The sequence below is a fragment of the Haliotis rufescens genome, unplaced genomic scaffold (genome assembly GCF_023055435.1).
Source record: "Haliotis rufescens isolate VD_foot unplaced genomic scaffold, xgHalRufe1.0.p SCAF_7, whole genome shotgun sequence".
Classification (NCBI taxonomy): Eukaryota; Metazoa; Mollusca; class Gastropoda; order Lepetellida; family Haliotidae; genus Haliotis; species Haliotis rufescens.
In genome coordinates this window covers 47,581,545-47,713,763 of record NW_025964361.1, presented here as the reverse complement: position 1 = coordinate 47,713,763, position 132,219 = coordinate 47,581,545, and the positions used below count along the sequence as shown (strand labels likewise).

At 41.2% G+C, this 132,219-nt stretch overlaps 6 protein-coding genes across 11 annotated transcripts; 3 read left to right on the top strand and 3 right to left on the bottom strand.

Annotated features, from left to right (window-relative positions):
- Positions 1-6,140: 6,140 nt before the first annotated feature.
- Positions 6,141-11,351, bottom strand: LOC124143709 (protein PIF-like). Its single transcript, XM_046512768.2, has 5 exons — positions 11,314-11,351; positions 9,672-9,747; positions 8,228-8,791; positions 7,244-7,432; positions 6,141-6,456 (listed from the first exon to the last, which is right to left on the bottom strand). Exons 2-5 carry the CDS (start codon positions 9,736-9,738, stop codon positions 6,275-6,277), a joined length of 1,002 nt encoding a protein of 333 aa, XP_046368724.1. The 5' UTR covers positions 9,739-9,747; positions 11,314-11,351; the 3' UTR covers positions 6,141-6,274.
- Positions 11,352-15,565: 4,214 nt separating this feature from the next.
- Positions 15,566-42,633, top strand: LOC124143687. The gene is made up of 16 exons (XM_046512733.2): positions 15,566-15,597; positions 19,160-19,219; positions 20,209-20,352; positions 21,227-21,550; positions 23,328-23,372; positions 23,854-23,994; positions 24,381-24,704; positions 24,789-25,760; positions 26,101-26,250; positions 29,759-30,061; positions 32,279-32,338; positions 35,167-35,310; positions 36,678-37,016; positions 40,988-41,071; positions 41,194-41,296; positions 42,162-42,633. The coding sequence occupies exons 2-16, from the start codon at positions 19,168-19,170 to the stop codon at positions 42,325-42,327; spliced, it is 3,351 nt and encodes a 1,116-aa protein (XP_046368689.2). The 5' UTR covers positions 15,566-15,597; positions 19,160-19,167; the 3' UTR covers positions 42,328-42,633.
- Positions 42,634-48,824: 6,191 nt separating this feature from the next.
- Positions 48,825-56,850, bottom strand: LOC124143691 (PDZ domain-containing protein 11-like). The gene is made up of 7 exons (XM_046512744.2): positions 56,605-56,850; positions 55,646-55,732; positions 55,150-55,206; positions 53,627-53,677; positions 52,993-53,040; positions 51,333-51,393; positions 48,825-49,684 (listed from the first exon to the last, which is right to left on the bottom strand). The coding sequence occupies exons 1-7, from the start codon at positions 56,695-56,697 to the stop codon at positions 49,596-49,598; spliced, it is 486 nt and encodes a 161-aa protein (XP_046368700.2). The 5' UTR covers positions 56,698-56,850; the 3' UTR covers positions 48,825-49,595.
- Positions 56,851-58,432: 1,582 nt separating this feature from the next.
- Positions 58,433-64,707, top strand: LOC124143690 (40S ribosomal protein S3a). Its single transcript, XM_046512743.2, has 7 exons — positions 58,433-58,548; positions 59,538-59,641; positions 61,072-61,259; positions 61,684-61,809; positions 62,210-62,292; positions 63,254-63,363; positions 64,539-64,707. The coding sequence occupies exons 1-7, from the start codon at positions 58,487-58,489 to the stop codon at positions 64,664-64,666; spliced, it is 801 nt and encodes a 266-aa protein (XP_046368699.1). The 5' UTR covers positions 58,433-58,486; the 3' UTR covers positions 64,667-64,707.
- A 10,197-nt stretch (positions 64,708-74,904) lies between these two features.
- On the bottom strand, positions 74,905-130,563 carry LOC124143688 (FHF complex subunit HOOK interacting protein 1B-like). 6 transcript variants are annotated; one of them, XM_046512736.2, is made up of 14 exons: positions 130,467-130,563; positions 99,611-100,425; positions 99,050-99,208; positions 96,313-96,399; positions 95,204-95,251; positions 88,707-88,874; positions 87,779-87,858; positions 87,430-87,609; positions 83,057-83,194; positions 81,098-82,068; positions 80,439-80,617; positions 79,125-79,329; positions 77,647-77,946; positions 74,905-76,410 (listed from the first exon to the last, which is right to left on the bottom strand). In XM_046512736.2, exons 2-13 carry the CDS (start codon positions 100,355-100,357, stop codon positions 77,651-77,653), a joined length of 3,258 nt encoding a protein of 1,085 aa, XP_046368692.2. In that variant the 5' UTR covers positions 100,358-100,425; positions 130,467-130,563; the 3' UTR covers positions 74,905-76,410; positions 77,647-77,650. The 6 variants fall into 6 exon arrangements, with proteins under 6 accessions (XP_046368692.2, XP_046368690.2, XP_046368693.2 ...); XM_046512734.2 differs by having other exon boundaries at positions 77,667-77,946; XM_046512737.2 differs by lacking the exon at positions 95,204-95,251 and adding an exon at positions 91,371-91,394 and having other exon boundaries at positions 77,667-77,946.
- LOC124143721 (proline-rich receptor-like protein kinase PERK2) lies at positions 100,808-101,913 on the top strand. The gene is made up of 2 exons (XM_048388181.1): positions 100,808-100,819; positions 101,521-101,913. Exons 1-2 carry the CDS (start codon positions 100,808-100,810, stop codon positions 101,911-101,913), a joined length of 405 nt encoding a protein of 134 aa, XP_048244138.1.
- Positions 130,564-132,219: the final 1,656 nt, after the last annotated feature.

Here is a 132,219-nt window from a genome sequence, read left to right as displayed (position 1 = left end):
AAAGATGAATGATAAAATGTAACCAAAAAGAAACACCGTTAGCTTATCCTGAGAAACATATGATTATAGTGGGCAGGCAGGTTTTTTTCAGGGCTGGCAAGTATTTCAGCTAGCCAGTCCTGTGGTCTGGCTGAAATTTTTGGGAGTTTCATACCCCGATAAAGCCATGCACACACAGAAATCAGTAGTTAACCAGAAAGCATTTTCCTTATGAAAATTACATGGAACTTGCATGGAACAAACAATCTGAAATCAGTTCAAATATTTGTTATTTGATATTTGGTACAGTTTGTATTCAGACTGTATTCACATTTTTCAAAGACAATTATTATTTTTTTAATTATTGATGCAGCCCTTCCCGACGTAAAGCTTTACAATACACCTACGGTTGTACCCCGTTCTAGTCGACGTTCAGCTGCATCCTCAGCCTACATATAATATATCCCTGGAAATTGACATTAACATAAATCAATTATACGATCCATTAGGACGTAGATCACAGAGCCCAGTCAACTCTAGAAAACATAAACTGGGAGACGAATTCGCCTCATGTCTGTGGAAGATTTGCTTCTTGTCTCCCTGACTCTCCTGTTCATGAAGGATGTCTCAGTGTCCGGCAGCGACCTTGACCACACTCCCTATGGAGCAATGATGTGCCACCGTCTCTGTCGAAGAACGGGAATGTGCCTCGCCTACCGTATGGACACTTCAAAGATGTCGTGCACCCTCTCCTTTAAACCAGCACGTCTCAGAAAACTCAAGGGATACACTGAAATGACCGTAAATACTCTTGCTTTTCATAGTTTTCCTAACACATTTGACTTATTCTCTGTGTAGAGTTGCGCCTATCGTCCGGTCTATGATCTGATCTGTTGGCCATGCGCTATCGTTGTAATTATGATCCTTGGTATGTGGACTTTGCAAGTGGTCAACGTTTGCGATCTGAGTAAACCTGGCTTTCCTCACGAGTGACGTTGACGTGACGGGACAGTAGTGACATACAGTTGGGGCGTGATAAAACGTTTCCAAACGCCCAACGTTTCATAAGGTCCTATTGTCTAGCTACAAGCACGGGCATGGTGCTCACAGGCAAGGTAAAATGTATTTGCACTTATATAGCGACGGGCATGCACGTGTGTGTGTGAGTGTGTGTGTGTGGCGGCTTGAACTAGTCCGGACTGATGCCGATATATAGTGCAAGCACAATAAGATACCATGCCGCAGTTTAACATGAATACCCCACTCAGACACAGTATACTAACTCTGAGCTGACCAGTCCTTGTTTTAGACCCTTAATGTCGAGCGCCAGAAAGGGTAACAACAAGTACCTTCTTTTAACGTCTTTTGGTATCACGTGAGGGGATCGAACCCCAGACCTTCCACTCTCCTGGCGGACGCTCTACCACTAGACCACGGATGCGGTCCTGACAGGCAGGGAATTGTGAATCAGGGTGAACCTGGCATTTGATTCTACGATCAAGGATTCTGACAATACTCATCCATGCCCTCTACAACGATCTTGCTGTTTGCTGTGCCAATACTAGGTAAAGTGGGGTCATCTTCCCGAGGCAAGTGAGTTAACTGACTACAAAAGTCCAGTTTCCACTCTTGCCGAACTAGGCTGGTATTATGGAGTTACAATTTGGCTGGACTAACGAGTCTATGCATAGTTCAATTAAAATCGCGCAACGAAATCGAAATCCGGTTCGTAAACTGCCATGCAGATTTCGGTCGATTGCAGGATTTGCAAAGTATGTGTACCTCTAACTCGTTGTGAACAGATATTTTCTAAATCTTTTCATGTTTTTAATGAAGGTGCTCACGTGATTTAATGCACTTCGCGATGTAAGATTCGTTTTATCACAATACAGATCTTGGTTATCGATCAGATCGTCTTAGCTCGGCGCCGCCATTTTCTCAGCGATTCTAACTCCCGAGGACTCCCGACTGGGGTTGTATTTTGGGGGTTGATCAAAGACTAACAGAGGTACGATTCTGAAAAAAACCCGTTAATGCTATATTCCACACACACACACACACACACACACACACACACACACACACGAGATAATGTTTCTAGGTTTGTCAGCACCATACCAACGTGCTCATGGGTTTCCCCAGAGTGAGACCTGCATCATTTCGGACTTTCCACCAACATCAATCTGACACGCCGTGATATAACTTGAATACAACCCCGATCGGGTTTTGCTCAGCTCACTCACTCACCCACTCACTCTTCTTTTATCAGGAGAGTTTAAGCCTCATCAACAAGTGCAAAAGCTTATGGATAGATTTTACTTCTTTGACAGAGCAAGATAAATATATTAGGATTCTATCAACTGATGACCTCACCTTTTACTGTGCCAGAACCTGCCATGCCATTTTATATACCCGGAGAAATATTTTATATCATTGAGTCTTAAACATTGTATTGTATATTAATGTATGTATATTTTAATATTTAGTTTTTGCTTTTTTTACTATGTGCCTCTTTACAATGTACCGTCTCTCATAAATCGCTGTGCGATTGGTTGTATACAACTTTAATGTAACTATATTTTTAATTTGTTTTAACAAAAATGTGGTATACAAGTGAGACGTTAATAAAATCTTCTTCTTCTTCTTCTTCTTCATCAGGAGCGGAACAAATGCATAAGTGGAGAGATACAGATCCGCAGCCGGAGTGGACGCACGCTTATCTGTGTCAACAACGAGGCGATCCCTGAGGAGGAAGACATAGAACAATACTTGTAAGGACGAAATGTTTCTCAGGCGTCGGCGCGTCATTCCAAATCCTGCGCATATGTTGTTTTTATTACGATTTAAAAAAATATCTTTTGTTCAAATTACCCCTTTATTATCGAGTAACTCTGCCATTCATTCGCCAGCGCTACATTCCTAATATGGTTAAGCGAGTTTTCGTCGTGCTCTACACATTGCGTGTTTTGTCTTGGTGCGTATATTAAAAGCAATGTCAAAGTCAGTGCGTGGAGCTATTCACGTGAAAGAAGTTCCAAGCAATGTGCATTTAGGTACCTGGTGGTTAGCAACACCAGTCAAAATTCAGTTGGTCGTAAAGATATTCAGAAAACACTCCATTATGACAATTTCTGCAAACCTGCAATTTTGGTTGGCACAAATCAGTTATAGAAACTGTTGGTCTTCACTTTGAAAGGCTATGACTGACATACTGTCAAACTTTATCCACACAGACAACATGTTAATGATAGGGCGTGTCGCCTACCAGACATCTTCATGCAGGTCAATATCTACAACACCCCAAGAAACCACAAGCATTTGGTTGAGACTCTCAAGAATTGAGATTTTCACTCATATACAGGTCGGGTTAGAATTGGTCTTCAGCAACCCATGCTTGTCGTAAGAGGCGACTAACGAGTTGGTTGAAGGGTGTCATTGTATCCCAATGGCGTAGATCGATGCTTATGATCACTGGATTGTGTGGTCCAGACTCGATTATTTACAGACAGCTGGATACATTTTCATATAGCTGGAATATTGCTGACTGCAGCGTTAAACAACTAACAAACAAAATTATAAACTGACGTCCAAAAGAAACTTTACCAGAGTTTGAAATCACTCTTGCTCAAAAACTACAAACATACATGCATGAAGTAAAGTGTATTGAGAAGATCAATATATCAACATAATCAACACTGAAAATGACAATCATACCGCGACCGAGAATGACGTCAGAGCCCCCCAAAGTTCGGTGTGGTACAAACTCGAGCTTTCAGAATCATGGACAATAGGCAGAGTACATAAACAATCGCTCACGTTCAATAACAAGTCATTAGTAGCGTGTGTGACCACCAAATGCCTCAATACACGCAAAAACTCTTTGACGCACAGAAAAAGTCAGTCGTCTGATGAGGTCACGTGGGATTTGACTCCATTCTTCTTTGAGGGCCAAGATCAGTTCTTGCCGGTTGGCTGGAGAGTGTGGCCGTTGTCGAACACGACGATCCATCAACGTTGACGTTGTTGGCTGCGAGGACGTTAGTGACAATTTTGGCTGTACTGGCTCTAGCGTTGTCATGCTGATAAATGACACAACGTGGCTGCTGTTGGAGAAAGGGTAGGACAACTGGACGAAGAATGTTATCCATGTAACGCTGAGCTGTCAAGTTTCCGTCAACGATGACCAGCGGTGTCCTCTCCTGCCCACAGATCCCTCCCCACACCATGACACTCCCTCCACCATATGGTACGACCTCTTGCACGCAACACGCCGCCGTTCGTTCACCCCTCCGGCGGTAAACACGTTTTCTTCCATCAGCCCTAAACATACAGAATCGACTTTCGTCAGTGAAGACAACCCTCTGCCAGTCACGTCGTTGCCAACGTCGTACAGTCCGGGCCCATCTCAATCGCAGACGACGATGTTGCGCTGTCAATAGCTGCCCTCTGTATGGTCTAAAAGCCCTGATTCCATGAGCCATGAGTCTCTTGGCCACTGTCTGTCGACTAACCCTGTGACCTAAGACATTTGTCGCCGATGACGTCACTGTCAGGAAGCGATTTCAGAGGTTCAAGGTACGCAAGTACCGGTCATCATGGGGCGTGGTCACCCTGGGTCTGCCTGTTCTTGGCCTGTCAGCGGTCCGCCCTGTCTGTCTGTAACGTTGCACCAAGTTGGTAACGGCAACACGGGAGCAACCGAACGTTCGTGCAATATGGGCGTGGGTGGCTCCCATCTGTACCATACCCAAGGCTCGTTTACGTTGTTCGACTGAGAGTCGTGGCATTTCTTTTGTGTTTTTTATATCACTGTGGATGTCTGACTTGCCGTTGCAATCGTTTTATACCCTTACCCGCACGTGCATTTGCTGTTGTCCGTGGTGCACGTGTTTTTCACTTTATCGCGTGTTATCTCGCAAACATGTAACAGACGATTAACATTTTCTGCATACACTATTGTTGTATTTAGGTTATATGTTTTATATAGACTTCATCGAAAAGAAATTTATACTTTCAGTTGGTAAAGTTTCTTTTGGACGTGAGCTGAGTATTGAGGTATCCTGCCTTGCATCAATATTAGCTGAAATATCCTGTCAAGCAGTTTTTGAAATAAATATAATGAAATATAATGTTACATGTTGAATATACATAACAGGCACTATGACGACACAAATGCTGTTGTGAGGCGCCTACGACTATGCTTTCATTACACCAGAAGAGCCGTTGATCGGAGCAAGATATGTTGTGCTGATATGCTTTAATAGCTATACCAGTGACATTATGAAAACAGTGACAATGTGAAAACATGTTTATAATTTTGTGAAATATAGAGTGATCCTCCCTCGTTACCATTTTTCTTGATAAAAAAACAAAAAAATAGTCCTACCTCCCTCCTCATTTTTTAAAAAAAATATGCCTGTCGGCTAGCCTCTGGAACAATATGGGGCGATGGGGTAGCCTAGTGGTTAAAGCGTTCGCTCGTCGCGCTGAAGACACGGGTTCGATTCCCCACATGGGTACATTGTGTGAAGTTCATTTCTGGTGTCCCCCGACGTGATATTGCTGGAACATTGCCTAAAGCGGATTAAAAACCATACTCACTCACTCACAGAACTGTACTACTGTGCACGGAAATGCTACTCGCGTGTATTAACACAGCGAGTTCTGAATAGCAACGTGAGTTCTGATTGGCCTACAAAATATGTCTTTTTTTTTGTTGTTGTTTAACGCCGCAATATTCCAGCTATATGACGGCGGTCTGTAAATAATCCAGTCTAGGAAACACAATCCAGTGGTTGACATCATGAGCATAGATCCACGCAATTAGGATACGATGACATGCATCAACCAAGTCAGCGAGCTTGACCACCCGATCCCGTTAGTCGCCTTTTACGACAAGCATAGTCGCCTTTTACGACAAGCATGGGTTGCTTAAGACTTATTCTACCCCGGATCTTCACGGATTTATTTAAAGAGTAATGTCTCGGGAGACACATGATATTGTTTAAGCCAAGATCTTTGTATTTAAGTACTGATGTGTCCCCCACCCGCAGACATGTATCATTCGGCCGGTCACTGAAGGTTTAATGTATGGAGCGAATTGCAGAAAAATATTCAAGAATGGTTCGAATCGCACACTCTGAAACAATATAACACATACGGTTGTATATAGTCTTTATTCACCACACAGTGTCTTGCGAACATGAAGTCTTCCGTTGCTCAGCAACATCACGTCAACTTTAACACCGGTCATTTCAACAAAAAACCTACCATGATCATCTATATAGTACCATATTTACATGGGACATGGATTCTGGCATTCGCCCATCCCTGCCGCCACGCATCCCGACCCCTCCACATATTTCTTCCCCGACCCACAACAGCGTGGCTGGGACACGCCCCCTTGACATTCCCAGTAGGAGTTGCAGTAGAGGTGATAGGAAGCTTGACGACCATCTGCCTGGCTTCTACACGGATCTGAACAGAAATAGTGGATATGAATGCATGAACGTTATAACGAGTCAGTAAAAATGTTCTTCAAGTTAGCTCTTCATAGCCATTTGACTTCATTAATATATGTACAGTAAACTATGTTCATAACGAACACGCTTATAACGAACTGACCGATATAATGAACTTTTTTAGTCCCGACCATTTGTTGTATAAATGCTGTATATATGCTTATAACGAACTACGGTTATTACGAACTAAAATTAGTGGCCCCTTCGAGTTCGTTATATAGTTTACTGTAATTGTTTTTCAAGATTAACGACACGGAATATGATAAAAAAATAACATTGATAAAGATTGTTAAAAAGCACGAAATAAACTAAGGATAAGATATATGGATGAACAACTTCTTTATTCAATAAGAAGCGACGTTTTGGTGTAGACCCTTACAGCGTTATCAAGCAAGTGATGTACTTTGTGTGACTGACAAGTATATATACAGGTATGAGGGTCGCTATATGGCTGAATAATGCCGATGCGACGTTAAATTTTAACTCACTCACTCACAGGTATGAGGAAGCGGTTATACATTTGAGAAGATTAGGATGTAGTTACACTGGGGTGGGGAAATAAACTTTATATAGAAGTGGCCTTCTCATAGGTGCATTTATATATGGAGGGATAATATATATCTTTCAGATTCGGCTAGTTGATTCTTGAGACCCCTTTTGTGAACACATTTTAGTGGTATTTGACCAAACTGATTTGACAATTCTGAAAAAGTGGATTATCTGCCCTTGTTTGAGATACTGACCACAGGTGGCGGAGGCTGGGAAGTCGCAGATCTTCAACCGGTCATTCCACATGGTGGTGTAGGAACAATCCTTGGGCACGCAAACAAGGTCGGTTCGATTGAAAGGAGCAACTTGTAAAAACTTGGCGCAGTTTCCCGGATACCGATATAAGCCAGGTTCACTTGCAGACATTGGTGCTTTGCATGGGTCTACTCAAACAAAACATATTCATAAATATACATATCAGAGATGAAAAAGGCACAAATAGATTTCCAAATCTAACCCAACCCAAGCGCTTGACATCCCAAAATCAACTCACGCCATAGTCAGCAATATCAATACTGTGTAGCAGAAGTCTCCATAATGGTTCGTATGTTGATTGCCGAATCAGTAAGGACAAAGGTCAGAATTAACCCTACCTTCAAAAGTCACTCAGTACTGTAGTCAGTTTGACCTACCGAATGAGTGAGTGAGTTGGGCTAAAGCCGCTTTTAACATTAATCCACTGATATCACGGCCTGTCAGTTTCATGTGGGAGGAAAGTCCGAAATAATGCAGGTTTCAGACGTTTACCACTTTGGTGAAACCCACGAGCACGGGTACGAAGCTGACAAACCTAGAAACTTATCAGGATGAACCGGGATTCGAACCCACAATCAAAGGTTTCTCGCGTGCCCAAGGGACGCAACTCTGCACAGCGAATTTCGGCGCCTTAGACGACTGGGCCTACGTGCCCCTCTTTAGCTGTGGTCATTCCTTATAAATATAAAGAACTTAACACTATCCTCCTATAAAATATTCCCAAGTGCCCCATGTTGGTCGTAAGGGGTGACTAAGCTGGCGATCAAGGAGCGGGGATCAAGCTTGGTTTATTGGTCGAACGTGTCCCATCGTAACCCGTGACCAATTGTTTGTGTGGCCCGATTATTTACAGACCGTCGTGGTATAGCTAGCATATCTGCGACGTAAAACTACAAACAAACAAAGAAACATTATACCCTTACCTAGGCAAACGATATCCGTGACGTTTGGTATCAGGGTTGATAGCTCCGTGTCGTTCATGACCTTGAAAGTACGTTCACTTTGATTTGAGTACAGCATCAACTCCTGCAAGGTTATGGCGTCACCAAAAGCAACAGAGGTTATCTCGATCCCAGCATCTTGACATCGCTGAGCGTAATCCCCGGCAAGATTGGGGTTGATGGTCGACCCGTCTGTAACAAGGACGGCCAGATGCCTCGCTCCCATGCGTCCAGAGGATCTGAACATGGTCTTAACTAACTTCATCCCCTCGACGCTGTCGGACCCCCTATATTCTGGCTGGAAAGAGGTGAGGGCGTTGGTGAGGATGGTGGTGTTGGATGTGAAGTCGGCGATGACGCGTGTCGTTTTGCTGAAGGCGATAACAGCGATGCGGATGTTGAAGAGGTTAGTGTTGTCGATGAAGTGTTGGACGAAGGAGGTGACGCCCTGGGCGTACGTCACGGTATCTTTGTCGGCGGGGTTGTTACGTTTGGTGCTGTCGGAGTCGTCTATGAGGAAGATGATGTCGGAGAAGCCACCGCATGCTGCAGCAGTTATCAATATTAGAGCATTGTCAAGGGGATGGACACAAATAATTGGTACCGATGTACCTATGTCGGAATCGAACAGGAAACGTTCGTAGTGTATAGTATTACCATTATCCTAGGTGTCACACGTAGTATTAGTGAGTGAGTGAGTTGGGTTTAACGCCGCTTTTAACATTATTCCAGTCATATCACGGCGTGTCAGCTTAATGTGGGAGAAAAGCCCGAAGTGATGCAGGTCTTAGACGTTTACCACTTCGGTGAAACCCACGAGCACCGTTATGGTGCTGACAAACCTAGAAACATAATCGGGGCGAACCGGGATTCGAACCCACAATCATAGGTTTCTGGCGTGCTCAAGGGACGCAACTCTGCAAAGCGAATCGCGGCGCCTTAGACGACTGGGCCACCCGTGCCCCCCACACGTAGTATTAGGAATAGAGGAATGAGTGTAAGTGATTGAGAGTGAACGTTGTTTAACACCGCTTTGAACAGTATTACAGTTATATCACGGCGCACAATCTTGATTGGGGAGGAAAGCCGGAAGTGATGCAGGTCTTAGACGTTACCACTTTGGTGAAACCCACGAGCACAGCTATGGTGCTGAGAAACCTAGAAACATAATCAGGGCGAACCGGGATGCGAACGCACGATCACAGGTTTCTGACCCACCTAAGGGAGGCAACTATGCACAACGAATAGGGGCGTCTCGACAACTTGTGCCCTCTGGCATATCTGAGATCACGTGGAGTTCGAAGCATGCACACCCACGGGCTAATAGTAGTACCTTTTCACAAATATCAGTCTGAAGTCTTATTTTGGTTTCTAATCCAGACGTTATTTTTTTTCTCGCTGTTTCAATAAAAAAATATATACTTACTTTGAGAAAATGTAACTTTTGCTGACATCACAGCGAGAAAGCAGAACACCATCCACAAACGCAGCATGTTTGAAATCTGTCAATCAACAATGGTTATCATAACGTCTGACACTCAGTTATACACCGCTCGTTCATCACAAATACAATACCTGCAGGTTGGATTTGGCTCAGTTTCACCTGAACTGAAAAACTCCAAATGCCGTGTGTTGGTTTGTTTCAGCAAAGGAAATGTTACATTGTTATGTATTTGGTTTTTTATTAATGCGTAAGAGTAACCAGTATCTCTTCGGCTTTTGGCGCATTCTCAGATTTTAAACACCCGTGTCTTCTTATCAAGGGCAGATTACAACCCCGAATGTTTATACATATTTACGCAATGATTAAATTATATGGTTTTCATCAACATGAGACACCTGTTCACAAAAGTACATAGCTGACAAAAGACATCGAGTTTTTTAAAGTTGTCACATTTCTCAAGAACCTTCACCTACGAATCCCTGTAGGGATGCAATGGTGACACAAAGTGTTCGCGATGCGGTCCTGCATTAGCAAGGACACCGTACACAGTATGACTGAAGGTCAAGGTCACGGTACCTGTCCGTGTCAAGAAAATGGTTCTCCCTAATGAGTTAACCTTCTAGCGACCTCTTAGGCAGCTTGGATTGAGAACGTAAATCGAGTGCACACTGATCCATTGCTGGGGTAATAATGGAGTTCGCCTTTTGAGCAAAATTTTCTTACAAATAACAATTTAGTAGTAGTAGCAGCAGCAGCAGTAGCAGCAGCAGCAGTAGTAGTAGTAGTAGTAGTAGTAGTAGGAGACTTCGTACATCGCAAGCTAATGCACTTTGATCTATGTCTGTGTCGAAATATGCGAGCATTGTAAGGAGGACAAAGGATCTACTATCTACATCATCAAAAGGTTATTTAGATTTTAATAATACATACATGTTAACTGCGCTTCCAGGGACAAACTCTAATATTATATCTGAAAGTAGAGCGAGTAACTAAACCGCCAGACAAAAGAAAAAAACCGCTGATGTTTGATGGTGGCTTAAAGTGAAACACGAAATGGATCGATGGTTATGTATTTGATACAATAACTGTATCGTAGTAATGTGTTGGAACTTAAGTTCTCAGTGTTTCGGTGAATGTTGTGATCAAATCCAATTTTCAAGTGTATGCCTTCATTTACCTTCTCCGTTTAGCTGACTGATGAGTGAGTGAGTGAGTACGGTTTTACGCCGCTTTTAGCAATATTCCAGCAAATAACACGGATTGGGACACCAGAAATGGTCTTCACAACTTGTACCCATGTCGGGAATCGAACCCGGGTCTTCGGCGTGACGAGCGAACGTTTTAACCACTAGGCTACCCGACCGCCCGACTCAGCAATGATGAAGACTGTTGTATGTCCTTTTTTTAAATAAATGAACATGGTACTTATAAAGTATGTAAGCCAAAACGTTTTCTTTACCAAGATTATTGCAATATATTGCTACATGTGTCAACACGGGGGCGGAACTGCCAACTATGCAGCCCCAGAACATACACTCATTCCCTTTTCATGGAGCTATTTAACAATATATCAAAGATGTTACAATAGTTAAAATAGTAGTAAAAAACTTTGAATATGCCTTACCAATGAGGATAAGTATCGTGGCCGCCCCCCTCTCTGGGTGAAGATGCAGGTTTGACGACCGACAATTGACCTGCACAGGTCATTCTGTTGATTGACTCCAGGCTATTTCCTTATCAGGATAAACGCACTGATATGCTGCATCAGAGATGCTGCTGATGTGCTGATAATTGTGTGTATTGGTTTAATCTCCGCCTCCATTAACGACGTGACGTTGTATAATCCTCTAACACCTTATCTGTGCCTGGAGGGGTAACATTGGTCTGGTATATGACTTCATCGCCATGTCCCGTACTGCTGTAAATAGCGTTATGTTATTTTGTTTTGACTGTTTCATCTTATACTTTTACAGTTTTTGTTTAAAATAGGAATATGTAAACACACAATGCCTTGTCGGGGTCGGAGGACACTATTTTTATTTGGCAATATATGTATTTGTTCGCAAACATAATTCCAGGTTCCCTCAAAGAGTTCAGAATTGGTGCGACCATGACTTTCTGTATTGAACAAATGTAATTATGATGTAAAGTGAATTTGAGGTGTCGTTGAACTGCGATTGTTGCACAAGCACTGTTTGAATAGAAGCTGATCAACCACACAATCACTGTTTGGATACATGTTGAACAACCACACAAGCACTGTTTGAATAAATGTTGAACAAAGTCACAATCACTGTTTGAATAAATGTTGAACAACCACACAAGCACTGTTTGAATTAATGTTGAACAAAGTCACAATCACTATTTGAATAAATGTTGAACAACCACACAAGCACTGTTTGAATTAATGCTGAAGAACAACCAAGCACTGTTTGAATAAAATGTCGAACAGCGTCAGGTCCAGTTTGATTTATAAATGCCAAAAACTTTACAAACATATTTTTTTAATATAATATTAAACCATCACATAAACACGGTTTGAATAAATGTCAAACAGCCTCACAAACACTGTTTCAAAACAATATCGAACATCCACACAGACACAATTTGAATAAATGACGAAAACCTCCCAAACACAAGCACTTTTTTAATAAAATGTCAAACAGCCTCACACGCAGTTGGGTTTTGTATGGAGAGTAGATATTTTTTTCAACTGGATCTGCCAAATCAAAACCAAGTGTATCTTTCATATTTAAAACTATGAGTCTAGGTATATTGTTTATAATATATATATATATATATAAACAATATACCTTTTGTGGCAGACAATTTCTTTCTTCAAACAATCTGAAGCATAATTTATATTTTTCTAACGCACCATCTTACACAATTTGTTATTCTTACAATAAAATCCCAGCCCATGCACACACACACACACACACACACACCCTCCCCCCCCCCCCCCCCCCCCCTCCCCCCCTCCCTTCCCCCCTCCTCGCTTCCACTCACCTACAATAATGTATTTCCCCCGCCCCTACGGGTCTGCGGCTTGACCCAGTAGCCCTGTCAATCACTTCATGGTGTCGTGTATCAGGAAGATCACGACGCACATCACAACCAATGTTTTATTTCATCACATGTGAAGAAAAACACATTCCAGGAACCTGTCCATGAATATAAAAACTTACAAGAATACGGTTCCCCGTGTTGCTGTGGTACTACGACACTTAAATTCGTGACGTGGTCAATGAAGATAAGCCTTTGTCAGTGCCCCGCCCTCCACAGTAAACACATACATACAATAGCGGTTTACAGTACCCAGAGGCACGCTGGAGTTTCTTCAAACAACACAATGTTCCCGTATGACACGATATTTGTTTCTTCATTGTGATGTCGACTTTCTCCATCTTCTTTAACCGGGATATGACGCCACGACGTGAAGGCCGATTTCATCAAAGTCGGGACACATTTACTATCAGGTACCTGCAACAATTGATGTGTTGAAAAGGCGTGAGAGACGTATCCGTTAAGATACTTATCACGAACAAAGGGACTTTTTATAACAGTTTGATCATGGTTGTTTTTTCTAAACACGGGTGTTTGAAGTTGGATATATTTTTTTTCAGATATCCCCAAGAGTTAAATTACACTAATAGAAACACAACTTATTCCATTTCGTTTGTTTGTTGTTTAACGCCGCACTCGGCAATATTCCTGCTATTCGACGGCGGGCTGTAAATAATCGAGTTTGCACCAGACAATCCAGTGACTGACATCATGAGCATCGATCCACGCAATTGGGATACGGTGACATATTGTATTTTTAAGAGATGAATATCATTTGGAATATTAATTTTTGTGTTATCAGTACCAGATCCGATTTGCATCTATGTTCGGTGAGTGGGTGAGTTGGGCTTAACTCCGCTTTGAACAGTATTCCAGTTATATCGCGGCGTCCCAGCTTAATGTGGGAGGAAAGCACGAAGTGATGCAGGTCTCAGACGTTTACCACTTTGGTGAAACCCACGAGCACGGGTATGGTGCTGACAAAGCTACAAATACAGTAATCGTTATGATCATGGTTTCTTTACTGCATTATCACACGAAGTGTCTGTATCTATTAATTTTTCACTTTAAGTAAGTACTGTTAGTAAATTGATACCATCGTACACGTCAGTTTATGAAAGTTCAACACTTTAATGAGTTGTACAATGTAAACAACGTAACATAGATTCATAGTGTTAAAGTATTGTACAACTTAATTACCCCAACAATGTAACCGTGTCAATGTGTTGTACGAATTAATTACATGATTAATTTAACATATGTTCACAGTGTGAACGTGCTGTACCACCCAATCACGTAAAAATGTAACATATATTCACAGTGTCAATGTGTTGTACAACCTAATTACCTCAACAATGTAACATATATTCACAGTGTCAATTTGTTGTACAAGTTAATTTCGTGAATGATTTAACATATATTCACAGTGTTAATGTGTTGCACAAGTTACTTACGTGAACAATATGACATATATTCACTGCGTTAATGTGTTGAACAACTAAATTTCGTGAATGATTTAACATATATTCACAGTGTTAATGTGTTGAACAACTAAATTTCGTGAATAATTTAACATATATTCACTGCGTTAATGTGTTGAACAACTAAATTTCGTGAATGATTTAACATATATTCATGCTTTCCTATGTGAAAGCAATCAGTATATAATGATTATTAACATCGTATACGTGTACCCACCTGATCTCTCACTGCTGTTATGTTATATTATTCTTGTACAAAGCCAATGGCCTTAAGTACAGAAATAAAGAATTGAAAAAATAACTTTTCTCGAAATTTGTTACATTTCGTTCTTATTGTTACATTATTGTTACATATTGTTAGATACTGTTCATATTGTCACATATTGTTCATATTGTTACATCATTGTAACATACTGTTACATATTGTTCATTTTGTCTTGAAAAAAGATGATGTGTGAAAACAAAATACAATAAACGTATGTCTTGAAGCAGTGACCGAGTGTACATTCCGTCATCCGTCTACCAACAAAAGTGAACAAGAATTTACAAGTGTTACTATACCTTTATCATCCTGTACTATTAAAAGAAACCCGTGCTTCCCGTAAATGGCGACTATGCTTGTCGTAAGAGGCAACTATGCTTGTCGTGACTAACTGGATCGGGTGGTCAAGTTCGCTGACTTGGTGGATGCATGTCATCGTATCCCAATTGCGTGGATCGATGCTCATGATCTCAATGACTGGATTGTCTGGTCCAGACTCTATTATTTACAGCCCGCCGTCATACAGCTAGAATATTGCTGAGTGCGGCGTTAAACAACAAATAAACAATACGAAAAGTTATTTCTGAAATTCATAAACAGATTCGTCAGGAATTCTTGGGTAAAAATGTTATTCAATTGATAAAGAATCCGACATAGCAAAGTTATTGCTAATGCATGAGTTTATAGCCGTCGTCATGGGACAGACAAGGTGGTCAAGGTGATAGGAGCCCATCATTGACAACCATGGAAATAAATTCTACCGTACGTCCAGTTTTATAGTACTCTAAAAATAAATCCCTGAAACCCAGCTGTATGTCTGTGTCCATCTGGTGTTGACAAAGCATGATGACGATGTATTGTGCTAAAAAATGCGATAGAAAAGACCTTTGTCAATGAAAATAGGGCGTGAGGCAAATATTATCTCTTTGATTGTGGTTGCAGTGCTAACCTATGTCCCCTGCACATTGTACAAACATCCTACCCGAAGATGGGCGCGGCACGGACACAATATAGTACTTTCCTCACGCCCTTCGTTCACTTTATACCCGCATCAGCCGGCCGACACCCATCGCTACCCGCACTATAGACACTGAGGGAGGTAAGGTAAGGTATATCCTACTGCTCTAGCCAAACACAATCATAACATTTTATTCTAGTTTTATATGTTAGAATATCAAATATTGTTATCAATTTGATCATTGCTAATCACCTATCAGCGCTTTTTAACTGTTGGCTTCCCTTGTTAAGTTTCCACCTTTGTTATCTTAGTACTTTTGTTATTCTTACATGTACATATATATGTTCTCTGTGTCATAGCATTTATTCACCTGATGAAGGAGTAAGTATATACTCCGAAACGTTGTGTTCCTCATAATAAAGAAGTTGACATCCATAAATTAGTTTCCTTATTGTCATCTAATTGGAATTTTCTACATGTAAAAGAGTATTTCTGCTATGATATTTTCATCAAAGTTCATAAAACTGACAAAACTATTTCCCTAAGTATAAATATAAGCGACAAAACCCTTTCTATATTCATAAGAAATTTCTGCCGAAAGCAGAGTCGATTGTATGATTCCGACTATATCATGAGCATGTATTAATGAATCACTATCAAATAGTGATACCAGGTGTTCGCGAAAAGGTAACACCACTGCCCAAAAGCCGTTCCGAGGACGTTATAGCTAGATTGTCAAGCTTGTCCACGGGTGGATAGTCCATTACTTCTCCGTGACAATCTCCTATCATCGCCTCATTTTCAAGTTCCCCTTAATTGATTCAAATGATCTGTATAGAAGGAACAAATTATAAAACAAAAATCTGTAAACAGTAAAATAATTGCGTCACAAAATGTGTTACTTACGTCGGTGGTCTCAAACAAGAACCTACAATGAACAATGCTAAGGAATATTTCCGACATGGGTAAATATCATCTCCATCTACATAAGAAAATAAAGGCGTGACCCCACTTGTCAACTGCTAAAAGGATCTCCGTGGCAGACCAAGTTTTGCCAGTATAACGTACACTAATGTATGGTGTTTTGCATATAAGTTTGTTTATCCTGGGGGGTAAATTTATGCAGACATGCGCCTCTTGACTTCGCCAGTAATGCGGAGGGCCAACGAAGGGATATGATTGTCGGCAAACATATTATACACGCTTACCGACGCGAACCGATCTACAGAAGGGAATGGGGTGCGCCCATGAACTATTTAATCAGGGTTGGACAAAATCAGTTTGACCGCACGAAATGCAATCCTTCTTGTAAATGGTGTAATCTCGAGGCCGAGCTTCAAGTAGAAAGACATACAGACAGACACCCAGTAGTAAGACATACAGACAGACACCCAGTAGTAAGACATACAGACAGACACCCAGTAGTAAGACATACAGACAGACTACCAGTAGTAAGACATACAGACAAACACCCAGTAGTAAGACATACAGACAGACACCCAGTAGTAAGACATACAGACAGACTACCAGTAGTAAGACATACAGACAGACACCCAGTAGTAAGACATACAGACACCCAGTAGTAAGACATACAGACAGACACCCAGTAGTAAGACATACAGACAGACACCCAGTAGTGAGACATACAGACAGACACCCAGTAGTAAGACATACAGACAGACACCAAGTAGTAAGACATACAGACAGACACCAAGTAGAAAGACATAGACAGACACCCAGTAGTAAGACATACAGACAGACTACCAGTAGTAAGACATAGAGACAGACACCCAATAGTAGGACATACAGACAGACACCCAGTAGTAAGACATACAGACACCCAGTAGTAAGACATACAGACAGAAACCCAGTAGTAAGACAAGCAGACAGACACCCAATAGTAAGACATACAGACAGACACCAAGTAGAAACACGCAGACGACGGACAGTGAAATTGGGGAATGGCTAAGACATATTGCTGCAACGGATCAGTCTGAATGAGGATTATATCCTTCGACATTTTACACTTATCTAACCAACCAAACTAGGAGCAAATGTGTATCTCACAGACTACTGAACAATGTTTACAATCGGGATAACATGACATGGTATCCACGTTAAACCAAACTCTGCAATGTCGACATGAACACACGTTGTTCACATCACCTGTAGAAGACACGACTTGTTTTTCTGTTCACAGAACTTTCGAAACTAGATGTATTTCTAAACTATGTTCCTATTTCTAAAGAGACTGATGGCTTTGCAATTGAAAATAGCATGTAACCCGTCAGTAATTGCAGGTGGTGTCATTTCGTGCCTCGCGGTTTGCCGCTATCCCCGCGATCCGTCTCAGTAGGCTGATCATGTCTAGCTGTTCTCAACTTTGGAAGTGGACAGTAAATACACTTTAGTAAATAGAGTTATCAACCACCTTTGGATCAGGAGGCAGTTCAGCCTTACACGCAGACTCGGAACTTAGGGTAATAGTTTATTAAACAAGGGGCAAGGTAATCTGAGTTAACACGTGATTTGGTAGTTCATCATTTGTATCAAGTTGACAAATCTCCCTTTCGCACGTCAAGAAGTTTGTGCCAGTTTGTGCATGCTGCAGATCAATCCCGAATGCTGAGTATTATTTGCAGATGGTCAGTAAAATTCCGTAGATCCTGGAATAATACAGTTTTCAACTACTTTCTCAGTTTACATTTACCAATTTATGATCTAAATAATATTTCTACTGAAGAGTTTAACTTGTCTAAAGTATGTCTGTTATCCTTAGACCATTCTGATTGGTTACATGGGCCCTGGAACGATACGGGCCAGGTAAATGGTAATAAGTTACGTACATACAGATTGTTTAAAGATTCTTTATCAGTAGAACCCTATGTCAGTTTATTGATGAACAGATGTCAGCGCAGTATATTAAGTAAGTTTCGCTGCGGCTCACTGCCATTTGAAATTTAATTGGGAAGATTCATCCGCCCCAAAACACCGCTTATTGAAGGTATGTGTAAGTTCTTTAATTGCAATGCTGTTGAGGATGAAATACACTTTTTTGCTGAATGTTCTCTCTATACAGATTTACGCTATGATTTATGGAATTTAGCTTCTCAATCAACTCCAAACTTTATACAGATGTCCGCTGCCGATCAGACTTGTTCTTTATGCGGAACAATAGGGTGGTTAGACCCCTAGCCGCGCTTCTTCATCACATGTATCAGCGAAGACAACTGTGTCTTTCGTCTCTACCAACTTAGTTCAATGTTTTTTATTTCTTAGTATCAGAATGTTCTCCTTTCAACTTTTGACCTTGCACTGGTGATAACCCATTTTTATGTATATGTATGTACTGTGATATTTCTCATTTTTACTCATATGTATGTGACGTCCTGCGTGTCTCGTAGGCCATAAAGGCCGGACACTGTACACACTATTTGTGTATTTTTATTGTCATTGTTGTACAGTGTGCGACACGTAAATAAAATAATTTTCTTCTTCTTCTTCTTCATAAACCGACGAAGTTCCTAAACAAAAGCCTCGTATCTCGCTTCTGTTACATTGGCTAACGACAGTCGCGGCTAAGACTGCTGTTTGTATAACTAGTAACGCTACCAATACGAATACTGCAACTTAGGCTTACGCTGCGGCAACTTCTCATACCTCTACTTCCACGTAGCCAAGGCTTCTGTTGTGCATGTTGCAGGTTTCACGATGGGCACCAGCCTCCTGATCATCATCACCGCATCTTTGGCGCTGTGTCAAGGTAGGCAGCTGTGGTACTCAATTCAAAGGCCGTTATAAGTTGTCCAGCGACCCCGAGGGGTATACATGTATGGTGAGCTGTACCCAGTACGTGTGCCGTCACCGACATTTATTCATACAGACCGTTTCACCGAGTAAATGCTTTGATTCAGTCATTTTGACAGCTAGCAGACGACGCAGTCTGAATTACTTCCCTTTACACAATGCATTCGAATAAACATCGGTTCATTTCAGCTCAACCATTGTAATGCGAGATAAGGAAGTTACCTAAGGTGTGTTCCGACTGACTTCTCAGCAGGCTACATGAGCAGGCTACATGACAAATAATATTTTAGTATTTTAATGTATAATGACCCATGTACAAGTGAGTTACATAGACATACAGTTATATTAACACATTTTGTTGTATAAATATCGAGACAACTAGCGGAATATAAAAACATGACAAATGCAAAGGGGAATTGATGTTGTAAGTTGTAGTTTTTGTTTGACAGCAGACATACATAGTTATCAGTAGGTATACATAAAAATGATTTATTTATTTACAAAGTGGGCAAATAAACATAAAATGAAATTCGTCTTCATCACCAAGGCTACAAACGGGTCAAATTCTTTGGGACTTTTCAATATTTAAATATAAAATGTTAATGCAAGAGAATAACCGATCTATAGTATCGACCGAAATAGATTCCTTTGGGCGTAAAGGACAAAATTGTGAAACTTATATGAATGTACCTCTGAAAACCAGTGATGACACTAGGTGTCCGCGAAAAGGGTAAGCAATGGACGCATACCCCTTTCTCTGCTTTCAGTTATACGATCAATAAGCAAATTGACCTATCATATTATGTTGGAATTAGAGTAGATCTAGCTGCCGTAGAAAGATACATCATCGGGCAGAATGTGGGGCCATGGTTTCATTCAGTTGCACAATCGCATCACATTCATTAATCCGTTGTTGGCATCAACCCTTCACCATTGTCTTTACAGGGCTGAGTATCCTGGACAGCTGTCTGGACGAGCCGGGTGGTTGTCCCGCTAACGCTTTGTGTAAAAAGTTCGGTTGTCGTAATGAAGTATGCATCTGTAACGTCGGCTACAAGCCCAGCCCGGGGGGTGCGGAGTGTCTGAGAGGTAACCCTGTTTTAATCTGTTAATGTGGAACTGGAACTACGATTTCGCTTGTTGTATAGAAGTTACGGTTTGTTTTGTTGTTAAGTTAAAGGCATCTCTTATAACATACACTTTATCGGCTTATCGGGCCCTGAGGTAGCCCTGTGGTTAGTGTTCGCTTGACCCGCCACATTCTGTTGTTTGAAATCTTGCTACAATCGGTGAAAAATCACCAGTCACTAACTTATCCATCAACTTACGAGATCCCAAAATTCCCAAATCCCAGATTTACCCCAGTAGGATTCTTGGTCTGTCTGTATCCCACCTCTCAATCTCCCCTCCTTGTGTCCAGGTAATACAAACCTCAGTGTTCATGGATACAGATGAATGCCATCGGCCAATTCACTTCATGACTTGGGTATTGTTCCTTGATCCGACTCTAATTAAACGTTTCATTAAACTCCATTAATCAAAATCACAGATATAGCTTTTACTCAAGTATTTCGCCAACGAAAACATTCCTCGGCAGCTTGACGTTGACCTATGCTGGTCACAATGCTCTCGGAACTCATACCCTCCCTTCCCAATATAGGTGCTTGATCTCCATTTATCCTCTGACGACCCCTGAAGATCCGGGTAGAGAATAAGCCTTCAGCAAACCCATGTTTCCCGTAAAAGGTGACTATGCTTGTCGTAAGAGGCGACTGATGGGATCGGGTGGTCGTGCTCGCTGACTTGGTTGATGCATGTCATCATATCCCAATTCCGTAGATCGATGCTCATGATGTCAATCTCTGGATTGTCTGGTCCAGATTCGATTATTTTCAGACCGCCGTCATATAGCTGGAATATTACTGAGTGCGGCGTTAAACATATTATCCTCTGACCCTTTCAGTGCGAAACCTCGGCGACACGTGCGGCGACGCCGGCAGCGTGTGTGCTGCCGGTTCCTGCATCGGCAACACGTGTACCTGTGACCTTGGAAAGTACCCCTCCGACAACGGGAAACGCTGCAAGCCGGAACCCCTGGCCGGGAGGGTGTACTCTCTACTGGGTGAAGACTGCAACGGCGGTGACACCGTCTGCCTCGACGCTTTGTTCCAGGAATGTGGCTCCGAACTAAAATGTGTGTGTCGGGCAGGGAACAAGGTGACCTCTGACGACATTTTCGCTGCGCTGCCCTCCGCCGGGGAATGTGTTCCTGATAACCTACAAATAGGTGAGCTGTTCAGGAATAATCCTCACACATTATCTACCTAACTTTACTGAATGTTCTTTTCCCCTGAGGGGGCATTGTGGACAATCGTCTAAGACGCCGCAACTCGGCCCTTGGGCACGGCAGAAATCTATGATGTTTGAACCCCGCTTCGTCCCGATGATGTTTCTACCCGTGTTCGTGGGTTTCACCAAAGTGGTAAATGTCTGAGACCTGCATCACTTCGGTCTTTTCTCCCACAATAAGCCGACACGGTATGGGCAGTGGTTCGATCCCAGCTGCGTCATATCAAAAGATGCTAAAAGATGGTACTTGTTGTTACCTTGTCTGGCGCTAGGCATTAATGGGGACTTTTCGGTTAAGAGTCAGACAAATGTGTGGCATTAGCCCGGATTACCAAAACAGCCACACCTACTCTCGGATCCCTAACACACATTGCCATCAGAAAATACAAGGATACATTCCATAATGGGGACCCATTATCAGAAACGCCAATGCTTTGGGTGTATACATATTTCTATACTAGTATTAAACAAAAACAATAAAAGTAAAGATGAAACAGGCAAAGCAAAATAACATAACGCTAATTACAACAGAACACGCAAGCACACGAACGCACGCACGCACGCACGCACGCACGCACACACACACACACATGCATGCACGTCTCTAGAAAAGGTATTGAAGTACAAGTAATTTGAACGCGACATTAACCCCATTTGACTTCACTTTAATTGAAAGGTTCGCCTTGGCCTCGTAATTTACATTTGTATCGTATATTGGACTCCCAGGTGAACATACACAGCGGCATGTTAATGTCGATACCTTTGTAGCACTCGTACAGATTTGGAAGCACTTGAATGTGGAAGAAAGATACAATTTACTCACCATACATCCAGTGTAAGACTCTAGTTCCTGGAGACTAGGGCCCCAGGAAGCTGGTCCCTGTAGTTGTCAGACTGGGAGAGGTAAGGTGAAATGGAGTTTAAAGTCGCGTCCAAGATTATTGCACTTATATAGCGACGTTCATGCACGTGTGTGTGTGCGTGTGTGTGTCTGCTTGTACTAGTCCGGACTGATGCCGATTTATAGTGCTAGCCCAGTGAGATACCATGCCGCAGTTTAGCATGAATACCCCACTCAGATACAGTATACTGACTCCGAGCCGACCAGTCCTTGTTTTAGCCCTTTAATGCCGTGCGACAGGGTAACAACAAGTACCATCTTTTAACGTCATTTGGTATGAGGCGGCCGGGGATCGAACCCCGGACCTTCCACTCTCCGGGCGGACGCTCTACCACAAGACCACGGAGGCGGTCTCAGACTGGGAGACCGGAAACGAGGTTGACACTTCCCAGCAGGCCCATGACATTGTCTCAATGTTTAAATTTGATTTGAGGTTGCTACTTTAAAAACTATTGCATCAATATTGTTTCAAGATTTGCCTTTCGATATTTGAAGATTGGTTGAAATGTCACGTTGTTTTCAACATTGTTTCAACATTGGCCTTAGATATTTGAAAATATGCTAAACATCCGACGTTTATTTCAACATTGATATATGATGTTTACATTTCAACATCATCACAACTTCAAATCCAAAAGAAAATCACTGTCATTGGACGTTGAAGCACGATATTGATTCAACATTGATTTAACATTGTTATGCCTGCTGAGTGGTCCCCGTCCTGTGCGATTGGGGGGAAACTGGGTTGATTGGTTGAAAGAATACAATTGTAACAATGTCTGGGAAACTGACCTGCAACGTTTGACTTCTTCAGGACAAAGCATAGACGACGCCGCGTGTGCGGAAACACCAGAAAGAGGTACACTACAATAAAATTAAACACGAATCTAGATTCGTGCATTGTATTGGAAAATGTTGTTCTCTAAACTTAACATTATTTTGAATAATTACTTCCGGTAATCTGTAACTGTATTGTAATAATATATTAATTATTATTAATAATATAAGTGCAACCGCTTGGTTGTAAACATTCATTTATTCAAAACGTAATATTGACAAGTGGTAAATGTAAATGGCTCTTGTCTCTATTTCAACATGATATATACTTCTTTGTTTCGAGTAAAACAAATATCAATACATAGCCCAGCTACGTATTGTGAACCCGTGAAGATCCAGGTTTGAGTATATCTTCAGCAACCCATGCTTGTCATAAGAGGCGACTTATGGATCGGGTGGTCCAGGCTCGATTATTTACATACCGCCGTCGTATAGCTGGAATGTTGGAGTGCGGCGTTAAACAACAAACGTATTGTGAAAACAAAGACTTGTAATATTTTCAGAGAAGGTTCCCGTGGGCGGAATATGTGTGCTCGACACCGAGTGCACGGGCAACGCAACATGTGAGGCGATTGGGTGTGTGAAGAAATGCACGTGTCCCCAGGGCACATCAGCAGCATTGGACAAGACAGCGTGTAAAGATGGTACGTAGACTTACATGCATACCAACAGGTACACACGTATCAGGGGCAGATCTGGGACTGAACGATTCCTCGTCCAACTAAGGGACGTAACTCTGCTCGTGTAACTCTACCCCAGTGTAGAAAGATGAGAAACCCATCGGCGCATTAACATAATTCACACAGATATAGAGCGCTTATATAGTATTTTGGTTTACATCCTTATTTGTTGTAATAAAATTGTGGTGGTAGTAGTAGTAGTAGTAGTAGTAGTAGTAGTAGAGTAGTAGTACGTTACACAACCTCATTGACATTATATCGGCGACATGCGTGGTTGACTAGCATTAAGGGCACACGCACTGAATGATTCTTCGGTAAATACGATTCCAAACGCATTCCTTATTTTTCAGTACGTTCTTTGGGAGACGACTGCGACCCCGAAGCAACTGTGTGCGCCACCCTGTACAGCCTCTGCTACAACGGCAAGTGTGCGTGCGAGGGCGGGTACGAGGACACGGGGAAGGGTCTGTGTAGGCCAGAGTCCTTGGCCCCCGAAGTCTACCTGGTCGCTACCATCAACGAGACATGCGGGGGCATCACGGACTGCGATGGAGGTCTGGTCTGTGGCACGGAGGGAAAGTGTGGCTGCAAGACCAAGTTCAGGGAGGTCAGCACGGACGAGCGTCTGCAGTATGGTCTCAAGACTTACTGCATCCACAGTGCCATCCTAGCCAGTAAGTTCGTGTTGCAGTTGCGTTCTATAAATATATCTTTACATAAACCTCATCGGCACCTTTACTTGGTTGACCTCGTTTCAGGTTTCACTGACGAACAGTTCGATGATATATGTGTACCGAAGCCTCCGGCACCATCAAGTTCTGCAGCTCCATCAAGTTCTGCAGCTCCATCAGGTTCAGTGGCTCCATCAAGTTCAGTGGCTCCATCAAGTTCTGTGGCTCCGTCAAGTTCTGCCGCTCCATCAAGTTCTGCAGCTCCATCAAGTTCTGCGGCTCCATCAAGTTCTGCAGCTCCATCAAGTTCTGTGGCCCCATCAAGTTCTGCAGCTCCATCAAGTTCTGCGGCCCCATCAAGTTCTGCGGCTCCCTCAAGTTCTGCGGCTCCTTCAAGTTCTGCAGCTCCATCAAGTTCTGCGGCTCTATCAAGTTCTGCGGCCCCATCAAGTTCTGCAGTACCACCAAGTTCTGCAGCTCCATCAAGTTCTGCGGACCCATCTAGTTCTGCAGCTCCATCAAGTTCTCTGGCTCCATCAAGTTCTGCAGCTCCATCAAGTTCTGCGGCCCCATCAAGTTCTGCAGCACCACCAAGTTCTGCAGCTCCATCAAGTTCTGCAGCCCCATCTAGTTCTGCAGCTCCATCAAGTTCTTCAGCTCCATCAAGTTCTGCGGCCCCATCAAGTTCTGCGGCCCCATCAAGTTCTGCACCTCCATCAAGTTCTGCACCTCCATCAAGTTCTGCAGCTCCATCAAGTTCTGCGGCCCCATCAAGTTCTGCAGCTCCCTCAAGTTCTGCGGCCCCATCAAGTTCTGCGGCCCCATCAAGTTCTGCGGCTCCATCAAGTTCTCTGGTTCCATCAAGCTCTGTGGCTCCTTTGAACGATGCTTCTTCCTCTATCGCCCCTTCGCAAACGGAAGCTAGTTCTTCCCCTGCCATGTCTCAGACCGAGGCTCTGACCTCTACTCCCGTGGCCACCATCAGCGCCAGCTCGTCAGCTGACATACAGCCCTCCTCCACAGCACAGCAGGCCATGAGCAGTTCCGTCACAACACAAGGTACTTGCCGCACGTGCATTTTTTTGTCAACTCGTCCCAAACTATCTAGTGCCAAGTAACTCGAACCAACAATAAATATCGAAAAATTTTTACCTCACCAAGCCGTAGCATCACTTTCATTATTCGGATGAGTCAGCCAGCTGCAAATCCGCCACCTTCAGATTGCCAGATGATCATCGTTTTTCGCATGTGAACATTACACGATTTTTAAAGCTTTAATGGGACACTATTAAGCTCCAGACCTTGCCCGTTGCGGTATACTGCTGTATACGGCACACATATATTCTAGCTTAATATTATCTTCTGACTGCCATAAAAGTAGCCTTATGGATTCTTCCAGCGCCGGTTCTCCCCAAGGTGTACGACGTTTGTGAGAATGACACCACGTGCCCAGTGGACGCCTTGTGTAAGCTTGTCAACTGCACCGAGTATCGCTGCCAGTGCAAGAAGGACTTCTCGCCCAACTCCGCGAGAACCGCCTGCTTCACAAGTACGTGTGTTTGACCATGTGGCCTCCTGGCCATTTGTGGAGTATTATCCCCCGCGGCCAAGGGAGGGGGGTGGGGTTCCTTTTGTCCGTCAAGTTTCGTTCCCGGAGCAGAACTTAACCAAACGACACATAGCTAGATCTAGTGGTGAACTCGTGCCTTTTTATAGTTTTGAGACTTTTGAAAAAAATATTTTTCGAGTTTTTATAGCAACGACTTTAAACTTTGATGGCGGTAGTTTCTGGTGGGCTAATGCCTTGCACATGTCATATTGGCGGGGGATATGAGTATTTCTTGCTTGTTTCACTGGCACAACGTAACCTAGTCTATCCGGGTGGTCCAGTGGGCTAAGGTGATGCAAACATCAGGATCGTGGTTTCGGGTCTCAGATTAGCCCAATAAGCCCGTTGGTCTGTCAGTGTTATGACCTGTGGGTTTCGTCTTTAAACGTGTTGGACCTTAATTACTCTGGGCGTTTCTTCCACATTCAGCTGACACTCTGTGATATAAATGAAGTATTGTAAAAGCGGTGTTAAAACACTCTCGCATACTAAGCTATGTTCATATCAATTTATGCTTCATATGCTAAGAATGGACAGTCCTTGTCATTATTTCTATATACTGAACTCACTCATTCACTCACACTTTCAGCATTTCGCTTTTGAATTTTACAACGGTGGTCGTGGAAAGAAGCTTTTGGCTTTAAACCACAGCAAGAGATAATGCTTTGCGCCTGTTGAATGGAAATGATCATAAATGCGCTATACGTCTCCGCACTAACACATTTCTAGCAATTCAGCTGAAAAAGGTGAATCATTTGTTTTGATATTAATACCAAATTAAGGGAGTGCGCCATTATCAAAGATTGTTCTGACATCCCTTTCTCACTTTTTTATTACTGAAATATGACAGTAGACGCGTAAGGGAGAATGGGGATGCTTTTTAACCAATGCTTCTTCATCGTGGTGAGACGTCTTCTACCCTATGCGGGTTGAAGTGAACTTGTCCCCTAAAGGCATCATTTCAGGTTTGGTTGAAGATGATTGTTGATGTTTGAAAGAAATGGTATGCTGTTCAAAGAAAATGAAAGCTCTGAGCCAATCACGAGACAAGATTAAAATGGTGCCACTCATCGTCAAGGGAGGTAACCAGTGTCCACACTTGCCGAACTAGGCTGAAATTTCGAGCTCGATCGTAGCGCCGCCAGAGGCTTTTACGGTTTATGTCCCTTCTATGTCCTTTCTGTTGACCGATCAGATTCCATCTCTTATATCACTTGCATTTGATTCAAACACACTCAAGACGATCAGATCGATAAATCGATCGACATTGTCAAAAAACATGTTTTACCTCGCGAAGTGCATTAAATCACCTTGTGCACCTTGATTAAAAACCTGAAAAAAAATCAAAATATCTGTCGACGCCCATTTGGCGGTCCACATGCTTTGCCAATCCTGCAGTCGACCCAAATCTGCACTTTGCAATTCATATTGTTTACGAACCGGATGTCTAGTTTGTTCCGCGATTTTGATGGGACTATGCATAGACTCGTTAGTCCAGCCAAAATGTATTCCAGCCTAGTTCGGCAAGGCTGGAAACTGGACTTTTATGGTCAGGTAACCACCTTGGTGCGGAAAGATGCGTGCCACTGTGATACAATTAGAAAATTATTGGAGTACAATGCAACGTACATGCAATGGTCCGGTATGCTGTATGTCCTCTCCTCCCTGCCGGCCCTCACCTCATCAACGCACCCTTACCCCTCCCCTCCCCTCACCGTTACACCCACATCTAGCGATCACCTGTACCTGCACTTTATCACCGAAATACAACGGCCCGTGAAGATCAGGGTTAGAATAGGTCTTCAGATGCGACTATGTTTGTAGTAGGAGGCGACTAACGAGATCGGGTGGTCAGGCTCGCTGACTTGGTTAATGCTTGTCATCCTATCCCAAATGCGTGGATCGATGTTCATGATATCAATCACTGGATTGTCTGCTCCACATTCGATTATTTACAGATCGATGTCATATAGCTGAAATATTGCTGGGTGCGGCGATTAACAACAAACAAACAAACCTAAACCCAACCTTTACACTTCCCTTTACCTTACTCACATCCGCAGTGCACCTTCAGTGCGCCCATTCTCTACATCTGACCGCATCCCTTACACTTAACCTCACATTCAGTCTCTCATACTCACTATTCCCATAGCTACTCTCACCGGGGGCACGGGTGGCCCTGTCGTCTCAAGCGCCACAATTCGCCGTGCAGAGTTGCGTCCCCTAGGCGTGCCAGAAAGCTACGATTCAACCTGATTATATTTCTAGGTTTGTCAGCACTATACATGTTGGTTTCACCATAGTGGTAAACGTCTAGGATCTGCATAAGCTCGGATTTCCTCCCACATTAAGCTGACACGCCGTGACTTAACTGAAATAATGTTCAAAGCTGCTCCTTCCCCAAACTCACTTTTGTACTCGACTCCTCGACTTCTCCCCCCCCCCCCCCCCCTCTCTCTCTCTCTCTCTCTCTCTCTCTCTCTCTCTCTCTCTCTCTCACACACACACACACACACATATCAACCGACATCATCACCCAACATCGTTTTGTTTTTACTTCACGTCCATAACCTCAGTCTCACCCAAGATGCATGACGAATGTCTCATTGGTCAAGGTCCACATGCACGAAGCGACCTTAGCGCTACGACTGTCGTAAGTGTATATTAGAGTATTGGAGCGCTGAGATCGCTTTGTGCAAGTGGACCCAGAACATCGAGTAAACATCAATTTTGACGTAAATGTGGAGAATACGGGAAATGCGTCACCACTGGATGTCACCAAATCCACGGGCCTTTGACAGTACTTTTTAAAAGGCTGTACAGTTGTAAAAGTCAAGTTTCCATCCTTGCCGAACTAGGCTGGAATTATGGAGTTTTATTTTGGCTTGACAAACGAGTCTATTCATAGTCCAAACAGAATCGCGTAACGAAATCAACATCCGGTTCGTAAACTGCCGTGCATATTTCGGTCGATTGCATAATATGCAAAGCATATGTACCGTCAAACGGGCGATGACAGATATTTTCCAAATTTGTTCATGTTTTTAATCAATGTGCTCACGTGATTTGATGCACTGTGGGAAGAAAGACCCGTTGTATTACAATATAGATCTTGATTTTAGATCAGATCGTCTTCACTTGGCGCCGCCATTTTATTTAAAGAAAATGCAAGTGTTATGAGAGGTGGAATCTGATTGGTCAATAGGAGGGATGTAACTCGTAATCCCCACTGGTGGCGCTACGATCAAGCCTTGAAATTTCAGCCTAGTTCGACAAGGGTGGAAACTGGACTTTTATAGTCAGTGAACTCCCTTGCCTCGGGAAGATGTACAGTTGTGTTCGCAGTTCCTTTGTACACTAACGGCAAAGGCAACTTGTTGGGGATAAGTATCGCAAAGGCAGATTGTGTAGGTAATTGACATGTATGTTTGACATTGTTTTATTTCAGCGGCAGGACTCGGAGAAGCGTGTAGTGAAACAGTGTCATGCAGAACTCCTGGCAGCGCGTGCAACACAAATTTAAAAATATGCACGTGCGGAGCTCCTCTAACGGCGACGTCGGCTGACGGAAAGTATTGCATCAGGCCTGGTGTCAAACTCCTTTCCGATGCTTGTCAGATAGGAGAGTGTATGGGTGTCCTCTCCTCTTGTACTGGCGGACATTGCGACTGTGGCAATTTTAGAGAAGCTACACCGGCTGAAATTGAAAATGAGCCGGACATGTGGGAAGTGTTCGGACAATGTCGCCAAGGCACGTGAAGTTCATTCGGCCAGTCTCGTTCATCACCGTGTACTAGACCTAAACTCGGATTGTCAGCTGGCATTTTTGAGATATAAGCCATTTCGACAAACGTAATTTGCATGACATCATAACTGAAACGGTTAATCCAACCTAACAAATGTTATATTTGAGATAACACTTTCTTTGTCAAGTACAGATTCTCTTACTTTTGGGGGTTGAGTCCCGTCAGGGCTTCGAACCCACACTGCCAGAGTGAGGCACCTAATCGTCAGCACACAAATCCAACATTAATCCAACATTCTGTTTTATTTTTATTAATGCTGGAATTCGAGTTTATCACAGTACATGAGCACGCTTGTTGTGTGTAGTTTTTCACCTCTGTCGCTGATGGCTGTGGAAACTATCGACTCTAGCATCTACTATTTTTCTGTTCGTTCTAGTCGTGGTGGAAATAGGAAGCACTTTACTGCAATCGTTAGAAGCAGTCGGTGCGTTAAGACTATACAGCCCTGGGGAACGTCAAACAAAGCCACTGACAGAACCTTTATAAAATACGTGTGGTAATGCAAACAGGTCTCCGGGGCACGGTATGGGTAGCGCACTGACTGGTTCTTTAGATGCCACAGCTTTTAGTCACGTTTCATATAGTTGCGTCATGTACACGTGGTACGTCATCTCATGTACATCCGGGTTCTAGTTTATCTTGCTTAGCTCCTGTAATGTTATGTGGTCTTGTTCTTTAGATTTGCTTAATCCTTGGTTTCAAAGATTCATCTGTCTGTTCAGCCTGTATGCACGACCAAGCCATGAAATGATGCCTTACTTGACGTAGAGTTCGTGCTTCAATCCAATATTCCACTTCTACTGTCTGTCACCTGTGGGGGTTCGTGCTTCTATACACTAATCCACTTCTGTCTCTGACCTGTGGGGGTTCGTGCTCCAATATACTAGTCCATTTCTGTCTCTCACCTGTGGGGATTCGTGCTTCTATACACTAATCCACTTCTATCTCTCACCTGTGGGGGTTCGTGCTTCTATACACTAATCCACTTCTGTCTCTCACCTGTGGGGGTTCGTGTTTTAATACGCTCTTCCCGACCTGTGGGTGTCGTGAATACCAGATTTCTTCGCGATTTTGACCCTTGGTGCTTTAGCAACATACTTCTCCCCCTTTGTTTTGCCAATGTTATCGTATATGATCTGAGCCACTTGGGGCTTAAAGTAGCGTTAAACTTAACTCACTCACCCAGTATACTCTACAATTTTTGTGGTACAGTTCTCATTATACCAATGCACTTTTAATTTCACCCGCATAGAAGACAGTAGTTGTTCGCTTGTTTGTCCTCAGAAGGATCTGGTTCGAATCCAGACTTGGAGTTTATTTTGCTCACTCAGTTCTGATCATAAGTATATCAACAGAATGTATAGATTTAAAACATTTGATTTATTAGAAAAAAAATTATGTTTTTATTTATGGCTCTACTTTCGTCCGTGAATGTGTTCCTGGGTTTAAATAGTGCCTCGGGGTCTTTGTCATGTCACACTTCAGGTGCATACGTCACCGCATAGTTATCAACACAAATGTCATGAAATTGCAATATGTTTGTTTCAATGATCAAATTTACCTTAATGCATGTCCATGCATTTACAGACAGACAGACAGTTTATTCAGTAATTTAGGCATCAAGGCCCATAATACAATGCAGATGGATATTAACATTTGTCACTTGATGTACATGATTAACTCTAGTTACACATTCCTCATTTTAAAGACATGTTTTATGAATACAGAAACAGCATTGATCATATCAGGATTTTCAAAGTTTAGCAGATTTATCATTAACTGACGGTCTTTAGAAATACCTTGCAACAGCGGGAGAATTTTATACCTTTAATGGGAATACGTTTCACATATGAGTAAGACATGGTATTCATCATCTACTTCTCCGGGTGAACGGTTTGTACAAATAGAGCTCACAATATCACCGTCTTTGGACCTGCGACATACATTTACATTAAAATTGTGCAATGAAATTCTAAGTTTACAATGAGCTCTTATTAAACTTTTAGCATTTAAACAAGTTAAACATCTTTCAGTTTGTAACAATATTTTACTTTGCAGTAATTGATAAGATTAAGCGATTCAGAAATACGTTAGTGCCTCAAAAGTATGCCACATGCATTTACACCACAGGGAAGATGTACATGTACTGGTGTATATTGCAGGTGCGGCGCCAGACACGACCCCTAGCGGAGGGACGACAGAAGAACTTCAGTGTCAACACCGTAAGTGTTTCTTTATTCTGGTAGAAAGTACGATATGCTACAGTCCTCACAAATTCAATATTTCTTCAACTTGTCCCATGCTGTCTTTAACGTTGAATACAATAACCCTGGATTCCGATGAAGGTGATATACAGCTTTCTAAAATGCCACCTTTCGTCCAACGGAACATTTGGCTTTCTAACCAGGGTGGCATTATAACGAGGCGTGTGACAACCAGACCTTACTGGCATGCTATATGGAATATTATACAAGAACCAAGACAGACCCATTCAATCCTAGCTATTTATTCAAACATTATTTCAGGGGTCAAATGTGGACAATATTATTTCAGACATGTTGAAAAACGTCTTTGGATGATATTTCTAAATTTGACGCATCAGTGACGAAAATGATGTCCGATGCAATACCCAATTTTGACTTCTATCATATGTTCCTGTATTTTGTCACTGAACAATTGACTTGCTTTTGTATGTGTTTGTGATGGGTGCCACACGGTTAGGCAGGATACGCTTACCTTTCGCGAACACGAAAGTGATAGTGATCCATAAACACATGTAGCCGGAACCGTACAATCGACTTTCGCCTGAATACGAAAAGAGTTTTGTTTCTTGTATTTGACATAAATCTGCCTATGGACAAATGATAATTGTGTAAGTGTGTCAAGCATGAGCACTGCTCCAAAATCCTATCTTGTGGATTGGCTTGTGCCTCACGATTCCTCATCACCCGCGTGATGTAATGTTTGCGCGTGAACGTTGAAGGTGTGGCATTATAACCAGGATGACATTATGATCAGGATGGCATTATAACCAGGATGACATTATGATCAGGATGGCATTATAACCAGGATGACATTATAATCAGGATGACATTATAATCAGGATGACATTATAACCAGGATGACATTATGATCAGGATGGCATTATAACCAGGATGGCGGCATTATAATCAGGATGACATTATGATCAGGATGGCATTATAACCAGGATGACATTATAATCAGGATGACATTATAACCAGGATGACATTATAATCAGGATGACATTATAACCAGGATGGCGGCATTATAATCAGGATGACATTATGATCAGGATGGCATTTTAACCAGGATGACATTATAATCAGGATGACATTATAATCAGGATGACATTATAACCAGGATGACATTATGATCAGGATGGCATTATAACCAGGATGGCGGCATTATAATCAGGATGACATTATAATCAGGATGGCATTATAACCAGGATGATATTATAATCAGGATGACATAATAACCAGGATGACATTATAATCAGGATGACATTATAACCAGGATGACATTATAATCAGGATTACATTATAACCAGGATGACATTTTAATCAGGATGACATTATAATCAGGATGACATTATAACCAGGATGACATTATGATCAGGATGGCATTATAACCAGGATGGCATTATAATCAGGATGACATTATGATCAGGGTGGCATTATAACCAGGATGGCATTATAACCAGGATGGCATTATAACCAGGATGGCATTATAATCAGGATGACATTATGATCAGGGTGGCATTATAACCAGGATGGAATTATAATCGGGATGACATTATGATCGGGATGGCATTATAACCAGGATGACATTATAATCAGGATGACATTATGATCAGGATGACATTATAATCAGGATGACATTATAATCAGGATGACTTTATAACCAGGATGACATTATGATCAGGATGGCATTATAACCAGGATGGCGGCATTATAATCAGGATGACATTATGATCAGGATGGCATTATAACCAGGATGACATTATGATCAGGATGGCATTATAACCAGGATGGCGGCATTATAATCAGGATGACATTATGATCAGGATGGCATTATAATCAGGATGACATTATGATCAGGATGGCATTATAACCAGGATGACATTATAATCAGGATGACATTATAACCAGGATGACATTATAATCAGGATGACATTATAACCAGGATGACATTTTAATCAGGATGACATTATAATCAGGATGACATTATAACCAGGATGACATTATGATCAGGATGGCATTATAACCAGGATGGCATTATAATCAGGATGACATTATGATCAGGGTGGCATTATAACCAGGATGACATTATAATCAGGATGACATTATAACCAGGATGACATTATAATCAGGATGACATTATAACCAGGATGACATTTTAATCAGGATGACATTATAATCAGGATGACATTATAACCAGGATGACATTATGATCAGGATGGCATTATAACCAGGATGGCATTATAATCAGGATGACATTATGATCAGGGTGGCATTATAACCAGGATGACATTATAATCAGGATGACATTATAATCAGGATGACATTATAATCAGGATGACATTATAACCAGGATGGCATTATAACCAGGATGACATTATGATCAGGGTGGCATTATAACCAGGATGGCATTATAATCAGGATGACATTATGATCAGGATGACATTATAACCAGGATGACATTATAATCAGGATAACATTATAACCAGGATGACATTATAACCAGGATGACATTACAACCAGGATGACATTATAACCAGGATGGCATTATAACCAGGATGACATTATAATCAGGATTACATTATAACCAGGATGACATTACAACCAGGATGACATGATAACCAGGATGACATTACAACCAGGATGACATGATAACCAGGATGTCATTATAACCAGGGGCAATGTAACCAGGGAGGACTGTAGACTGAGTCCCCTCACATTTTACATGAGCTATAGTATCTATATGTAGAAAACGCGGGTAAGTGTGCATGTCTATTGCTCTGTTGTAGTTGTGCCCGGCAACTTCTGTACATCCGACGTGCTGTGTCCCAAAGACGCCAGCTGTCTGGAGACTGAGGCTGGTTGTGGGAAGCGGTGCTGGTGTGATATCGGCTTCGCCCCCGACAGCGACGTCCCAACCAAGTGCATACCAGGTAGATCCCAACACCTCGATGTTGTTCTCTGTGCCCGCATCGTGTTGTAGAGACAGCGGAAGCCTGGAGTCAGGGGTTGTGTCGTTTCTGATGTTGACACATTTCACAGAGCACCCGTCATACCCCAAAGCTAGAGACTCCCTAAGTCCTATTATTTTATGCTCTTAGTTTATAGAGTTATGTTCAGCGCTCACCAAACCCCACAGCTAGAAACTCCCTAAGTCCTATTATTTTATGCACTTAGTTTATAGAGTAATGTTCAGGGTTTGGTGTCGTTTCTGATGTTAACATCATTTGATGTAAAACTTTAAAACACATTTCACAGAGCGCTCAACAAACCCCACAACCAGAAACTCCCTAAGTCCTATTATTTTATGTACTTAGTTTATAGAGTTATAGTCATAAGAATATGGTCGTTAGTCGAAAATATAAATGTTAGTGCAAAACAATATTTTCTTAAGTGGTCACTCAGTAGTATAGTAGTGTAAAAAGGTTAAATGCATGACCATTTTTTTTCAGAACTAGTGTCATCGGCGCATTTTAATAGTGTGATAGCTACCTTACTGTCGGAATTAGTTAACGACTCTCCTCATCATCTTAAGTTTATTCCAAATTTGTGAAATTTGGGGTGGTGGGATCCGTACACCAGGAGATGGAACACGCGAAACATAGAGTGTTGTCCTTGTAGGTTCTCTCACAGTCATCGGGACAGATTTCCACCTGTAACCCTTGCTTCAAATGTTGCCTGGGTTAGGGCAACGCAACCTAACCCTTAATGAGTTTTGAATACTTCTAGCCAGAGTTACTTCATACTGACGCTGACTAATAGATCTACTACATATTTGGTATCCTCGCTCTTCAGTGTACGGGGGCGGTCGGGTAGCCTAGTGGTTAAAGCGTTCGCTCGTGTCGCCAATGACCCGGGTTCGATTCCCGACATGGGTACAATGTGTGAAGCCGATTTCTGGTGTCCCCCGCCGTGATATTGCTGGAATATTGCTAAAAGCGGCGTAAAACCATACTCACTCACTCACTCTTCAGTGTACGAGATACCAAGATTTGCTCGCATCTTACAAATCCCGACCTCTGTTTAAACCAGACTAAACTTTGGTCTCATTCAAGTTCGGTTTAGACAGACTCCACTGTGCTAACTACATATACAACTGCTGAAGTTGCTATGGCAGCATCTAGGTTGCAATGCTACACATCTTTGCTATATACATATTCATATTAATATGGTTAGAAAATCATATGTGCACAAGTGCAAATATCACTTCTCGCGCACCACTGTACTGTGTCCGTCATCCGGACGGCATTGTTTACAATTAACAATAATTGATATACAACTTTCTATGTCCGTGTTTTAGTTGTCCAGCTGTCAGAACCTTGCCAGGACGGTAAGCAGAAGTGTGGTGGGATAGCCACATTCTGTAAGAGCGGGACATGCACGTGCATCCCGCCATCTTACGAACCCTCCAACGACGGTAAACGTTGCCGCTTGAAGGTGCCATCCATCACGTTGTCGTTGCTAAGAGAACCATGTGACTTTGCTTCATTGATGTTTTGTGCCAATAAGTACGAACAGGTGTGCAATCCATCAACCAAGGTGTGCGAGTGTCGGGCCGGCTACAGGGAAGCGACTGATCGGGACTACCTTGCACAGTACCCAAGTGGCGCGCAGTGCCGGAAAAACGACCAGGAAGATGGTGAGTGGTAAGGAAGACTCACGTGCGACATCTACGCGAGGCGAGGGAGTTAACTGACTGTGGAAACTGTACTTTGATAGTTAGTTAACTCCCTTGTCTCGGGAGGATGCACGTGCGAGAGAGTGAGTACAAGGTTTTGCGTCGGTCAACATTAATTCAACTCACGACAGCCTGTAAATAATGGAGTGTTTGTCAGTTGTTGGTTACCCCACCAGTGTCAACCAACACAAACACATGCAAAGGCAAGTCAATTTTCACCTGTAAAAAACATAGGTACATATGGTACAAGTCAAAACAATAAATTTCGCATCAATTATTTTTGTCAACGATGTGTCAAATTTGGAAAAAGTCTTCCAAGTATCTACCATAAAACTGGCCGTGAATAGAGTCGTCTGGGTCCATATTAGCAGCAATCTCCGTGCTAAGATGATCGTAACGCCAATACTTTAACATGGACTCACAACAGTCGTAGCACTATGGTCGCTTTGTGGAATGGAGTCCTAATCTTAATCAAACAAACAAGACCGTGGCCACACAGACAGATGCGGACACGGGTTAACGAATTTATTAGGGAGACGGGTGTACGAATGTATTACGGAGACGGTTGTACGGATGTATTACGGAGACGGGTGTATGGATGTATTACGGAGACGGGTGTATGGATGTATTACGGAGACGGGTGTATGGATGTATTACGAAGACGGGTGTACGAATGTATTACGGAGACGGGTGCACGGATGTATTACGGAGAAAGCTGTACGAATGTATTACGGAGACGACTGTACGAATGTATTTCGGAGACGGATGTGTTACGGAGACGGGTGCACGGATGTATTACGGAGACGGGTGTATGGATGTATTACGGAGACGGCTGTACGAATGTATTACGGAGACGACTGTACGAATGTATTTCGGAGACGGATGTGTTACGGAGACGGGTGCACGGATGTATTACGGAGACGGGTGTATGGATGTATTACGGAGACGGGTGTACGAATGTATTACGGAGACGGGTGTACGGATGTATTACGGAGACGGGTGTATGGATGTATTACGGAGACGGGTGTATGGATGTATTACGGAGACGGGTGTACGAATGTATTACGGAGACGGGTGTATGGATGTATTACGAAGACGGGTGTATGGATGTATTACGGAGACGGGTGTATGGATGTATTACGGAGACGGGTGTACGGATGTATTACGGAGACGGGTGTACGGATGTATTACAGAGACGGGTGTATGGATGTATTACGGAGACGGGTGTACGAATGTCTTACGGAGACGGGTGTACGAATGTCTTACGGAGACGGGTGTACGGATGTATTACGGAGACGGGTGTACGGATGTATTACGGAGACGGGTGTACGAATGTCTTACGGAGACGGGTGTACGAATGTCTTACGGAGACGGGTGTATGGATGTATTACGGAGACGGGTGTACGGATGTATTACGGAGACGGGTGTACGGATGTATTACAGAGACGGGTGTATGGATGTATTACGGAGACGGGTGTACGAATGTCTTACGGAGACGGGTGTACGAATGTCTTACGGAGACGGGTGTACGGATGTCTTACGGAGACGGGTGTACGGATGTATTACGGAGACGGGTGTACGGATGTATTACGGAGACGGGTGTACGAATGTATTACGGACACGGGTGTTTGGATGTATTACAAACTTTAGAACAATATTCTAGAAATGGTATGGCGACGTACACAATGGTTTTACAAATTATACATAAGTGTGGGATCCACTTCAGAAAGCAGCATTGGTGCTATGACTACCCAAGCTACCACAGTGTAGCGTGGACATGGTTCATTCTCAGAGCAATCTTAGTCTTCCGCGTCACGTGTGACTTGGTACATTTCAGTCACATGTCTTGTATATTTCGAGTTGTAAATGGTGTTATAACAGATGATACTGTACTTTACACAGGATAGCTGACAGCATCAATTATTTTTGTCAACGATGTGTCAAATTTGGTAAAAGTCTTCCAAGTATCTACCATAAAACTGGCCGTGAATAGAGTCGTCTGGGTCCATATTAGCAGCAATCTCCGTGCTAAGATGATCGTAACGCCAATACTTTAACATGGACTCACAACAGTCGTAGCACTATGGTCGCTTTGTGGAATGGAGTCCTAATCTTAATCAAACAAACAAGACCGTGGCCACACAGACAGATGCGGACACGGGTTAACGAATTTATTAGGGAGACGGGTGTACGAATGTATTACGGAGACGGTTGTACGGATGTATTACGGAGACGGGTGTATGGATGTATTACGGAGACGGGTGTATGGATGTATTACGGAGACGGGTGTATGGATGTATTACGAAAAAGGGTGTACGAATGTATTACGGAGACGGGTGCACGGATGTATTACGGAGAAAGCTGTACGAATGTATTACGGAGACGACTGTACGAATGTATTTCGGAGACGGATGTGTTACGGAGACGGGTGCACGGATGTATTACGGAGACGGGTGTATGGATGTATTACGGAGACGGGTGTATGGATGTATTACGAAGACGGGTGTACGAATGTATTACGGAGACGGGTGCACGGATGTATTACGGAGAAAGCTGTACGAATGTATTACGGAGACGACTGTACGAATGTATTTCGGAGACGGATGTGTTACGGAGACGGGTGCACGGATGTATTACGGAGACGGGTGTATGGATGTATTACGGAGACGGGTGTACGAATGTATTACGGAGACGGGTGTACGGATGTATTACGGAGACGGGTGTATGGATGTATTACGGAGACGGGTGTATGGATGTATTACGGAGACGGGTGTACGAATGTATTACGGAGACGGGTGTATGGATGTATTACGAAGACGGGTGTATGGATGTATTACGGAGACGGGTGTATGGATGTATTACGGAGACGGGTGTATGGATGTATTACGGAGACGGGTGTACGGATGTATTACGGAGACGGGTGTACGGATGTATTACAGAGACGGGTGTATGGATGTATTACGGAGACGGGTGTACGAATGTCTTACGGAGACGGGTGTACGAATGTCTTACGGAGACGGGTGTACGGATGTATTACGGAGACGGGTGTACGGATGTATTACGGAGACGGGTGTACGAATGTCTTACGGAGACGGGTGTACGAATGTCTTACGGAGACGGGTGTATGGATGTATTACGGAGACGGGTGTACGGATGTATTACGGAGACGGGTGTACGGATGTATTACAGAGACGGGTGTATGGATGTATTACGGAGACGGGTGTACGAATGTCTTACGGAGACGGGTGTACGAATGTCTTACGGAGACGGGTGTACGGATGTCTTACGGAGACGGGTGTACGGATGTATTACGGAGACGGGTGTACGGATGTATTACGGAGACGGGTGTACGAATGTATTACGGACACGGGTGTTTGGATGTATTACAAACTTTAGAACAATATTCTAGAAATGGTATGGCGACGTACACAATGGTTTTACAAATTATACATAAGTGTGGGATCCACTTCAGAAAGCAGCATTGGTGCTATGACTACCCAAGCTACCACAGTGTAGCGTGGACATGGTTCATTCTCAGAGCAATCTTAGTCTTCCGCGTCACGTGTGACTTGGTACATTTCAGTCACATGTCTTGTATATTTCGAGTTGTAAATGGTGTTATAACAGATGATACTGTACTTTACACAGGATAGCTGACAGTACTATACTAACCAGAAAAAGGAAGTATACACCCATGTGTGATGGTGGCTAAAACTAAAACAAGAAATGGTTATTCGATGAAGATGTATTTGATATGGGTATCGTATTTGTGTTTTGGACCTAAAGTTTGCGACGTTTCCACGACTGTTCCAGACTGAACGTTTTGATAGCTTTTGTATTTTTTTGGCCAAATGCAATTTTCCAGTGTTTACTTTCTTTTGCTCGACAGTATACAACTAGTGTATTTCATAACGGCATTTTATGTCTTCCAGGGTACCGACCAACCTTGACCTGTCATGAACAGCCCGTTGCCTTGGTGCAGGAAACCCCAGATTTCTCGGAAGAGCAAGCCATGGGTCAGTTATCAAAACAACTACATTTAATACCGTATACTCTCACATAAAAGGACGCCTTGAAATGTCTTTTAAATTTTGGTTGCTGACACGCCAACGACTGTAATCTACTGTTCCTGTTTCAGCAGCTGGTGCCGGTCAGGGAGGCGTCGTGTTGTATGTCATGGTACCCACCGTCCTCTCCATCTGCGTCCTCGCTGCCGCCTTCACCATCGCCAGATACAGACGGTAGGTTGAACAGCTACCCCCTCCCCTGTTGTATACTGTAGCCACTGTAAACCACGCCCCTTGCCCTAGTGTGTAGTTAACGTAGGCCACGCCCCTTGATCTATGTATATTAGTGTATCGTGTGACAAAGCGTACTTACCGAATCCCACGACCCTTGGGTTATAGGTAGTCACTGTTAACAAACACAGTAACTCGTTATTGGTCAGTAAACAAAAATATATACCCCCTTCTTATAAATAGGAGGTATATATTTTTATTTGCTGACCAATAACGAGTTCCTATGTTTATAGTGTCGTAAATTTAAACCAAGCCGTCATTGCTCTATAGTATAGCCACTTTAAACCACCCCCAACTTGCCCTATTAGTCACTTTAAGCCTCTTTGGTTTATAGTGTCGTTACTTTAAACCACGCCTCCTTGCTTTAAAGTGTGGGGGCGGTCGGTTAGCCTAGTTGTTAAAGCGTTCGCTCGTCACGCCGAAAACCCCGGTTCGATTCACGACATGGGTACAATGTGTGAAGCCCATTTGTGATATTGCTGGAATATTGCTAAAAGCGGCGAAAAATCAAATTCACTCACAATGCTTTATAGTGTAGTCAATTTAAACCACGCCTCCTTGCTTTATAGTGTCGTCACTGCACGCCTCCATGCTTTATAGTGTAGTCACTTTAAACCACGCCTCCTTGCTTTGTAGTGTCGTCACTGCACGCCTCCATGCTTTAGTGTAGTCACTTTATACCACGCCTCCTTGCTTTGTAGTGTCGTCACTGCACGCCTCCATGCTTTATAGTGTTGTCACTGTAATCAATACTGAAGTATTATTCGTTGATTTTGTCGTGATCTGGTGTATATGTTGTTCTCTACAGACGTCTGCGTCTCCGTCAGCAGCTTGATGAAATGTCCTCTGTGACCAGTGAGGAGGCGGGCTTCCAGATACCCAGACCCTCCCTCAAGCTGTTCCGGGGGGACAGGAAGTGGACTGGGCAGGAATCAGCATTCAGGAACCCAACATTCGGGGGGACAGCCTCTTAAAGGCGTATCAACTACTCAATCGATGTCAAAATTGAAATCACTGTAATATAATTCTGCAAAGCATTTTACATCAAAGTATTTTTACGTCATAAAAAGTTCTATCCATGTTGGTATGTTTGATATCTTTGACTACTTTTTTAAACAGATGCTGGACTTTTTTCAAGTGTTATCAGCTCATTAATTAGTTACGTTTGTTAACCCGACTAGATTGGTCCACTAGACAAAGATTGTTTAGGAGCTGCTCCAGAATGATACACTTCCTCTGGGCAGCTGGAGAAGAAATAAAATATATTTTTACATAACTGACATAAATCGCTTTGTTTTGTTTCTTTTTAAATCATGAAGTTACTATTTTTTAATTGAAACAGCCTTTACTACATGTGCCCTAATATGTGTTGGATGTATCTGAATGTTCTGTTCGAATGAATGACTGTTTTATACTCTAGATAGTCAGTACATGTACATTGAAGGTATAGGGACCTGGTTGTCGCCCTTTTTATAGAGCAGCCGGGGATACTTGGGACCTTGTTATCACCCTGTCCATACAGTAGCTATGGGTACTGGGGACCTGGTTGTCAGCCTGTCCATACAGCAGCCATGGGGACCTGGATGTCACCCCTCTGTACACCAGCTATGGGGACCTGGTTAGTCTGTCCATACAGCAGCCATCCTTACTAGGGACCTGGATGTCAGTCTGTCTATATAGCAACCATGAGTACTTGGGGCCTGGTTGTCAGCCTGTCCCTACAGCAGCCATGGGAACTGAGGACCTGGATGTCAGCCTGTCTATACAGCACCCATGGGTACCTGGATATCATCCCCCCCATACAGCAGCCATGGGTACCTGGATGTCAGCCTGTCTATACAGCAGCCATGGGTACCTGGATGTCAGCCTGTTTATACACCAGCCATGGGTACCTGGATGTCAGCCTGTCTATACAGCAGCCATGGGTACTGGGGACCTGGTTGTCAGCCTGTTTATACACCAGCCATGGGTACCTGGATGTCAGCCTGTTTATACACCAGCCATGGGTACCTGGATGTCAGCCTGTCTATACAGCAGCCATGGGTACTGGGGACCTGGTTGTCAGCCTGTTTATACACCAGCCATGGGTACCTGGATGTCAGCCTGTCTATACAGCAGCCATGGGTACTGGGGACCTGGTTGTCAGCCTGTTTATACACCAGCCATGGGTACCTGGATGTCAGCCTGTTTATACACCAGCCATGTGTACCTGGATGTCAGCCTGTCTATACAGCAGCCATGGGTACTGGGGACCTGGATGTCAGCCTGTCTATACAGCAGGCATGAGTACCTGGATATCATCCTGTCCATACAGCAGCCATGGGTACCTGGATGTCAGCCTGTCTATACAGGAGCCATGGGTACCTTGATATCATCCTGTCCATACAGCAGCCATGGGTACCTGGATGTCAGCCTGTCTATACAGCAGCCATGGGTACCTGGATGTCAGCCTGTCCATACACCAGCCATGGGTACCTGGATGTAAGCCTGTCAATACAGCAGCCATGGGTACCTGGATATCACCCTTGCAATACAGCAGCCATGGGTACTGGGGACCTGGGTGTCAGCCTGTCTATACACCAGCCATGAGTACCTTGATATCATCCTGTCCATACACCAGCCATGAGTACCTTGATATCATCCTGTCCATACACCAGCCATTGGTACCTGGATATCACCCTGGCAATACAACAGCAATGGGTACTGGGGACCTGGATGTCAGCCTGTCTATACACCAGCCATGGGTACCTGGATGTCAGCCGTCTATACAGCACCCATGGGTACCTGGATATCACCCTGGCAATACAGCAGCCATGGGTACTGGGGACCTGGATGTCAGCCTGTCTATACAGCAGGCATGGGTACCTGGATGTCATCCTGTCCATACATCAGGTATGAGTACCTGGATATCACCCTGGCAATACAGCAGCCATGGGTACTGGGGACCTGGATGTCAGCCTGTCTATACAGCAGGCATGGGTACCTGGATGTCATCCTGTCCATACATCAGGTATGAGTACCAGGATATCATCCTGTCTATACAGGAGCCATGGGTACCTGGATGTCAGCCTGTCCATACACCAGCCAAGGGTACCTGGATGTCAGCCTGTCTATACAGCACCCATGGGTACCTGGATATCACCCTGGCAATACAGCAGCCATGTGTACCTGGATGTCAGCCTGTCTATACAGCACCCATGGGTACCTGGATATCACCCTAGCAATACATCAGCCATGGGTACTGGGGACCTGGATGCCAGCCTGCCTATACAGGAGATATGGGGACCTGGATGTCAGCCTGTCTATACAGCACCCATGGGTACCTGGATATCACCCTGGCAATACAGCAACCATGGGTACTGGGGACCTGGATGTCAGCCTGTCTATACAGCACCCATGGATACCTGGATATCACCCTGGCAATACAGCAACCATGGGTACTGGGGACCTGGATGTCAGCCTGTCTATACAGCACCCATGGATACCTGGATATCACCCTGGCAATACAACAGCCATGGGTACCTGGATGTCAGCCTGTCTATACAGCACCCATGGATACCTGGATATCACCCTGGCAATACAGCAGCCATGGGTACTGGGGACCTGGCTGTCAGCCTGTCTATACAGGAGATATGGGGACCTGGATGTCAGCCTGTCTATACAGGAGATATGGAGCTCTGGTTGGCACCCTGTCTTTTCAGGAGACATGGGTACCTGGATGTCAGCAGCCATTGGTACTGGGGACCCGAATGTCACCTGCCAATAGAGGAGATATGGGGGATCTTGATGGCACCCTGTTTATACAACAGCCATGGGAGCTTGGGACCTTTACAGCATCAGTTCATTCACCTGAAGCATTTTGATACAGGTTCTGAAGTCAGAACTGGTTCAAACATTATACTCAAGTGCCACAACACACAAGAACGTACAGTAGTTGATGAAAAGAAATAATGAATAAAAGATAATGTAAACACATCCTTGAGATAAAAATTTTTGAATATTTATTTTGATAGATAAATATAATAGAAATACACAGAAGTATAAGAGTATCATTTCGATATAACAAAAGCAACATGAATGAGACGATACCATGCAGGATTTTCAAATTGTATTCTCAGACTTCATGCATGGCTTCTCTCAAAACGACTACATTGTACCGACGGGGAATGTTTATGTCCCAATAGAGGTCTGAGAGGACAAATCAGAATGATTTCCATGCCCTCTGCAAGACATGACCCACTAGCATTTGAATTCACTCAAAAGTATATTTTTTCAAATTCAAAATTTTGTTCACTGAAGAAAGTGAAGAACATTCAGATTGATTTTTAAAAATCTAGCTTTCGGTAGGAGTGGATTAAACAAGTTACAGATGGTAGGATTAACAGGTATAACAAAATATACTGAAACAATGAAAACGCATAATAAACTTTAACTCGAAAATCAGAAAAGATGTATTTTTGTGTTCCAAACACATGGAATGAGATTCCAACCCGTACAACGATGTTTTGTTTGATTATCTCACACGTAACTACCCAATAATTAGATTTGTGGCCATTTGCACAAATATTACGAAAAATGAATATGAGTTTTCAAATTGAGTCAGAAAAGCAACATTACCTGTAATCCTTGTATTGGAGTGATTGTAGCACCATCACACCAGCAGGGACAAACGATATGACACTGGTCCACAATGCTCCGACGTGTGTTTTTGTTTCGTAATGTGTATCTCAACACTAAGCATGATAAGCAATATTCCAAACACAGGATGGTGGCCTGTAAATGTTTGAACGTAGACCAAATAATTGATAGTGTTAAAACAATACTGTTTCCCCTACCATCATGGTACGATGACACACAATTAATCACGACACCATGACACCCAAGAATCAGCTGGGTACCTATCTAACCCAGAATCTCCACGGGGCTGGATCTCACATTTTTTTCTTATAAAAAAAACAAGCGCACTTTCATTTTTATTTACTGTCACAACCACAGTTTTATAGTTAAAGATAATTTCAACCTTGATCAAGACGGACACACAAAGTATGAAACAAACAAGTAATAGTGAGTGAGTGAGTGAGTTGGGTTTAACGCCGCTTTTAACAGTATTCCAGTTATATCACGGCATGTCAGCTTAATGTGGGAGGAAAGCCCGAAGTGATGCAGGTCTCAGACGTTTACCACTTCAGTGAAACCCACGAGCACGGGTATGGTGCTGACAAACCTAGAAACATAATTGGGGCGAACCGGGATTCGAACCCACAATCATAGGTTTCTGGCGTGCCCAAGGGACGCAACTCTGCACACCGAATCGCAGCACCTTAGACGACTGGGCCACCCGTGCCCCCCAAACAAGTAATAAACACACGTGATTGACAAGGCTTTCAAATGCTTCATCCCCATGTCTAACTCGACAGTCTGTCGTAGCATCAAGTTACACATTGACACAAGAAACAGAATAATCAAAAAGGACATTTTAAATGAGTTTATAGGGCAACAGCAACTAGAAAATAGCTCAGAATTGTATGAGCACTTTTTACATACACAATTCATGAGATCATTGACACGAAGTTTCAGGTTCATTCAAACTTTGTAGTTTAAGAGATATATTTTTCAACAGACTCCTAATGCAAAATGCAACATGACATTTGATCAGACAAAAGACTGTCTTGGAGGTTCATGTAACTTAGAGCATTATAACAAAACTTGGTAGAACCATTAGTAAGTGAGTGAGTATGGTTTTACCCTGCTTTTGGCAATATTCCAGCAATATCACGGCAGGGGACACCAGAAATGGGCTTCACACATTGTACCCATGTCGGGAATCGAACCCGGTTCTTTGGCGTGACGAGCAAAGGCTTTGACCAATAGGCTACCTGACCACCCCAGAAGAACCATTAAACACAAGCTGCCTTATGGAGCAAATCAGCAAGAAAGGGGAATGGTAATGGATAGGCTAGCTTACACGAATTAGATTGTCATCCCTGCACACTTCACTAATGTAAAAAATGATTTGCATTATTTTTTCCCCCCAAGTACCATCATCACATTCATTCAAAGTCAATGTAATCATACATTGAACAGTTAGTCTTCAAAAAATGAAATATAAATGCTTCCCAACTCATTGTTTGTTTTAAATTGCCTATAAATCTATGATTACTTTAATAAGGTCATGACTCTTCATATAGGGTTTAGGTGCAATGCATGCATACATACATCTGTATATCTACATGTATATTATATGAGAAACAGTTTATCTAGATATGGTTTTGGATGTACATGGCTGTCTCAAGACATTGGTGGCATCTCATTCTCTATTGTTATCTTCAGAGATTTTATGACTGCTTCTTTTAATATTGGCATCACTCCCTCGAAGCTTCATCTCAAAGTAATCATTATTCTCGGTTTAAATCTTTTCTTAGTGTAGAAAACTATTTAACTTGTGACCTCTTATCAACGGAAAATATTAACCATGTTCCTGTGTAATAACTTAAGACTTGCTGTTGAATGATACTGACATACAAAGACCCCACATAACGAGCGCTTGTTTATTCTGTCCTACTAGAGGCTTTGATCATGTTGAGGATGAATTACATGTATTGTTGATATGTGACAGCTATTCCCAACGGAGAACAGAATGTTTTGCTAATCATCTCATCAATCCACCAATAACTGAAACTTTTGTAAGAATTATGTCAACCGACAATATCCATATTGTTAAATATTTGATTAAATTCCTTTGTTATGTTCTAAAGATCAGAAACGAATCACCTATCCCTGTAACATAAAGTGTTCTGTACTCCAGACGTTTATTCAGCATTTACATTTAAATTAAATTTTTCCATCTTGTTTGCACTTGGGGCTAAAGTGCGGAATAAAGTCTGTCTGCATGTATAAACAGACAAAGGAGTTAAGGTTTCTTGATTAAAAGACAGGAAAACAAAAACAGTTGAAATTACACATAGCATATGATGTACAAAATCCATAACGAGCATCAATGTGTACACAGTATAATACAAGGTGGTTAAGGAAGATGAATTCAAATCTGGACTTTCACATGACAACCAGCAGTTTTGTCACCACTTCTCTGGGGACATCGAGAATACGCTGGGTTCTTGTGGGGACAGAAAAACAGGTTTCTGCAACCACAGTTGAATACTTTTGTCCATAGAGCTATGCTATCAATCCCAAGGATGGATGGGAGTGTTGCAGGATATGGTGCCGACAAGCAATTATCAGAATAATTCCGTGATGGGAACCCAAGACAAGTAGTTACTGGTAGTTTGAGTGCCTGAACCACAAGACCACCCATGCCCCTCCCCCACAAGAACACCCACACCCCTCAACCACAAGAACACCCACACCCCTCAGCAACAAGACCACCCACACCCCTCCCCCACAAGACCACACATGCCCCTCCCCCACAAGACCACCCATGCCCCTCCCCCACAAGACCACTCATGCCCCTCCCCCACAAGACCACCCATGCCCCTCCCCCACAAGACCACCCATGCCCCTCAACCACAAGACCACCCATGCCCCTCAACCACAAGACCACCCATGCCCCTCAACCACAAGACCACTCATGCCCCTCAACCACAAGATCACCCATGCCCCTCAACCACAAGACCACCAATGCCCCTCAACCACAAGACCACCAATGCCCCTCAACCACAAGACCACCCATGCCCCTCAACCACAAGACCACTCATGCCCCTCAACCACAAGACCACCCATGCCCCTCAGCCACAAGACCACCCATGTCCCTCAACCACAAGACCACCCATGCCCCTCAACCACAAGACCACCCATGCCCCTCAACCACAAGACCACCCATGCCCCTCAACCACAAGATCACCCATGCCCCTCAACCACAAGACCACCCATGCCCCTCAACCACAAGATCACCCATGCCCCTCAACCACAAGACCACCCATGCCCCTCAACCACAAGACCATCCATGCCCCTCAACCACAAGACCACTCATGCCCCTCAAACAAAAGACCACCCATGCCCCTCAGCCACAAGATCACCCATGCCCCTCAACCACATGACCACCCATGCCCCTCCCCCACAAGAATACCCATGCCCCATCCCCACAAGAACACCCTGACACAACAGGATGACCTCAGCTAAGCAGAAGGACATGTGACTTGCCTTATGCCATGAAACTAATCTAATAATGTTTAATGAGAGTGGTATGACCACGACACAACTGGTTTCAGCCTTCTCTGGCGACTGATCATGTTTGTCCGTGGTAAGGGTCACTGATGACAGGTTGATTTGCTTGATGTTGATTCGGTCGGTTTTTATCATATGTTTTATCATAACCTGAAAAAGGAATAAAGAATGTTGGTGACTTTTGGTTGTGTGTTGTGAAATAAAAAAAGTAAATAGAAATATTAGACAGAAAAATCAAGGAGTACACCTGAATTGCTGTTGCTAGAAATCAAAACTGAAATTATACATAACTCACCATGTGTCCTTCTAGCCAGAATAGTGTTAACATGTAAGGACACCCTTAAAAAGCCTGAAATTCTACTACCCCTCAGGATGCTGTTAACATTAGACAATTACACTTAGGATAGCAGACTCGGGCAAAGCTGCCGCCATGTGCTCTAACCTATCTATATGTCTCACCAGTCACCACCATATGTAGAGTGTTGAAGCTAACCCACCATATGGCAAATATCTCACAACCACCTGTAGACTGGTGAAACTGTTACTCAACATGTAGGAAGTATCTCACCACCATGTGTAGAGTGGTGAAACTGTTACTCAACATGTGGGAAATATCTCACCACCATGTGTAGAGTGGTGAAACTGTTACTCAACGTGTGGGAAATATCTCACCACCATGTGTAGAGTGGTGAAACTGTTACTCAACATGTGGGAAATATCTCACCACCATGTGTAGAGTGGGGAAACTGTTACTCAACATGTGGGAAATATCTCACCACCATGTGTAGAGTGGTGAAACTGTTACTCAACATGTGGGAAGTATCTCACCACCATGTGTAGAGTGGTGAAACTGTTAATCAACATGTGGGAAATATCTCACCACCATGTGTAGAGTGGTGAAACTGTTACTCAACATGTGGGAAATATCTCACCACCATGTGTAGAGTGGTGAAACTGTTAATCAACATGTGGGAAATATCTCACCACCATGTGTAGAGTGGTGAAACTGTTACTCAACATGTGGGAAATATCTCACCACCATGTGTAGAGTGGGGAAACTGTTACTCAACTTGTGGGAAATATCTCACCACCATGTGTAGAGTGGGGAAACTGTTACTCAACATGTGGGAAATATCTCACCACCATGTGTAGAGTGGTGAAACTGTTAATCAACATGTGGGAAATATCTCACCACCATGAGTAGAGTGGTGAAACTGTTACTTAACATGTGGGAAATATCTCACCACCATGTGTAGAGTGGTGAAACTGTTACTCAACATGTGGGAAATATCTCACCACCATGTGTAGAGTGGTGAAACTGTTACTCAACATGTGGGAAATATCTCACCACCATGTGTAGAGTGGGGAAACTGTTCCTCAACATGTGGGAAATATCTCACCACCATGTGTAGAGTGGGGAAACTGTTACTCAACATGTGGGAAATATCTCACCACCATGTGTAGAGTGGTGAAACTGTTAATCAACATGTGGGAAATATCTCACCACCATGAGTAGAGTGGTGAAACTGTTACTTAACATGTGGGAAATATCTCACCACCATGTGTAGAGTGGGGAAACTGTAATTCTCCATATGGGAAATATCTCACCACCATGTATAAATTGTTGAAACGGTTATACAACTTACAGGACATTTCTCACCACCATGCGTAGACTGGTGAAACTTATTTGCTATATGGGAAATATCTCACCACCATGTGCAGACTGGTGAAACTGTTACTCACCAAACACAAAATATCTCACCACCAAGTGTAGGAGAGTGGTGAAACTGTTACTCACCATAAGGGAAATATCTCACAACCATGTGAATGTTGGTGTTTATCTTGAGAATCTTCACAGCCTGTAAGGAAAGAAAAATACATAACTAAAAGGTATAAAATCTTGAAAGGCTTTAGTTCTTCATAAAATACTAACTAACTTATAGTTTCCATTTCCAATTCACATTAACAAAACAACCAGGTTTGGGTATGCAACCTTCAACACTGGAAGTAAAACTAATGCCACATTCTACACTGGAACTGAACATATTGCCACATTCAACACTGGAACTGAACCTATTGCCACATTCAACACTGGAAGTAAAACTAATGTCACATTCAACACTGGAACTGAACCTATTGCCACAATCAACACTGGAACCGAACCTATTGCCACATTCAACACTGGAAGTAAAACTAATGCCACATTCAACACTCGAACTGAACCTAATGCCACATTCAACACTGGAACTGAACCTATTGCCACATTCAACACTGGAACTGAACCTATTACCACATTCAACACTGGAACTGAACCTATTGCCACATTCAACACTGGAACTGAACCTACTGCAACATTCAACGGTAAGCTAACCGTATTCGACATAATAAGCGCCTGGGGCGCTCTCAAAATTAGAAATAGGGGTCTCTTATTAGAATATTATTTTGAGTTGAAAGATCGTAAATTTCGTGGTTTATGCTGACAGCCTGAAATGTTTATATACGACAGATATATTTTTCCAGGATTTAATTGCCCATAATTAAGGGTGCATATATTATACGAGTGCGTGTTATACACAAATAAATAAATCTTGTGTACATTAATCAATTGGAAGGGGTGCTAATTGAGATTGTTCACTAGCCAATATATTAGCAAATATCGCCGTCGCCGCTTATTAGAGCATGACGCTTATTACGTCGAATACGGTAATAGTCAACACTGGAACTGAACCTAATGCGACATTCATAAATGAGAGTAAACCTAATGCACATTTAACTGTTCATGGACCAGGCATGTTCTGCTTGGTGCACCACAGGTACAATACAGCCATTTCTCCACCAGTCTAGTCGGCCTAGAAACTCTAGAATCTAGTTGATATAAACCACCAGTCTAGTCGGCCTAGAAGCTCTAGAATCTAGTTGATATAAACCACCAGTCTAGTCGGCCTAGAAGCTCTCCTTGAATCTAGTTGATATAAACCACCAGTCTTCGTTAAGTTTTTCTAGTCAGACTCATCCACATTATGTTTTATGAAATCATACACAGCAGTAGGAGTTAGCAGCACACACAGTTAGTTTAGTTTCTTCAGTCAGGAAAGCACAGGAATCATCAATCAAATTTTGTCATGGGCTGTTGCTACTGACATTGGACCCGTGAAGATCCGGGGTAGAGTAGGTCTTCAGCAACCCATTCTTGCCATAAAAGGTGACTATGCTTGTTGTAAGAGGTGACTAATGGGATCAGGTGGTTGCTGACTTGGTTGATGCATGTCATCGTATTCCAATTGCGTGGATCGATGCTCATAATGTCAATCACTAGATTGTCTGTTCCAGAATCGATTATTTACAGACCGCCGTAATAGAGCTGGAATAATGCTGAGTGCGGCGTTAAACTACAAACAAACGAAAAAACAGTACTGACATTGAGACTATGGAAACATCCAATGATGCTTATAACTTACCTCACTGTGGTCAATACTTTCAAAGTCAATATCATTCACCAACAAAATCTGAAAGATTCACATAGATATTTTTAAACATGGGACCTGTCATCTGAAAACTTGAATGAGTGAGTGAGTATGGTTTTACGCTGCTTTTAGCAATATTCCAGCAAATTCACATCGGGGGACACCAGAAATGGGCTTCACACATTGTACCCATGTCGGGAATCGAACCCGGGTCTTCGGCGTGACGAACGAACGCTTTAACCACTAGGCTACCCAACCGCCCGAAAAACTTGAAAGTCAATAAACATATTGATAGTTAAAAATGAGTGAGTCAGTGAGTGAGTATGGTTTTACGCTGCTTTATTAGCAATATTCAGGGAAAATCCCGGCAAGGGACACCATAAATGGGCTTCATGCAAATGACAAGCAAATGCTTTAACCACTAGGCTACCCGACCACCCTGATAGTTAAATATGAACTGCATACATCATATACTACTCAACATTTGCTAAGGAACAAAATAATCATCTTTAGTCAAAGATCCTTACCAAATGGTGAGTAGCATATGTACATGGCATAAGGATTTTTATCATTCACCTAAACATTTAGCAGAAACCATAATGAAAGATCAAAGGTACATAACTCTCACCTGATCTGCCTCCTTGAGTCCCAGACGGTCCGCTTCACTGTTTGGCATGACCTGCAGACAAAACAACATCCGGTACATGCTCCATGGCAACACTTTCATTGAAACCCATATCAAACCTATCTTTTACACAATAATATTTTTTTTAAAATGACATGAATCTTTTCTGTATTGATTTGGCAGTGAACGGGATGACAGGGATGGACATGGCCACCAGTCCATGAGTCTGAGACAAATAAATCTAGAGGATCTGGTTGTTTTCTCCATTTTGCATAGCCACTGGACCAAAATGAGCTGCGAACTAGATGGATATGACCAATGGTGTCTGCCCCTGGATGATATGTAAGTTTGTTTGTTGGTTGGTTAATGCCGCACTCAGCAATATCCCAGCTGTATGATGTCATTCTGTAAATAATCGAGTCTGGACCAGACAATCCAGTGACTGACATCATGAGCATTGACCAACCTAATTGGGATATGATGACATGCATCAAACAAGTCAGCGAGTCTGACCACCCCATCCTGTTAGTCTCTTCCAACAACAAGCATAGTGACCGTTTATGTCAAGTACGGGTTGCTGAAGACCTCTTCTGACCAGGATTTTCAGGGGAAGGATGATATATGTAAGTGCATATATAGTGCAACTATCTATATTCGCTCTCCTAGGAAGGGAGGTACATTTCTTCACAGGTAACATTCAGTTTGTTTAGTGCTCAGAAATCTTAATTTCTGGATGGGGCATATCAAAGAAAATCATATTTTACATCAAACTGATGGTTCACAGCCTCATTGAAATGAGTGAGTGAGTGAGTTGGGTTTAACACCGCTTTTAACAGTATTCCAGTTTTATCACAGCATGTCAGCTTCTGGCGTGCCCAAGGGACGCAACTCTGCACAGCGAATCGTGGCGCCTTAGACGACTGGGCCACCCGTGCCCCCTGCCTCAGTGAAGAGACATGTTCCTTCTTATACACCAACACCTTCATGTAGGGGAGGTAACTCTCACAAAGGCATAAGCATTTGCCAGGGAAAATGTAACAGAACAAAAGAATAACCAAAATAAAAAGCTAGTCTTGAAATTACAAAATGTAGGTTCCTTTAGTATCAAACTATCAAATGTTTCTCAAATGCATGACTTACTCCATGAAATTTCTGTATGATTTTGTACCCTTGGCTAATAGAAATCCATGTGTGCAGGTTTTGTTTGTTTGTTGTTTAACACCACACTCAGCAAAATTCCAGCTATATGACGATGGCCTGAAAAATCGAGTCTGGACCAGATAATCTTGTGATGGACATCATGAGCATAGATCTATGTAATTGGGATACGATGACATGCATCAACCAAGTCAGTGAGCCTGACCACCCGATCCCGTTAGTTGCCTCTTATGACAAGCATGGGTCTTCACCAATTCTAACCCAGGGCTTCACGGAGGCACTTGTGTATGTAACGGAGAGAGAGAAATCCCTGGGTTTTATTTCCTATATGTTAACAATACCCAGGATCCCAACAGGATCTGACCCACCTTAGACACATAGACTCCACAGTAGTGTTCCCGGCCACCTCGGATGTTGAAGCCCAGCTGAAACAAAGGACAAGAGCTATCTGGAATATATCACTACATGTGTAGACTCCACAGCCCCTTCTAACAAAGGGATCTCAGGACTATGATTGTCATAAGTCTGAGGAGTGAGTGAGTGAGTGAGTTGGGTTTAACGCCGCTTTTAACAGTATTCCAGTTATATCACGGCGTGTCAGCTTAATGTGGGAGGAAAGCCCAAAGGGATGCAGGTCTCAGATGTTTACCACTTCGGTGAAACCCTTGAGCACGGGTATGGTGCTGACAAACCTAGAAACATAATCGGAGCTAATCGGGATTCGAACCCACAATCATAGGTTTCTGGTGTGCCCGAGGGACGCAACTCTGCACAGCAAATCGCAGCGCCTTAGACGACTGGGCCAGCCGTGCCCACCGTAAGTCTGAGGAAGCTCTAGGACTGTATGTAAAAAGGAGTACTGACCGCCTCAGATGCTCGTTCTCGGATCAGCTGAATCTTCCTCGGGAGGAACTGTCTGTGGTCAGTGTTGTAGTCTGGGTGGTCCATCCGCTGTCAACAGATCATTCCTCAGTATCAATATCACACACAGACAGTGTTTGTTTGTTTTTTCACGGGCCACACACACACACACTGGGAGTTGAAGTAAATGATTATGCCAACATTGGAGTTTGTGAGTATGGTTTTACACCACTTTAGCAAAATTCCAGAAATATCATGGCAGGGTACACCAAAAATGGGCTTCACATTTTGGAGCCATGTAGGGATTCGAACCCAGGTCTTTAGCATCATGAGCGAACACTTTAACCACTAGGCTATCCCACTTCAACTATTTCAACATTGATGCCACAGAGCATTCCAGTCACATATCTCCAACCCATATATCTCTGTCACATCTCAACCTCATAACATACCCCAAACCTACATCGGTCAACAAGCTCAAATGCATCATTCATTACAATTCACAGGGACTCAGAACTTGCAGATTAGATGGTACTAAATTATCACTTCTTGAAATGAACATTACATGTGTATATTGATGTGGAAGCTGTGTCAGTCAAGGATCTAGATCTAGTTCGTTTCTCAGGAAAGTGTTTTTGATTTCGTACAGTTATAATATTCCCCACAATGTATTTAGTGAGCACACCCAACATCTGAAAGCCAAGTTCGCCAGTATAAAATTAAAGGAAAATAAATAAATGGAAAAAAATGTGTTTTGACATGACTGGCAAATCCTTCCAGCTGAAACAAAGGACAAGAGCTATCTGGAATACATCACTGTTTTAGTCAAACGTTTCTGTAACTTCCCCAAAATCAAGCTGTGTTTACAAAAAATTATTAAGTCCAACGGTATTCAGCATTATGAGGATTTATATTTCTTGCTGATCGAAAAGTGAACAGTAGATTTTCGTCGCCTTTCGCACCTCTGCGTATGGTATCCAAGGGGGTGGATATTCGTATTCTGGCAACCTTGGCATATGCTCTATATGCTCTGGGTAACCTTGGTTTCCGGACATAATTGTGTCTTCTGCAAAAACGATTTGACAACTTCACAGATCAACTCAACCAGCTCGGAAATTGACTGGGTCCCTGGTTCAGTAAATGCTCGGTCGTTGTTGCGCAAACCTTCGCAGACACACGTACGGAGAACTAGTTTACAGCGTCTTACCGGCTCGAAATACGCCTTACGTTAAAACTATTTCAAATAGATACTTGTCTGATATTGATTTGACATACTATTTATTTTAAAACTGCAAATATGCTTTTACGATATGGAAAATACACAGAATTGAATACAACAGTATATATACCATCAGTTTCAACATTTAATATCTATTTTCGTTCACAATGACTTATTTCTTTGAACCTTTCTTTTCAAAACTTGCACTTTTGCATCATTAATACTTTAAAGGAAGTTGCATGCTTACATCTGGTAAAGGGGGAAATATTTGATATATCAACACGAATCAATTGACAGTAACAAACGGGATGTGGTGAATTTTACAGAGAACTCGTAGACAAACCGGGGGAATTCGTAGACACATTCCATTTTTCATATTGCAACTGAATGATGATAATTAATATTATGTATATAATATCCTTGTTTTGGGAAGATTTGCAGGGTCCTTTGATCGCTGGTAAAATATAAGAAATATATCGTTGGATCATGGCGTTAGGTCATACTGCATGAAATATTAATTGTCATTTAAAATTTAAGATTTGAAATAAGATTGCCATATAATAATTCAATATGTATATGTAATAGCTCCATATTTAATCTGTTTCCCAATTTTATTTGTTTTGTTTTGTTTTGTTTTGTTTTGACTATGCGTCTACGAGTTGGGACTGTCCACAAATTCTCAGCCATAACAAACCAACCAGGATGGCTGGTGATTCATATTGATATGATTGAGACGATATATATAATCTGTCCCCGGACGTTAAATAGTAGGACCGCATATAATATATCCAATTCCAATCCTCTCATGATGATTTTAATATTCTTCAACTGGGGAATTGCAAATTTATCCAGGAAAGCCAGTACTGGATAATCCAAGTTCATATCGATTTTATTTCAGGATCAACAGCGATGCCTTCAAGCGGATTATAGAGTTAGAATTACTTTCAGGGCCCCTGACGGTTATTTTGGTTCTGGCTTGGAATCCCATGGAAGAATTAATAGTTCTCACTGCGTTCTCGCGCCGTTATTTAGGCATACAATTTCTGTATCGTATATAAATATTACCCGTGAAGATCCGGGGTAGAACTAACGGGATCGGGTGGTCAGGCTCGGTGACTTGGTTGATGCATGTCATCGTATCCCAAATGCGTTGATCGATGCTAATGATGTCAATCACTGGGTTGTCTGGTCCAGACTCGAGTATTTACAGACGTCCGTCATATAGCTGGAAAATTGCTGAGTACGGCGTAAAACAACAAACAAACGAATCTGTATGTTATATAGAGATTCCAACAAAATGGCCGATACAAGTCTTTTAGACAAATTCTCCCACTTAATCACATTCGATATTTGATTTGAGTCACCACTGAGTAGGATATGAGTTGACCTGGTCGTCAAAATACGAAAAAAATCAAATGTGTTTTGTATAGCAAAGGAATATGTTAACTGTTTCTTCACATGATATTATTACGAAAGATACTAATTATCTTAGCATCCCGAGTACATACAGGGTTCGACTGAAGATGACTTTACATATGTGGATTGGTGCATGGCAAATAGTATTTTTATTTCCCACAATGCTTCTCGGTCTTTTCTAAACTTCCTCTTTACAACATTTGGCCACCATGGCGGTCGGTAAAAATAAACGACTGACTAAAGGAGGCAAAAAGGGTGCCAAGAAGAAGGCGTACGTTTGCGATTTTATATCTGTTGAATAACACCACCATTCATAAATAAATCAAATGATAATGAATCCGCGATGTCTGCATTATATACCCGCTTTTGGTGGATTGGAGGCGGTACCCCTCACATCGCACATGAGTTTCGTTTAACATTAGCGAGTCTTGAAATATCAACTGGGTGGATATATCTGTTCGAATATAAAAAACCCAACCATGGCACATTGATACGATTGTCAGAATCTCATTAAAAGTCAATTGTAATCATCTACTTCACACGTTACAGACTAAGGCCAATCTATCAAGTTAACAATGAATTGGCATTGGAAAAGTTAATGAAATATTGTTAGTTTTGTTGGACTTTTATGATAATTGGGGGGTTCAGGGTGGAAATAAAGAACGTGAGATTTATCATTTCATTTAATTATTTGGCCATCAATGTTAGGTAAAATAAGTGCTGCAGACAAGGTTCTTTCGTACCGCATAAGACTCGTGGTCATATTGCAGGCTGTCCCAGTCAATATATGCAACTGTTAGTTTACGATTTGTTTCAGAGTATGTATGCATTTACAGATTTTATGTCGAGGAAGTACACCAATATCTTGGAGAAGCAAAGACAATATCTTTTCAGTGTTTTGCAAGAGCTAAATGGCATTAGGACGTTTATGTTATTGTGATATTTGATATAACGTCTATATTCTTCAATATCATTATGTTTCTCTGCCATGATATTGTAGGAAGTTTGCTTAAGCGGTGCAAAACCATAATCACTCACTTCAGAACATTTTGGATGACAGTCAATGTCCCAAATAATGGACCGATCTCAAACCCTGTTTGTTGCAACACTGTATCTCGATAGTGAAGTCATGTTATAATGTAACTGGAAGACTTAATGTTGTCATATTCCATCATCAAAGGGAAAGACTTGACATAGTTATGCCAAAGTTTAAACCTACATCATGTACATTGTTGTAACTGACCTTGCTTTTCTTTCCAGAGTTGATCCCTTCGCAAAGAAAGACTGGTATGATGTGAAGGCCCCTTCTATGTTTGCTGTACGCCAGATTGGCAAAACCTTGGTTACAAGAACACAAGGAACAAGTATGAAAGTTTTCACTCTCAATACTTTCCATGTTTATCACATTAATGTCTAGTGTAAAAGGCAATATCAGGTATAATAGGTGTGTGAAAATTATTTGAAATTGACCCAATTCTTAGGTTTTGATATGTTCGTGTGAAGTTATTTTATTCCTGGCCAGTGATGACATTCGTGCACCACGCTGAATGACTTCTTGAGGATTTGCCTAACCCACTGAATCTTTGTCTGAGGCCCTTGGTTGACATTGTGATCAATGTGAATTGTGATTATTGCACTCTAATATGTTTGCTTGCATGTTTCTGGTAAGAGATTTCATATGCCAAATGATATGGCCCCTGATCTTTTAACACTTAAAATGGAAGATTCAATACAGATCCAAACTGTATCATACATTTTATAGTGCATATGCCTTCCAGCATCTGGATTGCCTATTAAAATTATATGCAATTCTGTTTAGTGAGAAGTGGTCCAGCAAGATTATATGTACAAACCATGAATGAATGTTTTCAACATTTTAAATATGTTAAAGATACATGCTTTTAGCTGTGGCCTCAAAAACATGAGCATTTGAGTAGTTCCATAAGATTTTGATGCATACTGTAAATCAGAATTTATATAGCCATAACTTAGTCTATGGATTGAACATGTTGAAATGGATTCATCTGATGCCAGAGAATAACTCTGTATGAAGCACTTTCAGTACCTCATGATTTTGCTTATTTATATTCAGTATTACATTTCTGTTAACTATTGATCTGGGAGAATAATGTTTTAAAAAGAGACTTGCTCCATTTCCAATTAATTTGGCCATTGTTATGTACTTCAAGGAGCATCTACCTTGTAAAACTAAATGTCATTACACTTCGTCAGCCTTATGTCAACTGACTAGTACTATGAATTGTTAGACCAATTCTTTAAAGGGGAGAAGAAAATGAAAGTGTAACATGACTGACGATCTGTGTAAATCATTTATTTGTAAACCATGCACATGGGCATGTTACCCCTCCTGCAGTCAGCATCTTCATAGCCAGTGATGACATTCGTGCACCACGCTGAACCTTTCTTGAGGATTTGCCTAACCCACTGAATCTTTGTCTGAGGCTTTTTAAAGTTGCTAACTGATTATCATGATTGTGCTACTGTTTCCTATGATGGACCTTGGTCAGATTACAAGAATGTTCAGACACTGCATCACATGGACTTGTAATATGCATGGAAATATATCCTGATATATATTTGCATTAGAACATTGGAAACTAGTGTCCAAATATAATTCTGAATTAAGAAGTCTAATGAATCCATTAGATTAGTACAAATATGAAAATATTGAGAATTGTGTTTTTTCATAACTTGTCCCACAATGTTGCAGCTCTTGAATAGATAGAATTTACTATTTTCAATCATGCTAATCATATTGATGATTTTGTTTTAGAAATTGCCTCCGATGGACTTAAGGGTCGTGTGTTTGAGGTGTCCTTAGCTGACCTTCAGAACGATGAGGTGACCTTTAGAAAATTCAAGCTGATTGCCGAAGATGTTCAGGGCCGTAATGTCCTGACTAACTTCCACGGCATGGATCTTACACGAGACAAGCTCTGCTCCATGGTGAAGAAATGGCAGGTGAGTAACATGGGAGGAGGGGGGTTGTGAAGAGACCTGTTCCAACAAACCATGGTTTCTGACGAATAGCTCCGTGACCAATGGCTATACTAGTGAAAATCATGGAAATGTGCTCCATGTGTGCAGAGTAATATTGAAAAACCAACTTCCGAAGTATTTTGGGCGGTCAGGTAGCCTAGTGGTTAAAGCGTTAGCTAGTCACGCCGAAGACCCGGGTTTGATTCCCGACATGGGTACAATGTGTGAAGCCCATTTCTGGTGTCCCCGTCGCGATATTGCTGGAATATTGCTAAAAGCGGCGTAAAACCATACTCACTCACTCACTCACTCACTCACTCCAAAGTATTTTGATATTTTGAGTTTGATAAGTTGCTGATAGATTAGTCTTCCTGATTTATGATTATCATACTGTTGTCTGTTTCAGACTTTGATTGAGGCTCATCTGGATGTGAAGACAACTGATGGTTACTTGTTGAGGATTTTCTGCATTGGTTTCACCAAGAAGAGGGCCAACCAAGTGAAAAAGACATGCTATGCCCAGCACACACAGGTGAGTGGTGGGAAAACATCTTCCTTGTTTTGCAATCTACAATCTTACCACTTAGCCAAATCCCTTGTCTGATAAGATTTCTTCCAGTCTAGTATGCTATGTTTGTGCCAGTGAATATTGTTTTGTGCTGCATCAGCACTTTTGCGGCTATCCCTAGTCCATATTGTACGGGATGAATTGAGTTGAAAATTGTTCGTAAGGACAAGTACTGTTTGATCCAGAAAGTATGTTCTTAATGAAATATGTTTTCTTATCTTGATAACTTTGACCATCAGGAAATAAGTATTTGGAATCACTTCATTAAACATTGTAAGTAGTAAAAAAATTGCTTGGTTTTGAGAAGCCGTTTTGAGGTACGTCGGTGCACTTGTGAAATTAGTTTTTCATGTATTGGTTCCAGATCAAAGCTATCCGCAAGAAGATGCTTGAGATCGTTGGCCGAGAAATCACCGCCAATGACATGAAAGAAGTTGTAAACAAGCTGTAAGTTGGAATGCTGATTTTGAGATTAAATGTTGTATTGATGACTCCCACCGAAGTATCTTACCGTGGGAGATTAATGGACAGGACTGGTTCCCAGTAACCATATGCTTGGAATAAAAATCAACTTTGGGAGGTTAAATTGTGCGAATGGCGGCTCGCCCCAGTGGGGGTGGATCAGTGCTTGTGCTGGCAACCTTTCATTTGCCTTGTCCACACTCAGTTATTTATAGGTCGCTTTAATATGACTGAAATATTACTGACTGCAGCAACATATTTTTACATCATCTTGCACCTGGCCAGTGATGACATTCGTGCACCACGCTGAATGACTTCTTGAGGATTTGCCTAACCCACTGAATCTTTGTCTGAGGCCTAAATTAGGAGTGACTGCAAAGGTATAGCTTTTTATGTAGCTGGAAACCCGTGAAGATCCAGGTTAGAGTAGGTCTTCAGCGGTAGAAACTTAACACTTTTAGTCCTCTAGTCCTTACAATGATAACAAGTAAGCAAAACCCCCATAAATGGCAAAGTTCTACTAGTCCTTATGATACCTTAACTAATGGGCAGTTTGGCAAGGACTACATGACTAGTGCCAATTTCTAACACTGGGTCTTCATCAACCCATGCTTGTCGTAAGACGCAACTAATGGGATCGGGTGGTCAGACTTGCTGACTTGGTTGATACATGTCATCGTATCCCAATTGTGTGGATCGATGCTCATGTCAATCGCTGGATTGTCTGCTCCAGATTCGATTATGTACAGACCGCCGCCATATATAGCTGGAATAATGCTGGATATGCCTGCATCAGCGGTGAAATGGGAATGGGTGTCAAAATGTTTGTAAAATTAATAGCTCTTTCAATTGGTCAGTTTGGCCAATTGTGTGGGTAAAGCAGCATTACTACTGCTGTGATGGTGTTGCACCAAGTCCACTCACTTGTGTTTGTGTGTATTAACAGGATCCCCGACAGTATCGGCAAGGACATTGAGAAGGCATGCCAGGGAATCTACCCCCTCCACGATGTCTACGTCAGGAAGGTCAAAGTTCTCAAGAAGCCCAAGTTTGATGGTTGGTTCTTTTATAATATTTTCTTGTTCTTGGGGAAAGTCATTTAATAGTTGGTCAGAAATGTGAAATTCAAATGAATTATTGGATCCAGGAAATGTGAAGCAGTGTACATACGTGTTCTGGTATGTTCTATGAATGTGAACATCTGCGAACCTAAAATGTAGACGTAAGCCCTGTATATATATACTACTCAAAAGAAGTTAAGGATCACCCGATTCATTCATATTGGTAATATTAATCTGTCATGGCATGAGAGATTAACTATTGTAATATGAAAGAACCAGGTGATCCCTAACTTCTTTTGAGTTGTATATTTTGCACAGCCCATGAAAGAAACCACATCATGAGTATATGTGAGTGAAATAATTGAGGTGTAATGATTTATTGAACATTGATGTCTCGTGTTCCATGTATTGAATCGTGGGGTTATTTATTGATATGAGTAAAATGGTATGAAAATGAATTGTGAAATAGTAGTCTGTTGCTATGTACATGAGGTATCAGCCAGTGTTAAGTGAATTAACTCAAATCTACCATGATGGAATGCATCTAATCGTAACTCTCAATTTTGTACAGCATCAGTAACCAGGGTTCACTCTTAAGAATTTTCTAACATGGGTCCTTTATGTGAAAATTTCAAATATTCCAGAGGTACATCCACACTTGCCCATACAGCATAATGTTAAAATGCCCAATTGTATTTGAAAATGTGGGCCTTTCTTTCAAATTAAGGGGCTAAGAGCACAAATCCCCACCCTAGAAATATCCCTAAGTTACCGTTTTTTGATGTTGCTGTGAACATGAAGATCATATCATATTACTATTTATTAGGGGCGGTCGGGTAGCCTAGTGGTTAAAGTGTTCACTCGTCACGCCGAAGACCCGGGTCGATTCCCGACATGGGTACAATGTGTGAAGCCCATTTCTGGTGTCCCCCGCCGTGATATTGCTGGAATATTGCTAAAACTGGCGTAAAACCATATTCACTCACTCACTACTATTTATTGTATTACAACAAAGTGGTACAGCTCGTTGAACATGTTGAAGAATTGCCTTGTGTCCAGTGACTTTGAAGGCAGTTGGTGTTGTGGAAATTAATAATCTATATTTTACCTCTGAATAAGTGGTTAATGAAGCTTTGTGTTGCCCTCTAACTCTGGATGTGTATTTTCCAGTTGGCAAGCTCATGGAGCTCCATGGCGAGGGTAGTGGCGGTGGCTCCTCCAAACCCGTGACGTCCGAGGGAGGCGAGGGAGTGACCCGGCCAGAGGGATATGAACCACCAGTCCTCGAATCGGTGTAAACTATGTACATGGGAAAAAATAAAAGCTGTCGGAGAACGTATTTGTGTTTTCTTGCTTATTTCACATGAGCTACAACGGCGGGATTCCTGTATCAGAATTGTCAAGGAGATGTCTATATCTATATATAAAAAAAATGGGCACGAGTGGCCCAGTCTAAGACACAGCAATTCACTGTGCAGAGTTGCGTCCCTTGTGCACTGCAGAAACCTATGATTGTGGGTTCGAATCCTGGTTCGCCCCGAGTGTTTCTAGGTTTTGTCAGCACCATACCCGTGCTCGTGGGTTTCACTGAAGTGGTAAACATCTGAGACCTGCATCACTTCAGGCTTTCCTCCCACATTAAGCTGACACGCAGTGATATAACTGGAATACTGTTAAAAGCGGCTTTACACCCAACTCACTCCCTATATCTATAAAATGTGTACACTGTCAACACTAACAACTCCACAATCTGTCTTCATCAGTTGCTGTCCAAAGTGCACCATACTAGAGTTATCTCCCTTTCCCAAGCGTCCATGCTTGTAATACGAATACCAGACACATGGTTACTGATGAGTGAAACAACTTTTCACTTAACACTTATTCACCTGACCAACATGGTGGACAAACTCGGCTCCCCATTTTTTCAAGGGATGGGTTAAAAGTGTCAAAGAAAACTGAGGCAGTCTGTACTTTCTCATGCTAGTGAATTCATTGGCTACATGCAGAAGAAAATTAACTAGTGTGTTCATACAAATGCTCCCAGTAAAGTATGCAAGTGTGGGCTGTAAGGTGTCCTCCCTCCCATTGGTCAGATGTCCCATCAGACAGCTTGAAACCACAAACTATGTGACTGATTGCACAGATTACCTTTATTTATATGGGTTGGTCCAACAGTTGGTGACAGAAAAACAGCTTGATTCCTTCACATTTTAAGCCACATTCCATGTGATTTGGCACATTAATATGAATATTAAGAAAATGAACATTTCATTGTCAATGACTAGACTTTTCTGAAATATGTCACACCCAAATTTCCACTACAATTATTTATTACAGGTGCTACCAAAATATCGAATGTATAAAAAAAAGTTTAAAAGATGTTTGTGTTCAAACGTGCATCACATACTTTTGAGGCTTTCTCAGATAAATTAGTAAGTGTATTCTTAAAAGTGCCTTTGGCCAAGAATAAACTCGGTAGCTTCAGATTTATAGATAAAAGTATCTCTTACAGAGTGCTTTCTGTAAACTATTTGCAAAATCCCTAGATATAACCATACTTAAGAAATAAATGACTGCAGGGAGAATAAGCCACTTTATCCTCCCTGCAGAGTTTTATTGTATGATAAACAACGACCACAAGTCATTTATTATCCCCCGCCACGAAGTGGAAGGGGGATATAGGAATGGGTGCTGTCCTGTCCGTCACATTTCGTTTCCGGAGCAGATCTTGAAAACCGTACCATATTTCTTCACCAAACTTGGCACATAGATAGGTCTAGTTGTGAACTGGTGCCTTTTGATAGTTTGGGATTTTAAAAAAAAAAATTTTTTGAGTTTCCATGGCAACGGCTTTGATTTAGACTGAAAATGGCGGTAGTCCTCGTTTCCGGAGCAGATCTTGAAACCGTACCATATTTCTTCACAAAACTTGGCACATAGATAGATCTAGTGGTGAACTGATGCCTTTTGATAGTTTGGGATTTAAAAAAAAAAAATTTTTTGAGTTTCCATGGCAACAACTTTGATTTAGACTGAAAATGGTGGTAGTCCTCGTTTCCAGAGCAGATCTTGAAAACCGTATCATATTTCTTCACCATACTTGGCACATAGATAGGTCTAGTGGTGAACTGGTGTGATAGTTTGTGATTTAAAAATAATAATTTTTTCGAGTTTCAATGGCAACCAAACTTGGCACATTATGTCATCTCACAGTATTGAATAAATTTCCTTTTCTTGTTGGTAAGTTCTGGATTGCTTGAGTGTATGTTCCTCCAAAAGTGTCATGGACACAGTTGTTGCATTAACTGACTAACTTCATGCAGAAACACAACTCATTACAAATACAACAGTGTTACTGATCTTAAACCTACTCAACTGTATAAACACCATATATTCTTGTCAACCATACTCTGTACTTCACTTGCTTGATAACGGTGTTAGAACCTACACTGAAACCATTGCTCCTAATTGTAATAAAGAAGTTGTTTGTCCATATGTCTCATCCTTACTCATTACAAATACAGTTACATATTCTATCATAATCTGCAGATGGCAAAACAAGACTACATGTACTAAGATTACTAAAAGGTCCAGTGAGCATAGTTCACAGGAGCTAATGCATTGCACACAACTGGACATGTCATATTGGCGGGGGATGTGAGTATTTCATGCTTGTTTCTTTTATGAGATATCGACATAATGTACAGCTTCTTCAAGGATGATTAAATAAAATATTTTACACAAGCCTTGATGTCATAAGGGGGCACGGGTGACCCAGCTGTCTAAGGCGCCCCAATTCGCTGTCCAGCATTGCGTCCCTTGGGCCGGCAGAAACCTTTGATTGTGGGTTCAAATCCCGGTTCACCCCAATTATGTTTCTAGATTTGTCAGCACCATACCCGTGCTTGTCGGTTTCACCGAAGTGGTAAATGTCTGAGATCTGCGTCACTTTGGGCTTTCCTCCCAGTTGAAGCTGACACGCCTCGATATAACTGGAATACTGTTAAAAGCGGCGTTAAACCCAACTCACAATGATGCTGTCATACATAGATCTACAAATAATAAAAGACTTCCCACCTATACCCTACTTACTTAATTTAATAAATCAACCGAGTCTAGTTTGGGACAGTCCCATTTAGATATGGGTGTTGACCTTAATAATCCCTACTCCACTGTCTGACTAATAGGGACATTTCAATCATTTAAAAAATTTAACATCTGATGCTTTTCTTTAACTCATGTCACTTTGTGGTTTCTTCATAGAGTAAAATGATATACCCAATTGTGACGGAAAGAATGTACCATGTTCTCTAGAAAGCGTCCCCTGACCAACAGGTAAGACCAATCTGTAAGTAGTCTATAGTTTCCCATCCTAAGAAACAATTCAACAGTCCATATTTTCTTGTGTTTATCTCGGTGAGGAACATGGGTGGTCCAGTGTTGGCACAACTAGGTTCAGGACCCATACGCTGTGAGTTCGAATCCAGGTAGGGTCCCATTGTCACCTTTGATGTGCTAGTGACTGGGATGTCACAATAATTGTAAACCTCCATCACTTCTGGCATTCTCTTGGACATTGTACTGACCCACTGTCACCGTCTTACTGATGACACACTTGACCTTCCTGGCAACTTAATCTTCCTGGTGATGCACACAACCATCCTGTCGACTCACACAACCTTCAAGGTGACTCACACACTCTTCAAGGTGACTCACACAACCATCCTGGTGACGCACACTACCTTCCTGGTGACGCACACAACCATCTTGGTGACGCACACAACCATCTTGGTGACGCACACTACCTTCCTGGTGACGTACACAACCATCTTGGTGACACACACAACCTTCCTGGTGACGCACACAACCTTCCTGGTGACGCACACAACCATCTTGGTGACGCACACAACCTTCCTGGTGACGCACACAACCTTCCTGGTGACTCACACAATCTTCCTGGCGACTCACATAATCTTCCTGGCGACTCACTCAATCTTCCTGGCAACTCACACAATCTTCCTGGCAACTCACACAACCTTCCTGGCAACTCACACAATCTTCCTGGCAACTCACACAACCTTCCTGGCAACTCACAAAATCTTCCTGGCGACTCACACAACCTTCCTGGCAACTCACACAACCTTCCTGGCAACGCACACAATCTTCCTGGCAACTCTCACAACCTTCCCTGCTATGCACACAACCTTCCTGGCAACTCACACAATCTTCCTGGCAACTCACACAACCTTCCTGGCGACTCACACAACCTTCCTGGTGACGCACACAACCTTCCTGGTGACTCACACAATCTTCCTGGCGACTCACATAATCTGCCTAGCGACTCACTCAATCTTCCTGGCAACTCACACAATCTTCCTGGCAACTCACACAACCTTCCTGGCAACTCACACAATCTTCCTGGCAACTCACACAACCTTCCTGGCAACTCACACAATCTTCCTGGCGACTCACACAACCTTCCTGGCAACTCACACAACCTTCCTGGCAACGCACACAATCTTCCTGGCAACTCACACAATCTTCCTGGCAACTCTCACAACCTTCCCTGCTATGCACACAACCTTCCCTGCTATGCACACAACCTTCCTGGCAACTCACACAACCTTCCTGGCGACTCACACAACCTTCCTGGCAACTCACACAATCTTCCTGGCAACTCACACAACCTTCCTGGCGACTCACACAACCTTCCTGGCAACTCACACAATCTTCCTGGCAACTCGCACAACCTTCCTGGCGACTCGCACAACCTTCCTGGCAACTCACACAACCTTCCTGGCAACTCACACAACCTTCCTGGCAACTCACACAATCTTCCTGGCAACTCACACAATCTTCCTGGCGACTCACACAATCTTCCTGGTGACTCACACAACCTTCCTGGCAACTCACACAACCTTCCTGGCAACTCACACAATCTTCCTGGCAACTCACACAATCTTCCTGGCGACTCACACAATCTTCCTGGTGACTCACACAACCTTCCTGGCAACTCACACAACCTTCCTGGCAACGCACACAATCTTCCTGGCAACTCACACAATCTTCCTGGCAACTCTCACAACCTTCCCTGCTATGCACACAACCTTCCTGGCAACTCACACAATCTTCCTGGCAACTCACACAACCTTCCTGGCGACTCACACAACCTTCCTGGCAACTCACACAATCTTCCTGGCAACTCACACAACCTTCCTGGCGACTCACACAACCTTCCTGGCAACTCACACAATCTTCCTGGAAACTCACACAACCTTCCTGGCGACTCACACAACCTTCCTGGCAACTCACACAACCTTCCTGGCAACTCACACAACCTTCCTGGCGACTCACACAATCTTCCTGGTGACTCACACAACCTTCCTGGCAACTCACACAACCTTCCTGGCAACTCACACAACCTTCCTGGCGACTCACACAATCTTCCTGGCGACCCACACAATCTTCCTGGTGACTCACACAACCTTCCTGGCAACTCACACAATCTTCCTGGCAGCTCACACAATCTTCCTGGCAGCTCACACAATCTTCCTGGCGACTCACACAACCTTCCTGGCAACGCACACAACCTTCCTGGCAACTCACAGAATCTTCCCAGCAACACAATACAACAACCCTGTATTGTATAAACTACAAATGTGATGCTAAAGTTCTTGAAAAAATAAGGACTCCTGGTTTCATCATTATATAATTTTAATAACATTCACATGATGTGAAAGCGGTGAAAGGACAAACATGTTGATTGTGTTGGTAAAAGCATTCCAGTGTTTGTATTGATGTGCAGGTACAAACACAGATGGGCCTCGCTTGCATCATTAACCATCACTAACTTATGTACAATAATAAAATATAGAATTACAAGAACCCAGTTGTTTAGACTCAACACTGAGTATTTATGTGTAAAAATAGACTCTTGTAAATCATGAAGCAATTGTGCTATGGACCATGAAAAATGCTTGTTACACCCTAAACTACTGCTTTTTATGTCAATATCTCGACTATTGAGAATGGCATGAGAAATCAGTATTTCTGACAGTGTTCAGCTGAATATGATCTGTTGAATCATAAATCAATCAATATTTTATATAAATAAATGCTTCCAATCCACTAAGGACATGTCTCCATCCTATTGTATAAAACCCCTTGTACTGCTCATTGCAGACAATGAACTAATGCACCACAAAACATCACACTGACATCAACTGGTTCTATTTGGCAACACTGGACAAGATCCTTCCACAGTGCTGATTGGCATCACGGGAGTTCTGTTGTTCAGTGTCAACTGACAGGTAGGTTCTGCAGTGTCACTTGTGCTTCAGTACCATGGTTTGTCTGTTTAATACCCCAGGAGGCATTATTCCTGCTAAATGACAGCAGCCTGTAATGATATAATCTGGGCCAGACAATAAAGTGACGATATTGCAAGCTGTCAAGGTACGACACTCTTGCATCCAAGTCACCAATGGCTGACCACCCGATCCATTTGGTTGCCTCTTACAACCAGCACAGGTTGATGGGGACCTATTCTAACCCAGAATCCATCAGAATGACTATACTGGGTCTACAGGGATAATCAGAGGGGTACCTACATTTTCAAGCTTACTTGTGTCCCCTAAAACAAACCTTTCATGAATTATTGGCTTTTTAGAAGACAAAGATAATTTGCTCTTAAATACCAGCGATGTGAATCTAAATCTAATGCTACATATATGTTTAACCTTGATTATAGTGGGCTAAATCTACTGATATAATGATTTTGAACGTGGTTAATGAAATGAAACACTTCTTTTATAAAGATAAAAAAACAACAATCAGATCATTTTGAAAAACAACATGCACCACGTGAATTACTTCAGGTTGAATACAAATACCTTCTGTGTTATGTCCCATATCCTAAATTAATAAAAAAAATGCCAAATACGAATAAATGCATAAAAATCCCTATACTTCACACTATCTATCCTAACATTGACAAAAGTGTCCCTCTGTTTCACACGGTCTCTATGTCTACCTGGTATTAAGTGTCACTTTTATTTTATCACCTGTATGATTTCCTAAACATATCTGTTGACCGATATATGCTACTGCCAATATCACATAATCTACATTCTGGATTTAGCTTGTGATATGTTGCTATTATATTGATATTCTCACACAAGTGCCTTCCGACATCAAATATGTCAAGACAAGTTGACAAATTTACTAATATCCATGGCTTGCCAAGGATATTTTAAGGTTTTATCATAGAATCTTGATGTATTTGGGATTGGAAGACACGAAGGTGAGATTCTACTTATCATCCAAAACCATTCTTCCAACTTTTTCTGTTTATAAACAGTAACAACCGGTGTCACTGTAAATAATGCAGATACAGCTTCAGAGGCTGAGAGATTAGTGATGTCATTTGATTGTGACATCATGGTAACTGGTGACATCACAATGGCTTGCAAAGCATCATGTTGCTATTTTATTGTAGGAGATATCGCTTGATCTAACCCTAGTGATATTCCTGTGGGAGAGAGTTTTGGGTGAGAAATAGGCTTCTGATCCAACAAGGGTGAAAACTGGGTGGGGGCTTGGCCTATTGTCTGCATGGAACTGACAAACATAACAGGCCCCAATGCAGTCGAATGACACAAGTCCAGTGATAGTACAAAATTCCAAGTATTAGTCACTAAACTATACTCATTGTGCCTGTTCCACAAAGCAATACTACCATTCTCAACACAGACTTGTGACAATCACAGCGCTAAGGTCGCTTTGTGGAACAGGAACCCTGTATGTTACCGGTAAGCATATGAGGGTGTGAATTTGACCCTACGAGTATATGTGTTTAAATTGTATACCCTACCACTCCTTTTAATGTAGGACTACACTACCAATAATCCCTACCCGGGTGATAAAGCTTGCTAACAGTATAGGTGGGGTGATAAATCTCTTGTGTCACACAAGCCTTCCTTGCAATCTAACCAATTACATGTACAAACAAATTGTGGGTGTGTTTCTAAAGTATGTATATTAACATACTATTCTTGTGATGCATGTAACTTCACACATGGAAAATTAGAATAATCTTAGTCTGACCTTTCTCTACCACATCAACATATTCATTCCAAGAACATCTCATGTCAGCCCGGGAATCTCCCAATATCATTACAGAGAAAGGATGGTTTTCAGTCGGGGTGTTACATTTCACGGAGGTATCACAAATTTACACCTGATGATTGGATACAGGATATGCCTAACCAAGTGTCATAAATAATTCTGTATTGAATTTCAAAAGTAGTATTTATGAAGCTTTGAGAAAACCTAGCATGAAAACTGATGCTAGCCTTATCTTCCCCCAACAAAACATGATGCAAAACTGGACTGCATAAGACTGCAAGAACAAGCCTGAATTCAACACTCATGGGAGCTAAACACAAACTAGTTGATAGCAAAGTGCTAGGCAGTCTGGAAAATTGAGAATTTCATGCAAAAACAGTGCAAATTTCATATTACCATCATGCCTTATCAACCCTCAAGTATCACAATACATACTGGATCATGAGTTACCATATTGTGACAATCTAGTTCTCAAATATTTGACTTAATATTATGTTAGAGATCATTATGCTATTAATAAAATACAAAATATTCATGTTCTTTCAAGGCTGTCCACTAAAACCTATGTTAAAATCAAACTTCCAAATATACAATGAAACATAAAACCAGGCCTCAGTAAAGAGTACAACAGATATTCCTGCTATAAAATATTTCACTTCTCCCTACACACAACCTCAATAACATAGGACTGAATTATACAAGCTCTGAAGTGATAAAAATTTAATAAATTATATGTACATGTTATATCACATTTCATTTCCTGATAATCATACCCAATCAGTCTCCGTCATGACACTAACATGACCAAAATACTCTGGCAAAACGAAGCACCACTTGGTATCCCGGTGTTTCAGTCACTGGCTTATATACACAAAATAAAACCATAAAAGCAAGGCCAAGAAGTAAGTAAAACAGGTATAATGTTTAAAACGGTGTACTCCCATAGCAGACAATCACAACAATGCTGTCTACCTAGTATCACAACTCCCACAATTAGATCCGTTATAGATTATCAATGAACTATTCAGCCACTAAAACCTTGTTCATTCAACATCAATACATTATCCTCCATAACAGAATCAGCTCCAGTCTTTCTCAGACTTTCAGTGGGTCTTTGTGAAATCCAGACCGTGAGTAAGCATTGTATGTCTATTCAAAATACCAAGAATCAATCATGAGTGATAACTGTAAACAAACAATTCCACTTTTGGATACACCTCGGAGTTGAAGGTATGAGGCTTGTATACTGATGGTGAAGGAACAGAAAGACTTATATTCAATTCTGGATACTTCACATCAAACACTAAGTCAATGAGAGAAATGTATCAGAGGTGTATCTGCCACAAAGCTCTAACCATCTCTGTCGTATGTATATATTACCATGCCAAACATGTTCCCTCAGGCCAGATTTTCTCTTCTTTGGGGGTTACAGATTTCTGGCCCAAAAATACAGATGAGTAGATAAAAACAATTACAATAAAAATTTAAATTTCAAATATTTGTTTTTCATTTCCTCAAAATGTTAAGTAGGTAGGGAAAGAAAGTGGGGGCCAGGAGCAATTGGGAATGTTTAGAGTTTCCCCTCTTCCATCATAGATACAGGTCTGGCGTGATTCATTGTTTATCAAAGTTTTTAAGATAAATTATCAACAGGTGTTAATGATTGCATTTTAGATATCTTATTTATGTTGATAGCCACAGTAATTAAGCTATTTTTAACATATTACTTATTTCTGGTCAGCAAATAGAAATAACACTGCTTTTCATTGTTTTGTTTTTTTCACATTTCAATGTTTTGAAGTCGCCAGATTCGTAAACCAAGATTAAAAAAAGTCTTCTTTTTTTATGTGAATATATTTCGAGGAATCAGAGTAATATCGTAGACCGTGATTTTGAAGCTAAATGAACCAGCATTGTGTCTTCATCTACAGACTGAAGTGCTAAATGCATAGTCACAGATACATGCTTGAAATATAGATGAAAAACAAACTGTGCATGATAATAAAGTGAGAATGTTAAAGATCTCAGCATTCCAATCACTGGGTGAAAACAATCTCATTAAAATCAGATCTTAGTTCTCGATACCGCTAAACAAAGATCTGAGGACATCCCATTAGGGGTCACGTCAGAACGACCTTTCATCCGACCAATCAGAGCATCGCTTACCAGATTATGAAAGTGACAGTCGGAATGTGATTTCTAATAATGCAACCTCGAAAACATTAACTCCGAACGATAGTTACGGGTTTAACCACTGAATCCATACAATTTAGACCATCTATTAGCCATTCCAGAATGTTCTTTTGTCAGGTTTCAAATTTGTAATCGAGAATTTGTCAAAATATGTTTCGAAGCATAGTCGCCAATTTGAAATTAGTGCCGTAAAGCTTGAGAAAGCTGCCTTCTGATTGGTCATTCCATTGGTCGGTCGAAGTTCACGCAAGGTCGGTCTGACGTGACCTGAATTGGATGTCCTCAGATCTTTGTTTAGCGGTAGCGAGAACTAAGATCTGATTTTAATGAGATTGTGGGTGAAAATAAAGCAAAAGCTAGTAACTATGTGATGTATCTCAATCTCACACACACATCACGATGTCTGAATGAGCTGTATAAAGCAACATGTACAGGAACCAGTGTTAGAAACAAAGTCATCGCTATCAGAATCAGGACACTGCTATCAAGCATCATTGTCTGTGGTTCTTATTTCAAAAGGTACAGCTTCAGAAATATACAATACAAAGCTCAGTTTTTGTTCAAATCACTGATTGGTACTTGTCTGACAGATGTTTCAGTGCCTAACTAGATAAACAAGAACTAAAATGAAGGAAGTCTTGATTTGAAAAATTACAGAGATATATCATTTCACTAATATTATTTTTCAGATAGTTGTAGCATGTGTGATATTTGTGCCATGCTCCTATAAACAATCTTTGATAGTACATATTGTACCTATATTGCAGCAATATATGAATAGATATATGTAATATTCAACGCTCAACTGGATATAGAAGCATTCTCATCTCTCGTAAATAAACACCTAAAAATCATATGAAAACCTTAAAATGGACAACTCACGAACCAGTTCACTGTGCAGAAAATATGATGAAAAAGAAATTTTGTATTGTCAAAATGTCTTTCATTTACATTGAAGTGTTGTGTGTGACCTGCTCCAAGATTGGGAGATACAGGTAATCAACTCTAGAGGAGACAAGCCGACCTCAGTCCATACTGTAGACAAGGTGTTCAAATCCTAAGTTTGTACCATTGAAACATCCACTGTGTCGAGAGTTAACAAGTGAATACTGACATTCCACACATCAACATCGTGCAGCTATTCAAAAAATCATGAGTCAGCACCGAGTGCTCTACTTCTGATGACTTCAATAACGGCAAATGGCAGGTTAAATTATTCAGAAGCATTGTCAACAGTGTTCCTTGTGAAATAATCCCATCAATGCCTTCACAAATCTCACTAGACATTTACCCTCAAAGCAATAAAAAATTCAAATTTCAGAAATTTGATTACTGTTTTTAGCCAAGATTACTGAAAGTTGTTTTTTTGTTCCTGGTGTAAATCTATCACTAGGTTGGTGTAAATATTCTTTCTCTAATGGACTATTCACATAAGGTTAACATAAGCCAGCATGTTTATACAGGCAGAAGGTAATCTTCATAAATGATGGAGACACTTGGACACAAGGCTCTGCTGACAGTTCTAGCCCCACACTTTCCCTGCTGGGGCTGAGGGTGTATTGGTATGAGAGACGTCGCCCCATGTGTGGCGCCCCCTAGACAGAGGTGGTGATATGTGAAGTATGCTGTCTGTGCATGTCTGGAGGGAGTGGTTGAGGGTGTCGTCATGGCAACTGTCACTTGGATACACACTCTCTGTCATGACTCCAGCTTGAATAATCCTCTGCAACACACAGCAACGATAATAATAACAACACTAAAAAGTATCATCAACATGAATAATACCCAAATGGTGACAATGCCACAAAATGCACTGTCCAAAATTGCTTATGCACCAATCTGAGTCTAGGTAGTGATTACACATGGTATGGCATGTTCAAGAAATGTGCTTTCCACCGTGTGTTGAATTCAGCAAGGTCTGATGTTGACAGAGGTGCTGTTCCAGACTGTTGAGGTTTAGGTAGAGTTTATCTGGAACCATTTATTTCTTTATGATCTTCTTCATCATCATCATCATCATCATGGAAGTATTTTAGATCAAACTCAATTAATGATGTCCAACAACGCAATTTTTTTTTTATGTTCCACCAAATTTCTAAAATCACTTAACCACTGTCAACATAAATAGAATGTATTCATTAAGTGGAGACAGTAAAGATAGTGAGCGTATGAGTGCATTGTATGCTGCTATTAGCAGTACTGTCACCATATAACCTGGCAAGACATACAACAGGGTTTCAAAGAGTGTTCCCATTAGGGGACCAGCCTAAGTGTTGTGCATAACGAGTGAACACATCAACTGCTAGACTTTCTGACCATGGTCCACATCTTGTCAAATAAGTGATACTACCCATTAGGGGACCAGCCTAAGTGTTGTGCATAACGAGTGAACACATTAACTGCTAGACTTTCTGACCATGGTCCACATCTTGTCAAATAAGTGATACTACCCATTAGAGGACCAGTCTAGGTGTTGTGCCAGACAGGTGAACACATCAACTGCTAGACTATCTGACCATGGTCCACATCTTGTCAAACAAGTGATACTACCCATGAGGTGTTGTGCGAGACAGGTGAACACATCAACTGCTAGACTATCTGACCATGGTCCACATCTTGTCACATAAGTGATACTACCCATGAGGTGTTGTGCATAACGAGTGAACACATCAACTGCTAGACTATCTGACCATGGTCCACATCTTGTCACATAAGTGATACTACCCATGAGGTGTTGTGCGAGACAGGTGAACACATGAACTGCTCGACTATCTGACCATGGTCCACATCTTGTCAAGTAAGTGATACTACCCATGAGGAGACCAACCGAGGTGTTGTGCGAGACAGGTGAACACATTAACTGCTAGACTATCTGACCATGGTCTTGCCAAACAAGTGATAGTGCTGCCCCGTCCAGTAGTGCAATGTGAAATGTGATGCAGTATAAATATCTAGCTACCACTTCAACTGCTGCCGTACCCCTCGTCCATGCTGAGGATTGCATGCTCCTGAGCAAGGGCAGCTAATTCCTTCGTGAACTCATCTAGGATGATGGCGCAGTAGACAGCGTTCCATGTCTTCAGTGACTCCTCTGCACTGTTGGATGGCTCGTCATGGGTTCGATTGATGAACAGATAGCCTACTCCCCCCGGAACCCGCTGGAGTTGTGTCCCTTTGTTCCCAATATTAAGGCCTTTCTTGCTGGCTGGGCTCCGTCGAAACAACAGGTCACGGAGAGATTGGGAAGGGCTTCGCTTTTCTGTAATGAAAAGGAAACATTTCGTGGATTGTTGGTAACAGAAATCTCATACAAAGTACATTGAAACCCTTGTAATGTGCAATTACCAGTGAAATCATAGATGGCATGGGTCTAGAGTAATGTCCATTTTTACATTTATGTGGTATACAGACTTTAGCAACAAAATTGATTTATTTACAAATAAAAAGTGGCCGGATAAACAGGGTCATTGGAAAAGATTGTACGAGTTTGCATGCTATCAATTTGAGAATAACCAAGCTACAAGGAATTACAAATTATCTGTCCTGAATGAATGGTGAAAATTCAGAAATAAACAGATAAAATGTTCAGATGACATAATGTAATCAGTTTGTGACATCATGAACAATTAATCATGTCGTACTGTATTTCTTTCAACAATGAAGCATTGTGACATCCAATCTCATTAAAATCAGATCTAAGTTCTCGCTGCCGCTAAACAAAGATCTGAGGACATCCCATTACGGGTCACGTCAGAACGACCTTTCACGAATTTTGATCGACCACTGAAATGACTAACAAGAAGTCAACATCAGCCAATTAGGAAGTAGCTTTCTCGAGCTTTATGGCACTTGTTTCAACCTGGCGACTTCCATTTCAGACTACGCTTGAAAAACATGTTGACACAGTTCACGATTAAAATTTTGAAAACGGAACAAACAAACATTCCTGAATGTCTAATATATGGTTGAGATTGTATGCCAGGGCATCCCACGTAGTGTGCAACGCCACCTCCATTCAAATGTTTATCCCACGGAAGCGAGAGATAGACGATATGGGCCGTAGCTGTCGTTCAGAATACACTGTGTTAACGTTTTCGAGGTTATATGATTAGAAAACACATTCCGACTGTCACTTTCATGATCTGGTAAGCGACGCTTTGATTGTTCGGATGAAAGGTTGTTCTGATGTGACCCGTAATGGGATGTCCTCAGATCTTTGTTTAGCGATAGCGAGAACTAAGATCTGATTTTAATGAGATTGTGTGACATCAAATGGATTCAACTGACTAATCAGCATTGAGAGCAGCTAAAATGCACATGTAAAATATCAGAAAGTTATTACACACGACCATTCTACCCTTATGTGTAATATGTAAATGTTCACACCAGCAACAGTTGTGATCTATCACCAGTACTTCCAGGAGTTATAGAGGTTACCTTTCGTTGGGATCTCGGAGATGGTTGCTGCCCGAGCAGGTTTGACCGGAGATGACCCAAGACTCGCCGGCACAGGGTGGAACCCTGCACTGAAGTAACTCTCTTCTCGGGACAGAAGATTCTTGCGAGCGAGGATGATTAGGTTTTCAAAGTTGGGGATAGTTAAGGCATAGTTGTCCACTCTCTGGCGCACAGAGGATAGCACCTGAACAGAGACAACTGGCATTAGAGACAGAAATTCAGATGGCCGTCGGTCACCGGTAGTCAGACTTTTGACAGATAGAAATGCTAAGCAAGGCTTCACACGTTTCATAATTTCAAGTAACTAGCAAGGAGTAGTCTTACTTACAGTGTCAATTTAATAAATTAATGAACAGCCATGAAAAATCATAATTGAACTTCTGAGCATCATACATTCTGTATCATAGTAAAAAGCTGTCTGAGCTTTATTGACTTAGTCAAGTGCTTTTCTTATCGTGACGTTCACTGGACAGATCGTATATATTCATCCGATCATGAACGGTATTGCATTGATTTGTTATGGTTCACCTGCCAGTTTTGTTGATTTGTGAGCACATGGCATGAGCAAGTTTGTGTTTTGTTTATGTCTTATTGACCTTTGCCACTGACTAATGACATTTCTTGGGTCTAGTCATTGACCTATGTGCAGCTTTTCGTATCAAAATCACTGAGAGATAGGTAAGAAACTCCATGTCAGTTAACTGTTTTACTCTGCAAAAGAACTGACTAAATCCAGTAGACTCCTAGTGATATACTCATACAGTGAGTATCACCTCCTTGGTCTACTGAAGGAAGGAGCGTTTGCCCGGAGAGCAGAGGATCGGTGGTTCGATGGTAAAAGGTACTTGTTGTTACCCTGTCTGACGCTCGGCATAAGGGGGATGACACAAGGACAAGCCAACTCAGAGTCGCTATGCTCCAGCATGGTATCTCAAACCAGCATCAGTCCACACAGGTACAAGAAGCCATCGCCTTCACAAAGCCTTAACATGAGTTGTAACTATATCAACATGAAACAGGAAAGACGAGGTGGTGGATCAGCAAGTAGGACCCACCTGCACCAGCAACTTGACTGGGTTGAAAGATGATGATTTGGTTTATCAAGAATTACCTCCCTGCACCAGCAACTTGACTGGGTTGAAAGATGATGATTTGGTTTATCAAGAATTACCTCCCTGCACCAGCAACTTGACTGGGTTGAAAGATGATGATTTGGTTTAGCAAGAAGGACATACCTGCACCAGCAACTTGACTGGGTTGTGATGATGATTTGGTTTAGCAAGAAGGACATACCTGCACCAGTGACTTGACTGTGGGTTGAAAGACGAGGTTGTGGTTTAGCAAGAAGGACCGGAGTATGGGCTGGGGGTAGGCTCCCAGCTGGGCCACGATGCCGGTCAGCAGCAGGTTCATGTACAGAGAGTTCTGGGTCATACTCTCCAGCTTGGAGAACACCGCGGCCAGGAAGGGACCTGCAACACAGGCAATGAAGTCAGACTTGTCATATGACTCCCGAACAGTAACTAGTAACAACTTCTTTCTCGACAACAATATATTCACATAGCCATTGCCTATATACCAATGAGTTAAGGTATATCTTTCTTAATTATATGGAAGACCTCACTATATGTTACCTCCACAATAATCTCCTATGACAAATTGTATTGAAGGAGTTAAAGAGAGATCAGAATACAAATGACATATCATCAATCTACTATATAATCAAGTTTACAGTGAGAAATATTCTAGCCTTCACGGTTAGTAAATGTTATGGTAAATGGTTAAAATGTAACTTGCAGTTGACAAGCCTGCTGTAAATACTAACACCACACATTGTTCAAAATTAACAGTATCCTGGGTCATTAAGGCTAGCTGCTAGTCAGGGAACCTCCAGGTCTAGTCCTATTGTCTAAGTGTGAACACTGCACTACAGTGATAGAAGAGTGGCTGACCTATGTTGGGTGCACTGCTGGAGTAGCGTGGTGTGAAGGCCCGGGAGGCGACAGAGGGGGAGGGGCTGGCAGCCATACTGAAGGGCATGTCCACTTCCGTCCATCGACTCGGCGACAGCGTCAGGTCAGGGGTCAGGAAGCTTCGTTGAGGCAGCTCCTGCAGAACCTTCTGGGCGTTGGACCGGTCCGGGGAGGACATTGTGATCTCCACGTAACTCGACATATCCCTGAGGTTGAGGCTGCACGGAACATCCACGTTGGACCGGACAGAACTGTGAAAGCTGCTCCCTGACTTGTTTGACTCCTGGGAGTACAAAATAGTGTCATTCCCAACTGAAGTCGCATTGAAAGAATGGGACATATTTGATAGCACCGATTCTAAACTCTGCATACTGTCCTCTATAGAAGAAGCTGAATCATCAGCTGGGTCAAATTCATCCAGGTAGCGAATAAAAGAATCTAAACTATCTAACGATGAAAACAGTTTTGAAAGACTTGGCGACTTCACCATCTCACTATGGGATGAGTTATTGCACAAAGATGACATGTCTCTTCCTGGCTCCATCTTGTCCGTCGAGTTGTCCATACAGCCGTTAACAATCACATCGGCTACTACTCCACTGTTCTTAGAGTTCATATTGCCGTGGGAGAAGAGTTGGACTCTGGGAGATGTCGTCTCCTCAACACCTGTCCTGTCTCCTCCCAAATCCGATGCAGGTTTTACCCGCGAATCTGACTGACTTTTATCACCATCAGCTTTGTTCTCACTGGCTATCTTGTCAAGGAAACAATCCGGGGGCGGTGTCTCTCCATTATAAGGGGCAGACCAGTTCCGACATGCTCGGGCACATTTTGTCAATCGATAACGAGCATCATGCAAATATTCAAAATAACTTGTTTCAAAGTCCTCGATTCTCGTTTCAGGAGTAATGGGTGTTTGTGGGCTTCTTCTAACAGCTTCCTGTGTTGCCCTGGCAACAGAAATTTACATAATCAGGGAAAAGCCACAAAGAAAATGAATTATACCCATCAAGAGAATGTACTCAATAGATATGCTTTAAACATACAATATATATTTAATGATAACTAGATAGTGAATGATATGAAAAACAAAAAGATCTAATCTTAAATCACTTGATTCAATTTCAATGAGGAACATCATGCTTGCTGGGACCATTCTCAGTGCATCTATCAATCTTATTATCCATACAACAAACATGCATACATTCGTTTCAACAAAAGGCATCACAGTCTAGTGCATTCTTATAACAAAACTAAATAAACGTAACATTTGTCTGCTCAAACATTCTCAGGGATAATGTTTCTGTAGACATGCTAATCTCAGAATAGAGAACAATGCAACACCCAGGTGACATTTTCTCAAGGTCACTGCAGTTTCTCAATTAAATATGTTAAAAATATGTTGTTTCTTTAAAAATCTAATAATTATTGGCAGCAATCAAAAACTAAATCCAAATTGTCTACAGTTATCTTTGGATAATAACGACAAAATTTGGCTAGAGTACAATGACATATTCTATTCCATTAAACCTTTTACTCACCTACAACTAGTAGACTCATGGTCCCATCTAAACCTATACAGATTTACACACCAATAGGAACAGAACTCCAGTCATCCAATAAAGAAGTCAATATAATACAATTGTGTAATTGGGGAAGTAATATACATGAATCAAATACACAAGTGATGTAACGATACAGCAACTATACACAGCAGTCGATAAATTATGAGGCTGGCAAGTCTTACGACAGACAAAACTAAGAATGTTCGCGAATTGCACTGGAGACGAAATTTTAACAATTTTAAAATTTGTAAACTACAGATTATTCGACCAGCTGTCTCGTTACATCTCAGGTAGACGTGGAATGAAAAGCTCACAGGGAAATGGCGATGGAAAGTTTCACAGCATCTGGCATTAGTGTAAGTCAACCACTTACGGTACAAGCTGGGAATTGCTTCGTTTAGTCTTGGAGTTCTTTCGGGAGAAAAAATCTCCAAAAGGTTTGTTGGGCCTTGCGATTGGGTTAGGACTGCTCGAGGGTCGTCTAGTTCTACTGTTTCTATCATTTAGAGAGCTACAGACAAAATAAGTGCAGGAATAACCAAATGGTACTGTACACACCACAACCAACACTATACAAAGTGGGGAACTTGATAGTTTAGTTCATATCACTGGCAGTACTATATCTTTGATCTTTTATTACACACCAAAATGGCACATAACATCTTTAACATGTTGAATGGCATGGTATAAGGATTTCACAAAAAGAGAATTCCTTCAAGTATTTGTTCACATTTTCAAATTCAGAATACAACTTTTTCACAATGTATCCACGAAATGTCTGCTGACATATTAGCTAAATTATCAAGTTTCCTTGGTGAAATGGATATCAGAAAGTAAACAAAATATATCAGAGCTTGAAAAGACAAAGAGTTGCTGAAAAGTCCCCAAGTAAGAGCAAGCCAAGAATCTAACCACTGAAAATCAGGTGTTCAGATAGCCTCTGGATTCAAATTATTTTTAAGTTTAAGATATTTTTCCACATTTTACTAATAAGACCACTTAGAATATCATGAACACAGGACAATCAATTTAAACATCATGAAAATTTTTTGCTCTCCCATCTGAAAAACTTTCCTTTGGTGATATGATAGAGTGTTTTTGTTCAGTCAACATAGCAAGAAGGCTCAACATGTGTTAAGTGGCTCTTATAGATGACACTGTCCATAAAACTATTATTGATACTATTATCCATACAACTGTTACAACGATAGAAACTAACAGTTTTGTCCACTAATCCTGATAATGATAACGTACTGTATAGCAAAACCCTTTAAAATAACTAAATTCTGATAGTCCTTATGATACATTAACTATAGGGCAGTTTGACTAGTGACAATTTCTATCACTGTTGTCTGAGTCTGAGGGGACCAACACTGGCTATTATTGATGCTATTATCCATACAACTGTTAATAATCTGAGGGTTACAACACTGACTCTTATTAATGCTATTAGCAATACAACTGTAAACGGTGCAACTCTGACGATTATTGATGCTATTATCCTCACAACTGGTAACAGTCTGACAGTAGTAAGCAGAAGGAGAGTTTTGAAAAAAGATTCAGCAACATGCAAACATCATGAAAATGGCCACTTTCTTCATTAAGAAATACTGATGTAGATACTGATAGATATATATATCAGTATATATTGTCTGGGTCACGACAAACGACATTTTTGGATAGAGTGTCACTTTTATGATCTTGGTCACAATGTCATCTCAGCCTGGTCAGAATATCATGGTCTGGGTCACAGCAAAAGTCATCTTGGTCCAGACTGTCAGTATTGTGGTCGGAGTCACAGCAAAAGTCATCTTGGTCCAGACTGTCAGTATCATGGTCTGGGTCACAGCAAAAGTCATCTTGGTCCAGACTGTCAGTATTGTAGTCGGAGTCACAGCAAAAGTCATCCTGGTCCAGACTGTCAGTATTGTAGTCGGAGTCACAATGAACGACATCTCGGTCCATACTGGCAGTATCGTGGTCGGAGTCACAGTGATTGACATCTCGGTCCATACTGTCAGTATTGTAGTCGGAGTCACAATGAATGACATCTCGGTGCATACTGTCAGTATTGTGGTCGGAGTCACAGTGAACGGCATCTGGGTCTAGACTGTCAGTATCATGGTCGGAGTCACAGTGAACAACATCTCGGTCCATACTGTCAGTATCATGGTCGGAGTCACAGTGCCATCTCGGTCCAAACTGTCAGTATCATGGTCGGAGTCACAGTGAACAACATCTCGGTCCATACTGTCAGTATCATGGTCGGAGTCACAGTGCAATCTCGGTCCAAACTGTCAGTATCATGGTCGGAGTCACAGTGAACGACATCTGGGTCCATACTGTCAGTATCATGGTCGGAGTCACAGTGAACAGCATCTGGGTCTAGACTGTAAGTATCGTGTTCGGAGTCACAGTGAACGGCATCTGGGTCTAGACTGTAAGTATCGTGTTCGGTGTCACAGTGAACAACATCTCGGTCCATACTGTCTGTATCGTGGTCGGAGTCACAATGAACGACATCCCGATCCATACTGTCTGTATCGTGGTCGGAGTCACAGTGAACGACATCTCGGTCCATACTGTCTGTATCGTGGTCGGAGTCACAATGAACGACATCTCGGTCCATACTGGCAGTATCGTGGTCGGAGTCACAGTGAACGGCATCTCGGTCCATACTGTCAGTATCGTGGTCGGAGTCACAGTGAACGGCATCTGGGTCTAGACTGTAAGTATCGTGTTCGGAGTCACAGTGAACAACATCTCGGTCCATACTGTCTGTATCGTGGTTGGAGTCACAATGAACGACATCCCGGTCCATACTGTCTGTATCGTGGTCGGAGTCACAGTGAACGGCATCTCGGTCCATACTGTCTGTATCGTGGTCGGAGTCACAATGAACGACATCTCGGTCCATACTGGCAGTATCGTGGTCGGAGTCACAGTGAACGGCATCTCGGTCCATACTGTCAGTATCGTGGTCGGAGTCACAGTGAACGGCATCTGGGTCTAGACTGTAAGTATCTTGATCAGAGTCACAGTGAACGGCATCTGGGTCTAGACTGTCAGTATCATGGTCGGAGTCACAGTGAACAACATCTCGGTCCATACTGTCAGTATCATGGTTGGAGTCACAGTGCCATCTCGGTCCAAACTGTCAGTATCATGGTCGGAGTCACAGTGAACGGCATCTCGGTCCATACTGTCAGTATCATGGTCGGAGTCACAGTGCCATCTCGGTCCAAACTGTCAGTATTATGGTCGGAGTCACAGTGAACGATATCTGGGTCCATACTGTCAGTATCATGGTCGGAGTCACAGTGCCATCTCGGTCCAAACTGTCAGTATTATGGTCGGAGTCACAGTGAACGATATCTGGGTCCATACTGTCAGTATCATGGTCGGAGTCACAGTGCCATCTCGGTCCAAACTGTCAGTATCATGGTCGGAGTCACAGTGAACGACATCTCGGTCCATACTGTCAGTATCATGGTCGGAGTCACAATGAACGACATCTCGGTCCATACTGGCAGTATCGTGGTCGGAGTCACAGTGAACGGCATCTCGGTCCATACTGTCAGTATCGTGGTCGGAGTCACAGTGAACGGCATCTGGGTCTAGACTGTAAGTATCGTGTTCGGAGTCACAGTGAACGGCATCTCGGTCCATACTGTCTGTATCGTGGTCGGAGTCACAATGAACGACATCTCGGTCCATACTGGCAGTATCGTGGTCGGAGTCACAGTGAACAACATCTCGGTCCATACTGTCTGTATCGTGGTCGGAGTCACAATGAACGACATCCCGGTCCATACTGTCTGTATCGTGGTCGGAGTCACAGTGAACGGCATCTCGGTCCATACTGTCTGTATCGTGGTCGGAGTCACAATGAACGACATCTCGGTCCATACTGGCAGTATCGTGGTCGGAGTCACAGTGAACGGCATCTCAGTCCATACTGTCAGTATCGTGGTCGGAGTCACAGTGAACGGCATCTGGATCTAGACTGTAAGTATCGGTTCGGAGTCACAGTGAACAACATCTCGGTCCATACTGTCTGTATCGTGGTCGGAGTCACAATGAACGACATCAGGTCCATACTGTCTGTATCGCGGTCGGAGTCACAGTGAATGGCATCTCGGTCCATACTGTCTGTATCGTGGTCGGAGTCACAATGAACGACATCTCGGTCCATACTGGCAGTATCGTGGTCGGAGTCACAATGAACGACATCCCGGTCCATACTGTCTGTATCGTGGTCGGAGTCACAGTGAACGGCATCTCGGTCCATACTGTCTGTATCGTGGTTGGAGTCACAATGAACGACATCTCGGTCCATACTGGCAGTATCGTGGTCGGAGTCACAGTGAACGGCATCTCGGTCCATACTGTCAGTATCGTGGTCGGAGTCACAGTGAACGGACATCTCGGTCCATACTGTCAGTATCATGGTGGGAGTCGCAGTGCCATCTCGGTCCAAACTGTCAGTATCACAGTCTGTGTCACAGCAAACTGAGGGTTACAGGAGTGACAATGAATTACAGCAATGATGTATGCCTGGCCTAGATACTAAAATTACTAGATTACTAAAAGTGAGTACCAGACCTATAGAAAACCAAACCCTTCAAATCTCAATAAAGAAAAATAATTTCAGCAAAGACATGACCATGTTCAAGATGACAAGAAGACATTATAGAGGAAATATGCAAGCGGTTAGTAGTGGCATGGCCGGACGATGCAGTGTACCTGGTCGAGGGAAGTGTCTTATCGTTACTGTGAGAGGAGGATTTAGGGCTTTCCGTGCTCCTCGACATGCAGCAGGACGGACGCAGAGACAGGAACTTCTCCGCACTTTTACTGTAAAGGTCAAGGTCCTTCACCGACCTTCGTTGACTGACCATTACGTGGGTACAGGGAATCAGGTATCTGCAACACAAGGGTTATTCATTCATTATTATTATCGATGATGATGATGATGATGATTATGATGATGATGATGATTTTAGATAGACTAGTGACACACAGTAGGTCTGTGTCATTAAAATGTCCTGACCAATGATAGCAGTTCTAGTATTGAACATGAGATGCTACTTACTTGAAGACCAGCTGGAGCATGACATCCTCACAGTTGAGATTGATCAACGTCTTGAACAGCGACAGTGACACCAGAGACAGCTGCAGCAAACAGACAAAACATGCAGTCAGTGCAAACTACATCTCCAGGTGGGGACTGTCTACAAGCCTGACCCAAACACATTGTACATGGCCCGACTACTCTCACATACACCAGAGCATGTATTTAACAAAACATTCACCACATTCTGTTTCTCTATCAGCCTATACTCATCCCCTTCTCTATCAGCCTATACTCATCCCCTTCTCTATAAGCCTATACTCACCCCTTCTCTATCAGCCTATACTCACCCCCTTCTCTATCAGCCTATACTCATCCCCTTCTCTATCAGCCTATACTCATCCCCTTCTCTATCAGCCTATACTCATCCCCTTCTCTGTAAGCCTATACTCACCCCCTTCTCTATCAGCCTATACTCATCCCCTTCTCTATCAGCCTATACTCATCCCCTTCTCTATCAGCCTATACTCATCCCCTTCTCTGTAAGCCTATACTCACCCCCTTCTCTATCAGCCTATACTCACCCCTTCTCTATCAGCCTATACTCACCCCCTTCTCTATCAGCCTATACTCATCCCCTTCTCTATCAGCCTATACCCATCCCCTTCTCTGTAAGCCTATACTCATCCCCTTCTCTTACCGCACTAAGCAATATTCCTGCTATATGACAGTGGTCTGTAAATAATGGAATCTTGACTAGACAATCCAGTGACTGTTAGTCGCCTCTTCCGACAAGCATAGTCACCTCTTAGGGCATGCATGGGTTGCTGAAGACATATATAAACCCAAATCTTCATGGGGCCATGGACACTTTGAGTTTTTGAACTTTTACACTGTGCGCCTCCTCAAATCCCCACTGGAAGCTAACACTGAGCTTAAGGCTTCTTACCCGTGAACTGGAGTTGATTCTGGTGATCAGTGAATCAAGGATGACGATCTCATCATTCTTCTCCAGCAGTATAAACTTGAGTACAGCCCGGATGAGAACTGGCTCCGTGATACGTCGTAGGAATAGGTCAAGGTAGGCGGTGGCTGTCATCACTTCCTCTCGGGAATTCTGTAAAACAGCACACAGTTCATTGAAACAGGAAGCATGAAGACTTACCTCCCCTTTTCAAGGTCCTCAAAATTAGCAGTATTGAAAGTGCTGCCGGGTTTATGTGTTATGAGACTATGGTCATTACATGGATAAATCTGTAACATTTGGAAAATACATAATTGTCACCGTTTCCATTTACAGCATGCTAAGCATCAATTATGTTTTGTTTGTTTGTTTGTTGTTTAACGCCGCACTCAGCAGTATTCCAGCTATATGAAGACGTATTCTACCCCAGAATCTTTATGGGTCCATCGATTATGACAAGGACAAGAATACTGTACCGAAAATACCGTACCTTAAATATGTAATCTCATTATCAAACTGATCACACTGTAGCAACAGTTATCAAAAGGCTTTGAACCCTTTTTCTTAGAAATGATTAACCTTTTTCTGAGAAATGATTTATCACTTTCCTAAGATCCATCTGCCCCATGTAAATAGTATGCTTCAGGTGATCAGAATGATATATCCTTTGTATATGCTATACTTGCCTATTTATGCCATAAATCAGTGGAGAAAGAGCATAGAAAATTGAAATATTCCTGACTAAAAACACAACAGGCCTTTGCGAAACTGTACAATAAAAGAACGTGCAGATACATGTGACTGCATTCAAAGACTATTAAGCACAACATCTTTACAAATATCTACACGGCTTGCCACAACAACAGGTAACCTTACGAGTTTCTATACAGTCAGATACTCATGATATAAAGAAGTGAAGCATCTCATGTACCCGTTACATATTCAGACCAGAAGATGTCACACTTGGTCAACAATATTTACTGACTAACAATTCAATAAAAAAAAATACCATTGTTGTGCAAAATAATGCATTTCATAACTAAAAATAATTATTCCACTATGAATAAAATGAGTGCAATGTGATATAGCCGTGATCCCAGTATTATAAAGGATGCAAAGAGTGAGTAGTTATCACTGAGTCAGCAATTTTGCATCTTAGATTCAGCACTTGAAGTATTCAAGCCTTGAGCAGGCACACCAGTGGTTGATAATTTGAGCACTGATCCACGCATGATGACACACAATCTACCAGGTCACCTCTGTCGGTGTCACTTGGTGGTCACCAACTCAAGATCTCCCCGTGACGGATATTGTGATAACCCGATTCCACTTTTAATTGGCCCTAAAAAGTCAGTGATTTAGTTTGTTAGTTTGGATAAACAATGCTTTGAAAAGTATTTCTGCTTTATCATGGCGTGTCAGCTCGATTTGGGAAGAAAACCTGAAAAGATGCAGGTTAGACGTTTATCACTTTGGCGAAACAAGCCAGGACAGGTTTGGTGTTAACAAAAATAAACATATTTAAATAGGATGAATCCAAGATTCAAACCCACAATAGTATGTTCCAGCATGCCAAAGGGACACTACTCTTTACAGTGAACTGCATGCAGAACTGACACCTTTTCCAACTGGAAAAATACGGCTATTTAACACATAGGGTAGGTCTCTCAGAAGAATAAAGCCGATGGATAAACCCGGTATCTGTTGGTGTCAATTATGGATAAATATGCAAATAACAAAATGTCAGGTTACTGAGGTTGGTACTACTTTCAGTGATTACAATCAAACATTGCGTCATCTTGTCCATCAGTGATCGAGTCAGAATTGACCTTCGGAAGTCTGGACAAATTACTGGTATAATTGTTATCATTGTCAAAATATTAGTTTAACAGACTGTATATCAGTGTCTAACAGAGGCGTAGCTGAGTCCTTTTACAAGTGTAGACAACATTGGTAAAGCAATTTAGCAAGGGCACTAATGACCCTAACAAACCTGACATATCATTGACAACAGTTGCTTCCCTTTGATACAGGGCAATACACTAATGATCACAGGTATAGTGCCTCCAGTTCGAGGATCACAATCAGGCCAAATCTAAAAACCAAATCCTTAAAAAAATGCAGTTTCACAACTTTAGACAGGAGTCCAAAGCCCCAATCTACCGTAGTAAAATACTGTTCGGCCATGTCAGTTCAACTATAATATTCATCTGATACCACTGAAATCTCAAACTGATGCCAAGAGCGAAACTCAGACATAAAAGTTTGTATCCTGATATTGCTAAGAGGAGTAACTGCTCAGTGAGATGAGCACCTTGTACCACCCTTGACTCCCTTGAACCAACTTGGACTTGACCAGCATCATGTGCACAAAAAAAGCATGCTACTTACACTTGGCAGCAGTCCAGAAATATACCATATAAGGTGTCAAAGGTTACATGTCTGTCTTAAAACTAGGTTACACTTTCATGCACTGTCAGGTAAGATATTATATGTGAATTAAGTTCACCATAGGGTAGAAAATCATTCTTTCTGCAGAGATATATAATGTCATGCGCTAAAGAATTATTTCAGCATTCAATTTATTAATTAGTTTAGACATGCTTACACTTGTATATTAGGGTTCTATCAGAAAAGTGCATAACTTACATCAAGATCCATCATACAACCACTCTAAATCAAAACATACAAACAAGTGGTAACATTACAGTTATCAAGAACACTGTACAAGGTTGATATACTACTCAACATTTGCTAAGGATCACACCTTTGACTAAAGAGGACTATTTTGGTCCTAACCAAATGTTGAGTAGTACAGTTTATCACCAAGAATAGTTTAACACGTAACATATACAGAGCTCATGCTGTCTCACAAATTGAGTTATCAGTGAACCCTCTGCTGACAGAATGGAAGTGATTTGGCAACATGTTCAAAGCAGAAACAAATGTATTATCTATTTCATTTAGCTCTGACAGCTAGAGAAGTCTGGAAGGTAATTTAAGGTACCGACGTTTACTACAATATCTGAAAAACTATTGGACCTACTCCAGTCAAAGTTGGTATGAGAATCAGGAATCACGCACGCACAAATACAGTGTAAGCGTTGGGCGTCATAACGTGCGTGATTCCCGTGCACCCTTTCGAGTTGAGTTGATTGGTTCAACTGCGTCATATGGCCCTGTGACGCAGGGGTAGCATTATGCAGATGGCTGTTACAATGAATGCTCGTTCCACCCGTGACGAACAGGTCTGGTTGTTGATGAAATATAGTGATAACTAAACAGACAGATTTTTTATTCATGGACCGATTGTCTTTAAATGTAATATCCAGTTATGTATGACTGTTTAATAATCTCATACCAACTTTGACTGGAGTAGGTCCAATAGTTTTTCAGATATTGTAATAAATGTCAGTACCTTAAATTACCTTCCCGACTATAGGTTCTGATGTGGGAGAGTAGAGGCGCTGCCTGAAGGTGTTTGAGTTAACACAGGGATCCTGTCTACACTGTCTGTGACAAACATCAAGTGTTGATGTTCAAACACCAGGTTGGGGCTGTATCCAGGGATAATACTGGAGACATTCGGACATTTACAGGATTTCATCAACTTTTAGGGCATCCATCTATTTCTTTACCAAATTTGAACAATATCTGTAGGACATTTGGATAACTGGCAATGTCCTAGGAAATGAACCGATGGGAAACCCTGGCATCCTGCTGATTCCATTACGTCACATGAAATCATCCTCCTTTATCAAGGCTATTATTTCCACTGTCAAATCACTGATCATTGGTAATCCTGTCGCCATAATAACGGCGAAGGAACCAAATAATATTTTGTGACATATTCCAAGAATTGGTATACCTTCAGTATCATAACATGTTGAGGTTACAAAAGTGTTTCAAAATTGATAATGCATCTGCATGATATGCTGTGAATCTGTCATATCACACGTGATTAGTGTTGGATACGAATGTGTTATACACCAGTAATAGCTGGTGGAAATGGTAGCCTTGACAACATGGTGATGTGAGGCTGTGTGCTGGAGATGAATACAGTGATACAACACACAACATGCTGCTACTCAGTGCAACCACACTACAACAAAACATACACATGTCTATCAGGGAGTTGATGTGTTCAATAGTTAGTCATAAACCTTCCACTGTGTACAGAATAACACTGTAACACTAGATCAAAAATATTCCTTCACCAAGACTAAATGTTGACATTGATTACACTGATCTACTATATCAAAAAGAAAACTATTCTGTGAGCATGGTGGGTATGAAATGAAGGCATGCCAAAATAACACAGGATTTGGTTTATATTTGTTTGTTTTTTAACACCACACTCAGCAATATTCCAGCTATATGATGGAGGCGTAAACAATCATAATCCAGTGACTGACATCATGAGCATTGAACTATGCAGTTGGGATACGATGACAATCATCAACGAGTCTGACCACCCAATCCCGTTAGTTGCCTCTTTCAACAAGACCAATTCTAAGACAAGCATGGGTTGCTGAAGACCAATTCTACCCCAGATCTTCACAGGATATATAACCATGACAAGACATGATAATTTCCATTTCATAACATCCAGTGATATAAAAAAATGGGTCTCTCAAAAAGATTAAATCTTCCCAAAATTGGAATTCTTTGAAAGGAAAAAGAAAGTAATCTAAATACAAAGTAATTTTCAAGTAAATATCTGATATATAGAGGATTACTATTTTTCTACCTGTTGTACTGAAAACTAAAAGTGATGAATGTTGCCAAGCTCAAACTTCATTCTTTAAGTCAGTTATCTGTTATGTACAATCTGTTCACTGCAAAAAGGGCTGAAACATTGCTGAAGCAGCGAAAGCAACAAGCATCTGGCTACTTGAGAACAGGTCACATGTTATATGTGCTGTGAGAATTGTTTCTGCTAACCAAAAATTTCAAAAGCTAAAATAGTTTCACACAAATAACAAAATTATGGAATGCAAATAACAAACTTTGACCTAAATACATACCCACAGTCAACTCTGGACCCAACAAACGTGAAGGGACCCGAAATATCAGTATGTACTTCATGGAGTTTATTTTCCTCATAATCATTAGGAGATGGACATTTGGGAGATGATCATGCTTTCAATGTAGATCAAGATTACCTTTGGGCAAACTGAACTTGGAAACGAATTTGCAAATCTATCAATGATGACAACAACTCCCCACATCTGATTCTGTTATATCCATAGATGACTGTATATCAAACTATCACAAAAACATTGTATTAGGCCTATATATATATAGGGCTGGGACGAGTTCAAATTTTCTTCCCAGCTACCCGACCCCCTATTACCCGATCCTACCCGGGTACCTGCAGTAGGTTTCAAGAGTTGGGTACAAAATGTCTGCTTGGGAATTGTTTTACCGGAGCCCTGGCAAAAAGGATTTAGATAAAATGATCTGGTTATGCATACACTGAAGATGACTGAAGCTTTATCCTTATTCAAACATATAAAAATCAGAAGAAATGCATGCAGTGCTCAAAATAGCTGCCAAGTCCCTAAGCCAAATGCCAGTGACTTTTAAATTTGGGTAGTGACATTTCCGTAAAGCTGGCCCGACTGTCTAGTCAGTACATATTTATTTCTACAAATCATCAAGTCAGTTAGGTGCCATTAAAGGTCAAAATCTGTTGTCAATTTTTTTTCATTTCATAGTTCATAGGAAGAGTTAGTTTGGGGCTACAAATATATGATGAGCGCTTGCATTACATTATTTGTTTACAAGCCCTCCTGGCCAGTGAACATTGGAAACTAATTCGTACACTGAATGCAACCATAGTTAGAAAGAAAAGCAAACATTAGTGACTTGTAGCTTTAGTTATAGTGAAGTTATAGTGAACTTTTGCCTAGTTACTGACTAACCACGGGTCCGGGTAGTCCTGTTGGTACCCGGTCCCACTCAGTACCTGCTGACCCGAGTACCCAAGTTACCCCTTCCAGACCTGATATACACATTATCCTATAAAACTTTCATGCCTCATGTGAATCAAATCTATCAACGGTCAATGCATGCAGATGCTTCGAACAGAAAAATTAAACATAAAAAAATAAAAAGTCTCCCACCTTCCATCTTCTCAAAACATGGATTAAAATCTAATAATTCATTTACTATGGAGTTAATTGACAAAAATCTAATCCCCTTGTATTGTATCATTGGTAGTGGATGCATAGAATATGGGTTCAAACTTGTCAGTCTTCACAACCGTGTGTGCAAGTACCACACCAGTGCCCACAATATGATGAAATGAAACCGAGTGAAGCTGACTACCATCCAACCTTCAGCACATGGAGATGAGATGCAGTTAGAGATGACGACACAAAGCAAAGATAACAAAAGACACAGACTAGTCATCAAACCTCATGTACAACCAAACTGTCACAATGCGAAGCCGCTGTTTGTTAGTGAATATTACTGACCGCAAACATTCCCGTATCTAGGAGTGGTAATGGAAGGCCAGGGATATCCTGATTTGGTGAGGAAATGACAAATGAAAATCATTTAAGTTCTAATTTTGCAAAATAAAAAAAATTAAAAAATTTATCATTTGAAAATGTAAACAACAGGCAGATGTTGCACATTGGAAATTTAATCTTATTTATCCTTCTTTGGGCTTTCTGACATTTTGACAGAAGCAAAGACAATATCACATTATTACTTTGAAGAAATATAAAATCAAAGACATATCGTAAATTATAAATATATTGAATACAAATATCTATTTGTTGGTAGAAAACACTGAGAAAATCAAGCATGAAAGTTGCAGCCATGTTAAGAGTTAACTGCAATTGACACCACAATCAGTTATCTTAGTTATCTAAGTAAAAAGAATTATTCATAAACATCTATTACAGTAAAACAGACAAAAGCATTAGTAATAAGTCATGTATCTTATTGTGTAGAACTATATCTAAACACTGACTGTATACATTTTAAATTCCTTCATCTTGAAATAACATATGCATCACTAAGGTCTCTTTGGGCTGTAACTAAACACAAGGTTTAACATGTGTATCAATGTCATGAATGGGATATAATACATTATCAGAACGATGAGATCTGATTGGTCCAAGTGATATTGATTAAATACTATGTATCCTGCCTTGGAAGGAAGTAAATTTCTCAGCGGGAGAATAAATCCCTTATACCCAGCAACAAACAAGACAGGCTTTTGTAAAAGTAGGACCTGTATATCAGGGATCAGTGTATCAGGGAACAGGTATCCCATGTGAAAGGTTACAGCCCAAACAGTTCCTGCTATGTTTAATCTGGGAATGTGCATCTTCGCGAAAAGACTTGACAGGTGTGCTGCAAAGTATTGGTCAATACTTCATGTTTTTTCATTTTACCTTGACAAACATAAAGCAAAATGTTTCTAACATTACCAATAATCTTGTTTCATAAAGGGGACAAATAAGAAACCTACAAAGTTCACATTAAAGAAGATGTTTACTCAGCAACAGGTGTCAGTAGAAGCATCTGTTATAATGGAAGGGAGCTGCCTCATCTCACAGACATGTCTACCCACCTGATGGAGAGCTGGACCCAGCACTGGTACCAGGAACCCATCATAGATGTACTTGATCAACTGGTTCTTCACTAATGGATGGGCAATCTGAAACATAGTGAGTCAATTGTTGGTTGATGTCTTCTCCACGAGCTCACCACAGTCAGAGTATTCTGTTAGTTATCACTGATCAAGAGCTGAGTATCATCAAGCTCCCATGTCACTGATAGTTACCAACATGAACATTGACCATGGATAAAACCAAATGTTATTTCAAATATTCAAGATTATCTAAGTCTATACCCAGGGGTCACTTTAGGAATTTTCTGACATGGGCCCTTTATGTGAAAATTTCAAATACTCCAGAGGTACACCCATACAGCACAATGTTAAAATGCCCCATTGTATTTTTTAATGTGGGCCTTAAATCATGACTATAACAGGATCTTTGCATATAGAACACTTTATCATATAATTGGTAGCTTTCTTGGTCAACGGATAAAAACGATATCAATGGTCAAATGCAGATACAGATGCAAATATCAGCCGTCAAGTACGGACACTTTCCGTGTTTACAAACAAATATGGTGTCACTCTTGTCTTTCGGCTATCAGTTCAGAATTAATCATCGGGAATCTGGAAAAGGTACTGGGATAATTGCTATCATTAGCAAAAGAATAGTGCAGTATGTTGAAAATCAGTGTCTAACTGTGATGTAGTTGGGGCATTTTCAGTTTTTGCAACTTTGGAGGTATAAATTGCGAGACAATTTAGCGGGAACACTAGCCTAGAGGGATCAGTTTCCATATCTGTGCTTGTAAAACACACCTGCATTATAACCTCTATATATCCAAAACTGGTGATCATCAATGACTGACAAATTTGAACGAACTAATTGTATACCATTGTATACGAATGTTGAAATCCCATCTGATCCCCTCAAATAGCTGACTTTTTATTTATTAAAGTTCAAGTGTCAGCAAACACTTAGAACCAGTCAGTGAACAAACAGAGAATCCCAATGTCATCTGATATCAAATACATCAACACAAGTCAATAAAAGTTTAAAACTCTAAAGCTTGTTTTGACGTGTGTTGATGTGTTTGATATCAAAAGACACGAGGAGGAGATTCTATTTATCATTCTTCTAACTTTTTCAGGTTAAGATAGATAACAACCAGTAGTGCCTTGAGTGTGAAAACTAGAGCTAACCTGCTAATGTGGCAGAGAGAAAAGTCATGTCATTTGATTGTGACTGTCATGGTAACTGATGATGTCACAATGGTCTGCAAAGCACAGTGATGTAATTCATTGTAGCAATAGCTCCTAGGTTGATATATATCTCTAGAGGTAGACAGTTTAAAGAACAGTTTTATACAATGCACTCTTAATATTTACACTGACTGTTTGTTTTTATCATTATCTGTACTGTCTGGCACATATACGCTTTTAACAGTATTCCAGTTATATCACGGCGTGTCAGCTTAATGTGGGAGGAAAGCACGAAGTGATGCAGGTCTCAGACGTTTACCACTTCGGTGAAACCCACGAGCACGGGTATGGTGCTGACAAACCTAGAAACATAATCGGGCCGAACCGGGATTCGAACCCACAATCATAGATTTCTGGCGTGCCCAAGGGACACAACTCTGCACAGCGAATCGCGGCGCCTTAGACGACTAGGCCACCCGTGCCCCCCACAGTGCAAGATCATAGGGCACACAGATACCACACAAGTCCATGAATCTATGTATTGTCAATTTGCATTCTCAGATCCCTAGGGAGAATACAAACAATGCTTCCAAAAAAAGCCAGTCTAGACTAATGGCTATTCTAAATTGACAATAACAGCATTAATAATTTAGAATACATGTGTAGTTTCATATTACCAGAATTGGATATATTTCAGTTGACACCTACTGACTTATCAGTAGAGGTCAGAGCATAAGATATCAGGTTCTACAGCATTCAGAAAGGTCTCAGTGTGTGTTTGTTTTTTGTTGAACAACACACTCAGTGCATGACAGTATCCTGTTTTAGAATCCTCACAGTTCCCAAGTGAGTTGAGAGCATGTTCAGACAGTATTGCAGGAAAAGAGATTAGATAAATACAGCAACAAAGCATTACAAGTCACTTACACACTAGCATGTTCAGACAGTAAGAGTCTAGGTTCAGACAGTAAGAGACTAGGTTCAGACAGTAAGTTTCTAGGTTCAGACAGTAAGAGACTAGGTTCAGACAGTAAGAGTCTAGGTTCAGACAGTAAGAGACTAGGTTCAGACAGTAAGAGTCTAGGTTCAGACAGTAAGAGACTAGGTTCAGACAGTAAGAGTCTATGTTCAGACAGTACGAGTCTGGGTTCAGACAGAGAGAGTCTAGGTTCAGACAGTAAGAGTCTAGGCATCTGCCTGGATGTCAGCATTACCAATATCTTGCACATTAAGAAAGTCAGAGTCTAGGTATCTACCTGGATCTCCTTGCAAAAAGCGATCTTAGCCCTAAGATGATCGTAACTCCCATACTTTAACATAGACTTACAATAGTTGTAGTGCTAAGATTGCTTTTTCCGGATGGGACCCTGGGCCCCGTTCCACAATGCCATCTTAGCGCTAAGGTGATCGTAAGTCCCATACTTTAACACTGGCTTACGACAGTCGTAACGCTAAGATCGCTTTGTGGAACGGTGCCCTGGATGACAGCATTACAAATCTCTGACATGTTCTGACAGTTCTGCGGGATAAGAGTCTAGGTATGTACCTGGATGACAGCATTACAGAACTCCAGGGAGTTGAGGAACATCTGTAGATCGGGCATCCTGGCAATGTCTTCATCAGTCACCATGTACCAGTCCTCACTCGGTGGCGATATCTTGCGTGGCAGTGATGAGTACAGTCCAGACAGGCCTGTGGCCAACACCTTCAACACCAGGCACAGAATATACAGGAGACTGGGACATACGAAGCTGACACACATACCTTTCAGAAAACAATCCTGAGATAACAATAGCTAACAAAAGACTGAAATACATTTCACATTTTCTGCTATATAAAGATTCCGGAATTGTTATGGTTATATCTTTTCTAAATATATCAGTAAATTATTCATCTTATTTTAAAGGATAAAATGCCACCGAAAATCTGAACGGCAGTTGATTGAACCGGATGTTGATTTTGTCACACAATTTTGAATGAACTATGTATCATAATGCAAAGACTCATTAGTCGAGCCAAAAAATGATTCCGTAATTCCAGCCTAGTTCTGCAAGGGTGGAAACTGGACTTATTAAACATTGACCTGATGCAGGATGAACATACTCACAGGACAGAAATCTGAGTCTGCGGTGTACTGGCCTATGTGGGGATACTTGGCTGACAAGGCCATCAGCAGGAGGAGAGCATCACGAGCATTCTGGCCGATCGGCCCCTCTCTGTGGATGTAGGGGATGAGCAGGGAGAAGATGAGGAATCGGGCTGGACCATGGTCAGCGTTGGTGTTGAAGAAGCTCTCAAGGATGACTGTCTGCTGCGAGATGCAGACGCAGATCTGGTGCAGCACGAGGACAGTGCGGTACTCGATCTCCTCTGACTGGATGGTCTGGTCGGTGCAGGAGGAGAGCAGCTTCATCAGTGGTCGAATAACTGGCTTGTGGATCAGCAGGAGCTGTTTGGACTGGTTGATAGCGAGTTCAAACATTCGCAGCTGATCATATTTCAGTTTTCCAAGCCCTTCTCTTGTTGGCATGCTCAAAGCACAGAATTTTTCAAACACTTCTTTTTCAAGAAGAAAATGTAAAATTGGTCCAGGCATTCCATCAATTCCTTCTTCCCCGACGAGCAAAGTGACCATGTGCTCAAAGTTATGTATTACAGTGTCAATGTCATCCACAGTTCCCTTGCTTCCATCCTTCTTGCTCTCGATGACATTCAGAGCCTGTTGCCAGTGATTGCGGAACACCTCCAGACAAGTCTGAGGGTCTGTGTCCCGTCTGTTCTGATTGGATAGATGGTCAGGGGAGCCAGCCACTCGGCCCTCCTGCCGAACACTCCCCCTCTTGAACCAGCTCATTGTCCTCACACAACGTCCTCACACTATGTCGTTACACTATCACATACTGCAATCAGCCTGCAATCACCCTGAAACAAGGAAATACACGTTAAATGATGACAGCAGAAATACAATGTTTCACTCATAGTAATACTTCAATATGATATATTATTCAATTATTATTTGTATAAAAAATCAACTAAATTCTAGAAATTTATTGCTGCATATACAAGTATTCTCTTGTCTGCTTGATTGGCATTCTAGAACTATTCTCTTGAGTTTGACCTTGAGGATAGAGTGAGTTCTAGCCAGATTCCACCAAAACATGCTATATTGACCTACATAATGACATGGCCATAAAAAAATAACCTTATCACACTGAACCCATGTGGCTATCAAACCTGCATCTTGGTGTGAATCTAACGGTTGAACCACTGTACTACCAATATCGTCTCTTAAGAATACTGCAGTATGGCGATACTAGTCAGTGGAACAAGGCTGGAGCAAGACACAACACATGATGTTGGGAATGCTTACATTGAAAGAAGAATAGTTTTAGCACCCTATCAACGTAGTTGCACCTACTTGCTGTGACATTTATTATCAGCTGAAGACAGAAAAAACAAGCACAATGTTTCGTGTGTAAGGTCCCACACAAATTACAGCACTTTTGAAATGTGTTGCAATGCACATATACTCATCCACCGAACCACATTCAAACACTGTCAAGGTTCACTGTACATGGCAGGAGAACACCCTCCCCTAGCCTGGAGTACTGCCTCCCCTAGCCTGGAGAACACCCTCCCCTAGTCTGGAGAACACCCTCCTCTTGCCTGGAGAACACCCTCCTCTTGCCTGGAGAACACCCTCCCCTAGCCTGGAGAACTGCCTCCTCTAGCCTGGAGAACACCCTCCCCTAGCCTGGAGAACTGCCTCCTCTAGCCTGGAGAACACCCTCCCCTAGCCTGGAGAACACCCTCCCCTAGCCTGGAGAACTGCCTCCTCTAGCCTGGAGAACACCCTCCCCTAGCCTGGAGAACTGCCTCCACTAGCCTGGAGAACTGCCTCCTCTAGCCTGGAGAACTGCCTCCTCTAGCCTAGAGAACACCCTCCCCTAGTCTGGAGAACACCCTCCCCTAGCCTGGAGAACTGCCTCCTCTAGCCTGGAGAACACCCTCCCCTAGCCTGGAGAACTGCCTCCTCTAGCCTGGAGAACACTCTCCCCTAGCCTGGAGGACCCCACCCTCCTCCCACGACCTCTCTCCCCAAGCCTGGAGGACCCCACCCTCCTCCCACGACCTCTCTCCCCAAGCCTGGAGGACCCCACCCTCCTCCCACGACCTCTCTCCCCTAGCCTGGAGGACCCCACCCTCCTCCCACGACCTTTCTCCCCTAGCCTGGAGGACCCCACCATCCTCCCAAGACCTCTCTCCCCTAGCCTGGAGGACCCCACCCTCCTCCCACTACGTCTTTCCCCAAGTCTGGAGAACACCATCCTCCTCCCACGACCTCTCTCCCCTAGCCTGTACGACCCCTCCCCTAGTACTGATGTAAGACTGTACCCTGTTTTAGTGTGAAGTGACCTGTCAAAACAACCATGTGACAACAGTTTATTTTTTCAAACTAATCCTGCAGATAAACTGTGTTTGCAAATGATAATTTTCAGGTAAAAAAGCAGAATTGTAAGTTTCAATCTAAAACCATCTGCCACATCACATCATCATCCATCTGTTCCTGGGTCCAGTGTTTAATGCAGTCACATTGCACACTCCGGCTAGCAATGTTGCCCTATGCTTTCATACAGCGTCAGTCAAGGTGAAACAACAGCTGGGTGGTGAATAGACAGTCACTCCACTTCCTGTGGCACTTCTTATCAACTCAATACATTTGTTTAGTTTCACAATGGGCACTCGGATAAATGATCTATATTTTATACAGTGAGACGGCAAGCCTCCTGATCTTCCATCCACTATCACCTACATCCACTTTAGTCGACAGTCTTATATAAACATTGTCATGCTACATCGATCTCCATTACTGTTTGTCAGAATAACTGACACACCCAGAAATGTTCCTCTATGTGAAATTATGCCTACACACTGTCTGACTTGTCTATGTATAGAAATCTGATGTTTTATTCATTTATTCTCGGGTAGACATACAGATGAACACAACATGTGGACCAGAATTATATCTCCAAGAAAAATGTATATATATATATATATAATATTTAATAAATCTGAATATAAAAAAACATCAAATGTATATGCTTTCCAAACTTGTGTATGAATACTTCATACATATTACATGAAATAATTATATTAGAATCCATCTGATCTATGGCAACATGCAACATAAGAACACTCAATATTGATATACATTGCCAATACAATGCTCTGTTGTCTCGAAACACTGCACATAATTGAGAAAATGTCATGGTGCTATGTGTGTTAGACCTAAAATGACTTTACTACACTGACAGGCTTCGTGCTGCTCTTCTTATCATAAAATCAGTGTGCCAAGCAGTCAGTAATTCTTGAAATAAATAACATTCTACCATGTTGTGTCTCTACAGAATCCAAATGCTGTTCAGGTGGAATAAGACAATATTTCTTTTCTACTTCATGTGACAAACATACTACTCAATTAAATTTAAGGATCGCCCAATTCTTTCATATTCCTATAGTTACTCTGTCATGCCATAATTTTCTTTGAGTAGTATAATATCACAAAACCTTATCAATTAATAAACATGAAAAAATATGGTAACGTGTACATTCAACACTTCAATTCACAGAAAACTGAAAATGGAAAAATTCTTTAAGCACATACAAAAAAAGGTAAAACTTAATTAACAGATTTCCGCTTAAAAACTGCTACGTTCTTTGAGAAAGAGACGTGCGAAAAACATCTGACAACAGTGTCAGTAACAATTCTGGCACAAAGTTATTTCTCGAGTGACATATACTACTCAAAATAACGATACCCAATTCTTTCATATTACTATTCTGGCAATGCTGTTCAGTAATTTGAAAGAATCGTGTGTTCTTCAACTGCTTTCAAGTAGCATTGTAATCAGTGGTAATCTGAATTTGAGGTATCAAGGTTACACTAAACAATTACCTGTTGTACTCACAGTGTATGTAATATCTCACACAAGCCCCATGTCACTGAGTCTACAAATGTCAGGCTACTGGTACTCCACCACACAGTAGAAATGTGATAAGGTCAGAGCTGTTTGGCAGCAATTATCATCTGTTTGATTACCACGTTATTTACCTACAACATACTTCACACATAAGTACAAACTGCCCTCCATTGCACACACCGTTATCGATGCCTCACACACAGCCGGGGTATGTCCAACATTACGTCAAACATTACGTCAAACCATGACCAAATCATAATTAGCACATGTTACTTATCACTATTAACAGAAGCATGAGAAGGAAATGTGCTCTACGTTCCTCAACAGCTTTTCCGGTAATGTAAGCTGGCTGGACGTAACATCAAGATTTGAAATGAATATGTTTTATACAACCCCAAATGTTTTATTTCACCCCCAAATGTTTTATACAACCTCCAAACGTTTTATACAACCCTCAAATGCTGTATACAATCCCCAAATGTTTTATTTCACCCCCAAATGTTTTATACAACCTCCAAACGTTTTATACAACCCTCAAATGCTGTATACAATCCCCAAATGTTTTACTTCACCCCCAAATGTTTTATACAACCTCCAAACGTTTTATACAACCCTCAAATGCTGTATACAATCCCCAAATGTTTTATTTCACCCCCAAATGTTTTATACAACCTCCAAATGTTTTATTTCACCCCCAAATGTTTTATTTCACCCCCAAATGTTTTATTTCACCCCCAAATGTTTTATACACCCCCTGGCTGGACAGTGGCTATTAAGAACAGGTATAAAGGTCAACAATGGTCAAGGTTGTGTAATTACCTATGAGACAAGTCACGCAGAAACACAATCATCTGATAATATCATCAGCATACAGGTGACCTGCAGGTCACACAGCCAGACCATGGACAGACACAGGTCATCTGTGTAATGTGGTATCAGATACTGTATTCAGGACTGTATGGTCAATGGGTTTAGGACAATCACTGACCGGGATGGAACGGTCGTTGCGACTCAGTGATCCTGTCAACACACACTTCAGATTATGTCGTGCAACTGTGCAACAGTTGGTTCACTGACAGGTCTGAATAACTACACATGCATTAGGGGTGTCACGTCAGTTAGTATCAATGTGTCGACTCAGAAGTATCATGGTGTATTACTATGTATCAGTTAATAACAAAACTAGTTATTCTGTATGTATATACATGGACATTTTCTATCTAGACTTGCAGTTAATCAAATTAATACTAATATGAACAAGACTGATCCATCAAATGTTTGAAATTGAACTTCTGTTTTCTTATAACATGTATCATTTAACCAAGGAATTCTTGTAAACATTTCTGTAGGAGTGAATAATTTATTATTGATATTCCTAAATTTGTATCGATACAGTATCGACATTAAACAGCTATCGATATTGCGATAAACAATGACATCTCAAAATGTACTGTAAATCTTGAAATTAATGCGTCTCCAAAAGAATGCAGGCGCTGGTCCCTAGCCAAAAATGCGACTCAATATGAATGCGACACCCCCCTCCTCTCAAGCATCAGTGGATGTTATCTAAAGAAAACGTCCTCTGTCAGGTTTACAGGAGAATCCCCACTTTAATCCAACTTTACATTAATCCAATCACATACCAAATAGCACCACTAAAACAATACATGCGTGCTGGCTCGTGTCAGCCTTTGACGCAGTCGCAAAGAACAAAGACACTGTGTTGCGTGCGTGGCGTCTGTCTTGACTTGCAGGTGTGATCAGTGATGACATAAGTGAGTAGAACTCTTGTCTTGACCCAAGCAGTGACAATTCACGGGATGTTATTAGTGTTTAAATGACATTGTTTATATACTTGTTACAAGTGATGATCAATAAACAGTGATGTGGAATACATAGTTGTTTGTTTTCAGCGTATGTCTAAGGTGGTATTTATGCTATCCAAAATGTCTTATTGTTGATATAAATGCGATGTTTATTAATGCGAGCAAAGACCACTCGCATTTTTCGCATTTAATTCACGCTCGCATTAATTTCAAGATTTACAGTATTTTGTGTATGAAGTTATTTAGGCATTTAGCAGTTGGAAGATCATGAAGGATAAAATGTCCAATCAATGACAACCCTAGAGTTCATTTATTTCTAAACTTGATGAAATACAATATACACATCATGTACATGGAACTCTCATAAAACAGGACATGAGCTTCAACAGATGATGTATACAGATGCCTTGAAATAACTGTTTAATCAAAAATGAAAAATTAACAAAACTGTGCTTCCTAACTCCCATTATCCATGACTTTAGATGAATGTGTAGCACTAACGTACTGTGGCCTTTGACTGGTATGTTGATACCAGTGCATGGACTATTACTCAACCCTCATCCAGTGTTTGACACCGAAGGGGATTGATTCTACTGGGGTCCCTGTGGTTACCTGCAGTAATATTTAAATCTGGGAACATGTTAAACTTTGATCATGTTGATAAGCTACATTAGGGTTTTTGACAGCTTTCTCGGCAATTCTTATGCTCTACAATTACAATTCAAACAAGTACAAGCACAATCAAGAAAACAGGTTTCACAATTAACAAATTTCCGCTAGCTCGAGGCTGGTACAACTCAGGACTATGGACATTTCCTCCAGGACAACCTATATTACTATGAGCGGGTAGATGGCAATGGGTAGATAGCATATCATGTTTGGACTGGTAAAAACAAAACTAATTTCTAACCCTGGAGAACAAAATCATGTCATGATATTGTATCATGCAATTTACAAAGATAGGACTGACACATCTGGGGTCCTCAAACAAGGTTGAAAATGTGACTTGCCCTGTGCAAGTAAGATATATTCATTTCAGAGACTAGATGTGGGTCAACGCTGTCTTCTCTACATACATGCACCAAATAATGTGAACATGCACTCAAGTCAGCTCTGTTCCCACCCACCACACCTTCCCTATTCTGACAGTGAAGACCCTGTCTTCTCTACATGTGCACCAAATAATGTGAACCTGCACTCAAGGCAGCTCTGTTCTCACCCAACACACCTTCCCTACTCTGACAGTGAACACCCTGTCTCCGCTATACATGCACCAAATAATGTGAACAAGCACTCAAGGCAGCTCTGTTCCCACCCACCACACCTTCCATACTCTGACAGTGAAGACCCTGTCTTTTCTATACATGCACCAAATAATGTGAACATGTACACAAGGCAGCTGTTCCCACCCACCACACCTTCCCTACTCTGACAGTGAAGACCCTGTCTTTTCTATACATGCACCAAATAATGTGAACATGCACTCAAGTCATCTCTGTTCCCACCCACCACATCTTCCCTACTCAGACAGTGAAGACCCTGTCTTCTCTATACATGCACCAAATAATGTGAACATGCACTCAAGTCAGCTCTGTTCCCACCCACCACATCTTCCCTACTCAGACAGTGAAGACCCTGTCTTCTCTATACATGCACCAAATAATGTGAACATGCACTCAAGTCAGCTCTGTTCCCACCCACCACACCTTCCCTATTCTGACAGTGAAGACCCTGTCTTCTCTACATGTGCACCAAATAATGTGAACCTGCACTCAAGGCAGCTCTGTTCTCACCCAACACACCTTCCCTACTCTGACAGTGAACACCCTGTCTCCGCTATACATGCACCAAATAATGTGAACAAGCACTCAAGGCAGCTCTGTTCCCACCCACCACACCTTCCATACTCTGACAGTGAAGACCCTGTCTTTTCTATACATGCACCAAATAATGTGAACATGTACACAAGGCAGCTGTTCCCACCCACCACACCTTCCCTACTCTGACAGTGAAGACCCTGTCTTTTCTATACATGCACCAAATAATGTGAACATGCACTCAAGTCATCTCTGTTCCCACCCACCACATCTTCCCTACTCAGACAGTGAAGACCCTGTCTTCTCTATACATGCACCAAATAATGTGAACATGCACTCAAGTCAGCTCTGTTCCCACCCACCACATCTTCCCTACTCAGACAGTGAAGACCCTGTCTTCTCTATACATGCACCAAATAATGTGAACATGCACTCAAGTCAGCTCTGTTCCCACCCACCACACCTTCCCTATTCTGACAGTGAAGACCCTGTCTTCTCTACATATGCACCAAATAATGTGAACCTGCACTCAAGGCAGCTCTGTTCTCACCCAACACACCTTCCCTACTCTGACAGTAAAGACCCTGTCTCCGCTATACATGCACCAAATAATGTGAACATGCACTCAAGTCAGCTCTGTTCCCAACCACAACACCTTCCCTACCCTGACAGTGAAGAACCTGTCTTCTCTACATATGCACCAAATAATGTGAACATGCAATCAAGTCATCTCTGTTCCCAACCACCACACCTTCCCTACTCTGACAGTGAAGAACCTGTCTTCTCTACATATGCACAAAATAATGTGAACATGCACTCAAGTCAGCTCTGTTCCCACCCACCACACCTTCCCTACTGACAGTGAAGACCCTGTCTCCGCTATACATGCACCAAATAATGTGAACATGCACTCAAGTCATCTATGCAACACACATCACTCACACACACCTTTTGACCACACCACTGTAGATAAGACTATCTAGACACGCTCCAAGGGGATCCTCAATCTCCTGTCATGATTTCAAAGTGTGTTTTATCAGTAAAAGTGTTGGGGTTTTATCATGTTTATGACCTGTACATCTCTGAGTCTTTCATGTACAATTTTGAAATTCTTTACCCATTAACTCACATCGAGAACAAAGGCTGTGTCCTGAACCATCCAACCTTCATACGTACCTCCCAAACAGCAAATAAATCCATACATCATTTCTCCCTTCAACGATCACAAACACATTCAATGAAGCATCATTTTAAAAGTTGTATTTACACCTGTAACAGCCTGACTCAACGCCGGGCGAAAGTGTCTGACTCATATCCCACTCAGTCAGCGTATCAAACCGTCATAATCATGCTGAGATAATGAAAGTGCTGCTAGCAAGATAATCATGATAATGTAACTAATGATTGAGACGCGGCAAATTGTCGTGAGTACTTGTATGTGCAACATATGGATGTACTTCAGATGGATAACTGAACAAAATTAACATTATGTCTACATCCCATGTGTGCTGTGTTCTGCTGTGAACATCAAAGATTCTGACACGACTAAGGGACTCCGAAGCACCCACTGACAGTATATTAATAAACCTCCCGCTGATGGAGGAATGTAGTTTGAAAATGTATGCCCATAAGTCAGTGAGGCTAGACATTTACATAATGTTTGTTGTTTAACACCTCACTCTGCAATATTCCAGCTATATTATGACAGTCTGTAAATAACAGAGTCTGAACCAAACAATCCAGTGATTGAAATCATGAGCATCGATCTATGCATTTGGGATACGATGACATGCATCAACCAAATCAGCGAGTCTGACCACAAAATCCTAGTTGCCTCTTTTGACAAGCATAATCACCTATTACGACCAGCATGGGTTGCTGTTAGATGCTATGAGTTAAATCCAATAGTACACAGTTTATTTCTTACTGGCTACTGAGTGTGCTAAAGAGCAGCTCTTACTCTCAGCAATATTCCTGCAATATCACTGTGCCTGACACCCATAAGTCTTCCCACATTGTACCCTTGTTGTACTGAACCAGGATATTTGGTTATGCACGAACGCCCTAACCACTGTGTCATCGCACCTCCTTCATATTGGGAGAAGACTACTGTCCTTACAACTTAATCACCTCAGACAGGTGAACCTGTGACTGAACCCTGAAGGCACCAACATTCACCTTGTTCAATGTATATATCATGAAAGAGAGACAAGTTTTTATGATAACACTAGTGTCATGTGTACCATGTTCACGCCCCATGATGGGACTAGATTTATTTGTTATTATAAACAAAACCAGTGATCACTGTCATCACATTTGTAATACATAATACAATCAAACTTAGCATATTTATCTTATAAACACAATGGGCGTTCATCAATGTTTGTCAATGTATTCTTACTGTGTTGGGTTTAACGCCACTTTTAACAGTATTCCAGTTATATCGCGGCGTGTCAGCTTAACATGCTTAATGTACGTGGGAGGAAAGCCTGAAGTGATGCAGGTCTCAGACGTTAACCACTTCGGTGAAACCCATGAGCACGGGTATGGTGCTGACAAACCTAGAAACATAATCAGGGCGAACTGGGATTCAAACCGACAATCATAGGTTTCTGGCGTGCCCAAGGGACGCAACTCTGCACAGCGAATCGCAGCGCCTTAGACGTCTGGGCCACCCGTGCCCCTGTATTCTTACTGATACAGTCTGTGCCAAAATCTTTTGAGACTACTAGCCCAAACACATTTTCAGTAGAATTTAGTGTCGTTATGTATTAGGGACTACAGTATGAGCATGATGAGCTGAGCTTACCACAATGTTTTAAGACTTGGACTTCGGACTAGCAGCTAAAGTTGCAAACTGCTTATCATACAAGGTACTGGTAAACATACAGATCAAGGCAAAACAAACATGACATAAGAACACAGTGCTCGGCACCAACACTGGTCCGCTGGTCTGAGTCTAGTATATTTTCTTGAGGACCAGTAAAATTAAACAAATGGTGGTCCGGTGGTCTAGTGTTATTTTGGGGACGAACAAAGTCATGATACAGTATTTATAACATGATACTATCAGTATTAAGACCGTGACGGCAACTCTTCATCTACTTGCAGTCACACATACCCAACAATCTCATTAAAATCAAATCTTAGTTCTTGCTTAAGAAAAACACGAACTAAGATCTGATTTTATTGACATATCCAACGATGCAATATACACCTACATGACAGGATATGTGTCATATTCTTTGACACAACAATCTCCTGCTGACCATCTAGCGATTTCTATCACGTGTATAATGTTATACACACGCCAAATACCTGGAAAGTGCATCCAGAACATGCATCCACGCATATTCAAGAAATGAGTAAACATTATGTTGTACCAGCATCTTGTTTTGTTACATTAAGGTACTTCAATTCACACACTGATATTCAATATTGCTTCTGAATTAAATCTTTAGAATGATACAATATATTGTTATTAGTATCGCTATACAGCCTTGTGCTTTGCAAAATATTGATACCCTTTAACCTTCCGGTACCCGTCCCGAGTCAAAAGACATCAAATCATCATCAACGGTCATACAAAATAAGCCAAAGGTGTTTCTTAATTTTTCATTAAGCAAATATACTATCTCACCTATGAAGCATACTCAGTAGATTGACAACACATAAGTTGACATTACAGGGTTTGAAACTAACTTATGCAAATCTAAAACCAGTCAAATACAGGAAAGAAAAGTGACATTTTCTTGTGGACAAACACTTATACATTTAGGTAGATGGTAATTCTGTAGCAGATAATTTTTGCAGACTAGAGAAAAATATATATTAATTTTTAGTCATATCTGCATCCCTACCATTCAAACACAACGAGGGGCGGTCGGGTAGCCTAGTGGTTAAAGCGTTCGCTCGTCACGCCGAAGACCCGGGTTCGATTCCCGACATGGGTACAATGTGTGAAGCCCATTTCTGGTGTCCCCCGCCGTGATATTGCTGGAATATTGCTAAAAGCGGCGTAAAACCAAACTCACTCACTCACTCACTCAAACACAACGATCCTGCTGGGATCAAATCTTCAGTACCTTTGATGTCACTCAGCCTGTGGGAGCTCCTGTATGGTCGACACAGGGTACAACAGAGGCACACAGTGATTTGATTTGTGTTTAACAGATTTATCAGGTACAGGCAAAGCATACTACTGCACTCAACATTACATAAGCCGCATGTGTCAAGAACTATACAATGAGGCCATTGTGGAGAAGCACCTTGTCACATGAGTACAGACATCCTCCAGGTGCCACTCTCCAGTGTGGAGAAACTCCTGTATGCATGAGCAGGCACTGTGACACTTTGTTAATTACCTCCTGTGATCACAGCCTGGTTAACATGGCTAATTGCTGATGAGCTGTTGACAACAAACATGTTTGAGATGTCAGATGACTTGATTATGCTTCATGTTGGATGAAACAGTTGGGAGATAATGACTTACCGTATTCGACGTAATAAGCGACCCGCTCTAATAAGCGCCCATGGCGATATTTGCTAATATATTGGCTAGTGAACAATCCCAATCAGCACCCCTTCCGATTAATCAATGTACACAAGACTTATTTATTCGTGTATAATACGCACTCGTGTGTTATATGCACCCTTAATTATAGGCAATTAAATTCTGGAAAAATATATATCTTGTATATAAACATTTCAGGCTGTCAGCATAGACCACGAAATTTATCTTTCAACTCTGTTTTTTCCACCAAAATAATATTCTAATAAGAGCCTCCTATTTCTAATTTTGAGAGCGCCCTGGGCGCTTATTACGTCGAATATGGTATTTCAATCACTATTAAAACCTGTGTTGGGTCTGACGAGCCTAAAAGGTTTGTTTAAAATTTTTCTTTTTAATTCCTTATTAATTATTATTAATCCCAATATATGACTGTAATTTCATTTGAACATGTTGATATATTTCTGAATTTAATCGATGCCAACATCAATTTATAATGAACAGAAAATGTATCTCTCTTCATGAAGTTTATCGTGGTAAAACAATTAATAGAATAATGACAATCATGTAATTTGGAGGAATATTATCATGATTATGTCACTAACATATTGGTCGCAATGGCTCTAATACTATATGTAGTACCATCATCACAATCACTCGCTGACAATCACTCAAGTAAGGAACAAATCATGCTAATAACTAAGCAATACATAATTAATAAATTCAACAAGGTAAAATAATCATGATAACTGTTTGGTCCAGCAAGTCCAAACCAATCCAACATGTTCCATGATGACAACTTTACCAAACACAAAGAGGAAATATGGAAAGAAGGAATGACGGAATGACCATTATTATTCTATCAGCAAAATGATAACTAGGAGAATGAACACACCAAAAATGGGTTTGTTAACATGGTTACATCAAATACCAAACATGGGCACCATTGAAGGCTTAAAAGTTAGCATCCTCTAAGACTTGCACAAGCAATAATTATTAATTTAAATCATAATTCCCGGATTTAATAAATAATAAGAACAAGTTGTCCCTATAAGAGACTGACATCCTCAGATATACTGTCCGCCTATCTAGACTTGCCTATTATAAGGATAGAATTACAACACATCCATGTACTTATCTTTCAGTACAGTCTTGGAGCATTTTTTTCAGGCTAGCATCCTCCAAATACATCAATGTTGAGAGGATATTTATATTTTCTTGTCAAATAACACATATATCTCAAGTGAACTGAAGTTGACATGAAGTTATTTTGGTCACCCTGGTCATTTTGGTTACTGCTTATTTGTTTAAACAATAAATTCAAAGTCTTCTCTTCCTCAATAAATTCTATTACTGTGTAAAGAGGAGAATGTTTAGTACAGTTCTAGGTATGTTACTGTAATACAGTAATTGCATGATGTGCATATAATGCAAGAAGGCTGCAATGACCAAACGCTGCAAATAATGCACTCATCCAGTTATTATCTAAAATGTTAATCTGTAACACTAACACTTACTGTAGACGTTTAGTTGCAAATCAAAATTAAACAAAGCTGTTTTATATTATTTTCTAAATGCTGCTTTTTGCCCCAGTCCGTTGAATCCATCATTAAAAAAAAGAAAATATATTGCCTTACATATATAATATATTTCTTGCTGGTATTCCTAGTTGAACCGTTATCAGTTTGAACACTCACCTTCACTATTTCATAAGAGAAATGGACACACCCTAACTGATCAGGTGATAGTCATGCTGTGTGAAGTCAAGTAATGTTTCCTATGTATGGAATAGTGTCAATCAATAATGTGAATATTAATAAAACCATGATAACACAAAATCAATAAAACACTCAGTTCCTCCTCATGGTAACTACATGTGAACTACTTTGTCATCACTAACATATATGTTATTACCTATAGAAACATTTGAGTGGTTCACTACTCATAACGACCCAGCTGTTGATGTAACTCTTCAGCATGCTCCCTCACAACATTGTGCTTAATAGTACAACATAAAGTCAAGTTACCCTTCAACGGCGGCCTTCGCAATTCAATATTTCATGCAACTGTCAATTAAATTTGAAAGCATTCTGCTAATGGCAGATTGAGGAAATTGACCTATCTTTAATTCAGCAATCATTGGTAGAAACTTACATTTATCATCCGAAACTGGCTCCCACAGGAGATATGGCTTGGGTGAGATCAAGCGATATCTATACTGTAGATATCGCTGCAATGAAATTGCATCACAATGCTTTGCAGACCATTGTGACGTCATTGGTTACCATGACATCACAATCAAATGACATCACTAATGGCTCTGCTACTGAAGCTGTTATTAGTACTTTTTACACTTAAGACACTGCTTATTACTTTCTACAAACTGAAAAAGTTGGAAGAATGATGTTGGATGATAAATAAAATCTCACCTTCGTGTCTTTTGATATCAAATATATCAACACTCGTTGATAAAAGTGGAAAAGAATCCTCGGCAAGCCTCGGAGTTTTCCCACTTTTATCAACTCGTGTTGATATATTTTATATCAAAAGACGCTCGAGTGAGATTCTCTATTTATAGTCCACTAGTCCTTATAATGATATTATATAGCAAAACCCCTTAAAAATGGCAAATTTCTACTGGTCCTTATGATACCTTAACTATTGGGCAGTTTGGCAAGGACTATAAGACTAGTGCCAATTTCTAACTCTGGTAATATACTTAGGCTGATCATCTTATCACTGACTCTAATCAATGACTGTTTTGGTTGTCCTGTACGCTGTACCAATGTTGTGATCTAGTATTCATTTTCAAATGTGGAGGAAAAAACGTTTTGTGATTTTTCTGTATCAAATATTATTCTGCATGTTCGACCACTCACTCACTATATCTATGTGTAATATTCATACACTCATTACCAAAATGACACCAATAAGGTCTTTCACTGACATTATTAAGGGAAAAAGGATCTTTAATATTGACAACACCTTTCTTTAATATAAAATGTCTCAAAAAACTGTTTTTAGCATGACAACTTGTTGATTGAGAGGTTAGAACCAACCAGTTATGACAACTGAGGAATGATGAATTCCACCTGAATCCAATCACTTGTACTTGGAGTGAGTGAGTGAGTGAGTGAGTGAGTGAGTGAGTGAGTGAGTGAGTGAGTGAGTGAGTGAGTGAGTGAGTGAGTGAGTGAGTGAGTGAGTGAGTGGGGCTTATCACTGCTTTGAAAGTATCTCCATAATCATAATGAACAAGAGTCACAGCTTGTGTTGCATGTAAACCGAAAGAGGCACAGGTCTGAGATATTTACCTAGGAAAAACTTACAAGCATGGGCATAGAGTGGTAAGTCAAGAATCATGTGGCCAATGTAGTGTTCAAAACCCAGTATCACAGGATTATTGCACCCCTAATGTGCCTAAGGGACGAAACCCTACACAGAAACTCCTGTGCCTCATGTTACCATGGTTACAGCTGGGAAATCCATGCCAACCAACACTAGTACTAACTAATCTGAAAGCGACATCAGAATATTGTTCGTGTATTTCACCATGTTCTTGACATAAAACACCCACATTGGTGACATTGGTGACACGACCACAGCCAATACTGATTCCCAAGTCAATGTTGCCCCAAATAAAAGTCAAATTACTGCTTAGGTTGAAGTACTAGCATATTAGTTTTGGGGGGACGCTACTTGTGAATTCTGTAAATTTGATGAGAAAATATTTATGGGGATTAGGTCATGCGAATAGAGGGGTCGGGGCCACGCTCATCATTTAGTAGTGGGCCAATAAGATTGGAGGGCCAGTAATTTTTAAATGGAGCAAGCCCTGCTGGCTACATAAAACATTGTTGTTAAATCTACCTCTGTTACACATTAATAGTGTGAAGTAAATAGCAATCCAAAGCAATTACCATCTACAACTGACCATCTACAACTGACCATCTACAACTGACCATTCAGTGGTCTTACATCAAAATTCCCCAAAGCATGACTGAAACATCTTCTGCACCTACATTTGTAAAGGAATACAAATAAGTGATATCTCATTAATTTCATCTCTCTGGTTGATGATGCGGATAAATCAATCAGTACTTGCAGCTAAATTCTGTGCTGACACACTGACTGACAGCCATTGCAGACTAAGCCTTGTTCGCACAGCATGGTGTAAAAACACAAGCATCAGTCACTGTAGGATCTTACCAACAGCTTTCCTGACTATGATAATTTCTCTACACATAATAATAACACCGTAATCTATTTACAGGGCCAAGTCCCAGCTAGGCTGACACAGGAGCTCTATATCATTTTAGGCTGGTCACTGGATAATTGTGCACCCGATTTTCATTCTCAGCTCCCTGGGGAGTACACAACCCAAGCTGCCTGTGAGGCACTAGAAGATTAACAGTCACATTACCATCTCATCCCACCGTCTGAATACCCATTCACTAGGGGGTGAACAGAGGTATATTTTGAACACAGTCACTTGCCCAAGGAGTCACCATGTGCTACATGTGCTACATGTGCTTCAGTGTGGGGCAGGACCAAAGCCCTAGAAACTCTCACAAGTCAAAATGCCGAACACGTTCACCCATCCAACTACTCTCCACACCGTACATGGACAATGGCCACCACACATAAAGTAGTCTAGCTACATCATACCACACTGAATAAATGTTTTAGGTCTTCATCATGTTCATCAAAGGCTTTGTTAGTAAAAGTGCATTTAAATGAAATATTATCATCCCAACTAATATATTTCTTTCCAATGCAAAAACACATACGGTACTTTCTCCCCTTAACATTCTCCACGCCACCTAGTTTACATGCATGCATTCACATACCTTATAAGAGTCAGTGCTAACATGGCTAATATCCAGAAATAAACGTGGTGAATATGCAACATTATTATCCCGCTGGGCTAGCAACACACTCACCACAGCTCTAGAGCATTTGGTAGTCACATGTATTATTTAATAGCAAACCCAGCCTGTCTCGGTCATATGATTATCATGAGCAACAAACAAATTAATCTAGCCTAACACATGAGGACATGGTTGTGAAACTTATACAAAACAGGAAGGATTTCAAAATAAGTACAGTGTCAATATATGAGATTGTGTTGTCATTAAATAACACTAATTCATACCTTAAACATGAAAGTGTTAATATAACTTTGAAAAAGTGTAATTATCGCGAGTGTTACCAATTCAACGAACAATGTATTGTATTGTTTACTTCCTTGTTGATTTTGAAAATGCTTCAGGAAACACTCTGATTGGTTGATCAGATTACCATAGAGTCAATTACGCTACATATTTGAAGGTGTCTTGGTAGGTTACACTAGCCACTCAAAACGCATCGTTTTTATTTGATTATGTCCGATTGTTTTCATTATTTGTGGTGGCAGATCGACAGAAATATGTAAACTGATTCATGAAAACGTAAATCACACTCAGAAATTTCAGAATTCAGGATTTTCAGTGACTACAAGCAGTTGACAGTAACGCTGCCTACTCATTCTTGTATTCTGAGATTAAAGACCATCTGAGGACAATAATCTGGACATGTAGACTATGTCTCCAGACAGGTAGGGTCTACGGACAGGTAGACTGTCTAAGGACATGTATAGTTTTGCTGTTTACTTATCCAGGGAAAAGGTATTTCCACACCACTGATTATGATGCATATCATATTGCAGCTCCAGCTATGGTAAGAGAGAAATGCAATAATCACTGGAATGTAACCTCTAACCATTGTTAACATTTTTGTACCATTGACACCCTTGATGATGAGTTGAGATTGTATCTACACAGTAGAATCCAAGCCTCAGGTAGCATGGATGGAATCTCACCTGACCTAGACACTAGGAACAGTAAACAAATACAGGTTCACCATCTGAACATGTTGAATACAAACACTTTCCTGTTACAATAGCTTTCTTCTGTAAGAACAATTATACTAATGATCCAGAAAACATGTCACAAAAATATTTTATCAATAGATTGACATAGGATCAGTGCCCTTTTGTCCGTAACCGTCTTTTGAGTCTTTCCATCAGGTGAAAAGGTGAAATATTTTCACTAACACCCACATAATTACTGACACTGGGCTAGACAATCTGTCAGTCAGTATGGAGTTTTCAGTGTCTGAATATCTCCAGCATGGAGGCAGAACAAGTACTCACTGACGCCAAGTGTCTCCACTGACAGTAGGTAATTGCACTGACAGAGTACAGGCCAGTGTCCTAACAGTCCCAGCCACTGGGGCTCCTGTATCAGGTGTATGAGACACGGATGGAGTCTGTATACTTGACCTTATTCTGGAGGATTAGGGGGATAGTGGACTGACCCCTTACAGCAGAGGTATGCGACCAGCTGCCGGACTGCTATCACTGGGATTGCTGGTCACTTATTGACCAGTTGCGGGACTGGCCGGACGAGGATGGCTGGTCACTTATTGACATGCTGGGGATTATTTAATGCTGATTCAGCAGTCTTTCATTGGCTTTCCTGTTACCTTGTACAATAATCCTACCCTGTGTAGACAAACATATCAGCATGTATGTGTATTATCTCACACAGACTTACTAAGTATTCACCTGATGAAGGGGCAAGAAGTAGCACTAAACTATTACAAGCAATAAAGAGTGAGTGAGTGAGTGAGTGAGTGAGTATGGTTTTACGCCGCTTTTAGCAATATTCTAGCAATATCACGGCGGGGAACACCAGAAATGGGCTTCACACATTGTACCCATGTCGGGAATCGAACCCGGGTCTTCGGCGTGACGAGCGAACGCTTTAACCACTAGGCTACCCGACCGCCCCACAAGCAATAAAGAAGTTGTTTTCCATGTTCGTGTCTTCATGTTTTTCCAACATCCGAATGTCTTTAGCATCATCAAGGACATTTGAGAAACAGCTGATTCAGTATTAAATGACATACATTCACTAGTAGTGAAGCACACTGCATAAGCATGTAGTTGGTTGGTTTGTTGTTTAACGCCGCAATATTCCAGCTATATGATGGCAGTCTGTAAATAATCGAGTCTGGACCAGACAATCCAGTGATTAATATCATGAGCATCGATCCACACAATTGGGATCAATGACATGCATCAACCAAGTCAGCGAGCTTGACCACCAGATCCTGTTAGTCGCCTCTTACGATAAGCATAGTCGCCTTTTACGGCAAGCATAGGTTGCTGAAGATCTATTCAACCCTGGATCTTCACGGATCGCATAAGTATGTAGAGGGCACTGTTCAGAACATGATTTAATGTTAAATGATGAATATCCTCTCGTGAATGTGACACGTTTGAGAGTGTCAGCATGGTTAGAAACTAGAGATTTGTTTTGCTGTAGTATTCCTATTGAGGAGCCACATCAACTTCTTAATAAAAATAGATTATGATATGGACACATGATGTTCATCTTTCATGTTGAATGAGTATGGTTTTATGTCACCTTTAGCAATCCAGCAATATCACAGCTCTTTCTTTTTATTTTGAACACTGGTAAGAACTAAGTTATCAATCAGAACTCTCATTTGTCATCTTTTCAGGACATTTGACCATGAGCAATCAGCCATACACATGATACACACACAGCACACTTAACAAATTGACAAATAAATAAGTGGACAGTCACTCATGTTAATATGAGATATTTACACTCTGTAGTAACATCATGATATTGGTGCAGTGTTATGCCAGAAAAAATAAGCATGGGATTCACAAACGCTACCAATGAGAGGATCAAACCTGGACCTTCATTCAGCCTGACAAGCTGTATACAACCCACTGTGCTACAGTGACAAACATAGCTGAGGAGTATGTTAGTCATACAGATATAATGATAAAACACCTACTTGTTAAAAATGTGCATAAGGTGTTCCATGACCGACTTAGACCGTTCTTTAATCTACCGTGGTTGAAACATTTTTAGTCCACTAGCCCTTATAATGATAACATATAGCAAAACCCATAAAATGGCAAATTTCTACTAGTCCTTTTAATATTTAACTTACTGAGTCTACCCCTAAACATCTCTTCATCTGGTATGTTTGGTGAACACAAGGAAATCATTATCAACATTATTGGATGTTAGCATCTTCCATTTTGATCTATCAATTTTCTCATGCTCTAACAGCTATAGCATGTTGTAGCATTATATTTCACAGACTTGCCATCAGTGAACATGGTAAATGGTGACTTATCCTTCAAAGTGCCATGAGCGTGTGACTACTGAGGAAGCATTGGCACCTCTGGTAGGATGTTTGGGGACCCTGCCTCCATGTTACACTATGTTGCTTCACCTCATCCCAAGTTTTCATCTAACGAATCGCAAATGATGTCAAAGTTATTAAAAAGATGGAAAAAAAAGTTCCAAATTGTAACAGTTTGCCAAAATGTTGTCGTCATTTGGGTGAGCAGTGTTCCTAAGACATCCGATCTCCGATGTTTTATACTAAATAATTCTGTCTGTCTATCTTCACTATCAAAATTTAACTTGATAATGCTGTTAAAATACCTCTAAGCTAGTTGTAAACAATTGTTGATTTCAGGTAAACCCAACCAGTTATTTTTAGCTGGACCGACAATATTGACCTCTGCCCTGACTGTGAGGGACACACAGACAGTCCCAGTTGCATAAATCTTTCATTCTTTTTTTTGGATAATGATTCATTTTAATTTTCCAAGCAAGTTTTGAAACAACACTTCCATGGACTAAACATGCTTAAAAGACAATAAAGTTAGGCCCAATGATATACACTGCCATGTGACAAATTTTGATGTCACCAAAACGCCTGAAAAAAGTGTTTCCTAATTTGCATATTTGGGCAGGCAGACATTTCTTACTTTTAAACAGTGTGTGAACATTTCATGAGTATGTTATCATTATCCAGGCAAGTGTTAAGAAATATTATTAAATTTTCCTAGATCTAGGGTGCGTTTCTGCAGCATTGCCACATATACAACACTAAAATTACACTGATAAATTCCACCTGGAAGTGTATATACTTCTTTAACCTATCAGGTTTTCCCGAAACTACAAACTGCCACAACAGCATTCAATATGTGCCAAGTCTTGCGACATCAATTATGCCTAGAGGGCTATATATATGTAATGCATACACATGGGATGTTTTTAGCATCTTCCCGAGGCAAGGGAATAACTGACTGTAAAAGTCCAGTTTCCACCTTTGCCAAACTAGTCTGCAATTATTGAGTTACATTTTGGCTGAACTAACAAGTTTATGCATAGTCCAATCAAAATCATGTAACGAACTAGACATCCAGTTCGTAAACAACATGGATTTCAACTTGCAGATTTCGGTCAAAGTGCAGGACTTGTAAAGCATGTGCACCGCCAACTGGGCATCAACAGATATTCTGCAAAGGTGTTCACGTGATTTGTTTGAAGCAAATGCAAGTGATATGAGAGATGGAATTTGATTGGTCAATAGAAGGAACATAGAAGGGACATAACTCATTATAGCCACTGGTGGTGCTACGATCGTACCTGGAAATTCCACCCTAGTTCGGCAAGGGTTGAAACTGGACTTCGGGAAGATGTGTTTTCAGTGGCCGAGCTAATCTATCATCTCAGCAATGAATAGGCCTAGGAAGCTCAGAGTTCTAAGAAAGTCTTTTGGCTGGGGACAGAGTACTATAATAGTAGTGGCCATAAAACAATCTGTCATGTAATCTTGATAACCAAGCGTCAAGCGTGTCGTCTGGCGAATCCGATACAGCCATGCCTACGCGTAAAGACACCTGGATTGGCACCTGTCCAGAAAAAAACCCTCAGAGATTTCACGCTGGATGGTTTAACAAATATGGGTATCAGTGAGTCGTGACTATGTAACTTGTGGTGGTGAGGGTTACCATGACAACAATTAATTACTAACCATTCTGACCAATGCAGTGACATTTGCAGCAGGACATAAGGCAATATTTCTTTCGACAGTATAATACAGAAAATACAGTTAACTCACTTTATGCATCTCCATTTTATCTTTTCAGCTATTTCTGAACAAAGCCGCTTCAGCGCACGTCACAGGCTCCAACAGCAAGCCAAGGGACTGTGTATTTTGTCATATATTTCATTTACCTGTTTACTTATAAACTCTTCAACCTCAAGAGCTGATTGCTAGAACACAGGTTTTTTATGTTTACATGGAAATAAATATATTTAGGTAATATATGAGGTCGGACAATCGCCCATATTTATATACACCCTCTCATACATCATCATCATCATCATCACGATCACCATCATGACATCATCATCATCTTGCAGCGATATAAACTAACAGTTTTTGTCCACTAGTTCTTATAATGGTAAGATTACCCTAAAAATGGCAATTTCTACTAGTCCTTATGATACCTTAACTATTGAGGAGTTTGGCAAGGACTATAGGACTAAGTGACAATTTCTATTCAGGACCAAGAAATCTGGAACCTGTGACAAGCAAAATGTCAACAACCTGTTGCAATATGTCCTTGATATGATGTAGAATCATGTGCAGCTTATCTTTATTCCCAGATGTAATGAGAGTGCCTTCCCTTTAATTGTCCATACCACCGTTCAACAGGCACTGTGGCCTGTTAATCATGTTTCTATAAAACGACAGTGCTCTAGTTGGTGTCATCTCTCACTTTCAGTTATGTACATTTCTATTGGGTCAATTTTCATACTCAATATAAAAAATATTCAAATGAAAGAACACAACAGAATGAAAAGTCGAACAGAAGCTGATTTTAAGAAAGAAAAATTATTGGACAATGGTATAGGTCATGAATCATAATCAGAATTTCAGATACTGGTAACTGTGTAATCACAATCTTGGACGGGACAATACGAGGTAAATTTCAGTAACAGACTAGGTCAGAACTTTTGGTTTGATTTTTATATAATACATAGAATTTACTGAAAACAAAGGACATCATGGCATGAGCTATGAATGATTCGGATATAAAAATGTCCAAAACTCTCCGAGTGTTCTTCAGAATAGCCTGACACAGGTATTCAGCCGAGCCAACAAAGGCAAAAGTGAAAACAGTTGACAAGGTAAATTATCAAAATGCAACAAGTTTGTTCGATGGAAAAAAATTGCCTTTACCAGTTAAAAGGATTTCACGTTAAAGGTTCAATGTACTGGCACATTGATGTAATGCACTAATTGTTTTTTCATGAAACAAGAACAACCAAGAAATTAGGTTGGATATAGCATCTATAGTGCTCTATATCAGTGTACGAAATCATTTTAAAATCCAAAAGACAGTCGGGCAGGTAGCCCATAAGTGTTGCCTGCCCATCTTCAAAGTTACCTGACCCTCTTCAGAGTTACCTGCCAGCATTCCGACATTATAAATATTGAAAAATCATAAAGACTAAGAGTCAATCATGTATTACTTGAGAATCCACGACGAGTTATAAAAAACTGAATACATAAATACTCTTAAAATTATCTGCCAGATACTCGTAGTTGGGCAGGTGGAGGAAAATGTCTTACAATCTGACAGAAAAGTTACCAGCCACGGGCAGGCAGGGAGACAGTTATTTCAGACACAGCTTTATTAGATCCTTGACAGTTGTCATCAACATGGTCAGGTAAAGATTAAAAAAATTAAAAATTGACCACCATACCACATGTATGTTTAAGTTTAACAACATCAGTAAAGTTTGACTGAAGACTAAATTACTCACTCTACAGATACTGTATCTTCCAAAGGTTATATCAGTTGACAGACTGGCTGTTCTCAATATGATGTCTTATTAGGTCTTATAACTTCTTATGCTCATGCAGGAAGTTGAAACTAGTTTTTCCACGTCTAAACTAGCCCAATACCTGGGTCAAGTGACATGGGAGTGTAGCCTTCACCATGGCAACGCTTCTGTTGAACAGTAGTGGGAATTTCTTTTCTTTAGTGATAAAGCTGAGTGGATGGGTGGGTGGCTCAAAACAGTGTGCAAAATGAGTGTGTGATTGAGAATGGTCTTATGCCGCTTTTTGCATTATTCCAGCAATATCAAGGCAGGGGACACCAGAAATGGGCTTCACACATTGTATCCATGTGGGGAAAAGAACCCGGTTCTTCGGCATGATGAGCGAACACTTTAACCACTAGGCTACCCCATCGCCCATGTGCAGTTTGACCACACTTACTGCTAAGATACAGGTTATCTCTTGGCTAAAGCTTGACCTAGTGGTGTTCGTTTGTTGTTTAACGCTGCACTCAGCAATATTCCAACCATATGACAGTGCTCTGTAATCAAGTCTGGACCAGACAAACCAGCGATTGACATCATGAGCATCAACATGATGACATGCATCAACCAAATCCGATAGCCTGACCACCCGATCCATTAAGTCGCCTCTTACGACAAGCAAAATGGCAAGAATGGGTTGCTGAAGCCCTATTCTAACCCGGATCTTCACAGATGCCTCATGGGACAATACTCATAAGTGACCGACCAGTTAGTATTCTGGTGGGGCCTGAAAATTTCATTTGAGACATAATACATTTTTAGTCAGAACAAGTCATAAAAATATTAAATAAAAAGGACCCACTACACACAATGTTTTAGAACATGTCCAGTGAGTGAGTGAGTATGGTTTTACGCCGCTTTTAGGAATATTCCAGCAATATTACGGTGGGAGACACCAGAAATTGGCTTCACACATTGTACCCATGTGGGGAATCGAACCCGGGTCTTCAATGGGACGAGCGAACGCTTAAACCACTAGGCTACCCGACCGCCCCAACATGTCCAGTGATCAAAGGAGGTTTATTAGTAAAACATGAGAACAAATTATTCCTCAACCAGCATTTCTGGGAACAAATTATTTATTCAGAAAGTCCCAGGCAACCCCCAGAATATCAAATGGTTATTCCAAAGCCACCATTATGACCAGATGCTAATTATTTCCATAGAGATCATTGATTGTCCTGTTTATCACAAGGATCAGGTGCTTGCAACCTGTTTCCCAGAGGAATCCCTGCTGGGCCATACTGTATGATGGTCACAGGAATGACAGTATTCTCAACAATGCTCAAGATCATCATGTACATTCTTGTCTGTATGTGCACCCAGACAATAATTGCAACATTGATTATATCACTGTGTGTCAGTCAGAAACAGGTGGCCAGTGTGTCTGGTGTAGGCAACAACTTGACCTCCACGGTAAACCTTGTTCACATTATGCAACACAAACAAAGGGATATCTGATAACTAAACATGCTTAATTCTAGTGTCAGAAGAATATCTTGTTAACAGAACAGCACTTAACTTTACATTGTTTTCCCCATACTCTACCTGGTAGGTATTTATTTACCTTTGTTTGTTTGTTTGTTTGTAAAAGGCGACTAACGGATAGGGGGGTCAGACTCGCTGACTTGGTTGATACATGTCATCGATCCCAATTGCATGGATCGATGCTCATGATATCAATCACTGGATTGTGTGGTCCAGACTCGATCTTATTTACATATTGCTGGAATATTGCTGAGTGCGGCGTTAAACAAACAAACCAACCAACCTTTGTTTGTATGTTGTTTAACTTCGTGCTCAGCCATATTCCAGCTATATGATAGTGGTCTGTAAATACAGACCACCGTCTGGACCAGACAACCCAGTGTTTGACATCATGTGCATCAATCCACGCAACTTGGATTCTATGACATGCATCAACCATGTCAGCGAGCCTTACCATGGGATCCCGTTAGTCGCCTCTTACGACAAGCATAGTCGCCTTTTACGGCAAGCATGGATGCTGAAGACCTGTTTTACCCTGGACCTACACAGGTCTCTAACACCTCCATGAAGAGTAGGAAGAGGCCACTAACAGGGTCGGGTGGTCAGACACGCTGACTCGCATGTCATCGTATCCCATTTGCGCAGATCAATGCTTGTGATGTCTATCACTGTATTGTCTTGTCCACTCGATTATTAACAGACCACCATCATACAGTTGGAATATTGCTGAGTGCGGCTTTTAACAACAAACAAACCAAACCATGAATAGTAACACTTAGGACTGTCATACATACATCAACATAGTCTTCAGTCACGGTTGAAGCACTAGGATGGACTTTGGGAAAGAGGCTTGAAACAATCTTATACCCAGGCCAAAACAGTAGACAAGACATGTTGGACCATCTGTACCAAACACTTTTGAGACTACAGACCCGTGAAGATTCCGGGGTAGAATAGGTCTTCAGCAACCCATGCTTGCCGTAAAAGGTGACTGCTAGTCGTAAAAGGCGATTAACGGGATTGGGTGGTCAGACTCACTGACTTGGTTGATGCATGTCATCGATCCCAATTGCGTGGATCGATGCTCATGATATTAATCACTGGATTGTCTGGTTCAGACTCGATTATTTACAGACCGCCGTCATATAGTTGGAATATTGCTGAGTGCGGCGTTAAACAACAAACCAACCAACTAGCCTGCACTTGGCTCTCAACATTGTTTTCAGTAAATTTTATTATTATTATATGGACTAATATTTCTGAGCTTACAAGACCGAACAGTATTTTACTAGACTCGGGCTTCAGACTTGAGGCTAAAAAGTTGTAGACTGGTTTAACTGCACATATTGGTTGATGCAATAATGAGGCAGACAGTTTTTAAAAGCGGAGAGTTTGAGTGGTTTATCACCGTGACTTGATAGCTAACCCTTAAGGCGTGTTGGAAAGAGCCATACTTATAGAGCAAAGTAGGTCAGGTGGAACAAACAACAGTAAGCCCTTGCATCATAAAAGCAGATAATATGGAGACTTCACAGACTGTTGGCTATCTATTTGTCTCATATAGCAAACTTACTGGACAGATAGCTTATCAAAAAAGGATTTGTTCATACATATGAAACCAGATGACAGGTGCCAATCATTTTGTCAGGTCATCTGTAGTTCATGTACATCAGATTATTAGTCTTTGTGATCTTAATGAAGAGTGGTCATCATGTTCATGGTTATTGTTTCTGTACCTATAACATTACAAAGGGGTGGTCGGGTAGCCTAGTGGTTAAAGCATTCGCTCGTCATGCCGAAGACCTGGGTTCGATTCCCAGTGTGAAGCCCATTTCTGGTGTCCCCCACCATGATATTGCTGGAATATTGTTAAAAGTGACGTAAAACCATACTCACTCACTATAACATTACACACAACCCCCATTTTCTTTGTCATGTTTGTTTTAACACTGTATAGTTGTAAGAGTCTGTTTGCAAGCATGTGCATATACGGATTAGGGATGTAATGATCGTATTACCAATGCAATGTAATTGTCCAGGGTTTGATGACAAAACTAAGTAATAGTTAACACTGATGTCATTGTGGATTATTAATAGTGTCAAAAGAAATAACTGAACAAAATATTTAAACATAGAGATTATCCCTATGTTTCCGATGTCATTGCATATTTCACCAGATCACGATATGAATGTATTGGCAATTTTCTATGTTGATACCATATCACTACAAATTTTGCAATACCATCCTATACCAAATTAATAGTTCACTACGACAGGAACGTTTACATTTATTAAGTTTACCAAAGTTCAGATAGACAATTACCATGATGAGAAAGCAGAAAATTCTATTTTAAACAATGAATGGATCTGTCTAGCATATATTTAGCATCAAATTGCAGGTCAACATGGCTTTTTTTAACATGTTTATGTAACACATGCAGAATTATCTATCTAATTAACATATTAAATCAATATATCATGATACTTCTGAGTCAATATATCAATACTAAAAATTTCAATTAATGACACCCCAACTGAAAAATAGTCAGTTTCCATTCTGATCATTTGACTGCTAGATCATGTTCATCAGGTGTTGATATAAATAAATTCTCTTTTGAAGACATGTGGGTATTCATTCAGAACGTGTTCATCAAAGTATCATATGTATAGAACAGTAAACAAATTTACATCCCTAAGCAGTTTGCTGCCTATCTGTTGAACCTAAGACATGGAGGATGTGTTAGTCTGTTAGATGTGTCATCATGTCAAATAATGCATGTAGATCTAGAACGTGGGAAGGCTAGCAAGGTATTCATCATTGTGATGTGTCAGTATATATTGTAAGTACTAATAACATCATACAATGGCAGTAATATGGCAATAGGTTTAACCATGGCAACAGAAAAACTGCCCCTGACAGTCCCCCCAAATAAAGATATATTAAATTATTAATCAAAATATGACTTGCAGGGTCTTTTAATGGACATGATGGAGCTTCAAACAGACATTCACCAGTGCAACATTGTATATTGTCACCTGTGTGATGTGATGTTTTATGCATATGATGTATGCCTATGATACACATTCTGTTGCAAAAATAATTGGAACTCTTATCCCAAACATGGCTCTTCACATCATTTTCAGTCCATTTCAGTGTTATTATATCAACTATTATTAGCTCAGCTTACTAGACAAAACAAGACTTTTACTCGACTCAGACAAGTGGCTAAAGTCGAAGATTGTATACAGTGTACTCTCATCACAAAGCATCAATCTACACAATTGGGATATGATGACCTGCCTCAAGCAAGTCAGTGAGTCTGACAACCCGATCCTGTTAGTCGCCTCTTTCAACAAGCATGGGGTTCTGTAGACCAGTTCTAACCTATATATTACAAGGCCCATATACCATGTATACGCTGTACTCTACATGGATACACTTGATACAAGACTCACATACAACATATGAAACAGACCATACATGATGATGTTATACTTGAAAGCAAAGGAACAGGCAGTGTCAAAAGTAGCTGCACTCACTTATCAATAATTCCTACCTCCGGGCAATATGACTCATTACAGCCTGTCTCAAGAAGTCTGAACAGCCCAGTCACACAACTACAGCCGGAACAACAGCCACTCTATTTCACTCACAACTCCCTACAATAATGATATTGGCTATCCAAGATAAGAATTTTAAATTTGCTCCTGTTAATCGGGGGAATGTGTAAAATATGCCAGTCACTATAAGAATGATTCCGAGAATCAAGCATAACATTCCACATTTTCTAAGTCTAAACCAGGTTAATGTATTGACTTACATAATTCATAAATTGTTTATGGTTAATATCCAGATAAAACAAGTCTATCTAGTATCTACACAACGTCAGACCCATCAGACATAACCAATGTTAGTATTGTACATCCATTAAATGATGTGTATGATGATGATGATGATGATGATGATGATGTTTTCATCATGTTATGTGACAATTTAAAGTATCTGTGTACCAGTATAGATGTCAAGCAAGAACAAACCACATATTGTAGGATAAATTATTTCTACTCCATGAGTAAAATAATAATACACATAATAAATATTTCACTTTTCATTTAAGAAACCATTACATTCATAAGCATGACAAGTGGAATCCAAAAATCCAAAATGGAATAGGCCATAGCTTTCAATTTTGCTCACAAGAGCTACTACAAATGTACGTAACTCGGACCAGAATAACCAACGCTATCCTAAAAATATGACACACTGCCTTCCTCCTTCCTGATACAACATAAACATGCCATCCCTCTGTTACAAGAAGGAAGTAGCTCTTATGATCACATCCACATCTATGCCTGATATTGAGGACAAAATATTCAGTTTCATGGTTCATAACAGGATGTAGCTGACATCATGACTTATCATGCATATGATACATAATAACTCTGCACTGAACATAACCTACAATCATGACAATCCCTTACAAGTTAGCATAGCAGATATTAATATTTATCATGACTATAGATATCCTTCATCATGACATGTCAAGAGGATAACACACAGGTTAAGCTGAAAATGTCAAGCTTATGATGTTTATGTAATATTGACCAAAAGATGCAATACATAATTTAATAATAATAGTATTTGATCAACCAGATGATGCTGAATGCATTCATACCTCAGCAACTGATGCCTGCCATAAATCATTCAGCATCCTTTTCAATTTGTAGCTTTACTCAATGACGCTTCTTTTACTTGTTAATCACATCAGTGGCCAGGTACTGTGAAGCTGTCCATATGCAAACTTATGTTTTCACTACATTCAGTATGTTCAATGGTTACATATTTCACTTAGCACTGTTTGCACTGCTATTTCTGATAATGTGTAACTCACTAACTGTCACTGATAGGGCCAAGGAGACACTTTACATCATTGTTCCAAGAGCAATGCTAAAGTAAAAATATAAAGTGAACTTGATGGTGAACCCCAAACTAAAAAATAGATAATCGTTGCATCTGGGAGCCACTGAATGTCACTGAACTGTGCATCTATATTGAAACAAATATGTACATTCTGTGGTCGACATCTGGCAACATTTATGAAAATTAAAGCACATTCTATTCTTTGTGAATTGCTTCTTTAAGATATAGCAAGTTGATCTATCCCAGCATAACTTTGATTGCCACACAAAACGACACAGGTAGTTGAATAATTGATATCCAAACATAAAAACGAAGAAGCAAAACCGGCAATGTCATGGTGATCTAGAGATTGGTTGCGGGTTCATCTATTGGTGCGCTGTCGAATTCATTGAGATCTTTAACATACGAAATATATAGATAACCAGTAATATCTGATGAAACATTACTGACTGTATTATGTGTTTGGACGTTGAAAGTCCACATATAAATCAGCAGGTGTGTCAAACCTGTTTGACTAATTTGCCTGACATGAGAACACTTGCCCCCTTTCGTTCTGAATACATAATCATCACAACAGACGATGGATCAAATAATGAGGTCAACATTGAGCACATTAAATTGCTTTCCTTATACCCACTTTTTAAGGTTACCAGCAGTCCATGAATATCGCCTTTGATATAATTTCTTTAACACGTCGCTAAGATTACTCACCTGCTTGTTTGCCTGGCGTAAGGTCAAGGTTATGAGGGTTGTACAAAAAGCTGACCCAACCCTTGTACTTAAAACGACAGCTGTATTTTACACGATATCGAACTTATTGGCCGCACAAGTAACAGTCACAGAAAGGGCTTAATGAATTTGTCGAATTCGCATTCTAACCTGAATTTTCAATGGTGTGTTAGTTTATCTTTTGACGCATATCACACCAAATTCCGTTTTCGTTCCACAAACGTACCACGAGAGTAACGCGGTTGCATTCCTCAACCGTATTTGTCAAAGGACAACCAGTGTATTTAATTTGATATCACATCCGTGTTCATTTAAGGTGATTCATGATGTAGATATCTATCCGAATATGATTTTTATAAATAAATGTATATATGGTGTGATTATGTTTAAAGAAGTATGGGTATATGTGTATATTTTTTAATATATGGTGGCTATCTAAGTTTTAATGAATCCACATTATGAAGTTGAAATGGCACTATATTGTTGAAGCGTCTTATTTGTATAACATGGATTCGTAAACGATGATGATTGAATATGATCATTTTAAATAATATTTATATACAATATTTCAAGAAAATTAATAAGCCTTTTTGTTTATCGCCACGCTTATCAATATTTCCAGCTGTATGACGGCGGCCTATAAATAATCGAGTCTGGACCAGACAATCCAGTGATTGATTTTGTGAAAGCGATAGGCGCCGGCGTGGCACAATGTCACGCAGTGATGATAAGTTTGACTGAAGTGATTAAAAAAAAACCTGCTCTCTCAAATTGTATGACGTGTATCGATCTAGCCGTCAATGTTTAAACTATACACACAAAGTTCACAGATTCTGTTTGTTTGTTGTTTACGCCGCAGTCAGCAATATTACAGCTATATGACGGCGGTCTGTAAATAATCGAGTCTGGACCAGACAATCCAGTGATTGATATCACGAGCATCGATCTACGCAATTGGGATTCGATGATATACATCAACCAAGTCAGCGAGCATAAGAACAGTCGCCTTTTACGGCATGCATGGGTTGCTGCAGACCTGTTCTACCCCGGATCTTCACGGGTACATATTTCTCAGATGACACCAAGTATAACTTCTAGCCCTATAGATAGGAACAGGTTAAACAAGTTAAAATGCTACTAACACTGCAACTCCCTTTCGCTGTTGATTCTGAATAAACACGACCTCGCTTTGATATTCCAACCCAATTAACAAATCTGTTCACCGCCCCACGTATGTTTGTTTTAATAATATGCGACCAATCGTCTTTAAAAGAAGCCAAAGTTAAGTGTGATATGTATTCATGTATAGCATATGTGCAGGGTCATGGGATATAGCCTAGTGGTTATAGTGTTGAAAGTGCATGAGCCATATTATTTCCCTTTACCCCAGCCTTACTGTAACGCTACAGCTCTAAAAAAAGCAAGTCTATATTTCCGTCAGGTCCGAATCTACCATCCCACTGGGGCTCCTTTTCAATTTATTTGTTGTTTCTAGTTTCTATCAAAATTATGTATTTTTTAGAGACTAAGCGTTAGTGTAAATGCATTCGTAAACACCCGGGTTCGATTTCACAAAAGGCTGTCAAGCGGGAAGCCCACTCTTGTATCCAGCGTGACGTGACTGTTATTTATGTAGTGCTAAATGGTATTTCAGTAATTCA

Bases quoted from the DNA above. Each gene is read 5' to 3' on its own strand.
- LOC124143709 (XM_046512768.2), bottom strand. From the start codon at position 9,738: ATGCTGCGTTTGTGGATGGTGTTCTGCTTTCTCGCTGTGATGTCAGCA. The intron at 8,792-9,671 runs GTAAGTATATAT...TAACTGCTGCAG, and splicing joins AAAAGTTACATTTTCTCAAA to CATGCGGTGGCTTCTCCGAC. The intron at 6,457-7,243 runs GTCAGTATCTCA...ATTTCTGTTCAG, and splicing joins CCCAGCCTCCGCCACCTGTG to ATCCGTGTAGAAGCCAGGCA.
- LOC124143688 (XM_046512734.2), bottom strand. From the start codon at position 100,357: ATGAGCTGGTTCAAGAGGGGGAGTGTTCGGCAGGAGGGCCGAGTGGCT. The intron at 87,859-88,706 runs GTAAGAAGCCTT...TGTTTGCTGCAG, and splicing joins GAATCAACTCCAGTTCACGG to CTGTCTCTGGTGTCACTGTC. The intron at 76,411-77,666 runs GTACGGCAGCAG...TGTGTGTTGCAG, and splicing joins ATCCTCAGCATGGACGAGGG to AGGATTATTCAAGCTGGAGT.
- LOC124143690 (XM_046512743.2), top strand. From the start codon at position 58,487: ATGGCGGTCGGTAAAAATAAACGACTGACTAAAGGAGGCAAAAAGGGT. The intron at 61,810-62,209 runs GTGAGTGGTGGG...TATTGGTTCCAG, and splicing joins GCTATGCCCAGCACACACAG to ATCAAAGCTATCCGCAAGAA. The intron at 63,364-64,538 runs GTTGGTTCTTTT...TGTATTTTCCAG, and splicing joins CAAGAAGCCCAAGTTTGATG to TTGGCAAGCTCATGGAGCTC.
- LOC124143691 (XM_046512744.2), bottom strand. From the start codon at position 56,697: ATGTCCGGAAACCAAGGTTACCCAGAGCATATAGAGCATATGCCAAGG. The intron at 53,678-55,149 runs GTGGGTCAGATC...TTTTGTCTGCAG, and splicing joins GTGGAGTCTATGTGTCTAAG to GTCATGCCAAACAGTGAAGC. The intron at 51,394-52,992 runs GTAAGTTATAAG...CTTTCCTTACAG, and splicing joins AAAGTATTGACCACAGTGAG to GCTGTGAAGATTCTCAAGAT.
- LOC124143687 (XM_046512733.2), top strand. From the start codon at position 19,168: ATGGGCACCAGCCTCCTGATCATCATCACCGCATCTTTGGCGCTGTGT. The intron at 23,995-24,380 runs GTACGTAGACTT...CTTATTTTTCAG, and splicing joins CAAGACAGCGTGTAAAGATG to TACGTTCTTTGGGAGACGAC. The intron at 24,705-24,788 runs GTAAGTTCGTGT...ACCTCGTTTCAG, and splicing joins CCACAGTGCCATCCTAGCCA to GTTTCACTGACGAACAGTTC.